At 34.2% G+C, this 127,752-nt stretch overlaps 2 protein-coding genes across 3 annotated transcripts; both read left to right on the top strand.

The window, feature by feature from the left end:
• The first annotated feature begins 11,318 nt into the window (after positions 1–11,318).
• Positions 11,319–46,984, top strand: LOC110373515 (glutamic acid-rich protein). Of its 2 annotated transcripts, XM_064039590.1 has the most exons (7): positions 11,319–12,856; positions 32,598–32,665; positions 33,078–33,164; positions 38,954–39,112; positions 39,605–39,769; positions 45,819–45,920; positions 46,276–46,984. In XM_064039590.1, exons 1-7 carry the CDS (start codon positions 11,386–11,388, stop codon positions 46,459–46,461), a joined length of 2,238 nt encoding a protein of 745 aa, XP_063895660.1. In that variant the 5' UTR covers positions 11,319–11,385; the 3' UTR covers positions 46,462–46,984. The 2 variants fall into 2 exon arrangements, with proteins under 2 accessions (XP_063895660.1, XP_021186486.3); XM_021330811.3 differs by lacking the exon at positions 33,078–33,164 and having other exon boundaries at positions 46,276–46,981.
• An 18,753-nt stretch (positions 46,985–65,737) lies between these two features.
• Positions 65,738–126,635, top strand: LOC110373543 (helicostatins). Its single transcript, XM_021330845.3, has 4 exons — positions 65,738–65,857; positions 125,001–125,246; positions 125,403–125,536; positions 125,679–126,635. Exons 2-4 carry the CDS (start codon positions 125,002–125,004, stop codon positions 125,984–125,986), a joined length of 687 nt encoding a protein of 228 aa, XP_021186520.3. The 5' UTR covers positions 65,738–65,857; position 125,001; the 3' UTR covers positions 125,987–126,635.
• The last annotated feature ends 1,117 nt before the right edge of the window (positions 126,636–127,752 follow it).

Below are 127,752 nucleotides of genomic sequence, written 5' to 3'. Positions count from 1 at the left end.
ATCAAATAATATTATCATGGGATTACAATAGAGAAGAGGAAATAGTCTAGCTTCAGCACAGATGTTCAGTGTTTATATTTCTTACAGTTTAGAAACTATTGTTATCAATGTGGAAATTAATAATATTTAGTCTATCTCCTTCCTTCGTTGATTCTGTGTTAGTATTTAACAGAAGTTTATAGGCCTATTTAATTTTGAGATAAGGAAATGTACACATGCATTGTTAAAGGACAATGTAATACTTTGAGGGATATATTATGACTTAGATAGATATAGTACAAATAATTAGATGGCGGTGAAGCTGATATCCGTGTGAAAAAAATACAGACGCTCAAAGTTGAGAATAATAATTACGCTACTTTATTAGGGTTCCGTACCGTAGGGGATAAAACGGGACCCTATTGTGTCCATCTGTCCGTCCGTCCGTCTTTCAACAGGCTGTATCTCATGAACCGTGATAGTTAGAGAGCTGAAATTTTCACAGATGATGTATTTCTATTGCTGCTATAACAAAAAATCTCTGAAAACTAGAGTTATATAAATATTTGGGGGGCTCCGATACAACAAACGTGATTTTTAGTCCGTTTTATAAATAATGGTACGGAACCCTTTGTGCACGATTCCGACTCGCACTTGGCCGGTTTTTTTTATTTCCAGATAGATGAAAAGTAGCGTAGAAAATAGATTTGAAACCATTGGCTGAAGATAGTAGGTTGTATTTACCATAGCAAAATTCAAATAGAAAATTGATTTCCCAAACTAATACGAAACTAAAAAAAATACACATACATTTTCAACAATTCTGAACTTCCACACAAACGACAGTATATTTCACTTTTAGAACTAATTCAACAGCATTTAAAGACCTCTTGACCTATTAGAACTAAGAACTAGCAACTAATGTTAGCTGATTTCTGGAACTGAAATAACACATTATTTGCTTTCTTTGTATGTTGAGAAAAGTCGGAAATTGTGGGAACACTGCCGAGTGGGCCTGATTGCCGTTGAACATTTATTCTTCAAATAGAAATTCCTACTTGTGGAAGCTGTTGATTGGTTAAAAATGTAACTTGTTAGTTCATTATAACTAAAACGCGTCAAAAAATTCATGCCCATCGCTGTCGACTGGGAGTCGACTGCCCAAGAAGCTGGCAGCATTACCACGTTGGATGGCCATGCTGATCCTTTGTCCGAGGTAATAGCCAGCCTTTTGGTCACGAGAAGCGTCAAACAGCCGCCTAGATAGAACTTGTTAGTTTGGAACTAAGTAGATTATGCGCGTAGTTTTACCCGGGACTGAAGGAACTACTCCTATCATCCGGATAAAAAACCAAATTCATCTCTATCGATTGAAAAAGCGGGATCTCTACTGATTCCCCCGATTTTGCAGCTTTCCGAGAAAACTCTAATCCGAATCACTACAGAGTATAAAACAAAGTCGCTTTTTCTGTCCCTATGTCCCGTTGTCCTTTTGCACGCTTAAATCTTCATAACTACGCAACCGATTGTCATGCGTTTTTTTAATAGATTGACAGCCTTACTTATAAACGTGAATTAAGTATAAGTAATACTTAAGGGCTGTTTAAGAAAATTCTTACTTATAAACGTTGCTTAAGCATGTCTTAACTAACATTTAATCACTACTTAAGACTTTAAGTAGTGATTAGTTAAAATGTTGCTTAGAAGGTGATTAGAGATTTTATAAGTAAGGGGGTGAGTGATTAAAGAAGAAGGTCTATACCTATGTCTAATAACATACATTAAATAGTGGGGAAATACTGTTATCCCGTGCAAAGCCGGAGCGGGTTGCTAGTAACTTATAATTTTCTACAACAACAACCCATCTTCATGCCAACTTACACCCCAATCGGTGCAGCTATTTTACAGTAAAAACCAACCAATTTACCAACAACCCAAGTATGGTACATATTTATTTTTAACAGGCTGGTTCCTTACACAATAGTTCGTCCGGGCCGTTCCCGGCAGCGTCGGATGTCGGCTGTCCGGTAACATTATACTTACTGCAAGTACAGATGTAGTTACGTTTTATGTCCGATCTGAATATCCACTCTATATTGATATACGTTAGTGGGTAGTAATGGCACTGGTTTAAGAAATGATGCGTGTTTGGAGGTTTGAAATTGAATAGTATTATCATCATTAGCCTTTTCACTGTTCTACTGTAATTCACAGGCCTTTGGTAATATAGAGAATGAGCCTTAGTCATTACGCATGCTAAAAGATCAGCTATTTCAGACTCAATTGGGTTACCCGGGAAACCAGATTGTAAGACTGGTTGTCAGACTTTCTAGATAGTAAGACTATCCGCAACGACTGCCAGAGACGTTCAAATGACAGCCGGGACCCTCCTTTTTAATGCCTTCCAAAACACGTAGAAACACTTCATGGCAAGATGTTATTAATGGAAACCCATCCACGGACCGACCGCGCCAACCGTTGCTTAACCTAACGATGGGTCGACACGTGCGTCTCCACAAAACCTAAACTAAAATAGTATTTTTTAATATCCACCAATACAACCAATAAATATCTATGATAAATAAAACGATATTTTCGTTAGTCTACATATTACTGGTTATCTAGACATTTATGGCCTAATAAACTACTTGAGCTAATGACAATAAGTGCTAGTATTTATTAGTTGTGATAGCCTTTTTCGCCTATAAGCAATGGCTAATATATCTTGTTGATAGATCCATTAATTAAGTTTGTTGACATGGCCATTTTTTGTGGTAAAGCGGTTTCTTTGGGATGATCCAAAAAAAATTGTACCTAAGTGGTAAATACAAATAAGTGATCAGTCTTTTGAACCCATGGGAACTCAAACTCAAACTCAAAATCGTTTATTCAAATTAGGCTGATAAATCAGCACTTTTCGAACGTGAAAAACAAAAGACAGCCCCCAAAAACGCCCGCCCTTCACCACTTCCTATGTGTTTTTGCTGGGAAGAAGAAGTGGCGCAACAAACTCCCCAGCAACGGGAGATTTTGGGACCTATAGGGACATAGTTTGATGGGGCTTAGGGATCGTTCGACAAAGTTATCATACCCATAGTATCCAAAGGGAACGTGGTGGATTTCCGTGACTAAGAGACAGACACTAACTTTCACTACATCCACAGCAGGAGGTGTTTTCCTAACTATAAAAAAACCTTATACATTTTACCATAAAGTTCAATGATTGAAAGAGACCACTGATTTACAGCTCACAATTCAAACCCAGGATTTTCCTGATATAAATACATGAATGATTTATAGAACCGAGAATCGAACCCAGAGCCTCAAGCTGTTATACACTGTTACAATAGGACAATAAATACAATTTACGCAGTTTTTGCCTTGTCATATTGATGGTAAGAGAAAATATTAATTCAGTTTGGGTCAAGTATATCCGAAAAAAGCTTGAAGGTCAAAAAAGAAATATAGTTTATCATGGATCCTTGAAACTCTAGACCACTACAAATATCTTTAAAATCAAATCAATTATAATAAAGTACAAAAAACTATCGAACAGGTGAATTGTCCCTCAAAATGATACGGTCCAAGAAAACTATCAATGAAATTGATTATCTTCGAAACTTCGCATTAATTTGCCAAGCTAAACACGACTTTAACTTTGTCACACAAAGCTTAAATTGCAACTGCCATGTTCAAATTTTCGGTTTTCATTTTGTCAAAGGATTTACAACTTTAGTGCTAAGTAGAGAGAGTTTAAAATGGTTTGCAGTCGTATCTTTAAAGATTTTTTCCCTTCAATATACGGTAATTCGACTTATTTCATGCTATTCAAGATTTCAGTTTTGATATTATATTAGCTATTATATTTAAAGGCTAAGTAATGAGAGAAAAGTAGGGCGCCTCAAAGAGATTATGCAATACAAAATGAAAGGATGTGACGTCATTTTAAAAAGTAATAGGTAAATTGTTTGTTTTTTTTTTATGTGCAAACGAGCAGATAGATTGCTTGATGGAAACATAGCCCAGACCAATAGAGTTACTTTCGCGTTTTTAATAGATGTGTATTTATTACGAAGGAATACCTATAATTCGATTTTAAAGCAATCTATCTCTTGATACTTAATAAATAAAACTTAACTCTTAACTATTTACTTCATTTGTTATTTATTTACGATTAAAAAAACTCTGTAGGTACAGTCATAGATAGTCAGTGAATTTGTCCGGATGCTCGAAGCAGTTCCTACTACGAATAAACCATGATACATACAAAAAAAAGTTAAGATAACCTAAACGCAAAGTCACACCTTTTCACCGTACCTAGGTACAACAAATCTGACATTATATTCCTTCACAAAGAAGTAAATAACAAATAACAAAATTTTACGCAAATATTGAAGAGTAGTAACTCTACGCCACAGCTACGCTCATTATCATTCGCAATGCTATGCAAGTGATCAATGGTACTGTGGTAAATGAGATCAAAGGTCAGAACTAAACCTTCTTGCTACACCATTCATAAATATCAACTTTTCCTTGTAAAATAACTGACTATGGGCTACGGGATTGTTCGAAAGAGTTACCGCGGCCGTGGTACATAAAAGGCCTACGACGGAACACGACGGTTTTTAGTCAGTAAGAGTCTGACACTAACTCACCGCTGCTAACCCACAGCGGGAGGGGTTGTTTGATGATTTTTGACGTCGCCAAAAAAAAAGATAACTGGTTTTTGTCAGCGGTTTTACTGGTGTCCCATGGGTACCACTTCATAAATTGTAGCCTAAAGCGTTACTTGATAAATGGGGTACATAAAACTTGGAATGATTTTTGATATAGGAATAGTTCCTGAGTGGGCGCATTCCAGCAAATAAAGTATTTCATGACATTTACGTTGTAGTCTATACTCTATACTATACGAACGGTGAAAAAGAGCTATTATTTATTATTATTATCTATACTAATATTATAATAATAAATCAATACAAATATAATACAGGGGCAACATTTTTATGTTCGTTTGTTTGTACCCTACTCTGAAATTAGTGAAACGCTTTGAAAAATTCTTTCACTGCAGGAAAGTTATGCTCTTCCCGACTAACACAGGCTTTATTTTATCCTGGTACGGACAGAAGTACCAAAAATCTATATGATCTAACATCTAATTACAGACCGCGGCAAGCAAAACCTGACCTTGATTCGGTTACCAGCCACAATCTCCTTAAACTTTAAGTAACTCATCTGTAATAATAAAATATTCCAACGTTTTTGTCCAAACACTAAACAAGCGTGAATTCAAAAAAAGAAGACCCAATTTTAAATCTAGAATCGTCGAATTGATTTAAATTTCAATCTGCAAAAAAAAGAAAAAAACTAAAAAAGTTTTATGCAAATAGGTTTTATTTTTTGCTTTAGCGGTTGAACTAACTTTTTAATTAACTGAGGGAATATCGCCAATATCTAAGAGCTTAATTAATAGCCACCGTGGCGGGTCTTGCGTAAATAATTAATAATTTATTTCGTTATATTTCCGGTTATTAAACCTTGTTGGATTAAGGTAAATACAGGTAAGTTGTTATATCGTTCCTTTAAGATTAGAAGGGGATTTTGGCTAAGTTAGAAGTTTCCAGTTTAATATTTGCTGTTAGTGGGCGTAAAAGGGCAAATGGCGGAGAATCTGTTTGGCAACTAGTCGGAGTTTTGTCAAGTTTGTTGCTGACAAAGGTAGCAAAAACAAAGGGATTATTAAATTATTGCCTCATCGAAATAGTGGATATTGGTTATTGAGAATTATTTATATTTAACAAATCGAAAGTTCCTAGCTTGTTGAAGTGAAATATTATTTAAATTTACTTACTTTTGTATTTTTGATATCATAGTTGTCTTCTTAGCTGTATCTAAGGAGAAGACGTTAATTTGATAACTACAGATGAACCATGCTCTTTTTAGACATTTGTAGTAAGAATAAAATAAATGAACCCAAATGAAATTAAAAAAGGTTCATCGTAATCAGCTATTTTTCGTCCCATTGCTGGGCACAGACCCCTTCTCACACGGAGAAGGATTGAGCGTTAATCACCACGCTTGCTCAATGCGGGTTGGTGTTAAACTGTTTGGTCAAGGTTTCCTTGAGATGCTTTCCTTCACCTTTCAATCTTAGAAAACACTAAGTGCTGTAGTGTGTGTATAACTTAAAGTTGCATTGGCCATTGTTTGTCCTGAAACCGAACCCGCACAACTCGTATTTGAAAGGTTTATGCTTAACCCACTAAGCCACAACAACAAACAGAGCCTTGAAAAATATAATAGTGAAGGATTCTAATACTTATAATCGTCATTTTTCCAAGATGATACCTACATTGATTAATGCGCTGTAGGTATTTGTAGCTGTTATTGTATGGTACACCTTTTTATTTCTCTTTCAAACCATTCCTATCCTTTGACTCACCTATTATCAGTCATATAAATAAAGCAAACATTTATTTCCAGATGTTTAAAACCCCGCTATTCAAAAAATAACTGTTAGATTACAGTTCTCAGTCTATTTCATCATCATCCTTCTCTGCCAAGGGGTATTGGGTTGCCCGGGTAACTGGGTTGAGGAGGTCAGATAGGCAGTCGCTACTTGTAAAACATTGGTACTCAGCTGCATTCGGTTAGACTGGAAGCCGACCTCAACATAGTTGGGTAAAAAGGCTCGGAAGATGATGACTCTTCTATCTTCTTTCTTTCTCCTGCCCTGTTCCCAAATTTTACTTAGGGTCGGCGCAATATGTCATTTTCTTCCATTTTCCCCTGTCATACTGACACTCACTCCCTTCCTATTCATATCATCTTTCAGGCAATCCATCCATCTTTTCTTAGGTCTTCCTCTTCCTCTCCATCCATCTACATTCATACTTAGCAGTTAGCACACACTTTGTTGCATGCTCTTCTATCTGCCGTCATTTTAAAAGTAACATTTTATTTACAAGTTCTCAGTCCATTTGGCAACTTAAAATACTTACGTATGGTACACAAAGATTTCTCTTCCAACTTGCAGTTAACCTATAACTAATTATACACGTCGAGTACGAAACTTTAGCCAATTTGATTATTTCTGGTCTGCACGTGAGTACAGACAGCCATTGTTGTCTCTAAGACTGTTTGATTTCTTAAGTATTGCTGATCAGTGGTCATTGGCTAATAGTGATACAGCTTGTATTAGTTAGTGTAATGCGGAGATAATCTTCCAAGCCTTGACAAAGTTTAGAGGAAACATGTCAATGGCCACGTAAAATGTTGTGGTGACCTACAGTTGCTGCAGTTAGACGTTGCAGTCATAGTTGTACCTACAAGTCTATAATCACTAGCTTTTAACTTCATCCTATAAAAAACCATCGCACTTAGAGAAAAGGTTGCCGTTTTCTATTGTATATCTTTATGCAAAATAAATATAAGTACTTCATTCTTTCGTTCATTGGAAAAATCAAAATTCGTTCATTCAAACTTGGCTGTAAATCATCACTTTTCGAACGTCAGAAATTTACAAAAGACAGCCCCCAAAACGCCCACCTCCATTTCCTATGTATTTTTGCTGGGAAGAAGAAGTAGCGCAACAAACTCCCCAGCAACACATGTCTGTCTGTTGGTTTGAAGAACCAACTGGCTATCTACGTTGAGGATTTTTTCAACTCGGTTTGACGGCTGGTTTTGGTTGGGTTATCGTCACAGCTATATGGTACAACCCACCCCAAATAACCTTACGATGATACCTAAGTAGGTATCTATGTAAGCTAGTATAGTCATCTTTATTCTATTTCTATGTGGAACCAGATCAGTCTTAAGTCATGATTGATCCAAGTCCGATTAAAAACCATTTAGGAACCAAAGATTAAGATATTACGCTACCTATTTCAGTAATTGATTACAAAATGCAACAAATAAGCTATTGTTATTTTACAAGCCGGCTGTCAAATAAAATGACATCTTTATTCAATTTGACTGTTTTTTGCTCAAGTTACAAAAAAAACTAGACGTTTAACTTTTGCAAGCCTGTAAATATTGGTATTGCGATAGATAGAAAGAAAACGATATAAACTGCTGTTTTCAGCGATAAGAGGTCAGTGACACCCTTCACTTTGATGTCAATAATTGGATACTATTTTGGTATATAATAGAGTAGTCTATTCACGGTTAAGTAACAAGAAAATCTTTCATGAAAATAATGTCAATGTGTTCGTTATCTTTATTTTTTACCAACATAACTGCATAACAAATAGTCCAATCACGTCTCACTGTGATTGATGTGTATACCTGTAATTTACTTATTTACACAGGCTTATAAGAAAAGCCTGTAATATCTAATATTGGAAAATTATTGTGAATAAGTTGTTGGTTTGTCTTATATAGGAATAAATAAAATAAATATAGGTATAGATCAACAGAACAACTAAAAACTTTAAATATTGCGTCGACAAATTAGTTTGTTTGAAAAATATTTTCGTTTTCAATTTTTCATAATTGTTTACATGCGACTGACAAGTGTATTTGATCAGAGCAGATCCTCCAGGCAATTAAACTGCTGGGTTTATCAGTATAATTTTATAACAAACACTCAAAATATAGGAATTCAAACAATTCTTCACCAATCCGCAACTAAACAAGCGTCGCACGCCAGCGTAAATTCGATCGCAAAAAATTACACATTGTACCGAAAACTGCCGACAAAATTGATTAACAAACTACTTGAAGAAAAGTATAACGCTATATACACAATTTGGGTTAGCAGACGACAAGGTCACTGACCCCTGTTGCTGGTTAAGCAAGAGCAACGAGCTGATGGATGTCACACGAGTTTCGACAGGTAGCCTTGAGGAGTAGGCGGGCGGGTGGAACGCTGCGTTTGAAACGCCAGAGCAGATTGAATAAACAAACGATGAAATTATTTCGCTATGACCAGATTGAATGCATTACTTATCAGGTCTTTTTTTTTGTCTCATTACTTGGCAAAGGCCTCTCCATTTCATCTCCACGCCGCATGGCCCTTCAAGTTTTTCTACTAATAACAGCTGCATTCATAGATGTCGTCCCGCCATATTCTGGGCCTACATTGTCGGGGTGGACATCTTGTGGTACTTGGATTTTTGGTAGGTATGCGATCCACTATCGTCGCTTATTCATTATGATATAATGCGAACTAAACTAGCACTGGACAGCAATAACGATTAAAAACGGTTCACCTACTTATGCCTAAAAAGAAAAAACGGTGATGAACAAACTTCCCAGATAGTTGTAGAAGGTGTTACAGTGAGTCTGATTAGTAAGGGTAAAAGGATTTAGTTTTTATATTTTTGATTAATACCATTTTCAATTAATGTTTGATGTTAATGTTAATTTACTTGAACCTCAAAATTTACTTGACTAGCGAATCCTTAGACCGGGTCCCAGAAGCCTTATGGTATTGTCAATTTTAATCAGAATACCCTAACACAATAGTATGTACGTAGGTTGGTACATGAGCGTTAACTTATGACACAACCATCCGGTAAATTAGTTTCGAAATTAATTCATATGCCAAATTAGTTTGCGGGTCTATTGCTGTTAATTTAATTATATAATCCGCAAGTTATGTACATTTGATTGTTGTAAGAGACAACATTTCAGAGATTTAGTAGGTACTTATCAATAATTAAGTTGAATTAATTCCAAATGTGGTTAATCAATACACATTGCATACAATATGCAACATGTATTGGTAAAGGACAATATTTGTATTTTTTTGAATTGTTCTAAATTAATGCAGGTCGCCTCCAACAGGTATTTGTGGAAATCTAAGAGGGAGGCCTATGTTCAGCAGTAGACGTCCTATGGCTGAGATGATGATGATGATGATGAATGCAAGCTCTTTACAAGGGGTTAAATCGATGAGGAAGGAAAGATAGCGGATATGAAATAAGGAAGGTAGGTCAGACGCCTTCTTGTTGGTCAAGTAACGAACGGAAGACGTGATCACTAACTAGAACTAACGAGGCGTTCGGGTTCTTTGTCAAATCGAAACCAAATTGTCAAAGGTTGGTCTTGATTGTTTAGCGATTTCATTTTGAATAAAAAGGGAGGCTGTTATACAAGCCATTGATTTGAATCTGAGCAAAAATCAAGGAGGTTTACATAAAATACGTAAATAATCAATTGAAAGTATGGTATGTGGGAAATAGCTGATATGTGCTGTTTTTATTGTTCTTGTAATTCAATAGCATTTCTGAATTAGCCCAATTTTATAAATGTAAATGATCGTTGCGTATGCTTTGTGTGAGAGGGCTGGGCTTTAAGGCCAGTAACACACGCGCCGAGTTTAAATACGGCTGGTTGACACTGACGGATTTACGTAAATAATAAAAAAATAACAATTACGAACCAATGTTATTGTTGATTCAAGTCGAGAATCATTAGCATAGTTACGTTCTTGAATTTTGCGCTACATCTCCTCTAGTCATTTTGTTCTCCTTGTCCTGTATGTATGGCACTATAGTAACGTTAAAACCGCTCGTCTGCATTGCCGTTGCACTGACAAATTAAAGATTTCACGGCGCTGTCTCCACTTCAGGCGACGACGACAATAGTATGGATACGACTGAAGTCGCCCATACATTTTGCCGTTCAAATTTTTTACATAATAAAATCATTGTGATGCCTTTTTTTATAAGGAAAGTTTTTACTGGTTGGTTTTGTGTTATACAAGATGTAAGCTAGATTTTACAATGATGTGATAATGGGTGTTTTTTTGTGTTTTTTTTTTGGTTTCTCCGTGACTTACTTTCAGCTTGTTATTTAAGTTAAATACTTTTTTTGTTTCGTGTAATATCTAGGCAATCAACACTAGTTTTAGTTATAACATAATTGCGACTATAATTATTTTATTTTTGTAATAAGTTTCCTGCCAAAAATTGGTTTGAACTGACAAAATGATTAAATAATTATTGTATACAATATTTGGTAACTGTAACAGTTCTGAAAGTGTACACAAAACAAAATAATATTGTTCTTACAAGTTGAAAACATTCAGTAAAGTAACTTTCTATAGCGTAGCACGTGGTTATTTGATATGATAATATGCTACAGTGGCATTTTTAATTACACGAGTATCAATAAAAAAATAACTATTATAACAATAATAGTAGTGTCCATAGTATTGTACTCTATCATGCCATTCCGACGACTCATTCAGATTTGCATCTACAAGATCAAAAAAATCTGCGACAGATCCATACAATTCTCCAGTGGCTATAGTTATCGGTAGCGAGGAGAATCGTTTTTCAAACAATATAAATAATAGTAGTTTTAACTGACACAAACAGTTGATCGCGCGCAGCCGCCGAACAATCACCTCGGGGCAGTGATTCAATAGAGTTATGCTTCAGTAGACACGGGAAAATGATAGCAACACAGCTAACACTAATCACACTTATCATTAGTACCAACGCACTAAGTATAGGAACTGTGAGTGAACAAAATGTGACCAAACGTGAAGCGAACTTAGGTGATCTGTTCCCGGACTGGGTGCCCTTTAAAAACAAACACGGTGAGGAATTAGGAGAATTTGTACAAGTTAGCCGTAAGCCTAAGAAGCGGTTAGCACCACCGGTCAACTTTATACTGAGAGCTGTAGCTGAACCTGAAGGCGACGATTACTACGAAAAAGGTCAAGGTGAGAGTGATGGTGAAGACTATTACGAAAAGAAGGACTGGTCTGACACAAACAGGCCAGTACCCTCGGCCGATCCTCAACCAGTTAATCACACTGAAATATCTGATATAGATGGTGTTGTGAGTATTATCACTAAGAAAAGACCAAGCAATCCTGTTGTAGATGCGCTAAAGAAAGCGAAACTAAAAGACACAGAAGATTTGAAAACTAAAGAAGAGAACAATGTTCCTGATTTAAAAGAAATAGTCGCTGAAGATTCTAAGTTAAGTAGCAAAAAGAAACCTAGGAACTATGAGGAGGATAATGATTATGAAGATAATAATACAGAAAATAAAAAACCTGAACCGATCCCAGAGGAAGACCAAAGTGATAGCGAAGCTAAAAAAGCAAGCATTTTGGACAGTGTTGATGAACTAAAAGCACGTCATGCTAAAGAGCAAGTTGCGATATCTGAAAAAGTTAAAGAAGAGGAAATATATAAAGAAGAACGAGAAAGGGAAAAGATTCAAGCTCAACTTTCACTAGCCGAAACTGACAAGTATGACGATAGATCAAAACTAAGAAAAAAGTATCCCGATTATGAAGAATATGACGATAAGGAAACTTCTAACGATGAGAAGTACAAAGTCAGCCCCGAAAGAACGAAACCAACCACGACACAAATACCAAAACGAACAAACAAACACAAAGAGAAGAAACTCGAACCAGGCAAACTGTCTGTATTCAAAAACCCTCAGCTTTACATGGTGTATGATGAAGACGAGACCACAACTGTCAAATATCAGCCAAACAAGATAGAGAGATTCTCAGCTAAGTATACCACGAATCCTTCCTTAGTAGAAGGCAATGAGAGAATATCATTAGTCCCAGACGACAATGAAGGTAAAGACGGCGAACCAACGCTCTTCTTCCCTAAAAAGCGGAAAAACAAGAAACGTAAGGGCAAGCCAAATAAAGCTGGTAAACAATCTGAAGACAGTAAAGTCATAGCTACGACTCCTGGTGATACCTCGGACACTACTGGTTCTGACACGACCGGGTCAGACTCGATCCTGGTTGACACGACCGTGGAGACTGGACCTACAGCCAGTGACGTTGATTCAACGAACACTGATGCTGTGACTGATGCTGTACCGGCGCCATCGGATCATCACAAGGAATCTGAGCAGAAGGAAGAGGATTACCATCGGGAGAAGGGTAAGTGATATTTGGATTTTTTTTTATGGGATTTGTATTACGGAAATCGTCTTCGGAACGCGTCTTAAACTAGCAGGGATTTCGAGTAAAATTATGATTATTTAGAGCGCTAGCAATATTCAACATTCGTTTTCTTATCATTTAACTATTGGTATATGTTTGAAATTGATGTAGAACTAAAAAAACAAGCTTGTTTTTCAAAAAAATTACGTATCTAACCTACGTCCTACTATTTTTGTTTCTCAAATCCTCTACTGTGATGATGAAAGTTTGTCGACTATTCAGCCTATCTGTAGGTAAGTCTTGTGTCTGATAACTAATAATAGAAAGGTCATATAGGTCTAATGACGGTATCATTTAGTGAAGGGATGATATCCTAATTTACTTAGACCCTAACTTGAATTTGTTGGGGTACACTTCCGACAAAGATAACAGACATACACTTTCAGTGAAGCCAATTCACTATATTATTTATTTTGGTAATGTGTATGTCTTTAAAATGTACTCGCAATTGATTTGGACGTATCTCACTAAAATAGGTATAAATAAAAATACTCAAGGAAGAAAAGAGTAACAATATAAAAGTGAAAGTAACTCGGTCTGTCTTGCATTCACGACAAAACGTCTGTTCCTAGTACATATAATAGTCTGAAGCCTGAGAGTATATTATAGCCTTATTAACACGCTTATATTAACTTCACTTATTACTATGTATGTAAGAAAATCTTGGAATCTTAACGTGACTCACTTCCCGGTCTTCGATTAGGAACAAATTTTGCACGCGCTCTGAGTTCTGGTGACGATCTATGACAAACGTTATTATGTTTTTTAGTTTTGTGAACTGTTAATTTTTTATCTGGGTACGGGAAGTTTCCTTCGTTCGACGAGTATAACCGCGGGGAAAGCCGAGCTATTATTAACTCCTAATACGTCATATGCGTAGGCACGCAATATCCCCTTTTGCCTATTATTTTCCCATATTTTCCGGCATTTTCCGACCTTTTCCCACATTTTTTCGTAACTATTTGAACATAATAATATTGTTTCATAATGATGCCGTTTTCCCATAATACTTTGATATCTGTCTCGGGTTTCCCTGCAGTGTTTTTCTTCTTTCGTTTTAAACAATGTGTTTAAGAATGGTTCTTGTTTACAGAGTACATTTCAATCTAGTTTGATTGTATCTCTTCGCATCTTATTTTCGTATGTCCGACTAGAAAGACATATTGTAAAGCATTTGCTTCACTCGCGTCCCGTAGGAACTACCGCCCGAACCAGGATATAATATAGCCTATATTACTAGGGAATAGTGTAGCTAACTAACAGCGAAAGATTTTTCCATCATTCAGTAGTTTTAGAGACTTTAGGATACAAAGAAACAAACAAACACGAAAATGATACCTCCTTATTACATATATTGGTATAGAAGCGACTGCATCATGCCAGTAAAATGTTGCTTACAAATTAACCAAATAATAATTCTATGTTCCAAGGAAAAAATATAATTCCATGTTTAAAATTATTTTTTAAAAATTGCAGGGAAAATGTTGCTTTTGAAGCCAATAAAAATATTCATGCCACAACTATGATGCAAATTCCCCAAAAAACCTTAATTCACCTATAAAATAATATGAAATTGCAATACGCATAGTGGGCCAAATTGGCGCGATGTCGGAAAAAGTGGGGCGTAAAACTTTACGTTTATTTCGACCTTTCATCCAATTTACATCTACGAAATTGTAATACGGAAAAAAATACGGATATATTTTACCTTTTCTCAAAGTTCTGTACCAAAGCAATGGACCACTCACGTGTTTTACAAATTTATTTTTACACCTGTCAAAATCAACTCTAGGAAAGTCTGTACTCTACTGCCATGAAAATAAGATCTATAGTAAATGAAATAGTGGATTTTTAGGTGAACGAAGTCAATATAATAGTTACAAATACCCTAATTTCTTTGACAAGGTTTTGGTTTCAGTGAGGGGCGCGGTGAGATACAGCATTTTGATAGTTATCCGACTTTTATTGATGAAAAATAAGTTACATGTTTGGTAAATAATGAGGCTTCTTTTTCCTCAAAGTCATTTATCTGTTTTTCTACGCTAATCTGATAGATATTATTGATAGCTCTGAATAGATGAGTGACGTTTCTTTTTCTTTTTTTTTTGCAAATTGCCTGTTTTGTTCCATTGATATGTGAAGAGAATTATAAAAAAAACGCAATGAGTTTTCCTCGTAAGAAATACCAATAGGCGTTTTTAATATATTTACATAATGGCGTTAGGCAACAATATAAATAAGGTACGATTTAATTTTTACTTGCATTACAGGACAATAGACAGGTACTTAACCACATAATTCAAATGTTAAAATTTATACGGGTTTCCATTCTAAAAACACTTATATAACACGCAAATAATTAACATCGTTTTAGTATTTTGAGTACCATACCAACTCCACAAACCAAATACATCTGTACCTAAGTAGTGACACAAAGTTATGAAAACAACCAATATACTTTCTTATTCAGGCGTTGAGTAACAAAACGGTAACAAAATGGTTACAAAATAACTGATCTAGATTTTTCTTACAAAAGTGTAACATAACGTTATGCTTGCATTTCCTGAATGATTAGGCAAAAGTGTTAATAATACACCTACTTTTTATCTTTCTTTTACCTATATTAGTCTTACGTAACTGAGGAGAATATAAGAATAAATCACATCTTGAACTGAATTTGGACTGAGAACGAAGATTCGAAATGAGTCCCACCCATCCATCCCATAATGCAACTATTTGACATGTTGAAAGAGCTTTCTCAGGCCTATTTGAAATAAAAAAAAAACTTTGAGTTTTATAATAAAAAAATTTAGATTTTAATTGTTTATTTACTGTTTGAACCCGAAGTACCTGGTGTTAGTATGTAGCGAACGGACTTTAAACTGCTAAACAACTTACCATGGGTTCGATATCGTTACTGGAAAATATTATCTTAAATAGCATGTTGGGCTCTTGATAAGTATGCGTGCAATAATTCTGTTATTTCTCTATATATAACTGGACAAAAGTAAGTTAAACTCGCGCATACTCTGTGGAACACCGTAGAAAAAAATCCCAATTTAGTTCTAGATAAGATTTTACAAAACTCCAATGGAAATAATTAGAATATTTGTGCAACAATGTTTTCAAGAGCACTCCTAGCTAACTATTTATCAGTTTAGTAAGTTAGGTAATATTTCTATTGAAAACCAGTAAAATACTATTCTAGTTACTAAAAGGTTGAGAGGTGCGTATAATTCTATTAACTTTATTTAATTACACAAAGATCAACGTAGCGTAAAGTTACACATAGTTCAATAGATCAGTTTTATTGTTTGCAGCAATAGAAATAATATTGAAACCAATTATTTAACTGTTGTTTATTTATAATCTTCAGTGACCACAACAGTCTAACTAAGGGGTATTGGGTTGCCCGGGTAACTGGGTTGAGGAGGTCAGATAGTCACTCCTTGTAAAGCACTGGTACTCAGCTGCTTCCGGTTAGACTGGAAGCCGACCCCAATATAGTTTGGAAAAAGGCTAGGAGGATGATGTTTATTTATAATCTTTCAAAATCAATCTCTGCAATGATGATTTTTTTAAATATAAATCGTAGGTAAAAAAGTTTAAAGTTTAAAACATGCATGCAATGCATTATATTTTTATGTTTTTTTTTTTTGTATTATTTCTATATTCTCGCAGGATTCGACCCACTGTGCTTGTAATATTCACTACCTACTGGACCGTTTTATTGCATTTTCTGACAAAATAAACTCGTTACACGTAAAATGTATTCTCCGGAATCAGATTTTTTTATTTGCAACTTATTTACAAAAAAATTACCTACCACCATCAAAATATATACAAAAAAGCCTTAAAATTGCTTGATGCATTTTGTGCAATAGGAATAAATTGTAAATGCATTTTGTTAACTAATTATGTACTTACATTAGCCACACTGCAACTGAGGCCCGATGGTTCGAAAAAATATTTTTTAAAGAAAATCGTGAATTCAATCAAAGTTTACAGACGGTCAGATATCAGCCAAATACCTGAAAATTTATTAAGGATGCACTATGACCAAAGTAACTGATGAATGTGATTCATTATGAAATTGCTAATCATTTCGGATATCAGATCTGATAAATGCATGCTTTTGAATTTAGGTATCGTTAGTGTTTGCTTTGATAGTTATTGTATTAATATTATGCTACATTCGCTAAAACATTATTATAAATATAGAACTAACTGAAGTGAAGGCTTCATAAAAATTTTTTCAACATACCTACATAAGTGCGAACACGTATCGAGTGGAAAATTCAATATTTCTACGGTCCCAAGACCTATGAAGTTGTAAAAAAAACGCACATTTCGGCCACTACATAAAAAGCTAGTATAAAACAGAGTCGTCATAAACATAGACGAAATATTTATTCATTACCTAAATCAAATTACAATTAACATTATAATACAATGCAACATTATTTCCCTGAACCGTACGTTTTTCAGGTCACTCTGAAAATAAACAAAAGCAAATTATTACGCATAAACAACAAATCTAATAAATTGTACAATTGTATTACAATCAATTTGGTGTGACCAGTTATTTCATAGCGTACAATATTAAATATTTTTCTTTTGTAACGCTGTTTAATATTGCAATAGTATTTCGCGTATTTCTGTTTGTTTTATAATAATTACGAGTTATTTTTTTAGGTTAGTGTTTGAGCAATTTATTTGTTTGAAATCTCATTGTTTAAATTATACTGACCAGAGAAAAATGCAATAATGAAAACATTAAGTGTTACTTTTTGAAAAGAGGCCGTTAAGAACGAACATGGTGGGTTTTAGTCAGTAAAAGTCTGACACTTCTTCACGCTGTAACCACAGCGAGAATGGTCATTTGATGATTTCCCATCGAGAAAAAACGGCTGGTATGTCGCCACGGTATTTCAAAATAAGACAAACACTTCAGTATTTCAAATCCTATTTCACCTGATTTATTTTGGAACTGTGACAACCATATAAAATAGTAATTTCACAGTTTCTTTCAAACGTGATTTTGTTCGTGACGATAACTTTTTTACTTTTAAATTCTAACACTAAGTTATCTACGGTTAACAATGGAGATCAAATTAAATATTTGGAAACGTTACATTTGTACTAACTGTGAAATTAAGATGCCTTATATAAGAGGAAATGGTTTGATATTGCAGTGTTAAAAAGTAGGTGATAGTTAACTTCCCCAAGAAATGCATTTATAGTGCATCATCATCTGCCTTTTCTGGTCGGCTTCCAGTCTAACCGTATGAAAATGAGTACTAGTGTTTTATATGGAGCTACTGACCTGCGTAATCCAGTTACCTAAGCAATCTGGTACCCATTGGTAAGACTGGTTGTCAGACTTTTTGACTTCTAAGTAACAGTGACGAGACTGTTGAGACAATGTTCTAATTATTGACAGCCAGGTCCCAGCAATTTATCGTGCTTTTCAGTAATTGATATATAAGATGATATACAAAAAAATAAAGAAGTGTCATTGCTACTTGCATTGTCAGGAATCAAAACCGTGACCTCACATTCGAGAGGCAGGCGCTTTAGCCACTAGGCCGCGAAAATATTCAAATTCAAGAAAGTTAATTTCACGATGCTTGCTTAAGCCAAATAGATTTAGAAAACATTACAGATTTTAATTTACAGTTAGTCAGGCAGCACATAGAGTTCAAGGCTAAATTCTGTACAAAAAAGCGACGATCAGTGAAGATTTAATTTGAATCACAATGTAATATCTTGTTGGAATAACAAAATTAATTTAAAAAATAATAAAAAATTGTTGACTAAAAATATTTTTTACAAATATTATAAATGCGAAAGTAACTGTGAGTACTGTGACTATGTTAAGCGCACACTCTCTATTCCTTCGCTATCATAGCCCGATGGGATGGTAATCTGACACGACCGGAGAGAGATCACAAGCAGGACCGACATTAACGTGTACTCCGATGCACTAGTGTATCTCACACCTTCTAGACACCTAGCTTCCGAAATTTTTTACAACCTACAGATCGATTGGGGCCTGACCTGGGAATCGAACCCCGATACCCTGTGCACAGCAGTCGCATTATTAAACTAACTACGCAAAAAAGTTGCTGTAATCTTCAAATTAACTAGGGATGTCGCCAATACATTGCCACTGCTCTTGCAAAACTATCGATGCAATATTGACTGATTGATTTTAATGCTATCGATAAACGAATGACGTAGAACTAATCGGTATAACGAATTTTATCGATGTTTCGTGTTGAGACACAATGTCTACATCGATTTGTAAACTGTTGCAGGTGGACTGCAGTAAAAATGTTGATGCAGTTTGTGATTGCAGGTGCATTTATTGAATTACTATTACTGTTTGATAATTACTGTTGTAACTGTAACTATTACAGCCTTTTTATCGTCCCACTGCTGGGCACAGGCCTCCTCTCACACGGAGAAGGATTGAGCATTAATCACCACGCTTGCTGTTGATGTTTTCCTTCACTTTTTTATCAGCCATTGGTGTCTCAGGTTACTTAGAAAGTACCTACATACAAACTAGAAAAAAACACAAACTAGAAAAGTTGCATTGGTACTTGATAATTACGTGGTTGATATGCTGATTTGCACACTAAAGACTCATAAACGACTGAATCGTTTTTAAAAATGCTTTCACTGTTGGAAAGTTACGCTCTTCCTGAGAAACATAGATTATATTTTATCCCGATACTGGCAATAGTTCCCACGGCTCGTGGGTGAAACCGAATGAAAACAGCTAGTTATTTTTTGTTTGAGAAAATAAAAGTATGGTGGATTTAATACCCTTAGAAAGTTGTGTTTGTATGTATGTATGCATGATTAAAAATATTGAAATTGTATTTATAGTTATCGGCATGGATATTGAGCCCTGACCTTCACCTGCGCGAAGCGATTTAATGGTTTTTTGCCTTATGTGTACGGTGCGCAAAGCGATCCCCACTCCTCCGCCGAGAGCTCAATATCCGTGTCGGCAACTATACGTACACATCACATCGAGCCTAGATTTTGATCACAACTGAAACAAATTGTGAGAAAAAAAAGATGGCCGACTTACGAAAACACTTCAAGCGGTACTTTTGAAAGATTTCCATTAAGCCTTTGAAGATAAATTATTAACGTTTTCTCGCGTAATCCTCATCAAATAGCTTTACCCACGGAAGGGTTTGTGTATTAATAAATAATAAACAACCCGTTTTAATAGGTCACGGAACATTTTTTTGAATATTATTATGAAGTAAGTATTGGTACTTTTGGATTATTCAGGGATGAATCACATGCCACGATAGTCTCTTTATTATAAAACGGTCTGAACAAAGTAGCAGCTTAGCAGACAGCAAAGTTAATAGTCGAAAGAGTGTTAAGTATTACTTAATATGGACGAGTGGAGTAGGAGGGGAAAATCTAAAAAAGGTACGTGGACTGTCGACAGATGACATGAATAAGAAGGAATTGTGCAGGAGGAAGAAGACTTTATTAAAATCATTGTTATATGAGAATGTCATTTTTGAAAAAAAAAACATTAAAACATAAGCCGTGATAGAAAATGAAACTACTGAACATATTAGATCGTTAAGTTCAGGTTTTTGAAATGGGCACAACTTGTAACCAGTTTAGAAAATTAATTACCCAACTGGGGTCACAATAACTTCCAGTGAAGCTGTATTATATTGTAGCGGGTACCAAATGCAGTTGGGTTGCAATTTGTAATTATAAATAGCTTTCGCCAGCGGTTTCACCCGCGTGACGTGGCGAGGGAACTGCTTACGCGCCCAGATAAAAAGTATAAGCAATTTTATTGTAAAGTACGTATCATAGAAATCCTTTCCTTAGATTTTGCTTGAAAGAGTAAACTAACATAGGTACAAACAGTATGATGTGCTCGACTGATATGCACGAGGTCCAGGGTTCGACTCCCGGGACGGCACGAAATCGCTTTATGGATTTTAAAAACTTTCACAAAGTAGCCGGGAGTTTGGAAATTGTCGGTGTTACACCCCCGTGCCTGAGAGAGCACGTGTCGCCGGCGTCCCAGAATGCCACCCAGTAGCAGTCGTTGTTACAATTCCACGTCAGACGCCGCTAGGCGGATTTGAGAAACTTTGACACCAGGGCTTGCTAGGTGATTAAACCTGCAGCTAACTCGATAAGAAGAAGAAGTATAATGTGGGATATGAAATGCTAGTGTCCCATGGACTCCGCACACACGGATAAAGATTAGCCTGTAGCCTTTGTTTGTTTAATTTCTGTAGTTCCTGAGATCAGCTTCACAATATTAATGTAGATTTAGTATAACACCTAATTTAGGTAAGGTTGTAAGATAAGTAAATGATTGAAATAGGCGGAAGTATATATACTGGTATCCGATATATTTGTACATAAATACAAGGAATAAGGAAGTGTTCGTGAAAACTGTTCTGAAAGCACTCTCATAGAGTGAGGGGATAAGCAAATGGAGTCAAAACAAATAAGTAAACCATACAGTAAAACAAAACAAAGTTTTCTTGGTAAAAATATTTTGCTATTATTTCAAATCCATGGTTTTTTCCGTAACTCGTGGTGAACTTCATAGAGGCGGATAAAGTACTTAAAGTATTAAAGAAAATTGTTTATTTAGAAGATTACCGTGGCTTAACAGCCGCACGGATCTATCGATCAAAAGTTAAGCAACGCTTTGTGCTATAGGTTCTTGGATGGGTGACCATTTATGCTTAACGAGCTTTGGAACTTCTTGTTTCGAAACGCACTAAAATTGTGGATTCTGGGTGTCATTTGAACATCTTTGGCAGTCTTTACCAACCGCATCTTACTGCAAAGGTAACTGGGTTGAGGATATAAAAGGCTGACAGTCCGCTGCGTACGGTTAGGCTGGTAGCAAACCCCAATATAGTTGGAAAACCATAAGCAGATGATGAGTTACGTTTTAACCGAGTTCCCAAAACAGAGGTTCTCAGTTCGGTCAGATATTTGTATTTTATATTTCGCGCATAAATCCTTCGTTTACCAATTGAATTGTTTTATTTTTTGTTTTTGAACTTGATACAAGAAACATGATGCTAAATATATCTTCGTAAAATAAAATAAAAAATAAGCTAAATCAATCATCATATTGATTAGTTTAGCACCCACAGTTGTTTTACTTACGCAATTCGTCACGGTATCTGCGCGCGCGCAACCACAATGTTTCCGTTAGGTTGGTGACAAAACCAATTGATTTCGGTACCGCAACCTTAGAGAAATGTAGGAAGGAATTATGATGTTGATTTTACTGAGTAAATTGAGTTAAACCGCAGTTTGTAAGGTGTTCGATCCCGGATACGAACTTTTCAAAATGTTGTTCTACTGATAATATAAATGAGAGTGTTTGTGTAGATGTATGTCAGTATGTTTGTCACTACTGTATGCTGAAACTCGATACTTATTACAGAACCAGCTATTTTTCCGCAGTTTCATCCGCGTCCCAGGGAAACTTCTCCTCTATAAAATATAGCCTGTTACTCAGAAATAGTCTAGGTTTTTGACAGTGAAATCATTTGTTAAATCGTTTCAGTCGTTTCGGAGCCTTTTTTGGAAAAAACAAACAAATAAGATTTTTTTTTACTATGTTGTTATCAGATGTCAATTTTTGTAAGGATTTAAGTGGATAAGTCAGTTTGTAACTCTGTCACGCTCAAACTAATATATTGATTTTGATTAAACTTGACAATAACATACCCCACCCATCTCTCAAGTGAAACCAATTGAAACAGCTAGTTTTTCTATAACTTTTCATTCAAAATAATATTCAATAACTTTTTCCCAATAGTAAGCTACCTATATCATTCTACAAAGATCTTTTTCACCTGTCACCCTTTTCCGAATAATAGCATGTTAGTCCGGTTGCCATGGCAACGTAATGACGGTTTTCAATAAGCCGTAATAATAGGAGATGTTTATAATAATGCCATGTAATGGAGTGTAATAAGTTTGTATGAAAACATAGCTGATTTTATATAGGTAAGTATAACTCTGTAGTTATATTATACGTAATTTTGAAACGTATGAGAGTCGTGGTGGCCTAGTGGGCAAAGAACCAACCTCTCGAGCATGAGGGCGCGGGTTCGATTCCAGGTCAGGCAAGTACCAATGCAACTTTTCTAAGTTTGTATGTACTTTCTAAGTATATCTTAGACACAATGACTGTGTTTCGGATGGCACGTTAAACTGTAGGTCCCGGCTGTCATTGAACATCCTTGACAGTCGTTACGGGTAGTCAGAAGCCAGTAAGTCTGACACCAGTCTAACCAAGGGGTATTGGGTTGCCCGGGTAACTGGGTTGAGGAGGTCAGGCAGGGCAGTCGCTCCTTGTAAAGCACTGGTACTCAGCTACATCCGGTTAGACTGGAAGCCGACCCCAACATAGTTTGGGAAAAAGGCTCGGAGGATGATGAATTTTGAAACGTATGATTTTGAAAAAGGAGAGGATTTCTCAACTACAGTATTTATGTATTTTTTTTTTGTAATTTTTATTGTGCGTAAATATCTCCGTCATTTTAAAATTCGACAAGCTTTGTTTGAAAGCTCTATCAAAAAATATTTTTAGGATTCCGTACCCAAAGGGTAAAACGGGACCCGATTGTTTTCGCTCCTTCGTCCGTCCGTCCGTTTGTCAACAGGCTGTATCTTATGAACCGTGATAGTTAGAGAGTTGAAATTTTCACAGATGATGTATTTCTGTTGCCCCTATAACAACAAATACTGAAAAATAAAATATAATAAATATTTTGGGGGCTTCCATACAACAAACGTGATATTTTTGCTCATTTTCTAAATAATGGTACGGAACCCTTCGTGCGCGATTCCGACTCGCACTTGGCCGGTTTTTATTTTTTTATAATTTCGTTTGCGTAAATATCTCCGTTAATGGCTTGCGTTTAGAAAAAAAGCCCTTTTAATCAATATGTTTTTTTCAAATTCAATACTGACATCAGATCTGATTTTAGATTTTATTGTTTGGAGAAGTCACTTATTCGTAGTTTTTTTTTTCATTTCATATATTTTGAAATCAGGTGCAGGGACCCTGAAGAAAGGTCCTATCATTGTATTTACAATACAATTTTAATCCAAGAAAATAATGAAATCCTATCCATATTGCAAACAAATTCATTGAACCGTTTTGAACTATAATAAAATATCAGTGTTCAGCAAACTATAGCGGACTTTTTGCGATTGAATTATCAATTTTCTTTTCTTACAAGTTTCGATATCTGATATAAAATCTTATTATTTAAATACTTCACACAGGTACATAAATACCTGTGATATTTCGTTTTTTACGAATATTATAAACTACCCGTTTTGACGCGGCTTCACCCGCGTTCCGTGGGAACTGCCTATTACTACATTACTCGCAGATAATGTAGCTTTCTAATGGTGATTTTTTTTATCGGTTCAGTAGTTTTTGAGTTTATCCATTCCAAACAAACAAACAAAGTTTTACTCTTTATATTACTGCTATAGATAAATGCAAAACTAAGTTTTGTTATGCTATTACGCTAAAACTGCTAAAACGATCGAGATGATTAGTTTCATAGATATAGTTGATACCCTGGAGACGGATATACCTAATATGTTTATTTTACCCGGGTGCGGGACGTAGTTCCTTTGGGGCGAGGATTTATAGCAATTACAGAAATATTCCGATCACTCTCAAAATAAAGGCCATTATTTTTAATTATCGTTCCTTCGTTTTCTAGGTTTCATATTTTATTTTATTCTGAATACGTTTATAAAAGATATAAGTATAATTTAGAGCTATCACGTTTCTGGAATGTCGACAATTGGTGTAATAAACAATCCTACGCAATTATGATTGAATATCATCACGATTTCAGTAATTTTATTTCTTTGACATAAAGGCCATTGACCTGAAGCGTAGTTGTTTCAATTGTTATTGTCACATAATGTCTCTTTTGATTTCTTTAAGTCCATGTTTGTAGATGGAAAGATTTTTGTATGTTTGTCGAAATAATGCATTCTTGTGCTTTTGACGCCTAAAACCATAATGATAATACCTATAATAAATTCCATAAAAAACTTTGTTACAAAAAAGGCGTTTATAAAAGCCTGTAAGGCTTTCACACTATCAGACTTTCCTGTGTGCTACTTGACTGTGTCTTGCACGCAAAAAAAAACTGAGCAACCGCGAAGTCCAATGATGTGCGAGCACTGTTTGAGGTTTGTCTAGACCAATTTAAAATCAAATTGAAATAAAAATTGCAATTTTCTCAAACCAAGAAAACAACTAGCATTTTTCGAAAAAAAGTTCCTTCAAGTAGTCAACATTCCAAATGATTTCCGCCACAACAAATATGAGATAGAAAAATCATGTTCAATACGAATCTCGGGGATATTCATTTTACGGACATTAGTGGGGGAAAGGGGGTAAACGGCTCCCTACAATAATGTATCTGATACTGTGAAGCGTGCCGTGAGCTTATTGTGAAAACGCTTCAATGAGTTATGGGTTCTCGCTAGTCCGTCTTGAATGCCTGCTAGATGCCTTTGGCATTTGTTGTTTCTCTCAAATTCTCGTAATGCGCGAAGTTTTTTTACTGGTAAATAATTTTTATACAAGGTGTTGATTTGCATTTGTGGCATACTTCAGGAGGAGGACATAAAATACGTAAATAATCGATTGGAATTACAGTAGACGGGAAATAGCTAATATGCACTGCTTTTTTGTCATTTTAATGTCGTAGTATTTCAGAAGTAACCCAATTTTATGAATGATCGTTGCGTATGCTTTGTGTTTGCGTTTGTTTGAGGGCGCAGCACGGTTTTAAGGCCAGTAACACATACGCTAAGTTTAAAATAAGGATAGATGACATTGAAGGAATTCTGAAAAAAAAAAATTACGTACCAATTTTTTTGTTGATTTGGGTCGAGAATCAGTAGCATAATTACGTCCTTGACTATGGCACGGATGCAAATCAACAGCTTGTATTGATTAAGTCGGTTTAACTGTTGCTTAAATTATAATGGTGTTCAGAAGTACTGTAGGCGACACGGCGGATGTTCTCCCTAAGGATAGGGCTGCCATTTCGAATTTCGCCAAACCCGGACAAATATTTAAAAAAACCCGGACATTTGGCGTAAATAGCATTTTTTCCCCGGACGAGTCCGATTTTTTTTGTTTAACAAAACATTACCATATTACTTAAATTCAATGAGGTCCTTACATGAAGAGTCAGGGCCGTCTCTAGCTCATGTAGTACCTACCTAGTATTGAAAGATTGTGACTTAATGTATTTCGAAGGTCATAATTAAGAAAGCTCGTATAGAAACTAGGAGTTACCTTCTTGATAGGTTAGACAAAAAAAATTTGAAAAACACAAACAAATGTAGCGCAGCGAGCGCGAAAATTTTTGAGTTTTGGGTGACTAGAGCACCTAAAATGTATAATAAAAAAATCCGCAAGGTGAAGAAGCCGCAAGCGAAGCGAGTGCAAAATTTTTTGAATATTGGAATATTAAAGTAGCTAAACGTAAAAAAAATGTGTTAAGAAAAGAAGCCGCGAGCGAAGCGAGCGCGAAAATTTTGGAGTTTTGGGACACTTCGACTTCTGCATTATTAGGCGCCCGGGTAATTCGCATACCCAGGCACCATAGGTTAAGATGGCCCTATGAAAAATGTCCGGGTTTTCCCCGGACACTTCTTGAAACCCCGCCCGGACGGCCCCCGGACGGCCTCCAAACGAGGACAAATCCGGGGAAACCCGGACGGATGGCAGCCCTACCTAAGGATAGCATATTATGCACAAGCATTTGCGCAGTCACAGGTGCACACCCCATTCCTTCACTCTCATAGCCCGATGGGACGGCAATCAGACACGACCGGAGAGAGTTCAGGCACAGGACCAACATTTACGTGCTGTCCGATACATGTCCGGTACTATAGCACCACCAAAGGTTTTTTAAAACTCCCAAAGCAATTTCGGCTCGACCCGGGACTCGAAATCAAGACCCCATGCTCAGAACTGAGGTACTTAACTCCTTGAAAAATCCAGCAGCTCTTTACTAAGAGAAGAATTTGTTATAACAAGAAGAACAATTTGAAGAACAATATTCAAGTACCGTGGCGATCAACCATGGACAATCCCGTTGAAAAACGAAAGTGTTCAGAGAAAGTGTAATAATGATGGTAAAATCAATTGATTTTACAGATTTACGGATTTCGCTGTATACAGGCTGTTTGGTTCTTGTGACGGCTTTGAAAGCGAAAGAAATGATAAGTTCTGCAAGTTGTGTAGAACTTTTGTTTTAACTATTTAATTTTCACAGAAATTCTTGGGAACTATTGATATTTTATTTTTTACTAGCTTCTGTCAAAGGTCTCACTCTGCCGGGAACTACCCATACCGAGATAAAATATAGCCTCTGTCACTCGGTAAAGTGAAAGGAATTTTTCAAATTAATTCAGTCGTTTCAGAGCCCTTAGATTACAAAAATACAGTTTCCTGCTATTCTAAATACTCAACAAATAAAACCAGACTCAACAACGTTTAAAATACGAAAAAAACGAAAACTATTGAATTTACAACAACCTGTATACCTAATAGGCCTTTGACCATGATGGCATGGCGTGGGCTCGTCATGGTGTTATGACGCCACGATCCATGGTATTTGCTTTATTTAAGGCACCATATCGACCTGTCATGGGATTTACTATTACATAATAGTAAAAAAGTGGATAAAATTTATTTGTGGTCTCGAAAACTGACCATGGTCAATATTATACAAAGATGTTTCTTTGTTACTTTTTACTGTTTATGTAATAAATAAACTTAAACTTATTTGCTAAATAAATATACTTACTGAATATACATAGGTATAAATTTTTTAATAATTTTGAATTTTTTATTCATGCCCTTGTATAAGATTCACATGAATATTAGTTATGAGTGAAAAACTCCGGGGGTCCCATACACAATTTAATTATGCCTACACCTTACTAGGTTACTTAATTCGTTATTTAATTAAAACCACAATTTTAAAATATTAACTTCCATGTCACTTTCAAAACAAAAATTTTTCGTTTTAATAAAATTTTGCTTCTTAGATAAAGTCGAGGAAAAAGAAAGTTGATTATAAAACTAAATGCCAGTTTTCACTATTTCAATTTAAGATAAAACTTGGCAATTCTATGAATGCTGGTCTCAACTACATAGTTAACCGTAAAACAGTAGTACAATTCTGTGATGCATTTATTTCACTATATTTTCCGAGGGAACTACCTACCTACTGAATCCAGATAAAATTAACCTATGTGGTATTCGTTTAGAAGCATATTTTCGCCTTCTATTATTATTTCTGTATATGTCTAATTTTAAGTGTGTATGCGTCTTTTCTTTTCTTTCTTTCATTCTGCTACAAAAGGGAAATTGATGTTTCTCACTTAAATCGGTTCTTTGTTTTATCATTAAAGTGTACTATATTTTTTGTGACTTTTTGACGACCCATTGGCAACAATTTGCAATTGTTTGCAAAAATTTGCCACTCTTTACGAATTGAGAATGTCCTTATTTTTGTCAAAGTATAATGGAGTTTTTGTAGTCTTAAATTGCTAACCACATTATTCTTATTTCTTCTAGTAAAACAGATGCTTATAGTATTACCTTTAATTAAGGTGCGATCAATATCTCATCAGTAGCCCAAAGCCTGGATTTGTTCTAGCTTAGACAAATGTTGATGTCCTGAATAACGTAGGTACGGGAAATGAGATAAATTACGTGAGGTATTGGTACAAATAAAACTGGTTCTATAAGGATACATTTCTGGTCATTAATTAAAGCTACTTATTTATTTTAAGTTGAAAGGAACATTATTCAAAACCTTTAAAAAGAAACAGTCCTGTGTCTTTCGACTTAATTTCTTACGAACATACTTCTAAAAAACTGTCCTTTATTAGTGTAGACTTTTACACTTTTCTCAGACTTGGTATTGCTTCATTGCATAGTACATTAAGTATACTAATATTATAAATGTGAAAGTTTGTGAGAATATATGGTTTTATTATTCTTTCACGCAAAAACGGCTGGACCGATTTGGTGTATAGATAGGTGATACCTTGGATAAAAGTATGTGTTACATAGTTTTTATCAAAACAGCACGCGGGCGAAGCGGCGCGCGGAATCTAGTACATAATAATTTCATAGCTCCATATTTTTTTTATGCCATTTTACTTTTCAAACCTGTACAGACTTATTTTACTGTATACCCCTACACTGTGACAGTCGACACTGTCACGCAATTGAATTGCGCCGCCGTGGCCCTGTCCGGGACGACTGTCCGTTGTACGTTTAATTTATTTCTCACGTCATAAAGTTACCCGGATTGAAAAATATCCGGTTATCCGACTTATTCCACGTCTGCGTTGAAAGTTTTGAAGAATTAATGTTTAAAAACCGGTATAAATCGTGGGTTAGGTAAAATTTGTTAAACGGTCAAATGAATAAGGTGGCTCAATCATTCCTTGAAAAACCAATCAAAATGTATATTCATAAAACCCGCACACTGTAGACTAAACAGTCGACCGATGGTTGTTTTTTAAGAAAATTGTGTATGAATCAAAGTTTTTAGCCTGTCTGATACCGGCCAAATACGTGATCGTTGTTATGTGTGTACTAATATTCATTTCCATACTGATTTATGAGGCCGAACAAACTATCGGCCGACTAAAAGATTGTAGTGTGCGGGTTTTAGACTACATATTCACTTATAATACCACAAGAGCTTCAAAATTATCGGGTATTTTCCGATAGGTTCGTTGCAAACAAATGAAGGAGTCAAGTTTTTCAGGTTAAAAAATAACGAGCGCGAAGCGCGAGTGATTTTTCCTGAAAAACTTGACGACTTTATTTGCAGGAACCTGAGGGAAATGCCAGATAATTTTGAAGCTCGTGTCGAGGATTATTTTTCCGTCCCAAATGTCGGCCACAACCTGTCAGTTTGACGTAGCAACGACCAGAGAAAATATTCAAAAAAAATTATCAGTATAATACCATGTAGGTTGTACCACGTGACGTCGAATGGTGCAATTCTATTGGTCGATATTTGGGTCGGAAAAATAATCATAAAAAACCCTTTGAATGTCATATGTGCAACAGGTAATCCCTAAAACACGTGAAACTTCTTAAGAATTTTTCTCGGAGAAATAAATTGAATTATGTACTTACACAGTTGATCTTTAACTCCTTACCGAAACTAAGGCAACATTCTATTTCTTACTTCTGTGTTTGTTCCTCTTTCACACATAAACTACAGAATGTATTTTTATGAAAGTGACAGAAATAAAGCTGATACTTACATCAGAATAAAATATCGGCTACTCTTTAACCATGTGCGAGAAGGAGTTCTAAAAAACTAGTACAAAAGTAAATAGGAACACAGTACTGATTTCACTGTTCAGCGGAGTAACAGTTGAACATCATTTCATAAATCAACAGTCTCTTCAAATCTCACATACAAAACGGCCAAGAAACATTTTTATTGTATCTCTCAACTTCTTTATCAAAAAAACCTGAAGGTTCAATGACGTCACCAAGCCCCACTCAAGTTATATTTCCATACTAGCTTCCGCCCGCGGCTTCGCCCGCGTAGAGTTCGGTTATATCGCTTTTCCAAGAGAATTTTTCAAAAATCCGGGATAAAAACTATCCTATGTTCTTTCTCAAGGTCAACACTATCTCTGTACTAAATTTCATTAAAATCAGTTAAGTGGTTTAGACGTGAAAGCGTGACAGACAGACAGAGTAACTTTCGCATTTATAATATTAGTAGGGATGATTTCGGTACAAGGAATTTGTTAGAAACATTCCTACGCATCTCTTTGCGTGTCCTACGTTAAATATAGTGAACATTCATATATCTGTCACTTTACTTAAGGCTTCTTGAACGTGTGATATTTTTAGATCTGCGTATGAATAGAAGTTGTATTCACATGGTTGCTTTGTGCCTTTATTTTATCATGTATTTTCTTGTCGACGTGGTTCTTTCAAGGACGTTTTTAAAACTCCATGCCTGTGTGTAAAAGGATGTATTTAATATTCATCATCATCCTCCTGCCCTTATCCCAATTTTATTTGGGGTTTGCGCAGCATGTTTTCTCCTTCCATACTGTTCTATCTGTCGTCTGGCAAGTAACATTCTATCTGGCAAGTAACATTCTTTCTATATCAATATCGACTTTCACACAATCCATCCATCGTTTTTTTGGTCTTCCTCTTCCCAATATTGTGCCCATCCTCTCTTCTAATTATTTTGCTGTGCCCGTCAGGGTCCATCTTTGTGACTATAATTATATATTTTCCACCTAATGTACGTTATGGAATTCAATAAACGATATGACAAGATCAAATTAGCAAAAGGTTAGAACCTTTTCACTTGGTATCAGTTACGGAGGAAGGAGTGTCGTACAGACTCACATGCAGTGTTTAATGTGAAGTGACTGCCTATCTGACCTCCTCATTCCATTAACCGGGCACACAATACCCCTTGACAAGGCTGGTTGTTTGACTTTCTGGTTTTCTGGCTTCTGACTACCTGTGTACTGACTGTGAAAATATTTATGTACAAATGATAGCTAGGGAGCAACTTCATGCGGAATTGATCAAATGTTACTTATTTTATACATTAGAGCAACTATAGATACATTTGTAATAAAAAAAGATAAATGACAATGTTTTCTTAGCTTTCTATTTCTATCTGAATGATGAAGATTCGGACAAAATTATTATCATTTTATGCAATTTTACCATAAAAATATAGATGACCTTATAACTAAAAATCCATGCTATTCTTAGCTTGCTTTTCGTTTCTAGATCCCTCAACTAAATTCTTACGTATTTTCCATCCGATAAAGTTTCTATCAAGTCTAGCAATTCATATACATAAAAGATTGATGTCTACTGATTACCTTAGTATGCAGATTTTACTGCTTCTTTGCAAGTAAATCTTTTCCAATGATCTCATATGTCGTGTTTATAGTCAAACAAATTAGTTTTTAGTTGATTAAAACATAGCATTTTGTGAAACTCAATATTAATGTAGCATGTTTTGTTGCTATAGTGGAAGCGGTGTTATGGATGAAAAACTTTCTTATTTTCTAAGTCGTTTAGAAACGTTCGTCTCCTTCAATTGGTCTTTGTTATGGCCATTTTTGATTACCTATTGGGCAAATGGCTAATGTAATCAGACAATTTCAAGATATGAATTTAATGTATATTTAACAATACAGCATTTCAATATTTAATCACATTTTGGACCGTAGTCTTTATTACTACTACGGTTAGTCCTAATGCTGTTATCTCAAGGTTCTCAAGAGTCCTCACTATCGTGAAATATTGGAATTCGACCGCCGTGAATTAAACTGGTTTTTAACTGGTAAAATTAGACTGGTTGTCATCTTTACTAATATTATCTTTGGAACCGCTGTTCGGATTTCCAAAATTCTTTCACTGATAGACAGCTATAATGTTCCTGAGTGCCATAGGTTATATTTTACCCCGGCAAGGACAGTAGTTCCCACGGGACGCGCGTGAAACCGCGGGAAAACGGCTAGTTATTAATTTGTATTTACTATGCGTTCGCAGGCGGCGGCAGGGAACATCATTCAGAGCATGAAGAGGAACACAGCGAAGAAGGAAAGAAAGCCTATGAGGTGAGGATGTAGCTATGCAACAATTATTAATTCTATTTAAAACATAGCATACTATATTCATAAAAAAATCTAAAAGGGAATTTATCCACTTTGGTATTAAAAAAGTAGGCTTCTCTCGTGAATTGGAGGTCAACATAGTAAGAATTGCAACCCAAGGATTTTGTAGTCAGCTGCAAAAAAATGTATACATTTTTGTACAATCAAGACACTCAAGATCCGGTTAGACTGGAACCCAACCCCAACATAGTTGGGATAAGGCTCGGAAGATGATGATGAAGACACTAAATTTTCTAACATAATTTCGTCACAAATACGTATTTTTTTTTCTAAATGTATACATATTTTTGCAGCTTCCAAAAAGGGGATAGGTCTTCCGAAATCATATTCATAATGTTTTTGAATTCGTGCGAAGGTCAGGAGATGGATGCAAAGGAAGAGACCGTACAACCCAAACTGGAAGTTGCTTAAAGCAAAACCCTGGTATTATCTTTATGTGGACGTAAGTCATGTGTTTAATGGTATTGTTCTAACATTGTTAGACCAGCTTGGACCACTTTGTCTTCTACTCCTGACTGTTCCTTTCCTTATTTGTGTGGGATGGAACCAAAAGGTTTGCTGTCATTTTAACAAAGTTTTTTTTTAATCAAAAACCCATATCTTCTTCATTATGTACAGACTACAGAACATAAAATTGTCACGACGCGACGCCCTGAGTTTTTCTTCTGTAGTCACCCATAATATACATTTTCGTTTCTCGTCATTTCATACCCCTGTCAATTCAATTCAATTCCCATTCAGAGGTGTGTGTAAATAATACTTTAATTACCACACTTTCCCAATGCGGTTTCTTTATAACACATTCCTCATTTTATCATTTTTATATACATATACATAGGTGTGTATCTTAAGTCTAAACTCTTGATGAACATTGATACTTTAAAAGTCTACGTACATTATGTACTATATGTGCTGTATTCTTTTTTCATATCCTATTTTTTTATACTAAAATTCTGATTCTAAACAATGGTACAAGCTGGTACCTATCATAGTTTTGATGAAAAATGTATGTCGTTGTTTATGTTTTAACCGGATTAATTGTACCTATACGTTATCAATGTTGTAAATGTATTAATCGATAGACTATGTGTATCTCACGATCAAACAAGACATCTTACTAAGTTGTATTTTTCTAACACTAGAACGTAATTTACGAAGTTTGACCTCCAATAAATCTAAGACTGATTAGCAAATAAGCCTGTGTAACTCTTCTATTTATATTTCGAGTAATTTACAAAAGATGGTTCTAAAAGTATTCTAGTGGTTTGTCATAATGATGGGTGGGACTTTTCATGCTGACAATAACTCTTGATGTTGACTAACGTTACCCATGTTTGTGAAGAGATGGTATGTTAAAATAACTGTTGGTTGGTCATAACTTCCAAATAATCGCTGGATTACGATCTGCAATAGGGAAGAAAGGGCGGAGCTTATAGCCATCATATAACTGGGTATACACGGACACGTCACTCGAATGCTTCCGGAAAGGTGGGCCACTATTGTCGCCCAGTGGACACCTCAGGATGGACACCGCAGGCGGGGTAGGCCCCGAAAGAGATGGCGTGACGATCTGGACACCTACCGCCGTGACAGGTGGAAACGGTCGAAAGATCGGGAAGTGTCGAAGCGAGATGGGGAGGCCTTTGCCCAACAGTGGGACATTATAGGCTAAAAATACTAATATTTGAGTGACTTTCGACCCCCTTTTGCGGCAGTTAAAAATGACGATTACGAAACACAATGACGAATACTTTCGTGACTATTGAGATCTATTGTTATCAAACAGAGCAAACCAAATTGTTATAAGTACAACACCTATTGTCCTATTGGTCATATTATGATTCATTTCTTAAAATTGTTTTCAAAACATAACTAGCTCTTACTAAGCCTGAGCACTTTGCAGACCATTTAGTCGGACCTTGGTAGGAAAATAATATATATTTTTTTGAAAATCGTGAATTCGAAGTTCTGAGTCGGTCTGAGACTGAAAAAATACCTTGGGCTCGATTCTCCTAATTTTACTTAAGCAACATATGATGCACATTCGACTAATTCTGATTGATGATTTCTGTCATTTAATAATGAATCATTTTGTCTGCAAATGATTTACGATTGCAATATGATTGTAGAGAAAACTGCCGCATGCCGTATAGACCAAAATCACCAAAATAATGGACCAATCGCAAACCAATCGAATGTCGTTGGCATACGATTGGTCTTATATTAGTAGCAGAATTCCCGATACGGTTAAAACTGCTATTGCGATCATATTGCGATTCAATTTCTATTCGATTTTGACATTATTAACTTAGGCGAATCGGGCCCCTGATCGTTGTTACGTGTGGACTTCCATTCATCTTCATACTCATTTATGAGGCCAAATCAACTATCAGCCGACTAAATGTTTGTTTGATAATTATGTTTTTTTATATTTTATTTTATAATTATGTTTTATTTTTCTTATTTTAGCTCTCTGTTAGACCTTTGGGTAATATGTGATAGCTCTGAAAATGTCATGAAATCATGACCTTGAAACCTATGACCATATCTCTAAGTCAAACACACTTTGGACATAGAAATAAATGGAAAATAGATTTTATAGGTAATAGAAATGAAAAGAAAATACTTCTGAGTCGTATCTGTTTTGGGCGAGTCGTCAGTCAGGTAGAGGGTGGGTCAATTTCAAAGTCAAAACTTTTTATTTCCAATGGACTTATGACGTAGGTGTATTCTTAAAGGGTTCTACAAAGTTGGTTTCATGGAACCGAATCAGGTACAAACTGCCAATAATAGGCTTCTGAGATCAAGCAGCCATTTCGTACAAAATAAAATATACTATTCAACTGACTACTTAAACTACTTTACTAAATAAAAATACTATATACTATATTAAAAAATATACATATACAATACTATACATACTAATACAGTACATACGATACTAAAAATCAAATACTGTATACAAAACATAAAAAATATATAAAAGAACATTGACAAGGCGTCGAAGTATTACGTTTGTAAATATAGTGTACAGATTCAAGTTTGTAATTACTGAAAATAAACATATTTTAACACTGACTACTGTTTATGAAAGCCTATTGCAATTTATAAAGACAAGTTTTATTAAACGTCCGGAATTCGTTTAAAAATATATCAATCTTGGAACACTTAATTATGTGTTTATTGAAAATACTTCCTCAATGTTTTATTGCAATAAGGAAGATCATAATATTATTATGAGAATTTATTTCGAAAGTAATGGAAAGGCCAAAAAAATTGATATTAATAAAACAGTATTTTTAATACTTATATGGTAGTAACTTCAGGGTCATTTGCATCCAGGAAGAATAATTAATTTATATGTTAGGTTTCAAACCCTTTAGGTATAAGTTAGGCTTCAAACCCTTTACAGCTGAGATTATAATGCAAAATCTAATAAAAATACACAGAAAAAGAAAAATATTTTTAAGATCTCGACTGTAGGTACAATTCGATTTTTACTTTTTTTTCAATTCAATAAAAAATAAATTTTAAAAAACTACCAGATCCACAAACCCACTAAAAAAATTACTGCCAAATACAGGTACCTACATAAAACAAAAACATACATACATAGGAACAATTCAACAAGACATTGGTCCCATAACAAAATGTTCTGATCGTCACATGATTCGGTTGCAGTATAAATACGGAGCACTTGACAAAACAAAACGAGATGTTGATACGACTAAATAGTTGTTAGATAGTTATTCCCAAAACATAAAAAGTAATGAAATAGTATTTACTAGAAGTAGTAGAAGTACAATAGGTGTTTTCCCATGGTTTCAGCGTCCTTCCGGGAAAATTTCCACCCGTACGCGACTAAAATACACGGTACCTAATAGTGAGCGAAACGAAAACGCCGAAGATTTTTTCAAATTGGTTTGGTGGTTTCGTGACAAAACACAAAACAATAAAAATGTGACGCCCAAGAAAATGTGACGCTGTTTCACTGATAATGTAATAACTCATATTTTGTAAGTTTTTAAGAGTTTTAACTATTAGATGAGACTAAAAAACTTAGGTTGTTCATTAGATCTCACATTTAATCTTCTTTCATCACAACATAAAAAAAGCATGGAAAAATAACAAAATAGATTTTTTTTGCGATGTTCTAAAGATACTTATTACAAAAAAAAAACTACTTAAAATATTCAGCAATCAAAATACATTACCTATTAATAGCAGTGATATTTGCATACTCGACCCTTTGAACAAGAATGGGGTTCCATTATTACCTACCTACTCTCTAAATGAATTCGTTATCAAGATTTGATTGAAACTGTCAATTAATGAGAAAATTGCAAAGATTGGATCTTTTAGCAAGTAAGCAGTGTAATAGGTATATAATAGGTAATATTTTAAAGATATTGTTAAATGAAGACATTGTGCAATGGTCACAATGGTCACCATACTAGACTGTAGACCACGAGTAAAAAGTGTCCCAACATGCCTATATTTATTAATACAATATTATCTAGAAATCGTCGTCCGTTTTACACTTTGAATACTAAGATTATTTTCAAAAAACCTAATATTCGCCTTTAAAAAAAACCCTTCCGCACGATCGAGTTTTTTGTACCAGAAATAAAAAGGTAAGAAAAGGTTAGGTCAAGCCTATGTTATTCTTATCATAACTTTATTATCTTCGTGTTAGAAAGGGTAAGACTGTTTGTTCAGGCAACCAATTTAATACTTTTGTCATGTGACGTCATGACATCAAACTTTTACGTAGAAATTTTTATTTGTTGCATAATTTAGTTTTAGTTACGTTTTTGGTAATTATTTTTTTGTGTTGATTGTACCACTAAAGTATTCTGTTTTAGTATGATCACGCCTTCAAAAAAAATTAAAATGCATAGTAATTTGCTAATTTTGTATTTTTAATCAATATGTCATATTATGTACCTAAGTAAGTATTACACATGTAGATCTTCGTAAGTTACAAAAATGTTTTAAACACAAAACATGTTTTTTTTCTAAATGTGCCACTAACTGTGATTAAATATTCGTATTGTCGTAACAATATGTATATCCATACAGCTATTGTTTTTAATATTAATTACCATAAATAACTTATGATTCCGAGTTTTGTAAGCTAACGCGCTCGATACGTAATTATAACTCTATTGAAATAAAGAGTCGTATGCTACATCACATGATTTAGATATTACATGCTCATTCATTTTGCCGGATAATAATGTTTATTATTCGCAAGTGAGCGCGTTTGTAATACGACCAAGTACCGATGGCAGTCTTTATTAAATAAACAATTCTAAGATTAGTGCTATGTGATTAAGTTGTATAATATTACGTATCGAGAAAGTTAACTTGCAAAACTTGCACTAGGCACTCTGTCCCGATATTTTTTGCTGTATTGTACTGCCAAAAAAAATCATTAGAGGTCCTAATTCTGGATTTACGCCCCATGGAAATTACGAACGATATATTGCCATACAATACATTATGCGTGGGATACTATCTTAGAGCATGTAACAAAGTGGATCCGCCTTAACCATAAACTTCTCGCACACATGTACTGGTGCCGATCCTTTGCTAAAGGGGAGGGTATGGCAACGGCCTCTCCAGTTTGTTTAATGCTCTAAGCATAATGTCATGATTAATGTTTTTAATATTCTATACCATTTTTGATCTGGACTGACCAAAATGTCTATTGAAAAATCAATCCAAGAGTGTTTTCAGGCGTATATTAATCGGTGTGAATTTCCAAAGGCAAAATTCAAGTAACTTTTTTAAGAGCAATGCAGTAGCATTGTTATGTTATATTGTAAAAAAAAAACAATACAGTAAAATATATTGGAACATTACAGGCGGCATCATTAATATGTATCCACTTAAAAACATAGGCACCTTTTCATTCGCTTAAAAAATCTATTTTAGCAGTTGAAGTATTATCCCTTTCTGCAATGTCAACAACACTTGAAAGGGGAGACAAAACAGTCATTGCTTACAGCCTTATAAGTTAAACAACCTCATTATTTAAAACTAGTAAAAAAGTACACAAAAAAAGAATAATCATGGTTAAGATTGACGCTCAATCTTTCTCCGTGTGAGAGGAAGCCTGTGCCCAGCAGTGGAACGATAAAAAAGGCTGTCACATAAAATTAGGACTCCTAAAAAAACCCAGAAGACATGAAACTCCAAATTCTATAATATCTCGTAAAATTGCAGGGCGTACACAAGGAGACCAAGTCATCGAAAGGTTACCACGATCGGGAGAACCATTTGGGCAAATATGACGACCATGGAGGACTTAATGAACATCATGAAGAGGAATCGGGCCACTACGGGGATCACCACCATGAGGAACATGGCAAGAAACACGCGAAGGTATGAGATTCTAGTTTAGGGATACAAAACGGTCCATTCAGGAGGTGTAATCTCAGTATCTAAAGGGATACGAATAATAAAAAGATACCAGTTGGAGGTGTAAATAAAGAGGTATGTTTATTCGCTCATTGGTAAGTAGCCACGGAAGTGAGAAATTAGGAGGTGCTCGTGGCTAAACAGACAGTGTTGGTTACATAATAATCCATCTTTGATTTAATCCGGCTCTACCATAGTAGACAATTGATTAAGCCTATCTAATGTCGAGTAGCCAACATCATTTAAAAAGATTTTAAACTAAAATATGTTTATGGGTCTGAAAGTACAATGTAAAATGAACTGAAAGTCTTATGTCTGTTACAAAGCTGATTCATTCACTGTGTATAATTCCACATAAATCCAGAAAGAGAACCTGTTCAATAGACATCAGACAATAGAAATTATGGACTTGATTTTTTTCATTATTATTTATCGCTTACCTACTTTCACTCATAGTACGAGGAGTCGGGAAAACATTCGAAAGGGCACTCGACAAAAGGCAGTCACGACATTCACAAGAAGGAGGAATACGAGAAAAAGGTGGAGTTTTTCGAGGAAGAAGGAGACTCCGCCGAAGAGGAGAAACATGGTGGCTTTAATGAGGAACACGGACATTCGAAGGTAAGTCACTTTTGGAACTTTCTAAATTGTTTTGTTTCCTTCAGAGGGCTTCAGAAGGAACGTCGAGAGTTTTAAAGATTTAACATGAATACGAGGCGTTATAGTCCTGTTTTGCTGCAGTGGATGGTTGGAGAGAGAGAAGTAGATTAAAGAAGCGATGATTGGATGATGATGGGGTGAATGAAAGTTTGATGTCTAATGTAGAAGAATGTGAACAAGAAGATCTTGTAATGTTGGATGTAGTCCTATTTGAAAATACTATCCAAGAACTGAGCGACGATGATGGCGTAGGTCGATTCGCGCGCACGTTGGACAGACTGCTAGGACAATGCACCGCATCGCATTCAATTCTCATCGTATCCCTTTGTAATTGCAGTCGAATTGATTTACCTAGGCATAAAATTATTGTATTATAAGTATTATTTTGTTGGTAATAATCACCAGTTATCAAAGTCAAATGTTTAATTTCAAACAGGCCTTAGCAGCCTCCTATGAAACCTCAGACTAGTTGCACGGTTCCAAAAAGTTGGTCTCATGGAGAAGAGCCGGCAAGAAACTCCATGTTATAATATTCGGAGCAAGGTGTAGCACAGAATGATTGATTTTAAAAACAACACAGTTTTCCGTAGAAATGTGTCGGTCACTTGAACAAGTTAGAGTTAACTTAAAGGAAATCAATCTAAGTTTTTCAATATCATGTCATAGGAAACTTGTTGAGGAAACTGGGTGTACACATGCCATGCAATCTTATAGGAAATAGAGGCCTTTGACCTATAGAGCTGGTATTAAAAGGTCGATCGGTTATGAGGTTAAGCAATTCCTGGCGCGGTCGGACTCTGGATGGATGACCATCGATGTCATAACAAGTTCGTATTCTAGAAGGCAGATTGAAAGGGGTCCTTGATGTCATGTAAACATCTTTGGCAGTCACTTTGAGCAGTCAGAGGACAAGACTGACAACCACTCCAATGAGTGGGTGTCGAATTGCCCGGGTAACTGAAATGATAAGCCTAGCCTCACTGAACAGAATATCTAATACTATAATATTTTAGAAATCTATCCTAGAAGCCCTAACATAGTTGGAAAAAGGCTTGGCAGATGATGTCCTGAGTCCTGAGATAAGGGCGTTCAAATAAACTAACTATTAACTTAGATTAGCAAATTATTTTTGCTCTTAGAATTCGAATCATATAAAAAATGTATGTGATTATTTTACCTTGACAATAACACATATCGGGTGTGTCGTTCATAATCACATTAAATGAAATGCGTTAACATACTGGTTGATATATGTCGATTAACACAAAGAAAAAAGAAAAATACGTAAAAATAAAAAAAAAACATTTTTCAAACAAAGTAAATAGAATAAAAATGTGCGAAAATTAGAACAGCATATAGAAGGCAGTCATTACAAACAGCTGAAATTCTCCCTTGAAAACTGACAGCTGTCAACTGATCAAAACATTCGATACTCCTAACTTTATCTCTGCTTTACACATGATGTTGTAAATTATGAAAACGAAAAATGAGTCCTGTGGCTAAACCACTGAATGGATTATGTTATTTTTTTTACAATTCGCTATAGAATATCATGAAGTACATGTGATAGAATTTAATGTTATTATGAACGACACACCCGATATACATACATATGTACATACATCTACATTTATTAACGCTCATATTAAACGCAAGTACCTACTAAGACGTTGTCACCAACGCCATCAAATGACAATTATAAATCCTTAATTACCTCTAATAATTTATTAAGTGTAAAATGAGGTTTCCTTGTGAACTTGCAAATTAGGGTTGGCTAATAGTTTCGTGATCTCAAGGCTTCGTTTGGCAACCGATTTATTTTAATAAGCAAGCTTTTGTATTGTATGTAGTAAGTATTTAATTAGTGTATTTGTAGCTTGAAGTTAAATGGATTTAAGGGGTAAATATGATTGGTATTGATTTAGTAGAGGTTATGAACTATTTCATAAAAAATAAATAGTTAAGTTATGTTAAGTAAAATTATTTGCCAGAAAGTATATTTTCTAAATAAGTCAGCAAGTCTGACACCAGTCTTACCAAGGGCTATTGGGTTACCCGGGTGACTGGGTTGAGGGGGTCAGATAGGGCAGTCGCTCCTTGTAAAGCACTGGTACTCAGGTGAATCCGGTTAGACTGGAAGCCGACCCCAACATAGTTGGGAAAAAGGCTCGAAGGATGATGATGATGTTTCATAAGTAGTGAAAAGAATTATATTTATGTAAAGACTGGAAAAAGGACGATTATGGACTTGAAAATTAGTAACACAAAGTAATAATACTTTTCACAATTCTTTATAAGCCTTTAAAACATTTTTTCCACGCTTAACTTTTAAATAAGGGCTTCGGCTAACTAAAAGGCGACTTCTTTTTTTTCAATGAATTTCATTTCTAAAATTAATACTTGTCAGTAGTTAAAATGTAGATATCAATAGTTAATAGTAGTGAAAATAGTTAAATGGCAACATTACGTTAACTTTAGTCTATTTCGAACGTCTAAAAATTAGTTATTTATATATTAGATCACGTATTTACTAAGCCATTACAGATATAACTTAACCTGATTCGACATAATATCAATAATCGATTAAAAATATATTTCGTTACATACTACACAGTAAGTGGCCCTTGTGAACTCAGTGTACAGTTAAATATATTGATGTCATCCGCCACCGTATTGCAAGCTATAGCATATTTAAATAAATTGACTATATAAAATAATAAAAAATGGTTAAACGAGGCCAGAAGAGTTAGTAGGTCCCTATAAAAAAGTAATTTAGGTATTTCTCAACTTTTACCAAAAAACAACAGAACATTATTTCGACAACATTATATTGAAAGGATGATTAAAGTTTTAATTTCATCATTAACAAATAATTCGTGCTTCTTCCTATTTTTAGTTAATACCAGTGCATTGACCTGTAAATGCAATGTTTGGCAATTTTCAGACCAAATTGCTTCTAGGTGAATCGTGCTAACATTTCAAAAGTCTAGGTTTCAAAAGTGTCTAGAACTCAGTCTAGATCGTGGTACATGCAACTTTTTTCGAGCTTTTTTTTTCAGTTTTTCGTGACAGTTGAAGGTCGTTGAGTTTTTAAGTCGGCCTAAATGTCCAAGGTTCAATGTTCCGGTCAGGAAAAGTGACAGTTAGTGACCGTTAATTTATTCTTTAGTTTATTAACTGTCGCAATATTTGACCTTTGATAAATAATTTGAATAGATGTTGCGGAAAATTTATAGTCACGTTTCATTATAGTAAAATATTTTCTATAGTTTGAAATTCAAGGTTTAAGTTTGTGTAATCTATAGGTAATTTGTTTATTTACAAATGGTTGTTTGATTTGGGATTAATTTATTTTTAAGTGATTTCTGTAAACATACTTTTCTGTTGAAAGTAACTTAATAGAGGACTTAACTATGTTGACATGGAAATAAATTACACACAATTTAGAAAAATTAAGTAGGTAAAATGTTTGTTAGTGTAATTTTTTATTACTGGCTTCTAACCTGAGTCGTCAATTGGTACGTTGATATTAGATATTAACTAATTTAGCGTATTTATCATGCCACTAAATTTCATGGGTTCTGTCAAGTGTCTCTTTCTGTTACTTATTTTACAAATATTATCTCATTTTTAATTAAATCTAGATTCCTTAATAACCAAAGATTAGCTCAAAACCCTTCATAAAAGAAGAAACATTAACACAAAGTAAACATAATGCTAACTTAATTAACAAACATAAACAGTAATTATGAACCAGTTTTAATTACTAACAGTCGTAAAGTTAACTGCATGCAAGCTTAGGTTAAGCAAGGGAAGTTACTAACTTTAATCTTACTTGCGTTAACTTTCATTTTACCTTCTAGTTATGGTTGTAGGAATAAAGGAAGAGTCTTTATATGAAATGTGGGCAGCCATCTTGGTTTTATTTTTTTCTGTTTTTTATTTTAATATATAGCAGCCGTTACACTTGTATGTTTTGCTCTCGAAAACTCGGGGTTCGATTCCAGGTCAGGCGAGTACCAATGCAACTTTTCTAAGTTTGTATGTATTTTCTAAGTACATCTTAGACACCATTGATTGTGTTTCGGATGGCACGTCAAACTGTGGATCCCGGCTGTCACTGAACATCCTTGGCAGTCGTTACGGGTAGTCAGAAGCCAGTAAGTCTGACACCAGTCTAGCCAAGGGGTATTGGGTTGCCCGGATTACTGGGTTGAGGGGGTCAGATAGGACAGTCGCTCCTTGTAAAGCACTGGTACCTACTCAGCTACATCCGGTTGGACTGGAAGCCGACCCCAACACAGTTGGGAAAAAGGCTCGGAGGAGGAGGTTTTGCTCTCGAAGGAAAGTTACGATTTTACAAATTGAAAACCCCTTGTAAGCCGCTTACAGTATTTTTGTAGAACTTCTTAACACTTACGAAAGTTAGGAAGGTGGTTGCTTAATTTTTACGGAAGAAACTTACAGGTGTTAAGTCGGGGTAGAATCCAGATTGAAGAATTCTTTGTAAATATTCTGAAGAAGTTATTGAAGAATATCTTAGATGGAAGATCAACGATTTAAAAAACAATTGATGGATTGTGTGACAGTCGGTATGGCTAGGAAGAATGTTACTTGTGAGATGATGTCAGATATAGAAATATGTAAGAATACGCTGTGCAGACTTCAAATGAAATAGGAAGTAGGGCAGAAGGATCATGATGTCAGTGCATAAGTATGTCTGATACCAAAATTACAAGAAAATATTTTGTAGGAAGAGCGAATTCCTTCATCGGATGAATACTAACAAAAATCGGTCCAGTTATTTCAGAAAGTCTTTGGCATGAATACTTATTAGATCACAAATTATAATTATAAACTTACCTTAACCTAATGGCATGCGCTCTGTGTGTCTGAAAACTTTCCACTTTACACACACAGGCATATTGTTTGTGTGCACCTTTCCCGGCTTTCTACAAGCGAGAATCTATATTCAATGATGACACATTTTAGCTGTTTCAACTATGGCAAAGAAACACTTTTAAATCTCTGAAGAAACATATGAATTATATAATATAGTATATATCGGGACACCTTCCACACCTAGAATGAAGAATGATGAAGTTAAACTTCATCTCAAACGCGGAAACCACAAGAAACTAGTAACATACGTTTTAATTCACATTCTCACTTTCCTGAACTACGTTCAAAGTTGTTGAGAACACACATATCCGAGAAATTCCAGGATTTCTATAATAAGTTGAAGACGGATCTCAAACAGCTCCGAGTTGTACAACTTTGTACGAGTTGTAACTAGTCTCAGGTTAATAGGAATGTCATAACAATGTACTTGTGTTTAAGTCTTATTTTTATCTTGGAAGTTAAATTGCTCAACGCTTTGGTGAAGATGTAAATAAGACACAGACACATGAAATTCAGTTTTCGTTTCATCCATTCGTTTCATCGTTTTCATCCAAAAGATGTTAGCAAGATTCAAAACCAAAGCCTGCCGTGGTTGTGGGATTGTTTGAAAGAGTTATCGCAGCCCTGGTACATAATAGGACCTACTTAGGTGTTTTTAGTCTATCACTTCCTCACGCTGCACCCATGGTGGGAAGTGTCATTCGATGATTTCCCACCCTGCCAAAAAAGTCACGATTGAGAAATCGTCAAATGATTAAATTAACTTTTGTACTGAAAGTGGTGTAAAGACCAGTAACAAACAATTTATTAGTCCTTCTTCTTCAACAATTAACATATCAATATTTTTTTTCTGTAAGTATAAGTTAAACAAACGATGGACAGATTTCATGAAAGACGATATGGATGAGAAGTTTCTTGTGAGAAGACGACAGAAAGAAAGATATTTAAGAAGACATGCTTTGCCTGTCAAATAAAATTAGTATAAGGGCAGGAGGATGATGATGAATTAATGGAGCCTTCTTTGTAGTTTTTGAACCAACTTCGAAAAAAAGGAGGTTCTCAAATTGTCTGCGTTTATATTTTTTAATATTTATTTTTATTCCCTTAGGGCGGACATTTTAAGAACGGGAATTACCAGACTGGTCACCAGGAGCATGCCAAGGGTGACTCCGGCCACTTCGCCAAAGGAGGCCACTTGCTCGTGTCTAAGGTAATATGACTCTTATATCTAGCTGCAGAAGGTTGATTATTGGTTTGATTTTTTATGAAAATCGTATAAGATGAACGAACTGATACGGTGTTCATTGGTAAAGTTTTAGGAAATTGGAAATTTAAAAATAGCACAGTTCAGAAAGGGAGGAACTTTTTTAAACCGTTTTATGGTAAAATGTTATGGTATTTATAGAGTGTTAAGCTATCATTATGTTTTTTTACCAATACCATTTTGAGCTACACCCAAAGCAAGTTATTATTCCGCGCCGATGAATTACAGGTGAAATCTAATACCAACACCTTCAAACATATGTAACCACTGCTAATTTAAAAAATATATTAAATCCTTCCAGGGACATAAAGCCGCTGTTGGACACGATGGCCACTCGAAGCACGGAGCATCGCATAAAAAGAAAGAAGGGGCGGATGCAGGGAAGAAGTGGATCTATCATCACGGCCATCCCCCAAAGACTGCCAATCTGGTCCTAATAGACCGCAGAGCAGACCAGTATTACCACGGACCCCAATACTATGGATAGATCGTTTTATATCTGCGGATTGCAATCTATATGGTGATTCGCTTGCAAGATTTTGATAGTCCGTATGGGGGGGCAATTCAACAGATAGTTTTTTGAATTCTGTCTTTAAAATGAGGTTTGTAACTGCAATAGGTTTTAGGTTGGCTATGCACTGACAGTTTGAAGTGCTACATCTACTGCATAGAAAAAAACTGTTTTCTACGTAACTGTATCCGCTTGAGTTGCATTCTTCGATCCAAAAGTCTTTAAATAGGTACTCGTGTATGGCCGTCCTTAAAACTAAAGTTAAAATCAAAAAGTAAAACTGAAAACAGTTGAGAAAAACCAGTTTGAAAATAATTTTAATATTTTCAATTGCTCAAAAATGTTTTGAAATGCTTGAAAAATAGAGTCGCGTGCAATCAATTAGTATCGTTTTGAAAATGTGTATTTATTTAGGTACATTGCTGCATAAGGGAGTAAGCTGTGTTTTATTTTTTCATATATACATATAAGATTTTTTATGTAATATTTTTGCAACTATTTATTCACCTATTCATTTCTGAAAATTATTCAGTATGAAAATATCCTAATCTACCTTATATTCAAATCAGTTAACTCATTTTCATAAACTATAAAAAATTGTAAGCAAACTTATAGCCTATGCAGCAGCTTAGGCGATTTTTCTAGTTTGTTCTTTATTAGTTTCCAAAGAATTAAACTTCCGAAAATTATGGGGTAGTTTTCAGGGAAGTTCGTTCCACATTTTGGATCTTCTCACAATAATTATGCTTTTTTAATCAGTAACAACTAAAATTAAGTACTTACCGAACAAATAAAGACATGCATTTTAATAATTATATTCGGAAAAATACGGGTTCCTGTTATTTTTTTTCTGCACGATCAACAACTTGTTTATTTCAGAAAATGCATATAGGTAGATAAACCATTTTTTTTAGTTCTTCTAACAATTGAAAAAAATATCATTCCGCAATAGTCCAGTCCAGCTATTTATATATTGATAAAAAATAAAAATACCTATTGCACTCCAGTCTTTGTTACAAATACGAAATTGAGGTAAAATATTCAGATTTTAGCTTTTTTATTTTTATACTTCTTAGATAATATTTATATGGAAGCTAATACAAAAGGCTTATGCTGCTATTCTTTTAAGAATTTACTGCACGCAATACATACGCCAATTTTTATTATAATTTCATTATTTATAAATATTTTCTATTTTATTTTATAATAATGTTTGTATAATTAATAAGACTTAATGAATTATTGTTTCAATAAAAGTAATGCTTTTATGTCATGATAACATCGAATATTTTTTTGTTTAAAAAAATGTGACAAATGTAAAATTAGTTACCATTTAATTTTTAGTACCTATCATAGTCGTACAAGTATAAAATATTAATTATGTGCTGAAGTTTTTTACAATGTCTTTTTTTCGAATTTCTCTCCATAACATTTCTTCAAATAATATCTAGAATTTCTATAATTTTGTACGTATTTCTAACGTACATATAAATTATTGATAAAATTAAACTTTTGTACTTTATAATTACTATTAAATTAAAATTAACGATTTTTATAAGTTAGCATAAGTATTTCGTAATTAATATTATTGTAAATACTCTCACTGTGATTTATTGACATGTTTTGTAAATATTTTTTCTGAAATACATGTATTTTTTATATACGTTCATTTTTACTTCATCAACAGAAATACCTTAATATTACGTAGGACAAAAAGTACCAGGTAGGTAAGAATTTCAATTTATTTTCGTTTCTACCTACATGATCCAACCTATATAAAGGCAATCAGTTACAAAGCACTAATTTACACTTCTAAGTGTCCATCTTAGAAACCTAAAAATGCTATTTAAAATATAAATAACAATAAAATTCTATCTCAGAGAACGAACCTTCAATCGCAATCCTACCATCAGGTTTAGCAACTACTGCACGTAGAAGGTTTCTTTCTAAGAAACTTTGGGGGAGCTTTGTATCCTTTTAAAAGTGATGAATTGTCAAGAAATCCTTGTTAAAAAGTTTCCATAACACCTGCCCAGTAGACAGTGACAGATGGTGATTTTATTTCTTCTCACAAAAGGTTACAAAATATATTAATATTTTTTTGTATGTTTTTGTCAGTTACCGCGTTATGCACGTCAAGCGTCTAAGCCCGATATAAAAATGTTTTGTGAAATATCTGTAAAATATAATTGTTGTGATATCGTATCAAATTATTGGTTTTAGAGAACGTTTGATAAAATTTGCGTTCTACTTCGTTTTGGAAAAATAAGCTAAAGTACTCGCACACTGTAACAGTCGGCTGATAGTTGCACCGATGGATGTTTTTTTTAAAGAAAATCAAAGTTTTGATTCGGCCTGATACCGGCCAAATACACTCCCATACATAGGTATACCTGTAGTTATCAAGGACCAAATCTGTCTATCAAAAAATCTATCAGTCAATGACTAAAACGTCTGAAGTGTGAGGGTAATGTAGATAGGTAATAAATGGAGAAACAGCTGCGATGAAAAATTAAATTGGTATACTTACTTAGGTGCAGCATTATACTAAAAATCGCCATACATCATCGCTTATTGAAATCAGTAGAATAAAACTTCACATCCTACCGTTTAACAATAAATTGTAGGTACGTAGAACTGATCATTGAGTGCATTACTCTCAATTCTCAGAGGAATGCTTATCGCCATGCATTATTCATTGAATATTTTACATACTTTTGTACTACCATCATCAGAACTGCTGTCGGAAATATTAACTGTTGAAACAAGGGATCCTTTGTTTAAACTATTTTTCAATGATGTTATGGTATTTTTTAATAAATCCTACTTATATTATAAGTGCCAAAGTTATTCTGTCTGTCTATGGCCCTATTAAGTACGGCGGAACTTGAGGAACTACTGAACCGATTTAAATGAAAGGTAACACGGATAGTCTTGAATCTGAGAAAGGACATAGATACTTTTCGCCCTAATACCTGCAATTTGGACAAGAAAATACTTGGCCACTATATTAATTGTAACTAAATACTTAAATAAAGCCAGTTCCGTAATATAGTGCCCTACAAACAAACAACATCACATTTTTAATTTACACAAACAGATAGTTCATTATTCAACAATTCTATTGTCAAGAGTTATAAAAATGTTATAATAGTTCCACAATGAACGTTGTAGAAAATGACAAATAAAATAACTGCTAGTTGACGTTAAAAGAAACTAGGACTACAAAAGTCTCGAAGCCTTTAAAATTGCCATTCAATATCAAATGTCTGCTCACAGAGAAATACTTGAGAAATAATGGCTATATCCAGTTTCATTGGCAAATAACTGGAAGGCTATTATACATTTGACATTATTTCTCGATTTGGAATACTTTTGATATTTTTGAGGGTTGATAACCCCAGTCTAATTTGGAGTAGCTTGTGGCTATCTAAGCTCGGAACAGCCTGAGCAAATTCTGTCCGTCCGTGAATGGGTGATGGGGTCATGACGAGTTTCTTCGTGCTGAGAAAAGCGTGTTGAATTCGGCTGTTATTTGAATATCTTTGACAATCAATACGGGTCAATTAGTCTAACCAAGGATCATCAGGTTGACTTGGTAATGGGTTGAGGAGGTCAAATAGGCAGTCGCTACATGAAGCACATCGATGCTCAGCTGCATCCCGCTAGACTGGGATAAGTCCCCAACATAGTTCGAAAGGGCGAATTTTGATGCTTGGTTTTACACAGACATCATTATTAAAGCAACTAAGAAAATACAAGCAACTAGGTACGTAACTAAATACAGAGAGAACATACAAATACCATAAATTATGCCAAAAAAAAACTAGAACCAGCACGCAAAGCAAATGCAAAACATTGGAACATTAAGTCCTCTGTGGTCATACAAATTGTTTACTGGACAAAAAGAGATCTAAAAATACGGTGACGTGTATTGGAAAAAGTTAAAAATATGGGCGAAGCACCGATGTGCGTAGGACTCATAATAATGTCGGTTACAATGCTGAGCTAGCTGTTGTTAATACCACGGTAGGAGTAGCAGAAAAGGATTGTTTTTTTTTATGATTTTTTATCATATTCAAGCTTCTAATGTCAATCATCATCATCTCACCGTTTCAAAACCATACCTCATCGTTAATGACATTTGTAAATTATAAAGTTGTAGTCTATTGTCTTTGGATGCACACTTCAAACTTTAAGTCGGTCAATAGTTTATTTGGGCACATAATTCAGTATGGAGATAAATGGAACAGGTATCATCTGACTGACTAGAACTTTGACTGGATTCATACCTTTAAAAAAAAACAACCATTGGGCTGACTGGCGGTCGACTGCTTAGTCTGTAATTTGCGGGAGCTCTAAATCCGTATCAACGTTGAATTAGTAAAATACTATATATAACCGATTAATTTCTACTAAACCGTGGGTGCATTAATACAAATTAGGAACAAGTTTATGTAGGGCGAACTAATATTAGCTCTGTGGTGTGTTATGATCAAAGTTACAAGATATATACAGTGTTATGTAATGTACAAATGCGAAATATCTATGTTTTTGACGACAAAAGACTAGGCTAAGAAAGAAACTGGCTACTTTTTAACGGAGGGAAGTAGTTTTCTCGGGACCCGTCTTGTTAAATAATAATTAAAATTGTTTCATAATCGCTAAAATAGTATGAAAATCCCTACCAAGATTAGACCAAGACTTTCCTACTGAAACACCTACCTAATACTTACTAATCTCTCTTCTAGCCAGTATGAAACTAGGATTACCGACTACAAACTTTAAAAAAATCAATATAAATTCCTATGAAACTGCAATTATGTTCATTAATGTAAAAGTTGTAAGAAACTTCAAGTTGTTTTACATTCATAAGCATGAGCTGAATGAATAATCTCCGTTTCAAATTACCATACTTTTTAAGTTATCGTTGTGACATGACATTAAGATCCGCCATTTTGTATTACCATTATGCGTCCGACATTTTGGATAATATTTCTTTTATTTCTAAAACTAGGCAGGAAAAAGTTCTTGTCGAATTTATAATTGAAAATATCGTACTAGCAGACTTATATTATTAACGGGCAACTTTTTAAGAATGTAGGTCTGTATAGATGCATGTTTTATATGGAATGAATTTTAATAAAACTTGGCAGTAATATAAGTAGCTTATTTGTATTTCAAATTAACATATATAAGTTGCATATACAGTTACCTATAGACACTTGGCAATCGTCGTATTACCTCTATTTCCTTTAAAAAAATACAAAAAAATGTTTACTTGCCAACGCTACTTGGTATTACGCGTCGCCAGCGTTGTCCAGTGTGTATGCAAGCTGAAGTCTTGTATTGTTTCAGCTGAGTGACATACGCGCAGCACGAGTGACGAGCTATTTATCTATGCCTACGGATTTTTTTATCACAGTCGGTAGTTCTTATATTCAATGTGTCGGACAAAGTTTCTCTTTACTATAATTATTGACTTTTTAACATGTAATAATGATGTATAGTCTTAAAATATTGTTCAATTTATAGTTCATGTTAAGCGCTAGATTTGCTTAATGTAAAAAAATATAAGAGTAAAGTTCTTATTATAGCGTATTCATTCACCTATTTTCAATGTTTTTTGTGTTCCCTTTAGATGCAGATTAGCTAGGATTATTGTGACAGACATGTTGCTCAGTTATGAAGTTAATATGCTGCAGACGGAGTATATTATTATTTACTCTGTCCCAAGCACAAGTCTATAAAAACTCAAGAAAACTTTGCAGTTCTAAACTTAATGCAATTAAGTAACACTTAAAACTCATAACAAAATCGTCGTCTAGGAAAATACATAAAAACAAACAGGTAAGTAATTTAAACTTGGAACTGGAAATTTCCCAGTGGACTAGTAATTTGTTAGTTATTCTTGAGAGCAGTGTGTGACGTTCAAAGCTGTATGGAGTGGCTTATTACGTCGCTGTTGTGCCCACAAAATCTGACATAATGAATCTACGACCCCTGATATTAAAAGTACGCTCTTCTAATAGGTAAAGCAGAGGTAGAAGTACCTCATACCTGTGACAAATATACTGATTAATGAAACTTCTTTAATGTAGGATCCGAGTTTGGTGTTTGATTCATATTATGATAATTCGACTTCCAGTCTAACCGGATTCAGCTGAGTACCAGTGCTTTACAAGTTACCCGGGCAACCTGATACCCCTGGTTAAACTGGCGTCAGTTAGTGTCCAAGATATATTTAGAAAGTACATACAAACTTAGAAAAGTTGCATTGGTACTTGCCTGACCTAGAATCGAACCCACGCCCTCACACTCGAGAGGTTGACTCTTTACCCACGAACTAAAATGTCATGTATTTGAAGGTTTTTTTAATAACTATCTGATGCAGTTATTTCTATCCACCTTCACTAGAAATCTTATAAAAGTATTGAAGTCCTATCAAGTTAGCCTTGTTCTTACATTTAATACTGATATCAAATATATTGCAATAACTGTTGTTTCAAGATCCATAGTTTAGATATTATTGCTATTGAATCCCATACAAGTGCAGTTTATCAAGTTTGCAATTGTTCTTAATACTTATGTTATTGTGGTATTAATATACTTACTTACTTAACTTTATTTTATTTTTTTGACCCGTGATTTTGAACAGAATGAAGAAGTTAGCTTTATTTTTAACAAAGACAATATTTTGCCACGGTAAGTTGGAGTGGTTATGACATGAATAGGAAGGGAGTGAGTGTCAATATGACGAGTGACAGGGGAAAATGGAAGAGGATGACATATTGCGCCGACCCCAAATAAAATTGGGAACAGGGCAGGAGGAAGAAGAAGTTGGAGTGGTTAATGGTTAAGATTCGGTTAAAGTTAAATGGCGCAAACCACCCTAATCATTAGTTTTTCGTGTCGAAAAAAATATGACTGAGTCTTATAGTCTAACTATTATTTCTCTGCCTTTTCATATCTATTTTGATTAGTATAAAGCCTTAAAAATAACAAACAAAAAGTCAAACATATGAAATTGACATCATTTAAGTGAGCATTATAATTTTTCAGAAAAATAATAAGACGAATGAGATATTATTTCAAGAAAAATGTCGCACACTTAATAAAATTGAAGCCACAAATCAAAAGTTTTGTCAAGTCAATTATAATAACTGGTCTTCAACTTTGATCTTACGTTAGGACTTTAGTATAATCCCCCTTGTCAATTTGGTTGATCATAATATAACAATATAAGCCTTTTATTTCAGACACAATTGATTTTTACACTTTGACTTCTTAATCTATTGACTCTTGCGAATCAGTGACACCGACAACTTGGTCTGTTTGCCCTATTTTGGCAAAGGCCTGGTTGATCAAATGAAGTTATCAACGTCTCAAACATTTTTAAGTATTTTTTTTATTTACCTTTCATCATCAACATCAGCATGTTTACTCTATGTCTACTCATTCATACAGAGAAGGAATGAGCGTTTATCACCACGCTCTTGATCAAGGTGGATTGACGATTTCATCCTTTTATGTCCAGGTTTAGTCAAGATGTTTAAAATTTTTAAGGTACCAAAAAACCGCTTTATGATATCAGTATAGAAGATAGTAATTATATAGTATAGATTACTTCTTTGGATTATTTTACCTGATGTAGCAGAAAAGTTGCTGGAGAGCCGATTACCATGGTATGACCACGTAAAGAGAATACCATCAGACCACGTGGGTTTGGCGCTGCAACTATCCATCCTCGGTCGAGGATTATGAGGCCGTCCTAAGACCAGGTGGCGGGACGTGGTGTCGAAAGACATGAAGGAGTCCGAGAACGATGTCGTAGATAGAGCGAAGTGGAGAAGACAAATAAGGAAAGCTTACCCCACCACTATGTGGGAGAAATAGCCGGAAAGAGAGAGAGAGAGAGAGAGAGAGATTACTTCTCTGGACAACCAGAAGACACACTCGTATGTTACGTAGGGGAACCAAATACATAAGGTAGATATAACATTTATTTATTACATTTCCCTTATAAGTTTATTTCCAAAATAATGGATATTCACATAAACCAATTTGCCCCTTGTGTTTTTACACAGGAAATCATTTATGTGGGTGTGATTTTTTGGAAAAATATTTTTGTTTCTGATTTTAGAAATTGGATTTAAAATGGAAGCGCCTGAAAGGTCGTATACTGTTTCAGTTGAAAAAAGTTTGAACCTTTTTGGTATATTTTGGGTAAACTTTTTTTTTAAGTGTCTATGGAGTTTATTGTCGGATCTTCTATGAGACCCACTTTTTGGACCCGTGCAAATAGCTTGACGTTTCGAAAGAGCTCTGATAGGCCTATTTTAAATAAACATTTTTGACTTTGACTTTGAATCGGACACATAATTTTTAATAAAAGAAAATATCAAGTTGATTTTCTTGAGATTCCGCAATACCAAAATAGTTAAAACAAACATAGCTTCCTAGTATTTCTGATTGGTATATTGAAACTTCGGAAAAGTACACGAGTAGTTAATTATTAATTTCTAGATTGCGCAGTCAATCTAACCACATTAATTAGGGTTTCAAAACGAGGGGAGAAATAAACTTTGTTGCAAAAAAAAACCACCTGTGTTTATATCCACAAATAATATTTTCCAACTTCAGTAGAAATCAAAGGTTAAGAAATAAATTTTTACCCTTGAATTTCTTAGTATTGAAATAAGGCTTCTTTGATTGCTCAAAAATTAAACTCTTGTTTTTAACTTATACCGATTAAGTGGGCTGGCGTTACGAAATAAGCTAGAAGCTTGGTTTGAAAAAATTTTAAACTCTGCATCGCAATAGCTTTCAAGTCAGGGTATCAAGTTTGTTAAAAATATCGTAACAGATGGAAATTGAAATGGTATCTACCCCTCTATAAGGTCTGATTTTTTGGGGGAAAATGGTGAAATGCTATACAAAAAGGCGGGTACATAACGCCTACCTACTAATGCAGAAAAAAAGCCAATAACGAGCTACTACCCACGTTTTTAAACGCACATGGTGCAAACAGGTTATGCCTCACTCCCACCGTATTTGAATTATTTTAATTTAGAACTAGCTGTTGCCCGCGATTTTGTCTGCGTGGGCAATATAGAATTGCCAATATACTACATATACTGAAGGTGTATTCTTTCACATGACATTATAATAAATATGAAATCTATTGCGGAGCTAGCGGATTTCTATTTAGCAGCCCCACAGGTTGACCTATCAAGGTTGTGTTGTTTAGAAATAGGGGTAAAACGGGACCCTATTGTTTTCGCTCCTCTATCCGTCCGTCTGTCACCAAGCTGTATCTCATGAACCGTGATCGTAAGAGACCTGAAATTTTCACTAAAACTAGAATAAAATAAATATTTTGGGGGGCTCCCATACCACAAACGTGATTTTTTTGCCCGTTTTATAAATAATAGTATGGAACCCTTCGTGCGCGAGTCCGACTCGCACTTGGCCGGGTTTTTTTTATTTCAAATAGGCCTTTCATAGGCCTAAACTTAGGTGTAAACTTTAATTTAGCATTATTGTTTTTTTCTTTATTTTGTGCATTCAAATACATACAGTTGTTTGTTCTTGAATAAATGATTATGACTATCATTCTTGAGAAGAAGGTGTCCTACGTAACTTATCAATCACCACTATTATAAAGTTTCTATCTAAATGTCCTTAGATCAGCTCTTTTATTTAGCGTAGGTGGCTACTTAAATACTCATTCGTGATTGGCTAACAACAGTATGACGATGAAGGGAGGCGGACTCTTGAAGCAGAGATAAGAGATTCAGCCTACGCAATTGATTTTCCATTGACAAAATGGTTTAGCTTTTTCTGTGATGGAAAATTATAAAGAGTTTGGTACATGATCTGATTGTTAAAAATAATGTTAATTTCAAATGCGAGACCTTTAACCACTTATATATTTGTTATATGAAAAGTTTTTATTCCATTATAAATTAGGTATATTAACTGAAAATGAACATCAAACCAACTTATTTCTATTTGTTTTTTTGGGAAAATGTAAACCAGAGCTTATCACTCCACTTCCACTGACGATAACTTCACGTTTTCAATCAAAAAAGCCTAAATTTCTAAGAAAAATGCCCCATTTCATTAAGAACTTCGCCTACGAGATACCACAGCTACAAACGTTAGACAGTGCAAGCTTGTGACGTCATATTTCGTGACGTCATTGACGCCGACCCACGCTTCGCACCCTATTGGCTGATGGTATCTGCCTTATACCAACACTTGGGAAATTGCGAAATACAGAGAAGTATGGGAATGGGGTTCCGTAGAATTTTGATTTGATTTTTTATTTTGGTGTGATATTAATTGTTGTCTAATATTGCATTAAATTACTTTTGTTACAATATTCAGTACACTGCAAAAAAATCATTAAACATCTGTTGAACACTTGTCTAATAAAATGTGGCTAAAAATGTACCTTATTTCAACGTCATAATGTGGAATTTTTAGACACGTGTTCAACAGCCGTTGAAAACTTTTTGTGGTACGATAGTAAATGTTTAAATCTAATATTTCGTTCACACGGACACATCAGTTTAGAAGCCGGATTGTCAAGATATGGTTTAGACACAATATAATTTTATACTTTAAAAAATATTTTGATTTCATAAAAATAGGTCTTCGATTATTATTATTTTTCTTTTTCTTCTTGACCTATATTTTTAATGCACATAGAAAAAACGTTGGGTTCCTGCGCCCGATAACGAACGGTCAGAGGTCAAAATATAAGGGCTAAGTACGGTATCGGGTAGCCTTTATAAATGACTATACTTGTTTTAAGTTATAGAGGGGTTACATGCGGTTAATACTCCAAAGCCATAGCAGGAGAAAACGTGAACCTTAGCTTGAAACTCAAAAAATACTGATTCAATGCCCCTAACTGTTTTTAAGATTTTTTTACAAAATTTTTATAAACAAACGTTTGAAAATAGAAGCATGCTCATCATCCTCCGATCCTTTTCCCAACTATGTTGGGGTCGGCTTCCAGTCTAACCGGATTCAGCTTCGTACCAGTGCTTTACAAGAAACGACTGCCTATCTGACCTCCTCAACCAAGTTACCCGGGCAACCCGATACCCCTTGATTAGGCTGGTGTCAGAAAAATAGAACCATACTATACTAGTTTATCCAATAAGAGTCGTTTAGAGCTTCGGAGCTATTCACGGTTTTCTAACGCCACCTACGGAACTCTAAAAAAGATCGATTCAAGTATTTATACAAAGAAATGCTGATATCATCCTTCCTAGTACTTCGATCAGCTGTATGGAAATGTCATGTCAGTATCAAGTGCACTGATAAATATTAGCAATAAATACTCTATCTATTGGCAAATCTGAAAAATCATGACATCATAGGCTTTTATCGAACCTGTATGGAAATTTAAAAAGATTTTTTATCAGATAATACGTATTTTATAGAAGATGGGATTATGTTTCGTAGCTGTAATAATAATTTCAAGTGGCATTGATGATTAAGGTTTTTTGAAACATGTATCCTAGTTATAATACAGGTACTCAGTAACATTCACAAAGTTATTTGATTACTTAAAAGTAGACGTAGGTAACTAACTCATACTGAAGGAAAAAATCGGAAAAGCACATTAAATGACAAATAATCGAAAATCTGCGTTGAACTTTCTTTTCTATAACGACTGCTTTTATTTCATGTAAAAAAAAAAGATATAATATTTCACATAATAATCGTAAACAATATTTGAAATATAGTATAGTCTGAATTCCGGCCATGAGAGCCTTTTTTTTTCTTTTTGGAAATCGTCTTTTGTTTTTGACGTTCGAAAAGTACTGATTTATCAGCCTAATTTAAACAAACGTTAATTTAAATAAACGTTTTTGAGTTTTGAGTAACCTCCTGTATATAATTATTACCTACAGATGCATTTGGATAAAATATTTATAAGCCAATATTCAATCAATTCCCTTCAATCGTCAACATTCACAATAAAATGGTAAAAAAAAAACAAAATTACAAACAAACGAATGATGATTCGCGCCAATGGGGCTTGATGCGTCTTAGTTGAGCGATTTCCCATGGGCCCCATAAGTACGGGAACTATTCCTCTTAAAGTAACATTGTTTCTTTCAAATAGACTAAAAGCCTTTTGAAAATTGGGGTCATTTGACTGTCCTACTTACGTAATTACGTATCTTTTATTATTTGGGTCTGTGGGTCAAAGACCTCCTCTTAAAATAGCTGTACCCCATTTGAGCAGGTAAACAATCATTTAAGAACAGGTAAACAATCATTACAGGAGTTTTTATACATCATCTGCCTAGCCTTTTCTCAACTATGTTAGAGTCTGCTTCCAGTCTTACTGGATGCAGCTGAGTAACAGTGTTTTATAAGGAGCGACTGCCTATCTGACTTCAGCAACCTAATTACCCGTGCAACCCAATACCCCTAGGTAAGACTGGTGTCAGACTTTCTGGCTCCTGACTATTCGTAACGACTGCCAAAGATGTTCAAATGACAACCCGGATCTACAGGTTATCGTGTACTCCCTCCAAAAAGTTTTTTTACACAAATACTTAGGTACCTAACGCTTAAAATAATGGTTCAAATTGATTTAGTAATTGTTAGTATTGTATTTACGTTACTGTAACTAGGCTACGAGCTCCTTTAAAAGGTACTTATCTTTTACACCGAATCGAAATACAGATAGAAGTATTATGGGAAGGAATGTTACGGTTTTTACGCCTCAAGGGCTTTCCAAATCAATTTTCTTACTATACGATTTCCGATTGGTGATTTTCCCCTATCATTATATATTATTACGTTACTATTACTGCGGAAATATGTATTTTTACGTAAATATGAACCATTGAAGATTTTGCAGTAGTGACTATAATATAACGTCTTTGCTCAATGCTCTGTTCTCAAGAGCATATACTTATTCTGTTATTGTAAGAAAAATTTTAAGTAACCTTTCTTTACAAATGGACTGACATGATGGATGACAACTGAAAGATATTTTCAAATTGGACCGGTAGTCAGTTCCAGAGATTTTCATATTCAAACAAAAATTGCATCTAGACTATTTGCTTAAGTAAATTCCCTATACCTACCTACAACTTGTTGGAATTTACAGATACCAGTTACGTTTAACTTAAACTGCACTTTACAAAAAAAAAAAACTCAAATGAATATCACATACAAAAGCAAAAAATAATCTTGAGAAAACTTTTTTCAGATTGCTAACTTACTCGTTGTTTATCTTCACGCCTCGTTGGGTTGAGGGAGCGAGCACGAACTCAAGCTTAACCATATCAGGAGAGTGGGCCGAACGGAGGAATTACTCAAGTGTGACTTTCAGGGAGCCTTGCAACTTTAGTTCAATTTTTCTATAGATATAAATGCTAGTACTTAGTTTGTGGTGATAATGATAAACCACAGTTTAAATCAATGTTAGATCAAATTCAAATTCAAAATCATTTATTTATTGAACGATTTAAGTCAATGGTAGGTCAAACTCAAAATCATTTATTTAGTGAACGATTTAAGTCAATGGTAGGTCAAATTCAAAATCATTTATTTATTGAACGATTTAAGTCAATGGTAGGTCAAATTCAAAATCATTTATTTAGTGAACGATTTAAGTCAATGGTAGGTCAAATTCAAAATCATTTATTTATTGAACGATTTAAGTCAATGGTAGGTCAAATTCAAAATCATTTATTTATTGAACGATTTAAGTCAATGGTAGGTCAAATTCAAAATCATTTATTTATTTAACGATTTAAGTCAATGGTAGGTCAAATTCAAAATCATTTATTTATTTAACGATTTAAGTCAATGGTAGGTCAAATTCAAAATCATTTATTTATTTAACGATTTAAGTCAATGGTAGGTCAAATTCAAAATCATTTATTTATTGAACGATTTAAGTCAATGGTAGGTCAAATTCAAAATCATTTATTTAGTGAACGATTTAAGTCAATGGTAGGTCAAATTCAAAATCATTTATTTATTGAACGATTTAAGTCAATGGTAGGTCAAATTCAAAATCATTTATTTAGTGAACGATTTAAGTCAATGGTAGGTCAAATTCAAAATCATTTATTTATTGAACGATTTAAGTCAATGGTAGATCAAATTCAAAATCATTTATTTAGTGAACGATTTAAGTCAATGGTAGGTCAAATTCAAAATCATTTATTTATTGAACGATTTAAGTCAATGGTAGGTCAAATTCAAAATCATTTATTTATTTAACGATTTAAGTCAATGGTAGGTCAAATTCAAAATCATTTCTTTATTTAACGATTTAAGTCAATGGTAGGTCAAATTCAAAATCATTTATTTATTTAACGATTTAAGTCAATGGTAGGTCAAATTCAAAATCATTTATTTATTTAACGATTTAAGTCAATGGTAGGTCAAATTCAAAATCATTTATTTATTTAACGATTTAAGTCAATGGTAGGTCAAATTCAAAATCATTTATTTATTTAACGATTTAAGTCAATGGTAGGTCAAATTCAAAATCATTTATTTAGTGAACGATTATAGTCTATGGTAGGTCAAATTCAAAATCATTTATTTATTGAAACACACTTTTAGATCTTCCAAGACAAAATACAGCCCCCAAAACGCCCCCGCTTCACCACTTCCTATGTGTTTTGCTGGGAAGAATGAGTTACGTAAAAAACTCCCCAGCAAAATAAATAAATTAAGGTAAAGTCGGTGTCTATTTTTTGAAAGGTAAAGACACGATATGCAAGTAAGCTAAAAAAAATCAACTCTCATCACACTCAAATTATCCAAATCCAATAAAAAAATTCAAATTATTTTCCTAAATAAATTCTGATACAAGTTTGGTTATTTTTACTATGAAAGTAATAGGTAATCGTAAGCATTATATCAAATAAACCTAATTCTATATAAAAGTTGTTCTAAAACATGTCTGTTTTTAAATCAAAACTTTAACTTTCTTATCTAACTTAAAGCACATAGAACGAATGAATAATTGCTTTTCATAAATTCCATTCTTAATTAAGAAGAACCAAATATTTTTTCAATATTCCAAAAGATATTAATTAAATGCAAATAGTTGTGCACCAATTAATTTGACTTCATCAAGCTTGCAAGCCTTTGATCTGATTTATTACACAAGGAATTATTAAACTGGATATGACAATTTTGTTCTTACATTTATATCTTGTCTTAAGCTATGTTTAGTTATACTTTTTTTATGGGAAATCATCAAATGACTCCTCCCGCTGTGGATTAGCAGAGGTGAGTGAGTGTCAGACTCTTACTGACTAAAACCCATCATGTTAATTCGTAGATAGGCCTTTTATGTATCAGGGCTGCGGTAACTCTTGCGAACAATCCCGGCTGGTCTTGGCCCTGCTGGGCCCCGCTGATGTTAAGATATATCTAGCACAATGACTGTAATATAATTTATATTGTACTCCTCTGGCATTCGTTACAGGTAATCAGAAGCAAGAAAGTCTTACTAAGGGTTATACAAGGGAGGTAACTGGATTGAGGGGGTTACTTCTGGATAGACTCGAAGCTAACCCCAACATGGTTGCGAAACGATATTACCCTAGAAACTTACCAAAATTTGAGTAGTAATCAAATACATTGAACACGAAAAAGTATTAATATATGGCCAAATGAAAAGCTTTTCAAGAAAACTTTGTAATTTCTGACATTTGAAGTTTCGTATCCAGCAGTTAAAAGTCCATGGCTCTATAAGTTACCTACGAGGAGATGTCAGACAGCAAATAACGGTAGATACACACTAACTTCAAGTGTATTCAAAATATAGGAACTTAGTACTAATGAAATGTGAGCAGTCTTCGTGAAGTAGGTGTTTGCGTAGTCAATATGCGAGTGTCAAAATTACTACAGCATTTTCAATTATTCTTAAACTAATTAATATCTAAATTAATGATTACCTAAGAGTACGCACACACTACAAATTTTTGTCCGCCGATAGTTTGTTTGGCATCGTACAGATAAATGGAACACGTTTGTTTATTAAGAATGAAGAAAAGAAAAACTATGTACATATTTTTCTTCATTTGAATGTTTGTCACTTTGTGACTTGTTTTATGTGGACTTTAGTAACTTACCTATAATAATAACATAAGTGGCTATCTGTCCAGGTTCGGGAAGTGGTTCCATCGGAACGCCAAAAGGCAACGAAACAATGATATCATTATAATTCTTATTCATCAATGTTAAAAATTATTAAAAAAATAAAAACCCATCCAGAGTTTACGTTAAGTACGTATGAGAGAATCTATTTTCTCTTTTGACTTGTCACTCGAAGTACGAGACATTTAACTTAAACCTCTAAAATAATGTCAAGTAATTTACTATCATGCGTAACAATTAATAAATGGAACACGCTCACATGTTTGATGGCGGTTTTAAGCTAATGGTTATAAATTATTTCATTTTGTCTAAGAAATTGAAACTCACGTGTAGTTGAGGTAACTTATATACAGAAAAATCCGCATATTTGATAATATATCATTCCATATTATTTACTCAAAGTCCAATTATTATTTTTAATTAAAAAAATTTAAAAGAGCTCTTTTGCAACGTCAAGCTAGTTGCACGATTAAAAACAGTGAATTTCATAGAGAAAAACCGGCAAGAAACTGCGTAGTATGCACTTTTTCAAAGACATTTTTCACAAACAAAGCCTACACCCGCGTCTGTCTATTCGCGCTAAACTCAAAAACGATTCCTCGGATTATCAAGACATTTTCGAATAGGGTGTTTAAACGACAATGTTTGTTCTATAAGTCATAATGTCAAAAAACTAACTTCGGTAAGCAAAAATACTATTTTAATAGAAATCCGTGACGAGGTACACAACCTTTAGTAATTCACCTATTTTCTTGTCTGTACGAAAATATTTTAAGCTCAGATCGTTATATTGGATGATCAGCATAATAATTTGAAGCAGTTATTTGAAAATTACCTGGTTGCTATGGCAACCGGCTGGATTTAGTTCAACCCCTGATATCTTAGACGACAGATCTGTTATCAAAAATCTTGAGACCGATACTTAATAGTGTCAGTTGCCATTTCTAAAGGTGGAGGCCCACTATTAATAAACTAGCTGTTTCTCGCGGTTTCAGGCTTCCCGGGGGAACTTCTAAATGTACCTGGCTGAAATATAACCTATGTTACCGACTTGAGTGGCTTCCCAACAGTGAAAGAATTTTTCAAATCTGTTCAATATTTTTGGGTATAAATAATCCTTTTTTAAATGTAAGTTTATTATTCTCCGATATGATCATTTCTTTTTTCTAGTAGTAACCAGTACATTTAATTACCTGACAAGCTCAACTGTCAGAGTTTCCTCAAATCCGCCTGACGGCCTCTGACGTGGAATTTTTAACAACGACTGTTACTGAGTAGCATTTGGGAACGCCTGTTTTACGTGACCAAGTCACTGAGATGTAACGGCGCCGACGCCGACGTCTGAATCCGGGCTTCCTTGTGAAAGTTTTTTTTTTAAATTGCAAAGCTATTCAGTCTTACTCAAACCTGGGATGCCGTGCACGACGGTGACGCTTGACTAACTTTGTATGTATACTAAAAAAAACATATTGAAAAACTCATAATTTGGAGGTTTATTCGATTAAATATATAGAAAGTATTTAATCTCCTCATTTTATCCGTGTGCCGAAGTAAACCTTCCTCGAAAAATGGGCTATATAACACAGAGAGGATTCTTCAAATTGAACCAGCAGTTTATGACATTGTCACGTAAAATCGAACGAACAAAGTTCAGCTTTCTAATATCAGTACATATGTAACCTATATCGTACATAATATACCTTGGACTTTACAAATAATGCAAGTTATTCTAAACACAATACCCTCTTAGAATACTTGGTGTATCTTTACTTTCCTTAACTGTCCACCAGTTCGGTCCAGTGTAGGAGGTACCTATAATAACGCCTACCACTTTTGAAAACTAATCCAACAAAAGATATAACTCGTACAATTTATTTTTATTTACTTAGAAATGCTAGGAGTATCGTTTTATAGTTTTAATTTTAAAAGTTCATAGGTAATATTTCATATTGCTGTAACTATTAATTTTAAAATAGAGGTCGTTATTTTATTATATTTTTTTATGATATACAAATTACATATAGGTTCTGCCATACCTGGAAGCCGACCCCAACATAGTTGGGAAAAGTCTCGGAAAATGATGATGATGATGATCTGTCTCCCGACTTAGGTGGTTATATAGCCTGTATCACAGGACAGTTTCTCCAAAAGTACAGAATTCTTAAAATTTGTTACAGTCTTTGAAGCGATTTTGACATGTATAAATTGTAAATAACAAAAAAATATTAATTTGAAATTTTGATTTAATTTCTGAATTTGCATTTGACTGTCTGAGATTCAATTATTTTCTTAGAGTTATTAAACTATCATTAAAAAGATTAATTTAACTGAAAAAAACCACGACTGAAACATCAATTAACTATGACGTGAAAAATACCCAAGAATAATTTAAATATTTTTTAAATATGTTTTGTCAAAACTCGTAAGAATGTTTGGGAAAATAAAAATGGATGCAATAGAATAATTTGCATAACTATCTTACTTGGCAATGCAAGCTTTTGGGCACGGTATCAATTGATAGCAATGTGGACAAATATTTTAAAGCTTTATTTTTTTATAGAGATCGCGACCATTGGGTATATTATATTCAAATCAAAAATAATAACACTGTAAAAACGTCCAAGTAACATAAGAGAGCCCCCAAAAATACCTTTCACAAATAATCTATTCAAAACGAAGTAATATTATCGCAGTATATTTATTACCAAATCATTTTCAATTTAAAAGTTGCAGCTACCAGATCATTTTGATTTAAATAAATAATATTACTTGTATTTATTTTGGTTCGCATACACTGATATAAAACAAATGAAACATTCCATAAATTAGGATAGAGCTACAATGACTTACAGGTAAACTCTGCATGCTCACAAAACGTTGTTGTAACTTATACATTGCCTATAAAAATGCATATAAAAAGAATAAATAAAAGATTATGCTATCAACATTGTCTAACTAAGAACTATCTTAACCTTTAACCACCAAGCTTAACACACGACGAACTTAAAAAAGAGGAACTTCAAAGCCACTTGACCAACCTATAGGTATAATTCCGCCCGCCCGCCCAACTTTCATTGGTTCCCGTCGCTTATAAAAGCGCTCGAGTTTCGCTCGACTCACAGTTTGACGCGGGGTCGGTAAGGACATGCCGCATTGAACCGTCTCTGTGAACACTTTACGAAGCTCCGAAAACATATTTCTTCAGGTAAGTTTTGAAGTTACTTTTTTTTGTTATGTAAAATTATAGAAAGGTGGTATAGGGGTTTTTAATGTGTGTAGGGAATTTATTTTGAAAACTTTATAGGAGATTCGAAAATTATAAAATGTAGGAAACTATTTAACGGCATACATAGGATGTATTTATTTCAATAACGGTTTTGCATTAGGATATAAGCGAGTTTTTATATTTGCTACTTACTTCTACATATGTTAATTGAAGAAAAATGGATGAATTATTAACTTTAACTTGCATTTAAAAATGCAAGAAATTAATATATTTCTAAAAAATACAAGAAATTAGTATATATATTTCTATTATACTTATTTTAGATAACTCAATCCATATCAAATTAAAAGAAAAAAAAAACGTAAAAAAGGTTTTCAAAACAATACGACGCATTTAAATTATTATTTTTCAGTTTTGCAAGCAATATTTCTAAAACCGAAATATCAGAGATTGAAATATTATTTTGCATTTTTTGCAATCAAAAATAATATTTTAAAGGCAATAAAATATTTTTATAAGAGTATAAATATAAGTAAAATGTTACACATTTATTTAACTAATTACCGCTCACATAAAGACAATATTACAAATTATATTATGTAAATCCTATGAACACGTATTTAGCTTACAAAGGCCAACGAAAACGCAAATTGTATTAACACCACAAATGTTAAGATAACAACCGTATGTTTGTTCAACAATGTTCTAAGATACATTGAAGTATTACGTATTAATGATATTACATGACTTATGCTTTCCAACAATTTACTTGACATAGCCTTCAAAAACGGTAAACTATGTATATAGGATTCTTGCATTACAAATCATAGGAAATAATGCTTCGTCAACTGAAAACATACCTGTAGTAACGATTATTAATTTTACCACTTTTTATACTTAAGGGGTAACCACTATGTTTATATCTGACACTTACACGAATATGAGACATTTAAATAAAACTACTTTTACGGATTTTATCGCGGTTATATTAATATTATTTAATCCCGACGTTTCGGATCCTTTACAGCATCCATGGTCCCGGGCAGACCCAGACCTATTAATAATATTACATAGTGATTTAAAGCTTCGTCATCAAGTCTGATACTTCTTTATCATAATTTACTGATCAAAAAATATATTGTCAAAGTATTTATTGATCACGTATATCGTGTAGCTTCATGAGTGCGAAAAGCACTGCATGCCATGTTGTATTCAATTAACATGGCATATCACAGCCGGCTTCCTATCCAATGCATTGAATTCCAACAGCAAAAGATTTCACATTTATTTGTAAAAAATGCGTACAAATTTCCGTAAAAATAATTTAAATTATTTTGAAGAGAATGTAAAAAAAAACAACTAACTTTCTAGTGAATATCTATCTATACCCATAATAAAAAGGAAACAATGGAACCGATTTTAAAAATTATTTGACTGTTGGGAAACTACACTCTTCCCAAGCAACATAGGCTTTTATTTTATCTGGGTAAATAAAAATATATAAATATTATTTTTAAGAGACTGCTCCAAATAATAGAATTTGAACAAAAAAAATTTTTTTACAATTATTGGAATGATTTTAAATATACAGTTATCAGTGAACAAAAGTAGGCAAGTATACTCTAACATTGTTATCAGGAAAAATCAGTCTAGTTCATCATCATCATCCGCCCTTATCATAATTTTATTTGATGTCGGCACAGCGTGGTTTCTCCTTCCAAAATCAGTATAGTTATTTCATTGAAAACTAATACCGAAGTTCTAAATAAATTACAAAAGCCGAAATAACTTCAATGACAAAAAGGATCCTAGAAAAACAATCAGTCATCATAATTCGATACCAAGTTTTAAATTAGCAGATTGTAGGCGAATACTTAAAATAAACTATAAGAGCACACTGCAAACTTTTAGTCGGCCGATAGTTTGTTCGGGCTCATAAATCAGTATGAAGATGAATGGGCAGTACGCACATTACAAAGACCTGGTATTATGGTCTCTGCACACAGCGGGCGCGGCGCGGCGGGACGGGACGGCGACGTGACACAATGTACTAGATCGTCGCGCCGAGCGGGACGGCTCTGTGTGATGTCGTCCGTAATATCTGGTACATTACAACTGCTCAGCGTCCCGTCGCCGTCCCGTCCCGTCGCGCCGCGCCCGCTGTGTGCAGAGACCATTAAGCCGTTATCAGACCGACTGAAACTGTGATTGGAATCAAGATTTCCATTTCAACTCAACTATCGGCCGACTATTTAGTCTGCAGTGTGACGGTACTCTTAAAACAATGAAATTCCTTAAATTTCAAATATCACTTCAAATTGTTTAATGGAAAGTAATAAGAATTCACGAAAAGTTACTATTCAAGTAAAATTTCAGTAAGAAAAGAAGTAATGATAAAAAAAGTCGTAGTAGGCCTAGTAGTTAGTGCACCAGCCTCTCAAGTGCTATTGTGCGGATTCGATTTCCAGTCAGTCAAGTACATGACTTCCCTAAACACATAGTATAAGAACGAAGTACACGAAGTCGCTTTCTCTGTCCCTACATCCCTATATTTGCTTTAATGTTTAAACTATACAACGGAGTTTTATGCGGTCTTTTAGTGATTGAAAATGAAGGTTTATATGTGTATTTAGTATCAACATTGCACCCGTGCGAAGCCGAGGAGGCTCGCTGGTTCTAAACAAAATTAAACTAATGAATGCGAAAAGGATAACATCTTGAGGACTGGACTTTACCAATCCGTCTTGAAAAAACGTGGTGATTAACGCTCATTTCTTTATCTGTATGAGAAAAGACCGCAATCGAAGCGTGGGATAGTAAAAAAGCTGATAATGGTGAAGTCTTCTGTGAGCTAGAAGACTATAAAAGTCGTTGATTTTTTGTACCCTTACTGCCTTATGCCGTCGGCTTTACTTACGATACAGAACAAAAAACGATGTGGTCAGTATAAGATCTGCCTTAGTCAGTCTGATAACAGTTAAATATATAGGTATACCTACCATAAATTTTCATACTTTTAGCAAAAGCTATTCAGCATACCTATACAAAGTATTGACTATTAAATACTGTTATTCCGCATTTTAGACTGAAAAATAGATTTGATATTCATTCGCTATAGAAATCAAACGAAAAAAAAATACTAGGAACATCTGGAACAACACAATATTTATTACAAAATATTAATTCTATCATCCGTCAGTAAAGTTTTTTTGTGTCTCGAAAATTCATGGGAATGAATATATGCAAATATATTATTAAAATAGTCTTTAACTAATCTCTCATAGAAACTTCTAAAGCACTCAATCTTTAATTTATTATGTATTTTAATAAATATTTGAGCACGTTTTACTTCTCGCCTTATTTGTCTAATTAGAAAGTTATCCTTCATAGCTACAAGTAACTTATAAATAAACAATATTTGAATTGAAAGAACTTTCGGAGTTAAACAAAACCAAAAAAAAAATACATTGAAGTGTATATTAGTATCATAAATATACAGAAATACTTATCTTCCGGCACGTAAAACCGTACAGCGACTTGTAAAGATAGTACAGTTTAATTTTAACTAACTATATTAATACGAAATTCTTAGAAATCGTAAGGTTAACGCGAGACAATATCTACAGACTACAGTTTTAACTTTATTTCCTCTTCGCCAATCAAAGTGATTAAAGTATATGAAATTGTGAACGATCCTTTTGTATTTTGAGCAACGAAGTGATACTGCGGAAATATATTAATTATTTGGAATTTCATAGCTTCATAAGAAGCTGATGTTTTAGATACGTAATAACACACGAACTGAAGATCAAATCATTCTTGGACTAGATAATGAATTCAGAATATTTTTAGATAATTTTTATTTTTTTAGAATAACCCCGAATTTATTTTTTACGCGAACTTTGACATTAAATGTGGATAGCAAGTCTAAATATCGAAAGTTCGGTGAAAACATAAAACGTCAAGTTCCATCATCTGCCTTGCCTATTCCCAACTATTTTGGAGTCGGCCTTCCTATCTTACCCACTGGACTAACCATGCTTTTCAATTACAAAGTAGCTACTTACCTACTTTAACACACGGTGATATCAATGCATCCCATTGCATATCATAGGTATTATCTACGTTTCCAGTACAAAGGGAAATTTTCGCGGCAGATAGGATAATGGAAAGCCGTATGATACCGTGCCATGGCAAAGGTTCCCTTTAGATAGGTAATGTTTGTTTGTTTCTGTGTTTTTTTTTATAATGTCGTATGTTATGTTATACTTATAAAAACAGCGTATCACCTAGAATAAAATTGACTTGACTTTTGCTTTTGGAAGGCATTTGACAATTTTCCAACAAAAAAAAAGAAATAGTTCAAAAAACTAAACGACACACTTTTTGTAACGTTTCTTAGCTAGTCATGAATTGTCATCAAAACTCGGAGTGCGTGCAAAATTTAATCTTAATCGAAAACCGGGAAGTGGGTCAAATTAAGATTCCAATATTTTCATACATACATAGTTACAAGTGAAGCTAATTTAAGTGTGCTAAAAAGTGTTTTTTTAACACACTTCGTCATTATTAAATTTTTAAATAAACGGTACTCTTTTGTCATTAATTAAACGCTTATTTTTTTATATATTAAATAAATTCAGTAGTCATTATCTTACCTCTTTAAAGAAACAAACTTCTACCTGTTTACAATACAAATAAATATTTCTGTAAATACAATCCATTAAGACTTTCTAAACTTGGCAATCAAGCAGTATCTCAGAATAACTTGAGAAAAGAGAGAGTTAAAGTTATTTATTTTTTAGGGTTCCGTACCCAAAGAGTAAAACGGGACCCTATTGTTTTCGCTCCTGTGTCCGTCCGTCCGTCCGTCTGTAACCAGGCTGTATCTCATGAATCGTGATAGTTAGAGAGTTAATTTTCACAGATGATTTATTTCTGTTGCCGCTATATCAACAAATAATGAAAACTAGAATAAATATTTTTGGGGCTCCCATACAACAAACGTTGCTTTGCTCATTTTCTAAATAATGGTACGGAACCCTTCGTGCGCGATTCCGACTCGCACTTGGCCGGTTTTTTAATTTATTCTCAAGTAATTCCCTTGTAGAAGATACTGGCTGGAACAATGTTTTGTATTAAGTACAACTTTTAATGTATGCAATGTACTGTTATGTGGAAGTTTTATTAATTTTTCTAGCGAAGAAAAATCTTGTTTTCTGTTTTGTTTTGTTAGTCAGTTTATGTTAGAATTATGTTAGGATTAATCTGCGTTGGAAAGTGAAATCTCTGCCACTTTTTGGTTTATTTTTAGTGTAGGTCTTAGTATCCCCCCAGGGCTTATATGAAATATACAATGTGTCCCGGGGATAAGTGACCGCCCGAAATTTTTTGAATATTTGTACAAAATTAAGGATAATTTCCTTTATATTTGGGACTTACCGCCTTTGGTTTTTTTTTTATGATTTTTTGTAAATACTGTGACGTGCTGCAGTTTTTTTAAGATATTTCCTAAGTTTTTACATCTTTTTAAATTCTTTGTTCTTTATTGACTAGCCGACATCATAGTTTATCAATTAAAATTATCAAACATAACAAAAATGTAATAAAACATTTATTAGAAAAAAAAAGAAAATAAAAATTCAAAGAAAATAACGCCTTTTTTTCAGTTTTTTCAAAATAAGTCCAATAAATGCCCCCTTAATATCACTTTCTTTTAATTTATTAATAAACTACATGATATTTCCTACAATAGCTCACAACAATGTTTGCTGCTATTTCAAACAAATGCAAAAATACAGTCAGTTGAAATTTGAAAAAAAAGAGCAAAGCCTGTTATTAACAGGCCTGACAATAATTTTTTTTTAATGATTTTTTTCAAAAATATAAATGAAATTATCCTTAATTTTGTACAAATATTCAAAAAATTTCGGGCGGTCACTTATCCCCGGGACACATTGTATATTCCATTAGAAATTAATCTCCGGATGTACATATATTTCACATTAATAATATTCAAAATCAAAATCAAAATCAAAAGTCATTTATTCAAACTTGGCTGCAAAACAGCACTTTTCGAACGTCAAAAAAATAAATTTACAAAAGACAACCCCCAAAACGCCCACCCTTCACCACTTCCTATGTGTTTTTGCTGGGAAGAAGAAGTGGCGCAACAAACTCCCCAGCAACACATGTCTGTCTGTTAGGTTAGAAGAACCTTAAACATTGTTTGATATGTACATTTGTATACAATTTAATTTGTATATTACCATAGAGGAAAATACAGTAAAAATAATTTATACACCACATGCTAGCTAGCACTCACCCTACATACCTTAACTAACTCAAGCATTGAATATGTTTGATGAACAGAAAATTATAGCCTCCAATTATTTACACTTAATAGAATATCAGGGAGTGCCCACCTACATGTGCTATTCTTTTGTAAACTAGTAAATTAGTAAATTAGACCGCTCAGCCAGAACATATGTAAAATAAAAGAGTTTACAAATAAAACAAAAAACTAATATGTAGTCAGTAAGACGACCTGGCACCACAAGCAGCACCCGTTCACGAGCATAACGCGAGGATCAGCCATCGCCCCCCTCGCACATTTTTGAGGGAGGGAGGCAACCCGACCGCCGACGCTACCGCAAGCAGTGCCGTCTAAGGGAGCATGACGTACTCACTGCTACACAACTCAATATCAAGATTAAATTATCAGTTCCCGCTAAGTAGTTTTATTTACTAAAATCCAAAACAAAATTAATACAAAGAATGTATCTTGTCAATAATGTAAAAACATTTAAAAAATAATAATAAAATAATAAATAAAATAAATGTCATTGAGTCAAGAGATTGAATCGGAGAAACTTAAATTATCTAAATAATAAAGCTAATATAGCTGTCTTGCGTTCATCATGGCGACCAACTATTTTTATCATTCAAATAGTCATTGATGGTGTAATATGCCTTTTTTATAAGAACAGCCTTAATTTGTTCTTTGAATTTATTAAACGGCAGTTCTTGTAAGGTCAAAGGAAGCTTATTATAAAACGAATACCTAAACCCAGAAATGTGTCATGCACTTTATGAAGCCGGTGATAGGGTACGCACAGTTTATGCTTATTTCTAGTATTAATGCTATGGACTTCACTTTTTTTGGTGTATAAATGTAGGTTCAGTCTAATATACATAATGTTGGCAAAGATGAACTGTGATGCTACAGTGAGAATACCAATTTCTTTAAACAACTCTCTGAGGGAAGTTCTGGTACCTAACTTGTATATTGCACGAATAGCACGTTTTTGTATAATAAATATATTCTCTATATCAGCGGCTTTGCCCCACAACAAAATACCGTAGGACATGACGCAGTGAAAATAGCTGAAATACACTAATCGCGCAGTGTCGACGTCAGTGAACTGTCTAACTTTTCTGACGGCATAGGCAGCAGAACTAAGCCTTCCCGCGAGGCTAGAAATATGTGAACCCCACTGAAGTTTTGTATCAACTGTTATACCCAAAACACGGTAGATGCAACGGTTTGAAGAACCTCGTTGTTTAGGATAACATTAGGACCTAGGTTTTTACATTAGGCAAAGTGAACTTAATGCATTTTGTTTTTAGCATTTAGTACTAAATTGTTTGTTGTAAACCAGTGCGTAACTGTTGAGAGTGCACTGTTTACGTCGTCAAATTGCTCTCTATTTCTGTCAACTTTGAAGATAAGAGATGTGTCATCTGCAAATAATACAACATCGCAGATATTTTTGAGGTGGTAAGGTAAATCATTAATGTACACTAAGAATAAGAATGGACCTAATATTGAGCCTTGTGGCACACCTAGCTGAACTGGAAGGCCCGATGATTTAGCACCATTTACATCTACACATTGCAATCTATGTTGGAGATACGATTCTATTACGTTTAGAGCTCCGTTTTGGACTCCGTAACAGCGTAATTTGCGTAAAAGTGTATCGTGATGGACGCAATCAAAAGCTTTGGAAAGGTCACAGAAGACCCCAATAGCATTTTGAGAATTTTCCCATGCATTATAAATGTGTTTTAAAGGGCAACACCAGCATCAGTGGTTGAACGACCTTTGTAAAGCCATATTGTTCAGTATGAAGGAGGCTATTTACATTGAAATATCGTAGCAGCTGCTTGAGTATCAACTTTTCAAAAATTTTACTAAACGCAGGTAAGATGGAAATAGGTCTGAAATTAGTAATGTCCGTCTTATTTCCTGATTTAAATAGAGGTATGACTTTACTGTGTTTCATGAGGTCAGGAAAAACACCAGTGTCAATGCACTTGTTGAATGTAATCGCAAGGTAGGGAGCAATAACGTCAATTATATTACCTAACAGCTTGATGGAAATATCCCAAAAATCACCCGTATTTTTTAATTTAAGAGTTTTAAAAACATTTAGTACATCAATTGGAGTAACGTGTTCAAAACTAAATAAAGAATTACATTGAGGCACACTAGCACGCATAAGCTGTTCAGCGTCTGTCGAGGATGAATTTAAGGAGCGAGTCGTGGTTACAGGTATATCCGCAAAGAACTCATTAAAAGCTTTAGCTACATCAGCCGCATTACTAACAAGTTTGTCATCTAATTTAATTTCCAAGTTATTTCTATTGTTCACTGACTTGCCAGTTTCATTATTTATGATTCTCCAGGTTGTTTTAATTTTATTTGAGGAGTTTTAATTGATTCACTTAAAACTTTGATTTTGCAAAGTTACAGACCTTTTTAAATATTTTTGAATATTGTCTAACATAGTTTACAAAATTATCATCAAATTGACAAGTTTTCATACCGTATAACTCATATAGTCTCGCTCTACTTTTATAAATACCTGGAGTGGCCCATTGGTTGAATTTGGCCGAGGTACCTTTAATATTTAAGGTTTTGGTCTTGAACGTAGAATTGAACTCTTTCTGTATAACACCAAATAGAGATCCGTAAATGGCGTTAGGGTCATCGTTATCAAGAACAGAAGGTTCCAGATTTTTTGTTACGTTACTTTTAAATCTAACACAACGACTAGCTGAATAGGGTCTGCATTCTATTTTAAGTGGCTCAGTGTGAACTAACATGGGAAAACTAACTTTTTGTCCACAGTGGTCAGACGTGAGATGGTTGATGACTAAATCATTTGAGGCCTCAGTGTCGCTAAATATGTTATCCAAACAGGTAGAAGAAGTTGCGGTAATGCGAGTTGGTTCAAAAAATAAGTTAACCAGGTTAAACGACTTGAATAAGTTTAAAAGTCTTATAGTTAAAGGAGAATCTTCCAAAATGTTAACATTAAAATCTCCACATATAATTTTACCCTTGGTGCTTGATTTTAATTTATTAAGTAAATCATCAAAAACTGATTCGAATTTATTATAGTCACCTAATGGGGGCCGGTAAACGCAAACAATAATATAACGCTCAAGTTCCACGCAAGACAGCTCAATAGTGCGCTCGATAGAAAGATTATCTAAATCAGGGCGTTGTTTACATTTTAACAAGTTTGAAACTAAAACTAAAGAACCGCCTCGAATAGCATTCCTTCTTACAAACGCACTTTGCACAGTGTAATTATTATTATTAATAAATGAAACTTCATGTTCTTTTAGCCAATGTTCAGTTAAGCATAGAACATGAACATTATGGTTCTCCAAAAATAAACTTAACTCTAATTCTTTGCCAGACAAGCCCTGCATATTTTGATGTACAACATTCAATAAATGAGGCCCATCCTTTGTCGCGCCTAATAGTTTAAACTACTGGGCGAATCAATAATTAGGTTAGTATTACTACTAACAATATCCTTAGATACATTAGACATACCTGTGTCAGATTGTATAATATATGCTAAAAGATTAGCAATGAGTCTCCTACACCTAGCTGGTAAATACATTGAGTACTCTGTCAATTTAAAATCAAAGATATACTCATTTATGTCAAAATATAAAATGGCGTTAACTAGTTGTATAGTCCTATTATAAAGGAGCATATTCAAATCAAATATGTGCCTACTTTGTTCAGTCGATAACCTATAAGAATAAGGTAGTGCACATAATATGAAATTAATTTCATTTAAATTTACTATCAAATTTACATAGTCTAATATCTCTTTTTTAGTTACTGCCAAGCTATCACCATAAATTAATATAACAGTTGAACCTGGGATAAGCTTAGATAACTTAATGTTTTGAACTAAGTGACTAAAACTGGCACCAGGTACACAGTGATTTAAAACATATTGCTGCGAACACTGATTGAAAATACTACCAATGCCTTGACCAAACTTATCTGAAAAAATATATGTTATTTTACTATTACTCACACTCGTAACCTTGTCTGAACATTCTTCAAATTGAGTGGCCAGGGTTGTGACAGACTGGGGCTCCTGTGAGGGTGACACATACTGTGGCACTTGTGTGGGTGTTACACGGTGGGCCTCAGATGTTGGGAGGCATGAACAGTTACAAGAGATGTTATTTGTAAGCAAGTCATACTTCTCTGCATTTTGTATGACTAAGTCTACCAGCTCACAGGCCTCCTGCAAACGCTTTGTTAGGTCCTGCTGTGAATCTTCATACTTATGGAAAATGTCCCTAATGGTATTTTCTTTAATACAAAGTTCATCTTGTAAACGTTGGATGTCACTATCATACCTTGTCCTACTAATGTCCAATTGATTTTCACAATTATTTAAATCTTTAATTAAATTAATGTTCTTTCTTCTTAATATGTTATTCGATTTAAAAACTGTGTACTTTCTCAAAGTTTTCTTAAGTTTTTTGACAACCTTATTAATTTTTAAATATTTTTTAATTTTGTTGTGTGTATTACTAGTTATTTTATTCTGTACTAAAGTATCATTGGTCAAGTCAATTATCATTGGCTGATTACAAGAACCGGACGCACTACCAACAAGCTCATCGTACAGGCTGCAGGTGTTCGCAGACCGTTCCCTGGACTTTGCAGACTCCAACTGTGTGATGGTGTTGTGGGCTCTGCTTAGCTCATGTTCCAGCTCAGAGATCCGTCTTAAGGCCAGTTCATGTGTGTCACTGCACTCTTGCATGTTTGACACAAGTTGATTTAGGTGTTGATTTTGGTCGAGTAAATCCATATGTTCTATATGTAATTCAGCCAACTGGTTCTTAAGTTCAGTGTTCTTGTCTACAATAACCTTAACTTCTACCTCGCTATCATCCCGTTCTTGTAGCAGCTGTTTACACAGGTTTTTGCTAGTTTCCAATTCTTTCAACGTAGCCCTCAACTTTTCCTCAAATGCAGCTCTACGGGTAACCATGATGAATAGCTAACCCTGAGGCACCCTGGAATGTGAGAAGAGACAGCTAAGTGAAGGAAGAAAAAGAAAAGGAAAGTCAGAAGTAAAGTTTATAAACAAAGGATTGGAGAAATGTAATTAACATTAATACAGAGTTGAAGATTCTAAAGCTAATTAAAAGGAAAAGAGTATTCTGTATTGTTTGATCTAGATTTAGGTAAATTATGTACCTATTAGGTCGAGAAACAAAAAAAAAATATTAATAAAAAGTTGTTGAGGGTATATTTTTTCCCAATATATCATTTGAAAATTGAAGTATTTTTAAAGTAATTCTTCACAAAATTTAATTTGCAATGAATTGTTGATAAGAACCCTTCATAGGATTTGAAATACAATCTTACAATAAACACACAAAACAGCTGATCTCGTTAAGTAGAAGACATTTAAACTTAAAACTGATGGGGCATATTTAGACGCAGCTTGAAAAAGATGTGGTTATTTCACATGTATTATATGTACAGCGCATAGAAAAAAAAATGTTAAATGAGGGGGCTGGGTATCTAATAAATAGTGAATAAGCAAATACTCCCCGGGTTTTATCTTATGTTCGTTTCGAACACTTTCAAATCCGTCCGTTGGGATGACAGCCAGTTTCTTTCCGATGGATTTCTATCGTTGTCTCGCAACGAAATCACTCACAAACATTTGTCCATATATCTAATCACTTAATTTACTGATTCTAAGGTCATTTACAATAATTAAATCACTAAAACTATTTAATTTTAAAATAAAATCTAGGACACATATTTTTGACAACCGGCCACCAGTGTTGCCACTCCTATCCCACCAGTGTTGCCACTCCTATTGCAAATATGAAATAACTATGACATCTTAAAATATTATATTACAATCACGAATCACTCTATATGTTTAAACAGAATATGATCATTAACAGAGAGTCAGAATATTTTTAAACCAAATATTAAGTTCATACTTCAAAGTGAGCCAAACTACGGGAATTACCTAGTTCAAGCTACATACCACCATTACTCCGTTAAAATCCTTCATATATACATACATATATAGGGAAAAAAACAAAAGTGCACATCTCCATTTACGTCCATATGGGAAACTGCCATTAACCGGACATAGAAGAACTACGAAATAAGTAAGTCAGAGTGAAATACACTAGGCAAAATTGTACATACAAACAACACAGAGTATATGAAAGTAAAAGGATGGTAATGCTTGAGTATTAGGTACTTTTAAACATTTTACACCTCATTTTAAACCTTGATTAAAAAAACTGTTAGCTTGAGCTAGGTTTAAACCATCGTCTTGAAGAAAGTTGAAGATGTAACCATAGCACTAAAGCCAGTATTTTCTAAAGCCATGTTTTACAATAATAAGTATTTGACGTTATTCACTTCTAAAAAGTAAACCTTAAATTATAACAAAATTTTATTTCTTTATACTTAATGCCGACTTGAATCTCATACTAGCTATCATCAATTGGTGACTGTTTGCATATTTCTCTAAAACAATCAAAAGTGCATGGGGTGCTGTAACCTAAAACCGAAATAAGTATTCTCTATAGCCAAATAGAAAATACCAATATACCGGTTCAATGAGAATATAACCGCCTAAGAGCTTGAACACAAACAATAATAATAACAAAAAAACAACAAAAACAGGCCACACTTCATTTTCCCAAGCTAGTGTCGTAACTATTTATCAGAAACTTCAGCAATCTGTACATTTATCTTATCTGACAGATAACACGCAAATGATTGATGAATCCGAACTACTCACTGTTAAGCTCATGATAGATATTTAATAGAACAACAAATCTGGTGACGAATGGATAAAAATATGGGTGATTCAGTCACTCAAAATTGTCAAGAATGGAATTCTTGAACAACTCATCATCTCCCGAGCCTTTTCACAACTATGTTGGGGTCGTCTTCCAGTCTAACCGGATGCCGGTGACTATTATTGTTCAAAAAGGAGCGACTGCTATGTAGGTACGGGGTCTAGGGTTCGAGTCTAGGGTCTGAAGTCACATTGAGAGTTTTAAGTAATCAAGGGCCTGTAAGTTGATGATTGATATATGTAGGTACCATGATTGTATCGGAGAGCATGTTAATGCGCCTGATCTCTCTCCGGTGATGTCGGATTGCCGTCCCATCGCGCTATGAGAGTGAAGGAATAGTGAGTGCACCTGTGTATGCGCAAATGCTTGTGCATCACAATGCATTAAAATTATTCATTTAGCAAGTCTACTGGAATATACAACCAACCTTGCTAGCAACTAATTAACAAAAAAATGCTAACTTTTAGTTAGAAAGAAAGAAAAAAGAAAGTGTTGGCATGTCACCTAAGTCTCCTCAGAGAAACTAATCGCTCTTAATTCTTATTAAGCTTCGAGATCCAAATTGCGTTCAGATCATTGAAACCCGGGTTAACTCGAATTCAGTTCAAGTTGAACCAGTTTATACTTAGCCCCTAACTATAGAGATTTAGTTTTTCTGGTACATTACTTATCACTAATATCAATATAAGTTTATTTTTTGGAGGTAGGTGCCTACTAAGTTTTTATGTATAAAAAAACTATCTACAACTAGTTTTAGCTACACGCCTGAAAACCAATAAATAAAATAAATACTTGACTCTCATACAAAAAAGATGACTTTTTGCTCATTTTACTCATTATTGCGAAATATTTACAAAATGTAGACAAATTACAATAAAAATTACATATCTATAGGTACCTACCGTAGATTCAATTTATGCCCGTTTTTTGACCATAACATGTCATGTACGAAACCCTTATACGCAAGTTCACTCGCACTTGGCCGGTTTTTGTTTGTTACTTAGTTAAGTAAACTAGGCCTAAACGGTTCTGGCAGTTTACCATCGGATCTCAATTATAGAATAAACTTCATTAATATGCTTAAACAAAGTTATTTTGCTGTTGTTTGGGAGTCAGATTAAACTTTTACGTATTTCATTAATAGACTTTATTACTTTCTATTTTTAACTTTATCTATACTTATATTATGATGCTAATGTTTTTGTTTGTTGATTTGAACTGCCTATCTCAGGAACTACTAGTTTCAGTTTTGAAAAGTTCTCTGTGTTAGGTTTATGGAGTGTTACCCATGGGACGCAGGTAAAACTGCGGGTGAATGCTAGTTAAGGATAAAATAAAGGTATCACTATCCGAACTTAATAAAAAAACCTTTTAAAACTATTAAGTTACAAAGGCCTCTAACGGCCAAACTTTTACACTTTTTGTAACGCACACTAGAGTTATTTTTAACTCTTTCTCTATAGTCGGGGATACAAAGAAAAAATCGCTTTTAAAATATAGAAAGATATTTTAGATTTTTAAGCTGCTATAAATTCCGTTGCTATGTGAACAAATATACATACCTACAAATTGAGATCATCAGCATATGTTTTTTCTTCTAATATTTTATCTCTGGTAGTAGCCCAATGGCTTAAGGGTGGTAAGTTCATGAATTCTATTCCTACTCATTGCAGAACCACCGTAGATTCCAGTTAACTTTTAAAATCCAAAAATCTACACAGTTCAGTGAATTCAACCGATACGAACCACATATTTTAAATGATAGTTACAGTATTAAAGATAAATATGTTAATCTGCTAATTAGCCATGAATGCCGAATTAACTAGATTTACGTCACCTGCATTTAATCTCTGATTTACACATTTTAGTTTAAAACGTATTCATTAAAACTGACCACAAATTCCGTGTGTAATTTATACCGAATAATCTGTATTGCGTTAAGTATTGATAGGTATTTTTAACCAACTCCAAAAATACCCAAAAAAGTATTTCGCCTTTTAAATGTTTTTCAATATTGAAGTCTCTGGCTAGCCTCTTCTAAACTATGTTAGAGTCGGCTTCCAGTATAACCGAATGCAGTAAAGGACAAATGTTTTACGTTGAATTTTCTCGTCAACCCCAGTTCCGTGTAACAACATGACACCCTTTGAAATTCTATATTGTAAATCTGAAAATGAAAAAGTATCATCCTGTTTTTTTTATTTAGGTTAAAATGGCCCCATACGCAAATACGCTGTTTGTATTTTTCACATTTTCTTTGAATTTTATACACCTACGGGTTTTAAGTGTAAAGTGGTATACAAGAGCATTTGTATCAAATTTTTTTTTAGATGAAAATGATGATATTGTAAAAAAACTTATTAATAGTATCAATGCGCAAGCTTGTTCGTATGCTGTATGCATGAATGTTTGTTCCTCATTAATGCAAAAACTACCTAATGAATTTTTATAAAAATTATTAGATTATTATCCGAACAACATATAGGCTACTTTTCATTTGAGCACGGAAGTAATTCTCAATAGTTTTTAGTCATAAATATGACAGTATGATTGTACTAACTATTACAGTATGATTGGCAACTATTTCGGGAACACTTGATAACTTTATCAAGTGTTCCCGAAATAGTTCTACGAAGTGCTATGGTGTGTCCACTTGAAATGATAATATAACTAATTCTAGGTAATCGAAAAAAAACGACAACCGTTTACACTTAGCGTATTTATGTCAATTGGTGTAAAAATAATTGTGCTTTCGTGTAACATAATATACAAACATGGATTTGGCTGATAGACGAACTAGATGAATAATCTTGATATGCCAGTTTTAATATGAAATAACGATTTTTCCGAATTTTACGGAAATCATCGCATAACTTAGTAGGTAAGTATAATATAATAATGTTATGAAACAAAATAAAATACATAGTCAATACTCCCTCAAAAAAACTTATACTTCTAAAAAACACACGCCACTTTATTTGAAAACATGGTTCTAAAAAGTATCGGCTATAGTACTAGGTTTAGTCAATTAATTTTGCTCGGAATGGTAGTTTAAACCTAGTTCTTAAGTTGGTACCTACTTCTTTAAGAATATTACTATAATAAGGGGGATCAAGTTTTATAAGTAGCAAAGGTCGTCTATATCTCAAGTATCAATAATACAGTCAAAAAAACCTTATACTTAAATGGCATTTTCACTTAAGTTGGACACATTTATTTTCCGCTTAATTTGTTTGAATGTTTTTACTTCAAATTGGCTTCAACGCTTAAAGAGGCTTTCCAAAGATGAAAGTTAAATATTTTAATGTCACCAATTTGGATGAAATGTTATAGGGCAGATAATTCGGCAATTTGTTCCTTAAAGACGTGCTATTAATACTTATCAACGTTTCTTAAATTGGTTAATTTAATAAATATTAAGGTATAAGCTATATCTGGCGGTTTAACTCACGTTCCGAAGCTACTTCCCGTTTCCGGATTAAATCTAGCATATATTAATCAGGGTTTATGTGAAAAAAAATAAACAGTTTTGTACCTAAGCAGTTTTTGAGTTCATTCTGTCCCTTTGTAAGTTAATTAAGAGTGTTTCCAAATATTGATAGTAAACACTGTGATTTTTCACATATTTAAAAAAAAACATAGATTAAAATGAGAGTGACAGTAAGTGTTAGTCGATAAACATGCAGCCTCAAAAACCAGAAATAACCGCGGAAAACAACGAGTGTAGTGTTAAAACTTAAAATATTAGCTCAACTAATGAACGAAAGTTATTTCTTTGTAACTAAGGTTATTATTTGTGCAGAACTTAATCCACGCGATACGGGTGGTCTCATTACGCGGACGCTGTAAAGGCTCTTCACACAATCATATTTCCAACGCTGCGTTCTTTGTCCAATTTGTACAGAATGCTAATTTTAATCTTGTGTTGTGTTGCTTGAATGCGTAATCGCGAAGAGATGAACTTATTTTTAAAGAAAAAAGCAACAGTTTTTAGTTTATTAAAGTGAAGATTTTTTATTTAAAATAGATTTAAAGCTGTGTAAGTAATAGCATTACAGCAATTTTTGTGAGTTAAAGATACTTCAATGGTACGTACACACACACAGTTGCAAAATGTGAACATTAAAATACAGTTATTTTCATTTCTTTCCTTTATGAAGCTACATACTTAATCATCATTCATGCATAATCAACCTCAGGTAGCTATTTGGTACATTCATCGCAGCGTTTGTATCCAGCAGTGTAGCATAACCTTAACATTTCATCTGCACAATATGAGGTCGGGAAGTGAAGTTAATACCTGGGTGCTCTTTTTGGTGAACGTCATGCTGTGTAGGCAGTACTTTATATTACTTGTTCATGGAAGATTAGTTCTTGCCTTGTGGTTACAAAATGCGGACATAGGTTTATATTTTTAGCAAAATTTTTACACGCTTACCTGTATTAGCTTCACTTGTATCTTAACAACAGCTGGCTATTATCAATACGAAATGCGTTTGTATGTATGTATGTGTACTTGTTTGCCTTCGCGCAAAACTACCGAATGTATTTCTTAAACCGGGTGAAATCACAATTGGGAACCGATTTGTAATATATCATACATATCTTCTTAAAATGGTTCACCAAAACTTTTAATACTAGCCGTTTTCCCGCGGTTTCACCGGTGTCCCGTGGTAACTACTGCCCGTACCGGGATAAAATATAGCCTATGTTACTCGTGGATAATGTAGCTTTCGAATGGTGAAAGAATTTTGGTGAAAAACGGTCCAGTAGTTTTTGAGCCTATTCATTACCTACAACCAAACAAACAAACAAAGTTTTCCTCTTTATAATATTAGTATAGAAGACTAATTTCTTCATCTTGAATGGCTTAGTCTAGACCACGGAGGAAGGAAAGATGACCGGAGATTTCATAAAGCGGGTTCTTGTAGGTCAAATGCGAACGGTGGGATGGACCAAAACTATTAGTAACAAGTGAATTAACGAGGGTTTCCTGACATAAACCTCGATTTTTGGTTTGATTTGAAAAAAAAAAGCGTAGTCACTATCAAACATTCCCCCGAAAATTAGCAATTTTGAGACGCTACTTTCGGAGATTTTCCGTTCAGACATCTCCGATCGTCATTTTGTTGTCTTATTCTAGACCCATACGTGAGAGATATCAATAAATCTACCCAATATCACATGGGATTATGTTTAACATAGTAATTGACGAAATGAGGCGCTGCCAGTTCATATTAAACAGATGTGACCTCTTAGGATAGTGTACGTGATGTGAGATCTTATGTAATGAAGAAGATATTACTGGTTTCTGTTATTGTTTAGAGTAAGGAAGAAATAGTATTGTGATAAAAAAATTCCGATAACATATTGGAGACCTGAAGCCATATGCCATCGATCATAACCTCGATTCGAAATAATTTTCACATCAAACCAGTAGTTACTGAGATTACAAAATCTTCAGATTTACCTACATATATTATTGAGTGGATGAAAAAAATTACTAGGCACACCGTGAGTTGCACAAAGCTCCATTAGAGTTAAAGCTTCATTAAATCTATTGCTGACTCTTTCTTCGTCAACAAGATACCTACAAACTGACAGCTATAGATTTAATGAAGCTTTAACTTGGAGCTTTGTGCAACTGGCGGTTAGGCTTTCTTTGTCTTAAAGTTCAACCAGTAGTTTCTGGATGCAACCATTCGTTAAAAACCATCTAGTCTTAGCATTTAACCGTGTAGTTAATTAAGTCTTACTACTTCTATTGTTGTTTTTTTATCAAAGTTGACATAGGACACATAACTTTGGAACCCATTTCAATTAACTAGACTAGCCATAAAAATACTTCACACACCCCATGGGTCTCCTAAAATTGCAAAATATATGTCCCATATGGTTAGAAGGCCCTTTTAAGAGACACCCTCATAGTTTTAAGCTCATTATGTGTTTACCTTAAAAGGCTTTCTCATTAACTTCCTTTGTTTACTCTTGGTTAATTGACAACTAGCTGAAATGGTAGTTAACCTTAATAGACTTTAGGTTAATCGAGTAATCTTTGAGATTAAGCTTGACCAGGTTAGTTTTTAGATGGGTGGCAATTTTTGGGCTCTGATTACTACAGAAAAATTGTGAAAATCTTGAGTATAATGTTTTACTAACAAAATTTGACAAAATAAGTCTGCAATAAAGAATTTGACTTTGAATAATTTTCAAAAAGCTCATGGTGATGTAATTGAAAAGTTAAGCAACGTTTGAGGCGGTCGGTCCGTGGATGGTTAGGATCTTCATCTCTAAGTAATAACAAGAACAGTGTTTTGGAAGGCCCGTCAAATTGGTGAATCTGGCAAACCAGAAAGTCTGACATCAGGTTACTCGTTAGCCGAAATAAAAAATATAGAGGCATTAGACTATTAGAGTATTAGAACTAGACAGTTTTCGCTTATTACTATGATCGATTATTTGTTATTGTCATAACTAGGCCTAGGCACAGTGATGTTATTATCGATACCTATATTTTCGATAAAATATTATAATGATGGTAATGATTTGTTTACACAGACGCATTATTAAGCCGTTAATATTATTTACCATGTCAGTAGTCAGGTACTAAATCATAATAATCAGGTCATATAGGTATAGGTATAGAGCTAAAATGTGAAGGTATGCGTCTAGGATTTAAAACGTAGACTACAAAATGTAAGTACCTAGACTAAACAATGACCACCTTATTATGAAACGTGGTTTTATAAAAGTACCAGCTTTTGTACCACCTTTAAACCACCGTCCCGAACAAAATCAGTGGACTAAAGCTATAAAGCGGGTACTTCTTATCATTTACGGCCAGTTTCTTCATCAAAAGTTAAAGTTAAAGTAATGTCTAAAGTAAAAGTAACGGTCAAATTCGTTTTTTCAAGGCTAAAGTGACAGCAAAACTAATAGAAAAATTGAATTTAACCGTTACTTTTACTTTAGACATTACTTTAGCCATAACTTTAACTTTTGATGAAGAAACTGGCCGTTAGTTGACATTTTTAACCATAATTTGTAAGTTTAAAGTCTAAACCATTTCGATTATCTAAATCATCGCGCAGTAATAAGCGTAAAGTTTTCTTAGTAACTACATTACACTTTACCCGTCTCGAGAATCAAACTCGAGACCTCCCGTAAAACGATCCCCCAGTTGCCTTACCTCCACAAATATTATTCCAAATCCCTAACATAAAGCATGTTCAATTATCATATGAAACTCCAACACCATATAATTGTATTCAATTGTGTGAAATAATTAGCGTTAACTTCCCAAAGTGTATTTAATTACAACACCCCTGTAGGTTTGATCTACATAAACATGGTTAGGATATAAATGTTGTACATGAATAGTGTTATTACAAAACGATAAGCATACTTTAAACATTTATACTACATATAATATTAGCTTCCGATTTCACCCGCTTCTTGAGGCTAGTACCTACTTCTCGCACTCGGATAAAAAGGAGCCTATTATAGCCATTTTTCATTAAAATCCGCTTAGACCAAAATAGTAACAAGCATATAAATAAATGTATATTATTGAAATCGACATTTTGTCCAGATGCGCAAATTAGTTCCCATGAGATGAGATAGGTTATGTGACGTCATAACATAGGTAAGGGTGCATCTACACGGTGCACGTAGCTTGCGCATATTGAGGCACATGCGCAAGTTTTATGCATTTTAACAACGTGCGGATCCAGCGACTCGCGCATGTACCAAAGCAAAATACCCACCCGCGTGCTCTTGTCACTTGCGCATATTAACTTGCTCCAGCTACATGCACCGTGTAGACGCACCCTAAGTACCTATACAACCACGCAACGTGTGGGCATTTGCACAGTACATTAGTTAAACTGAATCTAAACAATAGTAACAAATTGAAACGGCGTCTATATGCAGATTGCGTCGAAAAATATCGCTTTGTTCGTCCATTTTGCCATACATTGTGTTTGCTATAACCACTTTGTGATGGCTAAACAATTCTACGTATGTACGGTAGTTTTATTTATTTATTTCCATTTTGATTGCACATAGTTGTTGCTATATTTAGATATTGTCAGTTTCAGAGCAATCTGCCCTGAAAAATTCGAAATACTTATTTGTATTGATATTTTTGTTCATACGCTAGTGCGAGATTACAGCACAACTGTGCGTGCACTAAAGTTAAACACACAGAAAAACTCGCACGCATTTTGTTAGTTTGCTAAAGCTAGTATTGAACTGATTAAAACTCCTTTCCTTTAATGCGATTTTCTTGACAATTAAAAAAAGAGAGGTCTGTATTCAAATACGTCTATTACAGATGCTCAGGGTTCCAAATATTGCCTTAAAGAGATGAGCCCGTTTGTACTTGAGCAATTCCTCTGGTGGAACTTGATCCTCTGTCCACTCTTACCGGAGTCACAATACAAACTATTCTGTCTAAACAAATAGTTAAACTGATACATTTCGGAACTCACATACTTGTGTACCTACTCTTGTAACCGACCCGACTCTTTAAGCTTTCAAGTTAACTTAATCAAGGAGTTAGACACATTTTCCGATACCCATTGTCTTGTAGTTAAGGTAGTATCAATTTACAGCCACTTAAAATAGCGTGGTATTGTTCCTAATATATTTGGACGTTTTCCTCTTGTAAGGGCAAAATATCTAAATTAAGACAAGATCTTAATTATAATTAAGGTGTTAATTTCAATTCATTACCTTCATCTATTTTATCAACTTTTTGCCGGTGGGGCAGAGAAGAACTACATATGTGGGATTACATTCAAAATTAGTTGGGTACGCTATAAGGTGATTCATCACACGTGAAGCGATTCTCATGTTATTCTAATTTCTATGAACTCCGCTCAAATCCTGTTGCTGTGCCTGTGTTAATGAATAAAAATTGTAACAGCCACGGAATTCGCGACTTCGGTATTCTATGTCGCGACGCGTTGTCGTGTACAAATAGTCTAATCGTGTTTGGTTTTATCTGTCTAGTCTTTCCCAAGTTTTTCCCCAACTCTCCAAAAAAAAAAACATAGGATTTTAGATGTATATACGAGTAATATTAAACTTGACAAACTGTAGGATAGAAATTAACAAAATATAGTTGGTATACAGTGTGCTATGCAGATTATTTTTCAATGAAAATAAAGAAAAATATTTTTGGCATTTCAATCATACCTACAAACTAGTTTTAGGAATCACGTTCACACTTTGCCTATGCCATGCCATGAATCATAAATGACAAATGGTGATTGCCTGACTTATAGTTTTTGCATCGCGTATATATACCCATAGAATGGGTTAAGCTGTTAACCCCAGCTGTTGTCGTATAGGTTAAAAAAACTAAGGGCAAAGTTTAACCGCCGTGTATTCTGTTGATACTATCTATTTTCACCCCGAGGGAAATATTTCCCGTGCCTGCGTAAAATATTGCACTAATTAAAAATGTGTTAATTAGGGATATTTGCTGCAATCAATGAGGTTCTTAAATGAGTTCCGTAGTTTTTTACTTCATTCGTAACGTACGTACTCCATCCATCCAAACATATACTTTCTCTTAATAATAATAGTGTAGAATGTCACTGTAATATTAAGGAAAAACCTGCTAGAATTCACCTTTGAGTCCAAAACCACTTGAGCCCATTATCTCATAGGTACCTACTTATAGTTTGTTTTATTTCTTACGTGTTACATATTACCCTTACAAATAAAGCTCTTAGTGAGCACAAACGTAAACGTAAAAACCTTTTTACGTAACGTTTTTACAAGTTTGTCGACGTGATTCTATATCCGTGGTTTGAGAGATGTTTTTTTAAAAGTATGTTTTTTTTTCTTTAGCGAATTCAATTGAGTGGGACGTGAGGGCTGAGTGTCATAAGTGTACCTTGTTTGTGTTGCCTGGATAAAAAATAAATGAATTTAATTTTTAAAATGGGTTTATGAGTTTTTTTAATGGTGTGTGTAGGAGGTGACTGTATGCGAAGGTGTGATTTTTGGTGAGGGTTCGATTCTCGGCTTGATAAATTGTTAATGAATTTTAGAAGTTCATAAATCAGTTACTACTTACATTACACGAGTACACTGAGTCGGCTGGTATTTAAAATCATTAATGCGTATTAGTTAGCATGTATGTATGTTGCTTCACTTGAATGTTTTTTTCTTATCTAAGTACCTACTACTAAGTTTCTACCTATCTTTTACGTTACACTTCTTTCTTGATCTTAAGCTTACTGCTTAAAGCTTACTGTAATCTTGAAAATAAATCCACCTTACAACTTCAATTAGACAAAGTCAGGGTATTTATGAATAAAAAATGCGTAGTAGTAGGAAGTTCTGAAAAGTATGTTTTTGGGGCAGTCGTTTTAAATAAATAAAAAAAAAGGTTGTTGCTTCGACTTAAATAACTAATCCTACTTATTACAGTAAGGAGAATCCTTTTAAGCAAATAGATTGCTTGTGTTAGGATGGTCCGCCTTTCCCCAGGTTATACATCAGTTATTTATTTTACGCTAGATAGGTACATGTATTATAAACTTAAATAAAATTTGTAGTATTTGACATGGAAAACTGCAAATTTGATCCTCCTTTCAACTATCCTGACTATCATTAAAAACCTAAGCCTACCAGTGAGCACAGAGCAACTCCCACGTGCAACAGTTTGCCAAGGCCACGACGAGCACCCAGGATGCTTGCGTCGCTTCCTCGAGACGTTCCTCCGAGATTCCGATATCCGCTTACAATTCTACCCACTGCATTTGCCTTCTATTTTTTATGTAGATGTAGATTTCTCTTTTTGTTATAAAACCTATTTTAACTTAATGTTAAGAAGTGTCGTGATTTTTACGCTTATTTATTTTTGTAATAGTTTATGTACACAGAATATAGATAAGAAGGAAAAATAGAACAAAAATAATACAAAGGCGCGGCTTACTTCATAAGAAATCTCTTAGTTACTTTGCCAAAATTGTGTAGTTAGGTACTGTAAAATATATCCTATACAAATACAGTTTACAATCAAATGTTATAAAAAAATACTAATAAAATTCAGAAGTGCAACTTATTTGAAAGTTAAGCTACATCAGTAAGAATCGATTCCAAAAAATAACATTTCGACCTCCAATGACCAGGATTACCTCATTTCACTTACAAATAAGCAACACGAGATCGGTTTAAAAGTAAATAAAACCAACTGAAGGGTTGATCACAATAGGAGTACATAAAACCCGAGGGTAGAAAGAGGTTGAGGGTGTAATAGGCCTCTCTTCGGTGGCAATCAACATACGCCCTTTTACTTGTGAACAACCTCTTGTAGGTAGTGGAGTTCCGACGTAAGTTGTTCACGATACATGTGTTAGCGAAGTTTTTATTTAATACTCGTATAGCAGAAAACAAAAAAAAATAGTATATGTAGTGACTCATAATTATAATTATGTTGATTTTTACGTCACTGAATGTCTTAAAACACTTGGATAATAAAAAAGAATCCATGATTCCCTGATTGTCGTAATTGTGTTACGTCATGTTTGCATAGAATGAACTTCAAATGACATGACAAAATTAATATTAATACAAAATATTCAATGTCATGGATTTCCACAAAGTACCGTCTGATTCCATAACTTAATCTGCCATCGATTCAGTGATAAGTACGTAATCACTTTTAACATTAATTAATTTATCTAACACAAACTCAACCTTTTCAGTGAATCACAAAGTTCAGGCCATCAATCAAATTCAAATTCAATTTCCCGCAAATAAAAAGAAAACAATCCGCTTCGTTTTAATACAAATCATACTTTACATATTGTTTTAATTCAATCAATTGATGAACGGTATTCATATTAATTGAATATTAATTTAAATGGATTATTGGATAGATGGAAAGCCGAGCGGGTTCGATTCCAGGTCAGGCAAGTACCAATGCAACTTTTCTAAGTTTGTATGTACTTTCTAAGTATATCTTAGACACCGATGACTGTGTTTCGGATGGCACGTTAAACTGTAGGTCCAGGCTGTCACTGAGCATACTTGGTAGTCGTTACGGGTAGTCAGAAGCCAGTAAGTCTGACACCAGTCTAACCAAGGGGTATTGGGTTGCCCGGGTAGCTAGGTTGAGGAGGTCAGATAGGCAGTCACTCCATATAAAACTCTGGTACTCATCTGCATTCGGTTAGACTGGAAGCTGACCACAACATTGTTGGAAAAAAGCTAGAATGGTGATTATGGGTTATTCTCCTTTGGCACAAATTATTTGTACTATGTCATTTGATTTTGGTTTCGGAATCCAATTGCACGCTCCTTCAATTGGTCGTGACGGCTCTGATTTTCAGTTTGATTTTCGGATTGGATTATTAGACTTAGTCGATCGAGATAGCTTTGCGAATCGGGTAGTATTTTGTTATTGAAGTTTGTAGTTTTCGTGTTTTTTCATATTTATTTATTATTTTATGACTAAAAACTGTGAAGGACTTACGATTTTTTATAAGTTCATGTTAAGTTTCATGTTTTAGACACCGTGTTATCATGTTAATAAAAAACGTTTATATATTTGGAACTACGAACTGCTGCCGTTCACGCAAAAAATATCAATACCTACGGAAAACTGTTAATCAAATCAATTATCTCCATTTCCCCGAAACGAACCCACGTCCTTAAAAACCGTGTCAAAAATCTGGAATTACTTAAACCTATTCAATATAAAAAAGCAAAGTTGCAAAATAGGTATTTTCACATGTAATCATTACAAAGAAGAGAAAAGAAAGTATTTCATTATTTTCCCCACATTAACTTTTACGGTATCATTAGATTTTCTAGCAACACCCACCTGGTATATTACAAAAGTCTTATATGTGAAATTGGATTATTAGGCAAAATATACGGGTATTAATATTGGCGCCAATGAGATTTGCTCTTGATGGGAACGACCTGAAAGTATTACCTTATTGGCTTAAACACCCAGATTTACTTTTCGATAGCATTACCAAATTCTGTTTTGATTTATTTTATTTGAAAGCTAACTGGTTACATATTACATAAAGGGGATTTTTATTTTTTATTTTATGAAATAACTGATCATTTTTTTTAATATTAATAAAGTATTGCAAAAAAGCGGCTTAAATTGAAAAAGTACTAATTCGAACCATATGTAAACCCAAAGATACATATTTTATTTAAGTTTTTTTTATAGTTAGTTGATGATAACATGCTCGTACAAATTAAAAACAAACTACCAAAAAAATTTACACAAAAAAGAAACAACACAAGCCCATATAAAAACGTTTCTACGAACACTGAAACTGAAAGCTTTATTATTATTTACAAGCCTGTAGCCAAACAATAGACGTCTAAATTCACCTGTTATAAAAGGAACAACATTCATTTGTTCTTTTACGATAGGAAAAATTCGCTAGAATTAACTCCATTGGAACGAAGTATTCGTGCTAACTAGGACTGACCTTTTTCGAAGTCAAAAGGTAACACATACTATAGACTAAACAGTCGGCCGATAGTTGACCCGATACTTGGATTTTTTTTTAAAAGAAAATCTTGATTCCAATCAAAGTTTTCAGTCGGTCGGGCTGCGGGACTGTTCGCGCGAATTACCGCGGCCCTGGTATATAAAAGGCCTACGACGGAACACGACGGTTTTTAGTCAGTAAGAGTCTGACACTCCCTCACCGCTGCTAACCCACAGCGGGAAGGGTCATTTGACGATTTTTGACGTCGTTAAAAAACAATTCAGTCGGTCTAATACCGGCTAAATACTTGATCCTTTTAATGTACGTTCATCTTCATACTGATCTAAGCCCAAATAAAATTATCGGCCGACTAAAAGTTTGCAATGTGCGGATTAATTAACAGAAAAAGTGAAGGTTTTAATAGATAATGGGATTAATGATAATGGGTTTATTTTTAAAACCTTTGAACAGTAGATACTTTTTTGTTTAGAATTTGTTGGTTAGCTGCTAATTTTAACAATCTATAGGTAAATGTGTTGATTTGGTTACCAGAAACCAGATTTTGAAATAAGCCGGATATGTACAAGTTCTGTAGGACGTCCTCAGGCACGGTGGAGTGATGACTTGCGCAAGACGGCTGGCAGGAGCTGGATGCGAGAAGCCGAAAATCGATCTCAGTGGCGTGCACTTGGAGAGGCCTATGTCCAGCAGTGGACTGCGATAGGCTGATGATGATGATGATGATGATGATGATGTACAAGTTCTGGTAAATAAAAAAAAATGTTGCATCATTTGGATTAGCGGTTTTAATCTCCGATCTCTCTGTGGATATTGCTGAATTGTAAACTATATTTTTTAAATATTCAATTTGTGTATCCGATATCTACCTCATGTCGCATCACACATGTTATTATTTTTTTCAATCATAAACAAATACAAAATGTATGTTACCGCATTCTGTAGGAAGTTCTTCTTGATGTACAAGTTATATAATAATATGTATTACTGCGCCAAGTATCTTTAAAATCATGTTTATTGGATTTAGTGAGACAGAGCAACAAACTTCTTCACATTTTCAAAGTTTATTACTGTATTATTGGTGACATAAAATCAAACAGATACAGACTGACAAACACACATACTGTAAGATTTACAATATTAGTGAATATTAACATTATTTCAATGTACACCGCCATATTGTCGCCATCGTTCCAACGTTTAGCTATAAAGAGAATCGTAAACTCCAATCATCCGTAACTCAATAGCCTGGAAATTAATATTAATATACATGTGTTGTTTCATCTTTACACAAGGTTAGTGATAGTAAGTACTTAAGTAGCACTGCTAAGGCTTGTACTGATAATTTAAACTACCGTTTATCTTAAAACAACTAGAGTAAAAAATCATAGTTAAATGTTGTTTTAAGAAAACTTACCTTTATGTGGTCATTTAACTTGAGCCTAAGTAAGACGAAGAAGGTTCAAAGCCAAGGTCAGATATTTTAATGGTGATTATTCTTTTTAGTTAGTGTACAGTCAGTGAAAAATTTCAGTAACACACTCAATATTACAAAATGCATGAACATTAAAAAATCGAACTAAACAGCTGTGTTCAGCGACCTTTCTTCTCTGATAACTTTCTGAGATTTTTGGATCCAGTTATTTTGTCATTTTTAATCTACAAATGAGTTACTAACCAAATAGTCAAAGGATTCTGTTTCATATAGACCTATTACAGGTGCTTAAAAACGTGAAGGTGCATAAAGTTGCACTCTATTAAACGCCATCTCATTAAAACTTCTCAAAATTAATAAGGTCAAACAGCAAAGCCGCAAGAAATAATGAAATTCAGTTCAAACACGATTTACCTGAAATCGAATTCTGCCCGTCAAACATGCAAATCCTCTGAAATGAGCAGCACCTACGTATTCAACAAAATTATAGAAACTGTTGAACGATTTTAAACGTGCATCAATTTTGTGTGTGCGTTTGACAGTTTTAAACAAACATTGTTGTTAGTACCCTGTCTATTATGTTCCACGAAACTATTATATTATTTAATAGTTTAACGTGCTATTAAACGTGGTTCTGGACATGTTAGGCGGAAGTGTATTTTTTACCAGCTGAAACCGATGGCATTAGTAAACAAATTATTTTAAACAAATATAATAAAGAAGAAAAAAAAATGTTTGTACTTAAAAAGCTCTGAAAGCACTGAACCGATTTGAAAAATTCTTCCACTGTTGGAAAGGTACACTCTTCCTGAGTAACATAGTCTATATTTTATTCCGGTAAAGCCAGTAGTTCTCTCGGGACGCGAGTGAAACCACGGGAAAACAATTAGTACTCTATAAAAAGCTATTTTCTTTTGACAGTGCTAAGACTACGAAAAGCGTAGTAATCGCTACGAGCTACGCTTTCGTAGCGGCTACGAGCTACGCTTTCGTAGCGGCTACGAGCTACGCTTTCGTAGCGGCTACGAGCTGCGCTCTCGTAGCAGGTATGCTGAGTTATGCATATGTCGCAGGGATATGAGAAAAACGGGGATTTGATCAATTCCCTAAGGGATTTGATCAAATCACGGAGGATGTTAAAATAACAACACTATTGTACCTTTTCCCTAAACAAATCTAGTGAATTGAACAAATCCCTAAACTGGTTCAGTGAAATGACAAAAATAATTTTGCTTTGATATTTTAAAGGTTTATTGGGTTAGATATACCTACATAATTATGATAATCAGGTGTGTGCAATACAAGGAAATATTGATATATAAAATCACCATTACTCAGAACAATATTTTTTTTTTGAAAAAAATTACAAATTTTCTTTAAAAAATATTTTAGTTGCGTATGATGTGCCTATTTGTAATAATCACTTATTAAGACATGTAGCTGATTTGTGGCATCGTGAATTACATAAAACATTATTTTTCTTACAGGCACGTCTATTCGTTTTGCAGCTTGCGTGACAGACACCTACGGCTTGCCTAGTGTTTGCAAGCGCGACACAAATAAGAACTGACATGTTTTTTGTCATTTCACTGAACCAGTTTAGGGATTTGTTCAATTCACTAGATTTGTTTAGGGAAAAGATAAAATCGTGTTGTTATTTTAACATCCTCCGTGATTTGATCAAATCCCTTAGGGAATTGATCAAATCCCCGTTTTTATCATATCCCTGCGACACATAGACTTTACAAAGTACTAGATAAGATGCGAATCATTTTGCTTAGCGGTTCTATTTCATACGCCAATCTTTTTCACCACCATAGCGAAGTAAAAATATAAAAATATACTTCTTCTTTCCATCAAAAACACAGAGTAAGTTGTAGAGTTTGGGGGCTGTTTTTGAAAAAAAAAAATTGATCAGTTTAAATAAATGTTTTTCTTTATGTTCATTAAAATTGTCTGTAAAAAATATTGACCGAAATTTGATCAAATGTTTGACGCAATACTCATTGTAATCACGTCAAGTAAGAAACAGGGAAATCGTGAACAATCAATTTTCATACAAAAGGCCTTTTTGACACAAATATTTCTGAAAATATATGGAGACGCGTCATCAAAGGAATGCTTATATACATTCCTTTCAGTTCTGAGTGACATGCTTGATGTAAATAGACAGTTTTTCATATGGTATCACCATATTAGGGTGACCGTGTTTCGCAATTGTGAGATAACTATATTTTTTGTCTGACTTATTTCTGTCCGTCATTCTGGTAATAATGCTTAGCAGTCATCATATTATTTCAACTATATCTAACTTATTTATTTTATATTTTATTAAAAATTTTAGTCATCGCCATTTTTTTACAAAATTTGACTTATTTTATTCAGCATATGTATATTACTAGTTATTGTTGTACCTACTTAAATTCATTTCCAAGGCTTAAATGTAACAATTTATTTATAATTTTAAACCTATACATTATATAAAAAAAAACTAGATCTATATTTACATAAAAAATATACTTCAGCATTTCCTTAAATTCATACAACGATTTCCTACTCATTTATTTAGTGAATGTGTCCTGATTTATTTTACAACCGCTGGTCACCCTACATATATTGCAATATCGGGACATTGTATGCAGTACAACGTCTGTCTGTTTGTGCTTTTCTACTGAAACGTCTTATATTTGGTACCGCAGGCAATTCGATAAAATCTTACTCCTAGTATATTATTGCGTGAATCGAATCTGCTTAAGTTTTTACTACTCATACTATATGAAAGTAACTCTATCTCTTTGTCTGTCTGTAGCACTTTAACCTAAAAAGTATTAAGCCTACTAAAATTAAAGATGCATAGATAGTCAAGAACCCAAGAAAGGGTTTGACATGAGCCACTTTTTATCCGAGTACGGGAAGTTGTTGTGGGATGCTAGGGGGACTAAAAAGTGGTCTACAAACTGTACTAAAAAAAACACTACCAAATTGCTTTCAAACATTTCTAAAAAGTCCGTGTAATTGCTATAATTTTTCACCATTACTACAAAATATTCTATCTTGTACTAAGGTTTATTCTAGATTTAAACTACAGTTTAACTCATAACCGCATTCACAAGATTACGGGTAGACGCAACAAACTCGATCTCCGTTAGGAACTTCGTACATTCTTCATAAGACACCGCATTATACTTACAAACTGGTCCTAGATTGAAGATTGAAAGTTTACATATTAAACTTTGTGATACGAACTATCTTGTACTTATTTTAAGACTTGATAGAAAAGATTATACTCTCTTTAGTAACTTTAAAGTGTGAATATAAACGCCTCCTTTTTTAAAGTCGGTAAAAATGCAACAAGTTAGTTTCGTAATTAACAACAAGATCGAATTTAAACTTAAACTACTTTACTAAATAAAAATACTGTACTTATACAAGACTAAAAATAAAACACTATATACACATTATACACTATATACATACAAAACATAGATATATAAAAGAACATTGATTAGGCGTCGAAGTATTCGTAATTATATTGCGTGCATGTACATAAATAGACGTTTATGTATAAGAACTTTGGTGGCACGATCTCATAAAATTTATCGCATCTCATGGTAAGAGCAGCATATACGTAAAAATAAACTGTAGGTACCTAACTGTACTTTATTCGACTGATATAATTAAAAATAGTGCTATAAAATATTCCTATACTTTTGGCTCTTGTCAACCTACAAGTGCTAAATATACAGTTAGCATTGCAATCAACCGTTGCTAGTTGGATGGCAGAACCTTTGACCAAAGTAAATAAAGTAATTTTAATTTTCATAAATGTTACATTTCTAAATATATCTCGGACACCAATGACTGAGTAAAAGGTGAAGGAAAACATCTTGAGGAAACTTGAACTCAAATCACCAACTCGCGTTGAGCAAGCGTGGTGATTAACGCTCATTCCTTCTCCGTGTGAGAGGAGACCGCAGCCCAGCAGTAACAAAAAAAAGGCTGATAATAAAATTCATGTGTTTAGATTTTAACGAAATTCGGTACACATGTAAACATAAATAATTATGTCCAATGAAAACTTTTATCGTTAAAAATTACGGCGCTTCAGGGAATAAACAGTCTTGTATTTATAGTAATTAGTGGGCAGTAAAATGACGCTTTGTACATTTATTTATAGATAAAAAGCTACGTCAATAGAAGTAAATGAACTTTACTTTTAAAATAGAATTGAATTTAAAAAAAATCTTAGTCTAGTGCAAAATCAAGCATAAAATAATAAAACTTAAATTGATTTTTGTCACGTAAAAATTCTGAAAATGTGCCAAAAATCAGACGTTGAAAGAACTATGTTCAAATAAAAAAAGTTTACTTAGTTGATAACGAAGAGAAGCTAACGGACTAACTTAATTTAAATTGATTCAACCCGTTTAGTTTCGTGTTCAATCCCTTATGCTTACTTACAATTTTTTTTATTTTGAATTGGAACTAGTTGACTGAATAATCTTAACCAAATTTAATCAATACCTATTACTATTATAAAACAAAGTGGTTTAAAAAGGCAAAGGCAAGGTTTTGACGTGTTTTTTTCACGGTTTTCTCCAAAACTTTTTGACCTACCTGAGACACATTCGGAGCAGGCCCCTTGTCTACTAACTGCTTACCTGAAAAGAAAAAAATATTAGGTGCTTAATAAATAAATCATCAACATATACATAAAATAAAACAAACAACCGTCTAGAGACCACAATAAAACTAAAATATTCAAAAAAATATTCCCAAAAACCCGTCATTTTGAAACAAAATGTCCATTACTGTTAATTTTTCAAGGCGTTTCAGTATGGTGATCTGCAAATGTCGGCAGCTCATAAAATTTTACGATTTAATCTTGTAACGAATTTCAGTTGTTACCAAGTTGTTACTTGTTGCAAATATTACTGCAAAGATGAAAACGTTAACCATTTCAATCTTTGTTTACAATTTTCTGCGACTTCGTATGTACCTACCTATTAGTACATTTAGGCAGCTGCGTAATGAATTTTTGTGTCTTAACTTAGGTTCTACTTAATAGAAATCATAGAGATGTGATGGTCTTATATTACGTACTTAGTTTTATACTCTTTTAAGCGTCAAACATTTTAAAAACAAGTTTCTGCTTTTAACAAGAATGAAACAAGTACAATCATAATAATTACAATCTACGTACATACATAAATATTTTACCACATAAACGAATTGGTGAATTAGGTACTCCCGCTTACATAATTAAGTAGTTATCAACTACAGCCTCTCGGGATCAAATATCCTAAACTACCGAAAAAAAGACTAACTAAAATTCTAGAATCACATGTAGAATATTTGATGCGGTAAATAACCACGTAGTTAATAGCCAGCCTATGCAAACGCTCTAATAGAAAGTCGATATTGTCGGCACTTTCCTAACAATCTGCTTCCCGCTCCATTTTTATCCGGCGTCAATATAGACTCAGTAACTTAGAACTTCAACGTTAAACACTATTCAATAAAATCGCTGTAACTGTAAGCTTGCGAGATACTTTTGTATTTTTTTTATACCAGTGCTGGTCTGTGCTTACACATTTTAATAAAAAAATACATATACATACCTACTTATACTTCTAAAAATAATTTATATGTGCCAGAAGCCAGTAAGTCTGACGCCAGTCTAACCAAAGGGGTACTGGGTTGCACGGGTAACTGGGTTGAGGAGGTCAGATAGGCAGTCGCTCCTTGTAAAGCGCTGGTACTCAGCTGAATCCGGTTAGACTGGAAGCCGACCCCAACATGATTGGGAATAAGGCTCGGAGGATGATGATGGTGAAAATCCATCCCTATTTCTATCTGTATTTTTTTTATTAAATTATGTAGGTAAGGCCATCAAAACTATGCAACCGATTACGGTACACTTATATTCTATAGCTTGAAAAAATAGATAATCTACTTTTTATCCTATTACGGGCAAAAGTTATCTCAGTATGTGGGTAGAACCGCGTTGAACAATTATAAAATAACTATAGAAACGAGTAAGGGAACAAATAACGAACTATTCGGGTTGTGGTCTTCGAACCATAACAAAATAATTAACAATGTACGTTTATTAACAGATTCACGATATATGAAAAATTCCTCATAAAGAGAAACTATGAGTGGAGTGAGGAATATAATGGAATACTTTCAAACCAAAATAAAATTAAAACCACTCTTTGCATCTTCATCATCATCTGACTAGCCTCTTCCCAAATATGTTGGCGTCGGCTTCCAGTGAAGAGTACCAGTGTTTCACATGGAGCGAGTGCCTATCTGAACACCTCAACCCAGTTATCCGAGCAACTCAATACCCCTTAGTAAGACTAATTGTCAGACTTTCTGACTACCCTAACGACTGCCGGACAACTCAGTTTGTTATGCCTTCCGAAACACGGAAGAACCCGTCGTGACCAGATCACCCATCCACGGACCGACCTCGTCAAGTGCTGCTTAACTTTATGATCTATTAGCGGGGCTTTGATATAGCTACGAGCTCTTCTTTGCAGCCGGTTAAAATTGAAATGCAGTGTAAACGGAATAAACTCGAAATTCTTCAAATAAATCATTATATAATTAAATATTATTTGTAATTGCAGGGTGATGTCATCAGAGCTGTTATAAATGATGATACACAAATAACGGATAATCTCTATAAATCATGTAAACGGATAAATTAGCGGAGGGGTGAAATTGAAACCGGTTTTACATAAAATATAGCTATATAACGGGATATTTAAATATGTAGGTACCAAAAAGTAGATTTTTAATGTTAATTTTACACACCTTGCATACTTTTTGGCTTAATTTTCAATTTGATTTTTAACAGTGAAACAATTTTTAAATATTGCTGCTCTCCTCACCGCTGCCCATGTGGTGAAGCTGTCAGCAGCCTTGGACACCATGGCTTGTCATGTAGCCGCAGCGCCGGCCGTTTTGCACGGCACGGCATGCGAATATCAATGACATAATCCGTCGCGCTCTTGTTGCCGTCGGCGTTCCAGCCATATTAGAACCCAGTGGTCTGGTACGCGACGATGGCAAGAGACCAGACGGTATGTCGTTGTTCCCGTGGAAGATGGGTAGGTCTTTAGTATGGGACGCGACCTGTGTCGATACTCTTGCACCATCTCACCTTCCTAGCTCGGCGCGATGTGCTGGTTCCGCTGCTGCGGCTGCAGAGGACCTCAAACGGCGCAAATATAGTACCCTGGTGGGTAACTATACCTTTGAGCCGTTTGGGGTTGAAACCCTCGGGCCGTGGGTCCAAGTGCTCATCTCCTATATAAGGATATCGCTAAGCGACTTGCTGACACTTCAGGTGACCCAAGGGCTGGTTTTTATTTTGGCCAAAAAGTAAGCATTGCCATCCAACGTGGCAATGCTGCCAGCCTCTTGGGTACACTCCCGGTGGGCAGCGATGAGGAGGAGTTTTTTGATGCAATTTTTTAAATATTTTTATTTATAGTAAGTGTATATATTAGGTAATAAGTTAGTTGTATGTTGTATATATATTTATTATTAAGTTATTGTAAAAAGTTATTTGTAAATAAATAATTGTCTGAATTAAAAAAAAAAAAAAAAAAAATAAATAAAATCGATTCATTAGTTTCGAAGTACAAACAGATAAAATGGCTGTTTCGACACTGGACAGAGTTGGTTGTAGGAACGCCAATTTTACACCAATATAAGAAAAGTTCACAAAGCTCTAAAAATAATGAAAAACAATGGCCTGAAACCGATATCTTAATAAGTTTTATATACCTCTTTACCCTTAATTTCACCCCTCGGCGCTCATATTTTTTCTGGTTTATGCCTGCCTGGTGAAGTTAAGAATATTTTAAAGTAACCCGATCTTAAGCTTGTCATGATATTTAACAAGTTTCTGGAGTCGTGTTTCCTTATTGTTATGGAAAAGGAAATTTATTAATTTTCCCCTTTTAAAAGGAAAATAAGAGCGGAGTTTAGTATGCAAATTTTTTTGCGAACAAGTTCCTTTTTAAGACCACACTAACTTGATAATCGGTGAACTAAAATGCGAAGGAATTTTTAGCTCTTTCAAGTTTTTTTCCGACGTAAATATAGGAATATCTTAGTAATATTGTATATGCGAAAGTAACTCTGTCTGTCGGTCGTACTTTCACGCCAAAAACTACTGAACTGATTTCAATAACATTTGCTACACTTTTCGTCTAGAGCCTGAGAAAGGATATAAGCTAATTTTTATCCATTTACGCTAAGTATTTCCCCGGGACGCTAGTGAAACCGGGGGCAAAAGCTAGTAGTCCAATAAAACTATTCAGAAATTCAGTTCTGATATCATATTACTGTCATAAATGTCACAAAATGGTATTCGAGTAGACACTTAACGTCATTTGGGCGAAATTTTATTTGAATGAGCCTGAACTTGACGTAAAGCGATATTGGGAATAGATTGCCACTACATTTTGTACGACAAACCAGAAAATACAGATATTCATTAAACGTACTAAGTCTCACGGATTCACTCGCATTAATAGGTACACTTACTATATAATATGTACTTCTGGAAAGTTTGTTGCGCCACTTCTTCTTCCCAGTAATAACACATAGGAAGTAGTGAAGGGTGGGCGTTTTGGGGGCTGTCTTTTGTTTTCTGACGTTTGAAAAGTGCTGTTTTCAGCCTATGTTGAATAAACGCTTTTTTGTTTGTTTTTGAATTTTCGGACTGTCTCGTATAAAAAGCCTTCCACATCTCCATGAAAGATTTCATCTAAATCTGTTTAGTTTAAATAAACTCACCTTCTGTTAGTATAATAGTTATGTTAACCCTTCAATTAACCGAATAGTTAAACTAACTACGACAGAGGTCGTTGACCGACACGCCCTAACAATAAAGTAGTGAATAACTTCAGATATGAACGAGAAAACAAACAAACTACTTACTTAGAGAGTATTTAATATATTCGTTTCATTAGCTACTTATCCTTTTCCTCATTAAGAATATAAATCAAAACGTAAACGTTTTCGCGCTAAGTGTGAAAGAGTTGCTATATTTAAGTAATTATGTCTGCTGGGAAAAAATAGGACCTTTTCGGCTAATGATTCTTGTCAAGTTACGTGCCGGGAAGTATGTATATGAAAATTGTCGCGTATCCAAGATTGTGTAGCCTAGTATATGAAGGGCCGAACTTTACCTAGGCATCTCTCCTCTACCTTTCAGGTAGGAATTACCTTCATTCCGTTATTATAACTGTCAATTAGTACCAACCAAACATTATTGTAGCATGATGTAGGTTACCTATATGTCACAGTATTTTTTGCTATTTTTAGATAGGTTGGTGTCAATCACACCAGGCTTTACATAATTAATAAAAACATTATTCTACTGTTGGTTCGATATAATAAGTAATTCTGTGTAACAGCATTTCCACATTTTCGGATTCTGAGAACGGAAAACCGCGGGACACGGCCCGTACGAACCAAGCGTTGTCCCGTGTTGAAAATCCGCTGTATGAAAAAGTTATTTTCCAAATGCGAAAGTGACTTTGTTTGTATGTTTTGTTTGACAGATTTTACTGTTACTGTTACAGCCTTTTTATCGTCTCACTGCTGAGCACAGGCCTATTCTCACACGGAGAAGGATTGAGCATTAATCACCACGCTTGCTCAATGCGGGTTGGTGATTTCAGACTTTATAGTCCAGGTTTCTTCAAGATGTTTTCCTTCACCTTTTTATCAGCCATTGGTGTCCAAGATATACTTAGAAATTACATACAAACTTAGGAAAGTTGCATTGGTACTGACGTGCAATCGAACCCACACCTTCATACTTGAGGTTGGTTCTTTACCCACTAGGCTACCACGACTTACATAAAGTTTATTGTTTTAATCGTAGATGATTTATTTAGTATGGATGAAAATAAAAACTATTAATAGTATTTTAACGAAAGTAATTAGTGTCGCATTCAGTTTAGTTTCTTTTTAATCAGTCTTAAAGTCTCAAGAGAAATGTTACTAAGTAGACAAAAATACAGCCAACTCTATGTATAGGGTCGACCGGTAACTTTTCAATACAAGAAACAATTTCATATTCAAATTATCGTGTAGTATTTGATAGTGAATTTTTGTGTCCATGAATATAATTTTTATTGGTTTCCCTCGCCTTTGAAGGGAAATTGAAAAAAGGGTCATGCATTGAGAACAAGGATATGGAAAATATAATGATTGACGTCAGAAGTTATGGTGGTACTTGCACATATAGATAGCATGAAATAAATAAAAAAACAAGATTCCAAGGAGTGGGTCTTTAGGAGAAGAACTAACAAGATTTATTTACAATTTGTTTCTTATAAAACAGTTCAACTCGAAAAATGTATCTCATGAACCATGATAGTTAGAGAGCTGAAATTTTCACAGATGATGTATTATTGTTGCCGCTATAACAACAAATAGGTACTATGAAAACTAGAATTAAATAAATATTTTGGGGGTTCCCCCCTTACAACAAATATGATTATTTTGTCAGTTTTATAAATAATGGCACGGTTCGTGCGCGAGTCCGACTCGCAATTGGCCGTTTTTTTTTTCTAAACTTGCTAGCTATAACGAAAGACTAGCTACTTCTTATTCCGGGTTAGATTAGATCTCTCAGGACAAGTCTAACAGGGAAACATCTTCAATTTCATAAATATCTAAACAAAATTCTAGTTTCTTAGAAATTGAGGACACTCTAAATAGTATTGACGTGTAATAAGGAGGATCCAACAGATGTGACTTTGTAAGTGATGACCGAACTGTAATACATGAAGTGGACGAAAGAACGAATGGATGAATTGAATGAGCGAACGAAAACGACAATTCGAAAAGGCATGGTAAAAGATTCTTATTTGTTAGATAAAGTTTATTTTTAGTTTAAAATTCAATTTCCTACAATAATGTACACACTATGTATACAAACTTAAATTACTTATCTTTATACAAATCTAAAAATAAAATACTATATACAAAATATATATAAACATAAAACATACCTATATAAAAGAACATCGATCAGGCGTCGAAGTATTTTTTGTGGAACTGTTAAACTTGAAGGTTTATTTTCATAGATACTCGCTTTTCGAAGAAAATACCTAGTTCACGCACCCGGTATCAGTATGTATGTAACATTTTTGGTACAGTTTGAAAAAGAAGCTTAACCTCTTGGAAAGGTTATAGAGTAGTTTTAATTCGAGTACATTAAGTAAGTTATTCTTGAGTGAAATCGGGAGAAAAAGATACTAATTCAATTTAGAATAAACTTATAAAAATGGGTTTCATTTCTTACAGGTAACATGACTTGATATATTATTTTGTTTAAAACCACGTATGACAAATCGTCTGTGAATACTAGGGTCGCATGACAAAAAGAAGATTTGAACTTAATATAATAACCGCAGAACTAAAGTACTAAAACAAAACGTGACCGAAGTTCAGTCGCAATACATTCGGGAATAACTGAAACTTTTACTAATTAAAAATACATTAGCTTATTACTAAAAGGTTATTTAGTTTGTTTGAAAAGTGCATTATATTCAACACGTGGGTAATTTATTTTGTAAATTGAAATATCGTTCTGTTTTGTTGGTTAATTGTTTTGTTATTAATTGGTCTCGTTTTTAGAACATGTTCATACTTAACACTCGTACATCCCTACTTATAAATGCGAAAGTAACTCTGTCTGTCTGTTACGCTTTCACGTCTAAGCCACTGAACTGATGTTAATAAAATTTGGTACAGAGATTGAGTTGACCTAGAGAAAGAACATAGGATAGTTTTTATCTCGGACTTTTGAAGAATTCTCTTGGAAACGCGATATAACCGAACTCTACGCGGCCGAAGCCGCGGGCGGAAGCTAGTAAGACATAAATGTTTGAAAAAAACTGCTAAACAAATAATAATATAACTTTTTTCACCTATGATAGGTACAGAATGATAGAATCAGGTCTGCAAACTTTTAGCCGGGCCAATAGTTTGATGTGACTAACAAAAAATTTTAAGGATTTCACAATCACGGATATATTAGTCTACAGAGACATTAAAGATACAAGAGCTAAACAAAGAAATAGTATCACTTTACTTCACAAGGTCCAAGTAATTGATTAAAAAGGTCGTCTACATTTATAGTATCTGCCATTTTAATATTCCCTGTAGGAGTGAACCGAATACTAAGTTTTATTGCTATTAATTCATTATCAGCCTAAAGCTACAGGCTTTGTCTGCGATTTTGCTCATTATTTTTATGTTTTTATCCCATAAATGAAGATTGTGGAAGGAGAAAACGTGCTGCAACGACCCCAAATAAACGGGAATGGAGTATTTCAGCCTAAACTTATTAATAAGTATGCACCCTTTGCTTGAATACCAAAATAGAAATACTACGTTTAGTGAAAATATTTTTGTACGTTTTTTTCGATATTTTCTTTAAATTATGTTTGACAAACAATTTTCGTGGAAATGACATTTCGTTCCAATTTTAATAAATAACAGCTTAGGTAGGATCAGCCGAAGTGATTTTCGAAACATTTTAACCCAACTTTATTTTGTACAGACAGACAATAAAATATTTTCAATACATATAACCGAATATACTATATGACATTGACATTGACTTAATTCTTTAACCCCAAACAGACATTCAATTTTATTTATTTGTCTGTGAATATTTAAAGTGTTTTTAGCTAATTATGACAATTTTATCAACAGCTTTGACCTTTCAAGTTCAATAGGTTAATATAATGTTACCTACACTAGCGTGAATCGAAGGTTTTGCCAACCTTGAAAATATAATTACAACAAACATTTTTACGAGTATCAATTTGGATGACTAAAATAAATTGTTGTAAGTCTTCCTATTGAAATAAAAATAACTACTTATGAAAGTATTAAAGTCTTATAAGGATCAGTTTAGCTGTTTAAGATATACTATTTAAAAAGTAAAATGTTTATCTACAAAAAATCAGGTTCCATTATTATTAAGCCATTTTGTTCCATTTATTCGTAATTTACTTAAACAATTTTTAAGCCAAAATATATTTTTTTGTTTCTCCTAAATATGAAAAACAAACACAAGCCTACCCGATATACACATATGTACTTATATGGTTAACTTTAATCTCCTAAACATAATTTCCCACAGACATCTGATTGGTCTTAGACAGGACATTTGCATGTTAATCGCTAACGATGACGTCACAATTGGGTGAGACGGGCAAAAATAGATCACATACTCAATTAAATAAAAATATATATAGTCTAACATGAATCGCTTTGAAAAAGTATTTATGATTTCGCTTGCAAATGTATTTATTATTTATTTGCTATATAAAGATAGTTCTTTAAGTTACAATTATGCAAATTATGGCGTTTGAAAAGTAAAAAGATTGAATACCTAATAGTATTTCAAAAATACTTTCAACGTTATTCCTTTGCTCTTTAAGTGTAAAAAAATGTGGGTGGTTTCATCCGTTTACAGCCTAACAATAGATATATCACGCAATTTCTGAGAAATACATTCTAATTTGTATTATGTTCGTTCGTATACGTCATAGAAACGTGAAATTAATTTACCGTATTGAATGAAAATATATTATTATTTATGTGATACCATGAAATATATTTCGACAATAGATAAAAAGCGGAGCTGGAGAAATAATTAAATGTTGCCATTTACAACGTATTTTTTTATTTTTTTATATGTAATTTTTAAGGTTCCGTACCCAAATTGTAAAACGGGACCCTATTGTTCCCGCTCCTCTATCCGCCCGTCCGTCTGTCACCAGGAACCGTCTCATGAACCGTGATAGTTACAGAGTTGAAATTTTCATAGATGATGTATTTCTGTTGCCGCTGTAACAACAAATACTGAAAACGAAAATAAAATAAATATTTTGGAGGGCTCCCATACAACAAACGTGATTTTTTGCAAATTTTCTAAATAATGGTATGGAACCCTTCATGCGATTCCTACCGCCCTTGACTAGTTTTTAATTTACATGTCATTTTTTACCAAGTCCACAATGTTTTACCGCAACAGCTAGATTCATTTCAATTATAACTTCGCTCTTAACAAAAGATGCTCTCATTCCAAGAAATGAGATACATATTTACTCGTTCGCAGTTAATTCCGTAAACCATACGATTTGTATTAGATTGTTCTGGAACCCTGAGATAAGACACGGACCGGTAATTACCGAGACATGAGCAAGATGCCAGCCCGTCTGTTTTCTATTGGACCTCTTAATAGAAATGTTGCACTGAACATACAGAGGAATTAGTTAAGCAACAATTTATTGACTTTGAACTTAAATATTGAAAGGAAAGGAAGGAAGGAAGGAAGACTGACTTTATAACCAACTTAAAAAAGGAGATTCCTAGTTTTACGTGTATGTATGTCTGTATGTATGTTTGTGCGTGATATCTCACGTTTGACTTAACCGATTTTGACGCTGTTTTCAGCATAGGTAGTATTTTTCAAAAGTAGGAGAAGGTTTTAAATATATCATTGAAGTCGGTATAATATTTTTTGTCAAAAGTTTTTTAAATAGATTTATATTATCACATTGTTACACAACAAATATTTAAAGGAGGATTTAAGTGTTTAGTTCTCAAAAAGATTGATAAATTATTTTCATTTTCATGTGTTTAAACAGAAATGACTTTTTACAAATGATAGGCGAGTGAATTTCAACCACAAAGGTTTCATTTTACGTAATCCTCCAAAGATTTGGCTAGGTAAAACAAAAGGTTATTTTTACAACTTTGACGTAATTTCAAACTGTATTGGCAAAGAATTAATTGATTTCAAAACAACTTAAAATCGAATTAATTAAACAGTTAAATTAAAATTAATCCGGTTTTCACGTTTAAACTTTTTAAATGTCTAATTCATTGTTTACTGTCCAATGATTTTAATATAATTTTGTAAAAGGTTTATTTCAATTCATTAATCTTTTTCAAATATATTTATCAAATTAAAATTCTTCATCGAGAAAAAGTTATTTCGAAGAATAGCCAAATGTTGCTAGCTAATTTAACACAGACAATATAAGAATCTAAAGGAAAACTACTCGTTGGTTTAGTGGTCACAAGCGCAACTGCTTTGCACGAGATCTCCGGTTCGATTCCCGGAGCGGGCTGAAAACGCTATGTGGGTTTTAGAAACTTTCACAAAAGCTGCCTGTAGTCTGGAAGTTGGTGATTGATTCCCCCGAGCATCGGAGAGCCCGTAAATGTCTTGCGCCTGGTCTCTCTCCGGTCGTGTCGGATTGCCGTCCCATCGGGCTATGAGAGTGAAAGAATAGTGAGTGCACTTGTGTCTGAGCAAATGCTTGTGCACTATAACATGTCCTGCGCAGCTGGCTGATCTCCTTAAATGAGAACAGCCGCCGTGTCCGAAATCGGCCTTGGACGCCATTATTATTATTATATACCCCGAAGGCGCGTGTCCACAGATGTCTAAAAACAAAATATTTCTAACTTCTGTTATTTTTATACCGCTTTGTTATTCTATCGAAACTTGTGTTCGCGACTGTCCTTTGTAGGGCGAAATTGTTTCAAATAACAGTCCTATGTTTTTATTTTTGGAATTCATTTATGTTTTCTGATTTCTATTCTGTTAAGACTTTTTGGTTTCGTTGTGTGTAAGTTATGATGAGTATAATTTTTCATATTCTTTTTGTAGTTTCTTGAACATGGATGATGTAAAAATGAGCTTTTATGTTTACTGTTAATAATTTACTTTTTTATAATAACTATACTTTATTAACACATTTCAGTATTTCAAAGTCTGTTTATGTTATCGCACAATAAATCAGCTCATGTGGTGCTTACCTATAAGTAATTGTGACACTAGATTAAGTATCTCATAAGTCTTAAATTTGTAAATTATAGTGTTAACAGTTGTTGGTGAACCAATAAAATAAAATAAAGTTCAACGACCTTCAAACATCAAAAATATTAAAAATACTGCGCTTCCTCGTGTCGGAGATTAATATTTTGTTTAGAACTTTCCTTTTGCAAAGTATTTTCAACTTACCCAAAAAGGAAAAAGAAAACATTAAATTCTGCATACCAGGAATTTTGCTGAGTACCTTTCATTAGGTACGTCAAAAACATTAGACAGGGCAATATAAAACGTAATTAAGTATTAATTTAAAAAATATCAAAAATTTTGCTTTAAAATAGTCATTTTAAATTCTCTCTCGCTATACTAATTATCTGATTACAATATAATAAGCTTCGCTTTTCTTACGAGCCGCCATTTTCCAATTCAGTGGCGTTTCACCTGGTCTCGACGCTTGAAGATCGTTGATAAGGCATGTTTCGAGCAGATCTTACTGATACACCCAATTGTGGACTTAACTTGTTATAGACTTGATATTTTTGAAATTAATTTTAAAGTTATATTTTTTGTGCCGATATTTTAAACTTGCTGTTACCTGGTGAATCTACGTCTTGAGAGAATTATTTCCTGCACTCGGATAAAAAGTGCAAATCGCAGAAAAAATACTTTGGCTCTAGGAATCTAGATTGTCTAGAAAGTACCTATTGATATTTTTCAGTGCAGTAGTATTGGCGTGAAAGCACGACAAACAGACATAGCTACATTTAAAATAACTGCCTTTTTGTTGGGCTTCATAAAACTACTAGTACGTACCACTAAAATAATAAGCATGCAATTGTTAATGAGTTTACATAATATTTTTTATTTTAGTTCACAGAACTCTACAACATCAAACAGCTAACTACTGTTTACCAGCCCTTTTATCCAACAAAATAAAATAAAAATACACCAACATAAACTTGATATTAAACAAACTACTTGTGCAAAAACTGGTAACATTTCATTACCGAGCATAATATGCAAACCGGGACTTCCCCCATTGTGTAGTTCGCATTAATTTAAATTTCAATTCTACATTGTTGACACAACAAACCGTTGCGAAGCTATTTTAAAGTTTAAAATTATTTTAAACTTAAGAGATAAGATCTACGTTTTAAAATATGTAGTGTTGGTTTGTTTAACTTTGCTGTTCCCATTTTGCCGACTTTACTCTTGTTGTGGGAATAGATTTTTCGCTATATTTTATTTTAATAAATTAAGTATGTTAAGAGTGTCGTCTATTTAAGCTGCACTTACATAGCTGCTCAAGAGTTTCTTTGTATGTTTACTTTTAGGAACCGATTTAAAAAATACGTCTGTCTGGATGCGCGTAGCAGATTCTATATAACGTTTTAAATTAATAATATACAATATATGTCCGTCACTTTGTTACACTTTCTGAAATAGGTCTTCACAGAATGGATTTATAAAAAAACCACCATTGAAATATACCTAAATGTTAACAATTACATAATATAACATTGCATTATAATACATGTATCAGTGCAGCTTCAATTAACAAGAAAAAAATCAACATGATTTTCTCCAAACAATACAAAAAAAAGTCTCTTTCACCTCGTATTGTCGCTTGCATTTTAATTAAAAATCCCAACCAAACAGACTTAGCAAAAGTCAACAATTTTATATCAAAGATAAAAAAATTACAATTTCGTCTGACAGCCGCCATGACAGTCAATTTTCTATTAGCAGTTAAAATATAATAACGAGCGGTTAACGCAAGTATATTTCAGATTAAATGACCGAAGTCAGTGCCGTGATGTCCGCTTCAAGCGATTTAAAGCGATTGTCGCTGACTTTTGTTATTATAGAAGATTTTATTAGAAGCAGCTAATTGTGTGTTTATACAGGGCTAAGAAAATAGCGTGATAGGTATGAAAAAAAAATATTTGAACGTGAAATGTGGCTGTGTTACTAGCTCATACATTAGACTAGCATACATACTACTAATTGGGTGTGGGACGTAGGTAATTTCATTTGCACAATATAGCTGTTTAGACAATACGAACTTTTTGTCGGTCGATATTTTGATCGAGCTCATAGTTAAATTATTGTAATTGATCAATGATGTTATAAGAAATGTTTTCAGGTGGTCTGGCACCAGCTAAATACCTAATCTTTGTAATGTGCGTACTTCCTTTCATATACATACTGATTTATGAGCCCGAAGAAACTATCGTCCGACTAAAGGTTTGCAGTGTGCGGGGGTTCTTACTCATACAAATACTGTGTCAAATATGTCATCTTTTATTTACTTTACCGCATTGGTAAGACAAAGTTACCTACAAATGCATAATAAATCCCTTCTCAGCCTTGAATACCCACTTTAGTGTGACTTGAGGCCCTAAGTAGCACTAGAAAGACCAACCCTACGTATATCCAGTCGTTTTCACAGAACTGACCTCTAAAATAGTTATTTGGTTTGGGAAATAGTATTCGAATACCAGAATTAAATATGTATTAGGTTTATTTGATTGTATTTGTCAGATTGGGATGTTTAATTATAAAAAAACTCACCTGATAATGAAATCTACGTACATTAACTTTTAAGTAATTTAATGAAATTACAGTCAAACTTAATTAGGGCTTATTTCTATTAACTCCAAAATAATATCATCAGCCTTTTCCCAACTGTACTGTACCAGTGTTTTACAAGGACTGAACCCAATACTCTTCAGTAAGACTGGTGTGTGTGGTGGGAGCCAGAATTTCTGGCTCCTACAGTTTATCGTTCTTTTCGACACGGATGAACTCTAAGACAAGATGATCGACCATCCACGGACCGACCACGCCATGCGTTGCTTAACCTTATGATCGACCGATCCGCGCGGCTTTAACGAGCAAATTGGTACAAGTATAAAACAAAAAAAATCCTAACATTTAAATATGTGTTGCTAAAAACTTGATATTGAATATGGTCTGTAAAAAAACATTTTGTTTTATATCCAGATATTAGGTATCCGTGATAGTTAGCAAATAAAATAGCACTCTTTTTTTCATGTTTTATTTTATTACCGAAATATACTAAAATTTCAATTCATACAACATTTCAGTGTTCATTATTTTGAAGTAAATTATTACTTTTAAGCATTACTACTACTACTAGCGGTTTCACTCGCATCCCAGAGGAACTCCTTCGCACACCCGGATAAAAAGTAGATCTAGCCTCTATACGTTAAATTATTCCATACGATAAAGCTTCTATAAGTTACAAACTCTTTATAATAAAGGCTTGTGTTTAAACGCCACCCAAAAAAGTACCTATTTTACTACCAAAAAAATTCTAAACGGTTACCAAAATGGATAAATGGTCACCAAATAACGTTTCCAAAAATATTATTAGATAAAACCATTTTTTCGTATTATTGACTACTAAAAAAATATATGGATGCCTTTAAAATACACTTTAGACCAAATATTATATATTGTCACTACTTAGATGTTACCAATTATGTAATACCATGACTCCTAATTTGGTCATTTTTGTTAGACTAAAAAAGCTAACGATCGCTAGAATATTTCCCAAATACCAATTAATATACTGGGGTTCTCAAACTTACGTCGCTTATTTATTGTTATATGAATTTGTGTGTAACTCAGTACGTTTAAAATGTAAGCACGCAACATGCAGCAAGCATGGCTTCTGTCACGGCTCCGGCGGTCCCATGCGAGCTTATCGTCGCAGATGGTTTTCACGCTCACCACCGCAGCTTCGGCTTGCTGGCCGGCACTGCCGGCCAGCCTCAGCCGCGGCGGAGCGCCTTAAAACTACCTGCGCCTCAGCTCGCAGGCCGCCTCGCCCCTCCGCGCCTACGCGGTTTTGAATTGCACTCTAGGGGTAGGGCAGACAAGACTACGTGGAGTCGGTTTTGCAGCGATTCGTTTTCGTCACTAACTTTGATTTTTGGTAGTAATATTAATCTTTTAGTTGGATAGAATTTGGTGACCATTAATCCATTTTGGGAACCAAAAATAATATTTGTGCGAGATTGGCGATTTTTCTGATGTTATTTTATTTTTTTTGGAGTTGTTTATTTTATTTGGTGCCTCAGCCTAGAGTCTTAAAAATATTTTTGGTGACCACCTAAATTATACCCTATAATAAATTTGTATCTAATTATCTATAGATTACCCAACTGTCCTAAAAAAGGAGGGTTACATTTCCTGAGTGCATGCAGTACCTACATTTTTTTTCACGCTTTAGAACCTAAAAAACTTGTTTCAACTTCCCGAATCTACCTATGTTACAAACACAGGGCTCAACTTTTTTTCCTCAGGGTTCGCGATCTATGTTCATTCCATATGTATTAAAATCACACGTTTTTCCTATTCCCAGTCAAGTACACTTACATTGTTTCGCTACTTTTCTTCCAGTTATTTACTTACACCTTGTTAAATAAATTCCTACCAGAACTTCGTATCTCGATAAGTTCTCAATAGTGTAAACAGACAAACAGACGAACATACAAACTGGTTACAATACACACAGGCTATTGTTTCACGGAGCAAGTTGTGTCTGCGTGTAAAGGAACGTTTTGCTCTGAAGTGGGACGCGCTAGTGTCAGCTTTGCTACCAAACAGTGACGATGGATTTTTCTAGAACTTTTCATTGAATGTAGACTTTTATTCTGTTTGGCATTAAACTCAAACTCAATTTTTTTTAATTCAAATAGGCCTATTAAAGCTCTTTCGAAACGTCAAAGTTAGGGGCACGGTTCCAAAGAGTTAGTCTCATGGAGAAGAACCGGCAAGACACTAAATGGACACTCTTTTTAAAAGAAAATAAAATTAATTACTTACATATTTTATAAAGTTTTCTATCTCGTCCTGAGAATGTTATACAATGCAAATTGAGCTAAAAATGTATTAATAAATTATACAAAATAATTTTAGTGCAATATTATATGCTCGACTCTTTATTTAGTTTACGCATTGTAGCCTACACTGTCGTTAAGCCAAGCGGAAGCTACAGTATCATGGGACAACATAGGATACATTTTATCCGGATACAGGAAGGGACGGGACACAGATAAAACCGGGAGAAAACGTAAATTACCCAGAACTTTTCCAAACAGCTTTACTATTCTTAAAAAACATATATAAAACTTTTTTCTGAAGTATAAAAATCCTTATTTAGCGCTATCATCCGAGTTGGAAATAATCGATTAATTTTTCCAAAAACTATTTAGCACTAAACTTCAAACAACGCGATAATATCATAAATTCACATTAACCGAAGTATGAATAAAACTTGATCGGTATTCAATAAAATTAGAAATCGCTAACGCTCGATAAATCCCGGTTTTCATTTCAATAAAGTTAATAGGCGATTAATCTTTAGAAGTTGTTTGAGCGATTTATGAACGCACTTAAATAATACACTCTTTGATCTTTTAGTTTTAATGTTAGTAGGACTATTTTAGATACCTGAAAAGCTATTAATATCTAATATCTATGTTAAAAGCACCTCATTTTCCGGATCTTTTTGATATCATTTTAGGAGTTTTTGTAACTTTTGCTGAGAAGTTCCTGTAGGATATTTGTCGACATCAAAAGCCTTAAAGCAGGTTTTAAAAAAACTACTTTGATTGTCTTTTTACTGGCATAAAAGAAAGAAGATCAGTCAGACGTCCTAGACTTGAAAATAAGTCTTAAAATACTGAATAAATTAATTGATAAAATAACTTTACTACGAATATGAAAAAGATCTACACTGAAAATTTCATTTCACATAGAAAAGCTAATTTCCTTTCGCCAAGTGTAAACAAAAACAAGGAAATAAAAATTCAAAAATCACATCGTATTACAAAACTTTTCATAGACAGTATTCCAATATAAGTTCTTAGAATAGCTCGGTTTGTGTGCTTACCCGTACGATACGATTGAATTTTAAATGAGCACTGCATTCCTTTTGAACCAAACGCCAAAGAACTGCGTGAAAACTGCTGAGGGAATATAGACTCTATAGCTAAGCAAAAAAGGGTGATAAAAAGTTCAGATTTGTATGGTTAACACCAGAGGCAAAAAGTAGGTAGGTGGTCTATATGTATAGATAAGTAGGTTGACTATTAACAATTAAGTAATTTTGTACATATTTAAGCCGTTCGGTACTAACTTGTTGTTTCTTCAAGCTTGTAAAAGGAATATTTGATTTCTCTAATGGGATCCGCAGCGTTTTCACCGAACAATTTTGTGATGTACTCCTGCAAGTTGGATTTTTAATTTTTAATAATGTTTGCATTTTTTGTCTTATTCATGAACTTTTGTCGACGTATAATAATACATAATTATTAACTTTCTTGCCTCATACACAACTCATATTTATTTGTTAATACGCATATTTATTCTGACTTTCGCCAGAGGTTGCCTTCGTTCAAGAAATTGCCTATAACCTTTCTCGATAAATGGTCTAACACTGAAAAAATTTTATAAAAGATTAGTTCCTAATATTAGCCTATTCAAGTAATGGAAATGAATACTAAATCATTACCCATACTATTGTAGTTGTTACAGCCTATTTATCGTCCCACTGCTGGGCACAGGCCTCCTCTCACACGGAGAAGGATTGAGCATTACTCACCACGCTTGCTCAATGCGGGTTGGTGATTTCAGACTATATAGTCCAGGTTTCCTCAAGATGTTTTCCTTCACCTTTTTATCAGCCACCCATACTATTAATATACAAAATTATATATGTAATAAAATAAAGCTAGGGACTGACTGACGCGTATAGCAACAATACTAATATCGTTTACTACTTTTATTTGGTTCAAAGTGGTTGTCCAATCCAATGTTTATAGAAAGGAACAACCATCTAGGTTCGCAGTCTTAATCATCTTATTTTAGGAATCTAGTCAAAAGGACTAGTTTACACGACTAATTGAAATTCCATTTCCAAGAACTCCATTCCATCCACGGTTTCTAAAAAAGTGAATAAAGAATTTTGTCAAAATGGAAAATCCGTGGAGTGAGTGTGTGCGATCGGCCGTTACAACCTAGTAGTTGGTTACCTTTAAATATACATATGAAAAGGTAAATGAATACAGAAATAAATCCCCAATAATTACTTGAGGCTTGAGTGGCGTGAAAATAATTGTACTGTTCGCATACTGACAAATAAATATATTGTTCGTATTAATAGATATTATCTGTTTCGTTATTTTGCTCCCGGCTAGACACGATCATTTTTGGATAACTGGTCAGACTATTTTGTGTCTGAAAATTTATGTGGTTCATTTATTTTTGGATATTATTTTATTTTCTATATGTTGGTATGTTTGATTTTTGAAGTCTTGAAGTCTTGATTTTTGTAAAGAACGTATTTTTTCCCAGCCAGAAAATACAGAGAGTGTATTTTCAATCTTTTCAGTCATGACTCAAGAAGGTTATTTTTCAGAATCCTATGGCGTATCTTAGATACCTGCATATGTGAAACTATCCTTTTTGTCAGGTTTCGTGTTGAATTAACCTACAGGATTGAAATTATTTTTGTCGCAATAGGATCAGTTACTCTTTCCAGTAGAGGCATAAAATATTGAAAAATAACTTCATATTTTTTCCGAAACTATTTTCAGAAATCGTCGAATATCCTGTGTACCTTCTAAGAAATATTCAAGGAATTTTCCTTTGAAGACTGACCAAGTATGCGTGAGCTTTCTTAAATAGTGGGCCTATTTCTTCAGTACTTGATTTGACAAGACAAATTGTTGTTCCTACAAGTGTCTGTCATTAGCATCGGCTAGCCAAAGGTTGGATTTCTGCAGGTGTTCTCGACGTCTCCACGATATTTTTTTGTCCATATTGCGTAGGATAGGTGTTACTATGTATAGAACTGAACTGAATGGAAAAATGTAGCACTAGACATGTCAGACTGTATAAGATATTGTAATTACTTTACTGAGCGTCAGGAGATTATTATATCACCTAATTATGTGTTATTTTGAGAGGTTCTCTCTATACTTTATCTTCGAAAAACGCAAACCGATTATCTTAGAAATCACTGGACCATTTGCAAAATTAGTTCAGTTTTAGATAGTCCATTTATTGAGGAAGCCTATAAGTCTTTCATTCGCTTGCGTGAAGTAGTTTTCAGGATAGACGGGTAAAACCGCTGACAGAAACTAGTAAATAATACAACCCATACCGAAATAAGCTTCAGTTGACCGCAGTCTGATTCATGAACTTAATACATACTAATCGAGTTTGGAAGTCGGCAAACTAATTGGAACTCAGTTGTACTGGACAAAGGCTGCTGAGCTCAGCCGCGACTGTGAGCGGAGCGGAGATGAGGCATGAGCGGAGCGGATTTGCTGTGACGCGGGTATTAAGTATGGAGTTTTATGCTGGTTCTTGTCCATGGCAGCCACTTTTTGGAAGGTCGGTTTGACGTAAAATCTTTTGACGCTTTAAATAAGTCTCATGCTTACATTGTGGCTTGTATTTTGGATATTTTAACCGAGATAGGAGATTTCGTGTACGTTGGTCTAGCAAGATTTCTCTAGTTTCTTTTTTTACGAGTGTTTGTAATTGTATACTTGAGTGTCAAAAGTTTTAAATTATTAATCAGTCCTGCAGACAAGCTTGCTTGGTTGTCAAATTTTCTCAAAACAATGCTAAGGAAATATTGCTATAAACATATTCCCACTCGGCTCCGCTTACTGTAAGACCTCGCCTCTGTAAGTGATTATGAAGTTAGCATCCCGCGAATGTTCGGCCGTAAGGAGTTCAACATTGATTTATAGTTTTAGTTGTATTTCAACTATTTACATAAACATTTAATATACCATCACGTCCATTTTCTACAAAAAGCAGACAGAAATTCATACACATACTGGTAAGTCTTACCAAGAGTTTCGGGTTGCCCGGGCAACTGGGTTGAGGAGGTCAGATAGACCGTCGTTGCATGTAATAAAACACCGATACTCAGCTGCATCTAGTTGAACTGGAAGCCGACAACAATATACATATCTGTGAAATTGCTAGCCGTGTGATTGTTGCTAGAAACCAGCATGGGCGTAGCCACACTGGGGCAAGCTGGGGCACTTGCCCCACCCTGGGCCCTGGCTCTGACCTATAAGGTGTCTGATTAAACAATGTTTTTTTTACTAACTCTAACTAACAACATCAATCATATGTACTATCCGTAAGTTAAGTATTGCACAAAAAAATGTCGACTTTGAAAAGAGCGCGATCAAAACAAAATGCACGCTCTTGTTCCCGAACGTGCGCGGTGCGCGCGTCATTTGAAAGCGAGCCGTATTTCCTAAAAGAATAGGTGCTATGTGGCGTAGCGAGCCGAGCCGTCCATTTAATCAAAAAAATAATGCATTGAAGGAGATGGAACTGGTAGATGTGATAAAAATTTCGGAAATGCAATTTTATTCTAGTGTAAAAACCGCGCTCGCTATTTTGCTTGCCAAGCCATGTACGACCAGGGCCCCGATTCTCCTAAGTTAGTAATGTCAAAATCGAATAGAAATCGAATCGCAATATGATCGTAATAGCAGTTTTAACCATATCGGGCATTCTGCTACTAATAAAAGACCAATCGTATTCGATTGACATTTGATTGGTGTGCGATTGGTCTGCTATTTTGGTGATTTTGGTCTAAGTATATGGTAGTTTGCTGTACAATCATTTTGCAATCGTAAATCATTTGCAGACAAAATGATTCATTATTGAATGACAGAAAAGGATAAAAACGTTTATTTCAAAGAAAAAATAGCGGAATGCCACATACGCTTCAATCGTAATCGAGTCGGGATTGGATCTCAGTCGAATCGAGTCGAACGTCAATCGAATGGCGCTTAAGTAAAATTAGGAGAATCGGGCCCGTGTACAATAGAACGATCGTTTAGCACAGTGGTTCTTAACCGGTGGTCCGCGGACCACTGGTGGTCCCTGGAGGCATTCCGAGTGGTCCGCGAAGCTTACGTTATCTAACTTTATTTTTATCGACTTATCTATGCGAGCGAGGGGGTTTTCGTATGAACGTAAATCGGGTGTATCGTACCTAGTCCCCCGATTCATGAAAATGTATATTTGGGCGACATTTTACGTAGTTTCTGGTTTTGAGTCTTAAAAAATAATTAAAATTTCGCGCTCGCTTCGCTCGCGTATTCAGAAACTATATTATTTTTGTATTTGTCAAGAAACAAAAAGTTAAGTAGGTACGTTTGGGCTAAATTTTACGTAATATTTGGTTTAAGTCCGATAAAAATTTCACGCTAGCTTCGCTCGCGTATTCAGAAACTATATGCCCTTGTTTTTGCATTTGTCAACGTACAAAAAGCGAAGTACGTTTGGGCTTAATTTTACGTAATATTTGGTTTAAAACCGATGAAAATTTCGCGCTCGCTTCGCTCGCGTATTCAGAAACTATATGCCCTTGTTTTTGCATTTGTCAATAAACAAAAAGTTAAGTAGGTACGTTTGGGCTAAATTTTACGTAATATTTGGTTTAAGTCCGATAAAAATTTCGCGCTCGCTTCGCTCGCGTATTCAAAAACTATATGCCATTGTTTTTGCATTTGTCAACAAACAAAAAGTTAAGTAGGTACGTTTGGGCATAATTATACGTTATATTTGGTTTAAGTACGATAAAAATTTCGCGCTCGCTTCGCTCGCGTATTCAGAAACTGTATGCCCTTACTTTTGGCTTTTATCCTGCGTGTGATTGTTTTTTTTTTCTGTACCTAAAAATATAAACCTCTCAAATTAAGAGATTAACAAGTTTGAGTTTAACGGCTCAAGAAAAAATCGGAGGCCCTCCCCCGGGGGATAGGTTGACTGCTGCCCCACCCTGAGCCCAAAGCTGGCTACGCCCATGGAAACCAGTAATATTTAAAACAATAGGAATTATGGGGGATAAAACATTAACCAATTAAGACTATTCACTAACTGCGAACAGGCTAAAAGGTTAACAGTTTAAAACTAACTGAAACTGTAACAATTAAATGGCGTGTTAACTGAGTAATTGAACTTGACGATTACTGTTACACGACTCCTGTTAACTGTTGTTTGAGAAAGTTTTATAACTGTCTCTGCTAAGTTACAAAGGAATTGCAATTTTGGAGGTGATGAAAAGATAGGCATGGAAGCATTTTTCTGCCTACAAAAAGGAATCGCTTGAAACCTTTTTTATTGACCCTCAGCAAAAAAATGCCTCATCGCTTTTAGGCATGTTTCTGGTGCCAAACCACACTTGGAAACAGAACTTCTCGTTATTATACGGTTTCGAATTAGAATTTTACGAATCTTTGCAATAGCCTTTTATGAAATCGATTATCAGCTACGGCGGCTGTTCTCATGTAAGGAGATTAGCCAACTGCGCGGGACATATTATAGTGCACAAGCATTTGCGCAGACACAAATGCACTCACTATTCTTTCACTCTCATAGCCCGATGGGACGGCAATCCGACCGGAATCTTATGAAATTATAAAATTAACAAATAATGTATATTGCTGCCCAAAGTCATAACATTTTTTAAATAATTGTTTACCATCTGAAATTCCATAAGTACTTTCTAGCATTCCTTTAATAGTTAGGTTGTTATAAATATGTCAAGCTTTCCAAAATTAATTGACCCTCCCACTAATATCAACTAGCAGGAAAACATTTCTATTAAGATAAGATAATATTTTGTTTACCTTTTCAAAATTTTGGATAAAAAGTTACATAGGTACTTCCAATACACAGAAGGTTCCTTTTTCAGCACAAAACCGGACCTATTTAATATTTTTGTTTAACTTTTATACATAATTTCGGAGACACTTAACCATTACATGTTCGGATTGTTTTAATTAGAAAAATAATTTGCATATGTCGATGTGGAGGGAAAATGGAGTGACCCTTTGGGTGCGGGACTTAGTAATTTTGAAAATTTCATTTCTGCTTTGTTTTAATCGGGATTACATACAATGGTGAATATTTAAGACTCTTTTAACATCTACAATTTAATGTAAAGGGTAATATTCTAACCATAATCAGCCGCGAAATTGCTGCCTATTGGTCCAATCGGCGATTTGACAACTGAAAATGGTTTAGTTATCATTATAGTTTAATGGTGCAACTCACAGAGAGACGTCTTTGATATCTACGGCTCAGTATCAATAACTTAAATTAATACTGAAAATCTGAACCTACATTTATTCTCCGGAACAGTTTTATGAATACGTACTTACTTTACTAAACATTATTGGTGTTACTACAAAAAAGCTTAACATGCGTTTGACACGTGTTTAAGGGAAATTCTCCATACATTTTTCCTAAACACGAGACGAACTCCTGTTTAACCTTTTTTGTAGTAAGACCATATAACTTAGTATCTAAAGTGTTTATTCTCAGAAAATACATACTTACTTAACCATTTCCTCAAAAAGCTTTTACCCATAAAAACATGTTTACGTACCGATAAATCGATAAGTTACTCCAAAAGTGTCGTTACAAATAAACTATCATGGGTTTTCCTATAAACAGAATTAAAAGAGCAAAGAAGGAAAGAAAGAAAGTGATCAAACAAGGAAGGAAAGCCCGGTATGTTCCACTTAGTGCAGTCCTCTTTAGTTCAATTATCAAGTTTACTGTACAAGGAAAGACAGAAGAATTACTTTCTTTTTATGGTTTAATGAAAAACCAAGGTTCCGTACCCAAAAGGTAAAACGGGACCCTATTGTTTTCGCTCCTCTGTCCGTCTGTCAGTCCGTCCGTCTGTCACCAGGCTGTATCTCATGAACCGTAATAGTTAGAGAGTTGGAATTTTCACAGATGATGTATTTCTGTTGCCGCTATAACAACAAAACCTGAAAACTAGAATAAAATAAATATTTTGGGGGGCTCCCATACAACAAACGTGATTTTTGCTCATTTTCTAAATAATGGTACGGAACCCTTTGTGCGCGATTCCGACTCGCACTTAGCCGTTTTTTTATTTTTTTTACTTAACCTAAGTCATTGACATTTAATGTATTATGTTCTCAGAAACATCTACAATTGAATTAAAATCACAAAGATTGCGACGAGTCAGTCACTTAAAAGTTTTCCATTCAATACACGTTTAAATTATTGCGGTTCTATGAAATTAAGCGACAGTAAACTTGGGTTTCAGACTTTAGAGGTTTTCTTCAATGAGATGAAGTAATTTTCAGAGAATTTTATATTAATTTCTAACTTAGATTTTTATCCGGGCAAACCCACGCTACAGCTCGTGGGTTTGGCCGGATAAAAATCTAAGTAGTTCATGGCCTTAGTCGATTTTATTTTTATTTTTGGGAAATTGGTCGAGTAGTTCCCGACTTTAGTGATTTCATCCAAATTCACAAACTCTTAGGCGTCGTCCTAATTGGCAGCGATCGCGCGATGGCGCGATACGTTTTTCATCTCACGATCTCACTTGCGAGGTTCCGAGGTTCAAATAGGACACTCTGATGAAATCTGTATGTTTGAACTCATCGAACGAGGAGAACGCATCGTGTCGACGACGTCTTAGACGAAAAACGCATCGCGCCATCGCGCGATCGCTGCCAATTAGGACGACGCCTTACGCTAATTCTCACGTCCCGTGGGAACTACTGCCTGCACCGGGATGAAATGTAGCCTATGTTACTCTGGAAGAGTGAAGCTTTCTGACAACAAAATTTTCCAAATCGTTTCAGCACTTTTGGAGCCTTTAGAGTACAAACAAACAAACAAAAAAATATATGCTCTTTATATTTATATTGATTAAAAACTAGGTATATACATAGATTCATAATCTTTACCTAGGTAATTTTGGACATGCATTCAAGTATTTTGTATACATTTACCCCCTTACTTATAAAATCTCTAATCACCTTCTAAGCAACATTTTAACTAATCACTACTTAAGGTCTTAAGGAGTGATTAAAGTAAGAATTTTCTTAAACAGCCCTTAAGTATTACTTATATTTAATTCACGTTTATAAGTAAGGCTGTTAGAATTCTGCAATTATTTTGTATCCACATTTTAGAGTTCTCGCATGTTCTGCAGACAAGTTTGTAGTTAACCAATTGACTTACACTTTTTACTTTGTTCCAAAAGTTACCGTTGTTTGTCACTAAGTGAGTTCATTGTAAGTTAGTAAATTGGGAAATGGATACGGGGAATTTGATTGAATTAGTAGGAAAAGTACGTATATATTCACGAATTAGCTTCCACTCGCGGTTTCACCCGCGTCTTCAAGGAACTAATTCGCGCATCTGGGTAAAATATAACCTATAGTATCGCCATCCTCGAGAATCTGTACGGGCTAATACCGAAAAAAAATTCAATTTGGACCAATAGTTCCTGAGGTTAACGTGTTCAAACTAACAAAAAAACTCTGCTTTCTAATATTAGTATAGATTTCAGTAGCGTTAACGTGACAAGAAAAAACATTTATCTAAGATTTTGTATATTTACATTATACCTACTTTAAATTATCTCCAACTAACCTACTGTTCTTATAAAACCAGGTAATCTTAGCTATTTTGAACTTTGCCACAATACAAAAAGCACTAAAGAAAGTTACGTCGTAAATTACGTCTGTTACCAAACATGGTTTAGCAATAAACTTAGCACAAGTTTTTACTGAACCCAATCATTGGTTTGTTGTTCTAAGCAAAGTTGGTAGAACTTGCAAAACTTATTTCTTAGAATCCTTATGCCTAACTTGAGTATGACGTACTAATAAATCAGTTGGTGTTTTACTCAACTAGTGTTGACAAATTATAGCAACTGTGTATTGCCTAACTAAACGAAATATCATTATGAATATTTAAGTATTTCCTTTTACAAGAAGTTTTCCATTTGTTACATAAGTCCGATAAACTTACTTTAGACACTTAACTATCACCGCTTCCTTTTCTCAGTCATAAAACTAGGTTGCTACAAAGAGTAAAAAGTGCTAGCATAATTTCAACTTTTTTTAATTTGACTTTACGACTGTTGCTTTACTTAAGCATCAATAGCCATCCCATTTTCAACTGTTAGACCTAAATTCCCATCTATTTACCAACTAATCATCAAGCTTTCCTCACAAAGAAAACTTGTTACAGAATGCTGTACTCCTCACTACCAGTCTGCTTCCTCGTGCTCGGCGCGGCTCTCTGCGCCCCCGAGCGGATGCAAAACGAGGCTGAACCCCACGACCTGCAGCCTCATGAGGCTGAGCCCCACAGTGACCACGTAGCCCCCCTGGCGAAGAGATCACCCCACTACGACTTCGGGCTGGGCAAGCGCGCTTATAGCTACGTGTCGGAGTACAAACGACTCCCAGTTTATAACTTTGGATTGGGCAAGAGGTAAGCTTTTTATTTTTGTCAATAAGCTCTTGAGATTTTAAATAGTTCTCATACACTACCGAGAGACTATCGAGTCATTACTTATGTTTGCAAAAAACTTTCTCACTACTGCAATCTTTTCTAGTTTCTAACCATCTTCTTTCATCCTTCCCAAAGGTCTAGGCCCTACTCCTTCGGCCTGGGCAAACGCTCCGTAGACGAAGACCAGTCCAATGATGAGCCGCAACTCACCACCAGCGACCTTGACCAGGCGGCCTTAGCTGAGCTGTTCGACCAGTATGATGACGCAGGTAATACTTGGAGCCTTTTAATACATAAACTAAGATTGCAACCAAAATGGACACAAGAACGAAAGTTCTTTGTTATATTATAGAAAGTGTAAAACTTTTAAACAAAGTACCCAAATATTAATACCATTCATTTTGTTCACAGCATACCCAGAGAAACGCGCACGCCCCTACAGTTTCGGCCTCGGCAAACGCTTCGCTGACGACGAAACCTCCGAGGAGAAGCGAGCTCGGGCATACGACTTTGGCCTAGGAAAACGACTACCCATGTACAACTTCGGACTGGGCAAGCGGGCTAGGAGCTACAACTTCGGCTTGGGCAAGCGATACAGCAAATTCAACTTCGGCCTGGGCAAGAGGGAGAGGGACATGCATCGTTTCAGTTTCGGCCTGGGCAAACGGTCGGGAGATGACGTTTCGGCCGACGATAGCGACAATTATTTTGACGTTTAAATAATTTTGTTATTTTATGGTTAAGTGATATCGCTATTGGGAATTTGCGTGGGAGCAATGTTTCTTGTACCAAAGATTAATTTATTCTTTAGAATTTAGATAAATATTTTATAATTGTTATTAATACTACCTCACCTTTTCGCAGATTTTCATGTGAAAAATCCAGCCAGTTTTCACAAGGAAATCTCAAAGATGTTATGTTTTTACTTTATTATGTAGTTTTTTCTCTTTTAAAGTTTATTTGTACATTTCCACGTAAATTTTCATACAAAAACAGTTAATTAATAATAATAAGATTTTTGACTGCATACTTCAAATAATTTAGACATTTCGAATATTATAAAAATGTATTAGAAAGTGTGATTCGAAAAGAGAAAGTATTTTTATGATGTTTTTGGACAGTTCAATTAATTAAAAAAAATTATGTATTAATTGATGTTTTATTCACTTATATTGGTTTATAGAATATTATTTACTTATTATTTTGTAAATTATAATTGTTATGAATAATATGTATAGTATAGCAATTTGTGTAAAACATTATTTTCTTTGTATGTTATAGAGAGTGTGGAGTTACGATCGCGAAGTAAGACATAGTATAAGCTTAAACTCGCATCTATGTTGTTAAATAAATAATGAAGTCTTAAAAGTGTTTTAATTTCCTCGAGAACGACCTTTGAATCATAATTATTTAATTTGTATATTTTTCTAAATTATTTACAAACAATTTGCTGTAATTCATCTGAAAAAATATTCGTGCTTACGCGTGAAACGGAATTATTAAAGTAACACATTAATATGTAAATATATATTTTACATATTCATGATTTAGTCTCGCAAAAATCTTTCTACTTTCGTATTTAGTCCTAATTTTCTCCTGATTGCCAAATGTATATTTTTTGTAAAACTTTTGAGTTGAGATTACTTTTTTAGACTTTTATTTAGTCAATAAATAATTATTTATTAATTTTCATACTTTTTGCATCGTAGCTCTACAGTTAGAAATAAAACTAATTAAAATTAAGTAATTAAACATTATTGTAAGACTTCATAATGTTGTTTTGAATATAACCATAAAGGATTATACAAATTAAAATCAAATTATACAAATAATAGAGAAATTGCATCTGCGATTGTTTATTTATTTTTCCCTCTATCACAAAAATGACCAAAGTACCAGGTTCGAAACCTGGCACTCATTTCATTGCCTACCGAAAAACGAGTATGCAGATTTGAATAATAAAAGAGAAATCTAGACTAATATTAATAGGCAAGCTGTTTGTTTTTTGAATGCGCTAGTCTCAAATAAACCATTAGATTTTTTTTCAGTACTATAGGTATAGCTCACATATCTAGGAAGTTTTTGAATCCGTCTATCCGACACAGCGGCTGCTGTACCTAGGAACTTATTGAACATTGTGGCTGAATCAAATGAAACAGATCATCGTAAGGGCATAGCAATTGACGTAGACATAGGCCAAGCATACAGTGGTATTGCTAACTTCTAGTACCTACTCAAGAACATACTTATTACAAAAACAGATATCTTAAAAATTTGAAGGTATAAAATTATCAATGAATTGACATTTATCTAAACAATCGCTAGCATAGCATTAGCGTTACCAAATAATATTCTAAATCGAAATAATATTTACAATTGTTATTCGTCACAATTCAAAGAATTTCTTACAATTTAATAGACAATTTGGATGGAATTTGAATATTGTCAAAGCGTGCCAATTATTTGAAGTTTGATATCTTGGTAG

The sequence above is a fragment of the Helicoverpa armigera genome, chromosome 19 (assembly GCF_030705265.1).
Source record: "Helicoverpa armigera isolate CAAS_96S chromosome 19, ASM3070526v1, whole genome shotgun sequence".
NCBI classification, from domain to species: Eukaryota; Metazoa; Arthropoda; class Insecta; order Lepidoptera; family Noctuidae; genus Helicoverpa; species Helicoverpa armigera.
The sequence above is the reverse complement of the archived record's forward strand: the minus strand, read 5'-3'. Positions and strand labels throughout refer to the sequence as shown.

Bases quoted from the DNA above. Each gene is read 5' to 3' on its own strand.
- LOC110373515 (XM_064039590.1), top strand. From the start codon at position 11,386: ATGATAGCAACACAGCTAACACTAATCACACTTATCATTAGTACCAAC. The intron at 39,113-39,604 runs GTATGAGATTCT...TTTCACTCATAG, and splicing joins ATGGCAAGAAACACGCGAAG to TACGAGGAGTCGGGAAAACA. The intron at 45,921-46,275 runs GTAATATGACTC...AAATCCTTCCAG, and splicing joins GCCACTTGCTCGTGTCTAAG to GGACATAAAGCCGCTGTTGG.
- LOC110373543 (XM_021330845.3), top strand. From the start codon at position 125,002: ATGCTGTACTCCTCACTACCAGTCTGCTTCCTCGTGCTCGGCGCGGCT. The intron at 125,247-125,402 runs GTAAGCTTTTTA...TCCTTCCCAAAG, and splicing joins AACTTTGGATTGGGCAAGAG to GTCTAGGCCCTACTCCTTCG. The intron at 125,537-125,678 runs GTAATACTTGGA...TTTTGTTCACAG, and splicing joins CGACCAGTATGATGACGCAG to CATACCCAGAGAAACGCGCA.